We start from the raw sequence: 120,076 nt of genomic DNA on the forward strand, positions 1-120,076 counted from the left end.
ATGTGTCTCTGTGATCACACTTACGGGGTCCTTGATGGTTTCAGAGAACAGGGGGGACCTATCTGAGAAGCAGGACAACATGAGTTGAATCAGCACGAGAAAAAAATATATGTAGAAAGTGACATCATGAAACACGTGGACTCCAGAATTCTTTACGTGAGGGAGGAATGGAGGAAGAGATCACTTACTGGAAGCTACGTGCAGAGGCAGGGATTCCTGCCCTATCCCGCCTCCCCTTTAACACAGCAGCAGATACGCAGTCACACCCCAGTGTGGTCTACACCTCCTGGGGAGGGCATGGGAGGAGGCCAAGGACTGGGAGTGAAACAGAGCTATGTTCAAGGCCTGGCTCTGCTCATAGGGGAAATGAGACTTTATCATCTGACTTCTCGGTGCCTCAGTTTCCCCATCAATTAAAGTGTCTCTCAAGCAGGGGTGATTTTTACATCCCAGGGAGCATCTGGTAGTGTCTGGACACATTTCTGTTTGTCATGACTTGACAGGGTGCTACTGGCACCCAGTGGGTGGCAGCCAGGTGCACCCCTAAACATCCTACAGAGCACAGGATAGCCTCTTGCAGCAAAGATGTCTCTGGCCCAAAATATCCACAAGTGCTGAGGCTGGGAAGCCATGTCAGAGTAATTGTGAGGAGGCACTAAGACTGGTCATGAAAAAAAAAACTTAGTCCCCGCCTGGCACTTAGAAAACACAAATTCTGTAAGTGTCAGGTGCCTTACAGACAGTCCTCACTGTACCCTGAAGGTGCTTAATAAACGCTCAGCTCTTTTTCCTTCCTTTGCCTGACGCCAGTTCCTGATTAGCTCGGAGATGACAAGGAACGAGAGGTTAGCGTCTGAAATACATGCTCTTCCAATTCCCAGGGGTGGCACATGGCAGCAAGATCACATGGGAACAAATCTGGGGCCCCAGGGGAGCAGCTACCCTGCAAACACCACTCACTGCTTGGCTCAGCTCCAGACTGTAGACATTCAGAGTGGAATCGGCTTTCTGTCTACTGCTCACAAAGGTTCAAAGGGTGGTGTGCATTTGCCCTGTGGCTCCTGCCCTGGAGGACCAACATGGGTCCCTGGGAGCTACAGACAGGCAGAGCCCCAAGTAAAGAAGGTTCTAAAACAAAGGCTGGTTGGGGTATGGAAATATGCAGGGAGGAAGCTGGGCCCCTGTGGTACCTGATCCCCCCAGTCCCCACGGCAAAGCATGATTCAGACAGCCAGAAGGAAGAATCATCTCTCCCAAGGGCTACTGAGGGGAGACCCGGAGGGCCATCACTCACCTCTTTTAAGGCAGTCATGATTTTGGATCTCAGGATGGCAAGGGCACACAGTAGGGCTATAAGCAATAAGTGAGCATGATCCCTGAGGGCTGGACTTCCTTCTTCCTCTCAAGCTGAATTAAAAAGGTAGCAAGCAGCTGGAAGAAAGAAACACACAACAGAAGTCATCAGGAGATGGTGAGGCCCCCACATCTGCTGTGGCCCCCACACTCCAGGGCCTGGAGCAGGGCCACCCCAGCAGAACAGCCTGGGCAGGACCAGGCTCCAGTCCGAGCTCTGCTCTCTCCTTGCTGGGTGAACCTGGCCAAATCACAGATCCTCTCTGAGCCTCCACCGCATCTGCACAATGGAGATGAAAACAGCTACCTCTAGAGTTGTGGGAATTAACGAGACCATGTATAGATCTGGGATAGAATGGTAAAGTCAAGGTCAAAGCTCAATTTCGAACACAGATTGGCACGCTTTTTCTTAATGGACCACAGAGTAAAAATTTTGGACTTTGTGGGCCGTAAAGTTTCTGTTGCAACTGTTCAACACTGCACTATAGTGTGAAGGCAGCCCAAGACAATAGGTGAGTGAAAGGATATGGTAGCCTGCTAATAAATCTTTACTGACAAAAACGGGCAGCAGGCCAATCATTGATTTAGGAAGACGTGTGTTCAAATCCCAGCCCTGACAATGACTGGTATGCATTCCCCTTAGGGCCCAATGATAACTCTTCTCCATTACTGAGCACCTATTATCTTCGCCATGCACGATGCATTCACGTACACAAAATCAGTGCACCCTCCATGGCTCCTCGGGGGAGAGCCATCATCAACCCCACTTTGCAGATAAGGAAATGGTTAATCTGCCCAGCCACACATCTTGTCTCCAGGGAACTTGATCAGAACAATGGCAGTGGCCATGGGGGACTGGAATTGACCTCACTCCTGATACCTGGAGCCATTACTTCCATTTCACATGTGACTCAGTGATCAGGGAGAAAAAATAAACAATAAAACTGCTTTCCCTTCAAAGAAGGGAAGACCACGGCCATTTTCTAGACAGCAGAGCCGTCCTCTCGAGGCAGATCCTCAAACTAGTCCTGAGCCAGACTCCTGAGGGGCTCAAGGTCACCAGCGGCACCTCCCCTCATCCCCCAGCTGGTCAAGACAGAAACGCATCACCTGCCCATCCATCCATCCTCTTCACTCATCCTCCTTGGGTGCCCCCATCTCCCTCACTCTCCACACCTAATCCATCTACAACTCGAATTTGCTTTGCCCCCAAGACCCATCCTCAGTTTACCCCCAGTCACCCAGGTCCCAGTCTCTGAGGTGATCCTGTGGGTCCCCCACTGGCCTCCCAGCTTCCACCCCACCAAACGAGCCATTCTGCAAGCGGAGGCCACAGTCAGCTTTAAATATGCAGAGCCTGGCATGCCACAGCTCTGCTCAAAACCTCTCCTGGTAGGAAGGGGATTTTTAACCTGGGGTCCAGAACCCAGGGGTCCATGAACTTGGGAAGCAATTACAGCTTCACTTTCCCTCATTAGCACAGCCAATGATAAGGGAAGGCATTCAACACAATGGCATGAGCAGTCTCTGGGACTCTCACCATTAGAAATCACATCTGAAAAAATACATACGAAAGATGTGTACAACTATCAAGTACAGTTATCACTGTTTGGGAATTAAGGAGGCATCCTTTCTGCTGCTAGATCTTGATTTGAAATGCATTATCAGAGAAGTATGTACATTTGCTTTGTTTTTTTAATGTCTTGATAACTATTTAAATATGATTGATTTCCCAAACTCAATGTCCTACAACTCAGGAATGGCTAAACAATGTGGGGTGAAACCATACAATCCAATACACTGAGACCTTTGCATACACACAGCACCACAACCGAACCGCAGGTGCTCAGAAGTGAGGTTCAGACTGCTTCGGCCTGCATGGCTCCAGTCATGTGATGTTCTGGAAAAGGCAAAGTGACAGACAGAGAACAGACCAGTGGCTGCCAGGGGAGGAGGGGGGCTACCCAGGAGGGCACGAGGGAACTTCTGGGGTTTGACAGAATTGTTCTTTATTTCAATTGTGTATGTGAGAGTTACATGACAATATGTGTTTATCAAAATTCATGAAACTGTACAAGCAAAAAAGTAAATTTTACTACATGAGAATTAAACCAAGAAAAAATACAAAAGTACATCACAAAAATCTTCATATATATTCATGTGTGTCTGACTGCTTTCCTTTGTAATCCCATATGCATTTTATGTTTTAAGAACATTATTCTGAGGAGACCTGATTGGAGAGAAAAAGGATCTCGTTTGGCACATGGCCTCTAGCATGAGAATGGCTCACTCAGCGTTGTATTAGCTGTGTAACCTTGGGCAGAACACTTAAGCTCTCTCTACCTTAGTCTCCTCGTCTGTAAAAAGGGTACAAATCAGTGCCTATCTCACAGGGGTGCCTTAGAGGAGATAAGTTCTACTTCCTCATTTTCATAAAACACCAAGAAAAGTGCTAGGTAAGTACTCAGAACTATAATAATGGAGTTGCCCTATCTGTATCTCCCACTAAATTACAGACCCTCATGGGGCAGGGTAATTTCTAATCAGCTTGGCACCCACCCCTAACATGAGAGCCTGATAACTCAAGAGGTCATTAGGTTCCAGGCATTTAATATAAATGACTGATCTAGGTAGTCAATGTGAGAACACAGTTCAGTGACACAATGAAAGATGGCACTGGCAGGGAGGGCAATAGGGCATGGTGGGGACTGTGGCAAACTGCACGGCATGTTCCCCATTTAAAGGCTGCAGTCACCTCTCAGTTCCAGTTGATTCCTGCCTTAGAAAAGTAGGCATTTAGTGTTGTCAGATCTTTGAGTGTTTTGAAAAAAGCCAAATTTGTTGGTGTTTCCTGTGAGATCTTCTCATTTCTAAATGCCAGCCACTACTTTTGGTCTCCACTGGTGTCGCGTTGATAGCCAGGTCCTACTTACCATGGTGGCACCCAAGAGGGTTGGGCTGACCAGAAACACTGGGGCCAGGAACTTGCCCCAACTTCTTTCCCAGAAAGAGTAGGTCTGCCCAGCAGACGATCCATAGCAAAAATCCCAAGGCCTGGAAGATAAATACATATGCATCTTACAATGGAAAGCACCAGAACTTTCCTGAGCACCCCTGCAAGAAATTCAGCCTCAGGGGAGCCAGCCAGCTCCTAAACTATCAGTCACGGTCCCCAGATACAGCACATATCCTCTGTAACACAGACAAGGCTTAGGAAAGGTGAGCCACCCTCTGGGTCATCACAGGCTGGGCTGTAACCAGTGTACTAGGTTCTCCTACATGAAGTACGACTGTCTGGTCACCTAAAAACATAAGTGCTGGGTGTACAGCCCATCTACCTGCAAGCTCAGCACACTGCATAAGGCCTCCATGCAATCAACACTGATTCAATGATATTCACCAACCAACTTACTGGGGCCCACTATGGGCCACATACTTTTCAAGGTGCCAAGGATACAGCAGAGAATGAAACAGAAGTCCCCTGCCTTCACAGAACTGAGATTCTAGAGGAAGGAAGCAGGCAAGAAATAAACTGAAAAATACAGACTATAAGGCCAGTAAGAGATGGAAGGAAAAACAAAACAGGTAAAATGGGGTGGTCAGGGAGGACCTCCCTGATCAGGCAACATCTAGGTAAAGAGCCAAAAGTGAACGTTTGAGAGAAAGAACAATCATTCAGTGGGATTAGCCCGGGCAGAGGCCCTGAGGTAGGAATATGTGTGTTAGTTGGGTTGCTGCTGTTGAATGAACAATGGACGTAATGAGAGATGCCGGAAGAGGAGCTGGAACCAGATAAGCTGAGGCACTGTGAAGACTTCTGGATTTTGAGCAAGGCTGGACAAAATCTGATCTACATTTTAAAGGGAGATGAAAAGTACGAAATGCCCCCACAGGTGTAAGAGGAAGACATTAGACCTAGATGAGGACAGGAAAATAGCCATTTCGAGATAGATAGGCTTGAATTATGGTATGAACGGGATTGTTTAGATGAGGTATTACAAGCTTAGAGACACTGAAGCTTTCCTGGGTACCAAGAGCTTACGGGAGGAAGTCTTTGAAAATGTGGTTTTAAAAAAGATCTGAGATCCATGCTAAGTCAAGAGGAGCATGTGGGTGGAGGAGCATAGTAGGTACACGCTCTTCACGTGTCCTCCCAAAAGATTCTTCTTGCACAGGAAAACAACTGTGCAGTGGAGAAACCAGACGATACTGTGACCAGAGATCAAAATTAACCCAATCAGCTAGGGGCAGATGGACATGATATGATGCTAGATGTGAAGTCCCCAGAAGACACGGCTCACCCTGTGCAGCTTTCCAGCCAGAGTGCATTACCTGAATCTAGTCACGAGGAAACATGCACGACACAGCCCGAGCTGAGGAACTTGCTCCAGAATAAGTGGCCCACGTGCTTCAAATATGTCAACGTCACAAAACACACTGAAGAAACAGAAAGTCTGTTTCTCTCAGACTAAAGAAAACTAAAGCGACAACGTACTCAGTGCAGTGCATGACCTTGGACTGGATCCTGAGAGAAAATGCTAGAAAGGACAATAGTGGGACAATGGGCAAAACTGTAGTATAGACCAGAGGTTGTTGTTTTTAAAACTATCATGTCCATGTTGAATTTCCTGAGTTTCATAACTACTATTGCTACTGAAGAGAATATCCCTGTTTTGAGAAAAGATATACTGCAGAATGAAGAGATGCAGGGCATGGGGGATGCTTCCAAGTCCCAAATTGATGCAGGGGTTCTTGTTTGTGGAGCCAAAGAGAGAGCTTCACAGTCAAGGTAGGAGAGCAAGGTACAGGCTTTTATTTAGAGATACAGTGAAAGGACAGAGCTCCTGGCTCACGCCAGGAGTGGACAAGAGAGTCCGTCATTGGTGCGTTGTCTAGGGGGTTTTATAGGCAGTTGAGGATTTTTTGAGAACATGAAAAACCTTAGGGGTGGGGACTTGTTAAGTGGTTCCTGAATATTAAAAATTAACTTAACTGTAAGGATTTTCTTGCCTTGATTTCTCTCTGGGACACTGGCGCCTTGGTCTGGGAGCATATCAAAAGGCTGCCTGCCCAGCCCCCAAGGTGGGCTGAGGTATTGTCTACTTGCTAAAGAATCTTGCCTCTTGAACTTCCTGGGTGTTAAAATGCAATCTTATCTTTAAGATGGAATTCTTCCTGCCTTTTACCATGTCATCTACAGCTGGGTCTGCATGCTAAGTTAGTTGCTCAGTTTGCAAAATCACCTTGTCAGATCTGAAAGAGGAAAGACAGCACATAGGCCTGGGTCTTTTAGCATGCTAAAGTGAATCTTACACATGGTTACAAATGATTAGCATAATAAAACATGCGCTACTCTTCTTTATCTGGGGAACATTAACTGATCTCAGTGAAGAATGATTCTAGAGCTCAATGTTTAACGTAGAGTTTTAGTAGGGGGGTTTCCTTGCATGTAGTTACATTGCTCTGACTGCAAATATCCTGCCCTGCCCCCTCCAGAGGCTTTCACCCTACTCTGACTACATCCAGGGTCCCTGTCTCAAAATGATTCAGAAGAAATAAATGTGTGTATGGAGAACAGAAATGAATGATAAAACAAATATTGCAAAACGTTAAAAATTGGTGACTGTCAGTAATGGGCACACAGGCCTCGGTACACTTGGTACACTTGGCATCACTCTTGCAACTTTTCTGCAGTCCGACATTATTTAAAGATAAAAACTTTTTTTTTTTATTTGCAAGAACATGGATGGAGCTGGAGGACATTATGCTCAGTGAAATAAGCCAGGCGGAGAAAGACAAATGCAAAATGATTTCCCTCATTTGTGGAGTATAACAATGAAGCAAAACTGAAGGAACAAAATGGCAGCCGACTCAGAGACTCCAAGAATGGACTAGTGGTTGCCAAAGAGGAGGGGTGTGGGAGGGTGGGTGGAGAGGGAGGGAGAAGGCGATTGGGGGTATTATGTTTAGTACACATGATGTGGGGGGTCACGGGGAGAACAGTGTAGCACAGAGAAGGCACATAGTGAATCAGTGGCATCTTGCTGCACTGATGGACAGTGACTTTAATGGGGTATGGGTGGGACTTGATAATATGGGTAAATGTAATAACCACATTGTTTTTTCATGTGAAACCTTCGTTAGAGTGTATATCAATCATACTTTAATAAAAAATTTAAAAAAAAAGACAATGTGGTCTGTATCCTGTTGGTGGGGCTTGCCATTGACCTTTGAAGAAGTCAGCAGAGTCCAGAAGAAGTGCCTCTGGGATTATGATGGGGATTATATTCAATCTACAGTCGTTATAGGAAGAACCATCCAACTGAATCTTCGAATACGTGAACACGTCATCTGTCTTCATTTATTCAAGTCTTCCTTAGTTTTTCTCAGTAATGTTTTTTTAAAAATATTTTATTAAGGTATCATTGATATTCAATGTTATGAAAGATTCACATGAGCAACATGGTGGTTACTAGATTCACCCATATTACCAAGTCCCCCCATCCTCCATTACAGTCACTGACCATCAGTGTAGTAAGATGCTGTGGAGTCACAATCTGTCTTCTCTGTGCTGTACTGCCCTCCCCATGATCCCCCTACATTATGTGTGCTAATCATAATGCCCTTTAATCCCCTTCCCCCTCTCTGCCCACCCACCCTTTCTCAGTATGTTTTGTTGTTTTCACTGAAGTTTCCCAGCGGTCCCCTCCCCATCCCCTACACCCGAGGGAACAGTTCCCTACCCGCAGGATGCAGCGTCCTCTCCCTAGCAACAAGGTTCCCGCCGTAGAGCGAGCAGCTCTAAGTCTGAGGAACGTGGTGTCGTAAAGCCGCGGGTGTCGTAAACCAGGTGCGGTGCGGGGAGGCGCTGGACGTGGCTGGAACCTTCGGACAGTCGCAGGAGCAGAAGGATGGTCCCAGGTGTCGGCGCGGAAAGCCGACGAGCCGGCGGTGCAGCAACGGTGAGTAGCAGAGGGAACCGGGGAGCGGCGGAGTCAGGGGGAGCCGGGCAGCCGGGGCGGCCGGAGCAGGGACGGCCAAGTGGAACGGAGCGCTCTCTGCCCCGCTCCGCTGCCGTAGCTGCCGGAGCCGCGCCGCGGCCGCTCCGCTCTCCCTGAGCCGTCGTGTCTCTTCCCCGGTCTCTCTCCGGCTGGCCGCTCCTGCCGCCGCTGCCGTCCCCCGGGACGGTTTGCCGCCGCCGCATCCCCGGCGCTGGGCGGGCGGCCGGGACGCGGCCGGCCAGTTTTCTGGTCTGGGCGGAGCGGGTTTTCCCCACTCTTTAGCCCCTCGCCGGGCCGGGCTGGGCCGGGCTGCGGGCTGCATGTCGGCGCTCGGGTCCCGGCGGAGCGCACCTAGGGTCGGCTGGCCACGGCGAGGCGAGCCCCGGGAGTGCGGTCCACGTTCCGTGGGGAGCTGGCGCGGCGGCCGGAGACTCCGGGCACGAGGGGGCACCTACTTGCCGTCGTGGGAGACCTGGAGCTGGCGGCGAGCTGGGCGGCAGGTGCCTTTGCGGAGTTACCTGGTCTCAGGGACGGGGAAGCACCACAGACGGATCCCCTCGCCCGGGAGAGCTGCTTTTCCGCGCCGGGATGCGGCTCTGCGTGGACGCCTTTTTTCTCTTTGGTGTTTTTGGGAAAGTTGTTATCCGGCTTGAGTCGCGGAGCGCTGCACCCGGGTAATGGAGCTTGGATGCCGCGCTGGGTCTGGGGTGGCAGGCGGGTGGGGGAGGGGGCGGACGGACCGAGGGTCGCGCGCGTCCGCTGCCGGCGTTGCATTTGCAGTGTTTATTGATTTGTGTGAGTTGCTTTCATGTCTGCTTGTCTCGGGGGCGATTCTGTGCTGTTCTCTACCTCTTGTTCAGTCAGCAGTGAGATGTCTGCTGATTGCTGTTGTCTGGACAGGTCCTGTGGGGAGAGGAGGTTGAGTTGTCCGCCCGGAGGCTGCGGCACTGGCGAGGTCCCCCACCCGGAGACCGGGTACCTGTTTGTATAGTAATGGGCGCAACGACCTTGCCGCCGGCTGCAGCCCAGGCTGTGTTAGGAATTTCGCGTAGGTTTCCGACCAAGCGGGTCCTTTTGGCTCCTGCGTTATTTTTATTTATTTATTTATTATTTTGGTATCACTAGTATACACTTACATAAGCAGCATTGTGGTTACTAGATTCTCCCCATTATCAAGTACCCACCGCATACCCCATTACAGTTACTGTCCTGCGTTATTTTTAAAACGAGTTTTTAGGACTAGGGCAATACAGGTGCCTAAGGTGGTGGGATCGCTGTACCTTCCAGTAAAATGTGGAAATGTGTGTGTGAGTGCCAACTCTCTGCCGCTACCCAGACTCTCTGGCTCCCTTTCTCCCTCCCCTCCTGGGTGCGAAACGAGAGTTTCTGTAACCTTTCCTGGCAGTTTTAGATTTTGTGTGGGATTTCCTGTCTAACAGCAGATACCAAGATTTTAACTGGTTCATGATGTTTCCTTCCAGTTGTAAACATTTACAATGTATTGGGCTGACACTGAAATCACTGCTCTCATGAATGATTTTTAGTTGTTCTAGTAAACATTCGCTTTTAAAATTTTTTATTTATTTTTATTTTGGTATCATTAATATACACTTACATGAGCAACCTTGTGGTTACTAGATTTCCTCCCATTATCAAGTCACCACACATACCCCATTACAGTCACTGTCCATCAGTATAGTAAGATGCTATAGAATCACTAACTTGTCTTCTCTGTGCTGTACTGCCTTCCCTGTGCTCCCCCCTACATTATGTCTGCTAATTGTAATGCCCCCCTTTCCCCCTTTTCCCTCCCTTCCCACCCATCTTTCCCAGTCCCTTTCCCGTTGGTAACTGTTAGTTCATTCTTAGGTTCTGTGAGTCTGCTGTTTTGTTCCTTCTGTTTTTTTCTTTGTTTTTATACTCCAGGTATGAGTGAAATCATTTGATACTTGTCTTTTTCCGCCAGACTTATTTCACTGAGCATAATACCTCTAGATCCATCCATGTTGTTGCAAATGGTAGGATTTGTTTTCTTCTTATGGCTGAATAATATTCCATTTTGTATATGTACCACCTCTTCTTTATCCATTCATCTACTGATGGACACTTATGTTGCTTCCAATTCTTGGCTGTTGTAAATAGTGCTGCGATAAACAGAGGGGTGCATATGTCTTTTTCAAACTGGGCTGCTGCATATTTAGGGTAAATTCCTAGGACTGGAATTCCTGGGTCAAATGGTATTTGTATTTTGAGTTTTTTGAGGAACCTCCATACTGCTTTCCGCAATGTTTGAACTAATTCACATTCCCCCCAGCAGTGTTAGGAGGGTTCTGCTTTCTCCACATCCATGTGTTGTTGTTTGTCTTTTGGATGTTGGCTATCCTAACTGGTGTGAGGTGATATCTCATCGTGGTGTTAATTTGCATTTCTCTGATGATTAGAGATGTTGAGCATCTTTTCATGTGCTTGTTGGCCATCTGAATTTCTTCTTTGGAGAACTTTCTCTTCAGATCCTCTCCCCATTTTTTAATCAGGTTATTTGCTTTTTGATTGTGGGGGCGAATGAGCTCTTTATTTATTTTGAATGTCAGCCCCTTCATCAGATATGTCATTTGTCAATATATCCTCCCATACTGTAGGATGTCTTTTTGTTCTACTGATGGTATCCTTTGCTGTACAGAAGTTTTTAGTTTGATATAGTCCCATGTGTTCATTTTTGCTTTTGTTTCCCTTGCCCGAGAAGATATATTCATGAAAAATTTGCTCACATTTATATTACAGAGAGTTTTGCCTATGTTTTCTTCCAAGAGTTTAATGGTTTTCTGACTGACATTCATGTCTTTTATCCATTTTGAGTTTTCTTTTGTGTATGCAGTTAGACAGTAATCCAGTTTCATTTTCTTACATGTAGCTCTCCAGTTTAGCCAACACCGTTTGGTGAAGATGTTGTCATTTCCCCATTGTATGTCCTTGGGTCCTTTATCATATATTAATTGGCTGTATATGCTTCGGTTTATATCTGCGCTCTGTGTTCTGGTCTATTCGTCTGTGGGTCTGTTCTTGTGCCAGTACTAAATTGTCTTGATTACTGTGCCTTTGTAGTAGAGCTTGAAGATGTGGAGCATAATCCTACCTGCTTTCTTCTTCCTTCTCAGGATTGTTTTGGCTATTCAGGGTCTTTTGTGGTTTCTTGTAAATTTTAGGACTATTTTTCCTTTTCGTTGAAGAATGCTTTCAGTATTTTCATAGGGATTGCATTCAATCTGTAGATTGCTTTAGGCAGGATGGCCATTTGACAATATTAATTCTTCTTACCCAAGAGCATTGGATGAATTTCCATTTCGGAGTGTTCACTTCAATTTCTTTCATGAGTGTCTTGTAGTTTTCAGGGTATAGGTCTTTGACTTCCTTGGTTTGGTTTATTCCTAGGTATTTTATTCTTTTTGATGCAATTGTGATTGAATTGTTTTCCTGATTTCTGTTTTTGCTTGTTCATTGTTAGTGTATAGGAATGCAACAGGTTTCTGTGTATGTATTCTGTATCCTGCAACTTTACTGAATTCAGATATTAGTTCTAGTAGTTTTGGAGTGGATTATTTAGTTTTTTTTAAGTACAGTATCATGTCATATGCAAACAGTGACAGTTTAACTTCTTCCTTCCCAATGTGGATGCCTTTTATTTCTTTGTGTTGTCTGATTGCTGTGGTGAGGAACTCCAGAACTATGTTGAATAAAAGTGGGGAGTGTGGGCATTCTTCTCTTGTTCCCGATCTTAGAGGAAAAGGTTTCAGCTTGCTGTTAAGTATGATGTTGGCTTTGGGTTTGTCATATATGGTCTTTATTATGTTGAGGTACTTGTCCTCTGTACCCATTTTGTTGAGTGGAGTTTATTCTTTATGGTATGAGATATGAAGGCAGTTTTATCCACATCCAAATGACCATCAGTTGCTCTAACTCTATTTATTAAAAGTCTGTTCCCCAGATTATTATGGTTTTGTAATCATAATATAGTCACACATCATAATATATCATGTTAACCCTAAAGGTCTTCCTTCCCCACACTCTCATAGGATGCTAACCTGGAACATTACCCCGCTGGGAGGGAAGGATAAGGGACCCTGTAAGTGCAGACTGTGTGGCAGTCCCTCTGCGGGACATTTGCATGTGCATGTCTCAGTGAACTCCCCAGGGACCCATCAAGGGAGAAGATGGGGGTGCAGAGACGAAACGACTTGCTAATGTTGCACAGTTGAGGGCTGGGAGAGGCCCCTCTTCTGCATGCCATGCTGGGCTTGCTCAGCTGAGCCTGGGGTCCTAGAAACTCACACTTCTTTTTTTTTTGGTAGTTGACATTTAACATTAGTTTCAGGTCTCCAATATAGTAATTCATGTATACATTACAAAATCACCAACACATAAGGCCTTCCCCAAGGCTCTCAGACCCCTTCCCTCCACTGCACACCCCCTCATCACTTCCAGCCCTGCCCTATTTCCCATCTCCAGGTGTTTTATCCTGTTCCTTTAGCCCAAGTGCCAATGAAACACCAAAGGGAAGAGCAAGTGACCAGGTTCCCAGAGCTGTGCTACGCACCTTTTCATGCATCGAGCTGCTGAGCCATCTGAGGTCAGAATTAATTAGCCCTTTAGATGATGAGGTGATTAGTCCAAAGTCCCCCAGCTGGGAGTGCAGGAGCAGGAGCCAGTATAACAAGGCTGTGGGTTTGAAGGTCAGAAGGTAATTTATAAGGGACCCTGACCATTCGCAAATTCTTTTATATGGCAGCTAGTATTCCTTCAAAATAAGTATTCAGTATTTTATATGCATAAGAACTTACTGAGTACCTACTATGTGCAAAGCGCTGGGCCTAAATACTTCACACCCAAGATCTCGCTGAGCCCTCACTGCCACCCAGCAAGAGCACCCATTTCACAGACGCGACGACTGACCAGTCATCTAATCGCAGTCAGTAAATGTTTGCACCGACACTCCCTCCCTACAGCCCATCTATCTTGGAAACTCTCCAGTGCTTCCCTCAAGTACCTCCCACCATTCTCTCTCTCTTGGCCACACCTAGCTTTTCCTTTTGCCCCTCTTGTACCCTGCAACTGAGTCTTCACACAGTAGTCTGCACTATCTTTAAAAACACTAGACCATCTATTTTAAGTATGGTATTTCAAGCCAGCATATAGGGTGGGGCTTATTCAATAAATGATATTAAAATAAATTTTAATTTGGAGAAAAAACACCCTAGACCCTGTCATTTGCTCTATTAAAACCCCCTCATGATATGTCCAAACTGCACCCCCAGTCTGCACATCCCCACTTGTCCTGACCCCTGCCTCCCATCCAGCCACTGGCATGTCCTGTCTGGTCCAGTCTTCGGATGCTTCAAGCTCTTCCCTCCTGGGGGCTTCTACACATACTGTCCCTTGGTCTGGAGTGTTCTTCCCTCAGGTTCCCACTGGGCCTTTCCACCCCCACCCCACCAGAGTTGCTCTGCATTTTATCTCCTTGCTCCTTTGATCTTTGTGACTGACAGGTCATGTTTTCATGTTTGTGTTTTCTTTCTCTGGACGGGGCCATCCATACATGTCCTCTGTGTTCTCAGCCTGTGTAGCCCCTGAACACACTTCATTCCTTGGCAGCCTCAGAGAGGTTGATCACCAGTCCACAGTCCCACAGAAGGATAACAGGAGCTAGGATTCAGAGTCAGGATGCAAAATGCACATACCTAACCCCTCTTCCCACCTGTTCCTGCCATGCTTCTGGACTGTCTTCTGTGTGTGGATCTCATGAATGGTTGTGGGTACATTCCATTCCATATGTGTGCACACTTGTGTGCATGAGTGTGGGAGTCTATAAGGCAAAGGAGGGCTCTACCCCAGTAGGGTGTTGCCTCTCTACTTGGAAGGCTTCTTGGGTGTCTCCACCTCTCATTCATTTCTTCCCCGAGTCGGCATCAGCTACTTTCCCGAGGTCCTGTCACAAGGCATGTCCCTGCTCCCCACACAACCTCTTCCCTGCTTTGTGCTTCCCAGCCAGACCCCAAATGTGACACCTTTAGTGAAATCAAAAGGCCAACCCCAGCACATTGTGAAAGCTTTAATATTGCATAGAAATTGCTGTAGTAACATGTTCCTTCAAGAAGTTTGACTTCCCCGTTCTAGCATTCTGCTCATGATTGTGTTTCTAATGTGGGTGAGACCAACACAGGAACAAGCCATGGAGAGCCTTCTCAGCTGTGTTTCTGCCCTAAGGGATAGGAATGGGAAAGGGTCCCTTAAATAACAGTGATTCACAATGTCACTTAACTCTCATCCTTTGGATTTTGGACTGCTCGTTTGTAATTGAATATGGGATAGATATTAGACTGTCAAGGTCCTTTTGTCTTATGTGAATCCATCCATTTATCATCTACCCATCCATGAATTCACCCAGTCCATCCATTTATCCCACATTTAATTTCATTCTTTTATACTTTATTCAGGCTACCTGTCTAGTCCGTCAGTCCAAACAACTATTCTTCCATCCATCGATCCATTCGGTTACGCCATTCATCCCATCTACCCGTTCACCTACCCATTTGTCCATCCACTAGTGATTTAATCATGCACCCAGCTAGCCAGCCTCTAACCAATCCATCAGACCAGCAGTGCTCCCATCATACTCATACATCCAGCTCTCCATCCGTGTCCAGCCAACTCACCATTCAGGCGCCTGGCACATCCTTCCAGCCATGCTCCCATCATACTCATACCTCCAGCTCTCCATCCTTGTCCAGTCAACTCACCTTCCAGGCCCCTGGCACATCCTTCCAGCCATGCTCCCATCATACTCATACCTCCAGCTCTCCATCCGTGCCCAGCCAACTCACCATCCAGTCACCTGGCACATCCAGCCATGCTCCCATCATACTCATACCTCCAGCTCTCCATCTGTGCCCACCCAACTCACCATCCAGTCACCTGGCACATCCTTCCAGCCGTGCTTCCATCATACTCATACCTCCAGCTCTCCATCCGTGCCCACCCAACTCACCATCCAGGCCCCTGGCACATCCTTCCAGCCATATACAATGCCAATGAACCGTGTTTACCCAACCAGCTGATTTGTTTCCCCTACTAGCATGTCAGTTCAGTTCAGCTAATCACATCTATGTGACTTTCTAGTCATTCAACTGATAAATTTTGTCCCTGCCTCCGTCCAGCTACCATCTGTGTGTGGAGCCCTTCTATCACCCATCCCTCTACCTCATCAACTTGGTGAATTATTTAACTACCCATCCATATTTCCAGCTAGCTGATCTCCATCTGTCCAGCCTCCCAATCATCCCATTCAGTTTCCCTGCAGAGCCAGTCCATCAATGCATTATTATACAGCTGCCGTAGTTGTTCTCCCTGTCACCCTTGCCTGTGGGTCCTCTGTGTTCTAGCGTGCAGCCGCAGGCTTCCCCTCCCTGCCCCCAAGGCCCAGCAGCTGCTCTTCCTAGTCTGGAGGCCTGTGGTCCTTCCCCCTCCACTTATATGTACCTGAGTTGCACCCCTTTGTTTTATACACCTGCCGGCTCCTCTTGACCCCCTTCCTCTTGTTCATCTTTCCCTTCAAATTCTTCATGTCTTAGGATAGTTGCAGGAGTGGGCGGTGGGCCGTGTGGGGTGTCTGCGACACCTGATTGGTGGGCTGGGGCCTGGCCCCTGTCGTTGGTGGCCAGGTGGGCTGCAGTGGCCAGCCGGGCTCCTGCCACAGCTGTGCCTACAGTGGGGGAAGGTGTGGCTTTGGGGCCGACAGTGGCTCTAGGGCTGTGTGTGGGTGACAGGAAGGCTCTGTGTCTCTGTGTCCATGGGTGGCCACGCTTGGAGGAAGCTCCTCCTCCTCCTCCTTTTCCAGCACACCCAGCTTTGCAGAGACTCTGGCAGGCCCTGGTTATATAGGTGGTGTTGATTGTGAGGGCACAGGCTGCGGGGTGAGACAGATGTTACACGGTCCCCTACCCCTTACCCTAGCCCCCAGGGTGGGGCTTCAGGAACACTTTGGGGGAGTCCCGCCTTTTAAGAGTAGGGAGCCTTGGGTCACACTGAGCTGGATCTGCATCCTAGAGCTGCCCCAAGTCTCAGTTTCCTATCTTTGTAGAATGGGGACAATCAGAATACCTGTGTCCCAGGGACTTCCGGAGGAGTTAAATGAGAGAACCCATGTCCAGCAGATGGCTCAGGGCCAGCCCACAGCGAATGCTCAATATACACCATCTCAGCTGTTTACTTCCCACCTAGGTAGCTCGGAAGCCATGCACAGCCCTGACCCCAGTACGGTTGGCTGGCTGGGCAGGTGGTTGATATGGTAGCTGACTAGTGTACAGATAGGTGGGAAGGGGTGAATGTGAAGGGATCAGACGGCTTACTGAATGGATGATGGGTGGTCCCGGGGTCTGGCCAGCAAGCACACTTCCCCAGCAAGATTTAAAGCCAGGAGACTGAGAGCCAGCTTCAAATCCCAGTTTGCATGGATGTCCAATGTGGGTTGGTTATATATGTTTTTAAGGCTTGGGTTCCTTATCTGATAAAGGCACATCACTCCTTCCTTCCTGGTATTCTTGTCAGCCAGAGATGCCTGTCAAGCCACAGGAGGTCCTTGAAAAACTGTCTTTTCCCTTCCGGTTCCTGCCTCCTGCCTCTGCTCCCCTCCTTGCTAACAAAGCCCCGCCGTACAGTGGGAATCCTGCCGTCCCTGCCTGGACCTCCCGGCCCCTACAGAAAAAAGCCCAAACTTGTGTTGGCATGTGAGGCCCTGTGCAAACTCCTGAGTCTTGGGTGTTCCATCCATAGCTGCCCACCCTTCCCCACACCTTGGCGATGCCCCTGGGCTTAGCTCTTGGCGACTCTTGGCCTGTATCTCCCCACTCCCCATCCCATGAAACTCCCTCCATCTCCATCTCCTGGCTGCTGCCCCTGGGCAGGTGCCCCCAGCCCACATCTACTTCTCACTCTCTATTGCTCACACACAACTGACCTGTTGTTATAAAGATTTGCTATCATCTACTTTATTTCAGTTTATTTCTTAATAAACATGAGAAATGATTTCCTGCCACTCAGGGTGAAAACCTCCCTCACCTACTGAGCACTTCCTACGTGGCTGGACTTCAGCCCTGTCCTTTCTAGGCAGCTCTACCCTCAAGCTTACCAGTGACCCTTTGGGCTGAATGGTGGCTTCCCGTAAGCCCTGGAACCTGTCAGTGTGACCCTATTTGGGAAAAGAAGCTTTGTAGATACAGTAAATTAAGGATCTTGAGAGCATCCTGGATTATCCAGGTTGGCCCCAAATCCAATGACAAGTGCTCTTATAAAGGATAGAGGAAAAGACACACAGGGATAAGAAACCGTGGGAAAGCAGAGGCCGAGACTGGAGGGATGCAGCCCATGGCTCTAAGGAGGGGATTGGCTCTGATAAAGGCAGAATGGGGGTGCAGATGGTCACCTTGAATGTGAGGATGGCAGCAGAAGTCAGGGGCTAAGAAGCACCCAGACCGTCCTACGTGCTCTGATCCAAAACCAGGGCCAGCTAGGCAAGTGAACCCAGTAAGCCCTGTAGCTCCAGCACCCGTACCTGTGCTAGTTAAGCACTCACCCCTGCCAGGCATGGTCCCACCCAGCATTTCAGTTAATTCTCCTGACCTCCCAACCTGGGTGGGTAGCTATTAATCTCATCCTTAAACAGGGATGGGCAGGCTGAGACTCAGAGACAGAAAGTGGCTTGCTCAGGGTAACACAGCTAGTAAAAAGGAACATGAACCCAGTTCAGCTGAGTTCCCAAGCCAGTGCTCTTTAAGACTGTCCACAGAACAGTAAAAGGGGAGTTGCTGAGGAAGATGACACTGTCCTGTTGGCTGCCCTGGGCCTGTCTGTTCAGACTTGGAGAGGAATCCCCCCCTGGAGACAGGACAGGCTGACTTTCCAGCCCAGGCTACCGCAGTTTCCTACCCCCAAACCAGGGGAAAGCAGATGAGAAGGCACAGGGAGGAACTTATCAGGATAGGGGTCACTGGCTCCTACTCTTCAGCTTCCCTGCACACACACATGCACACACACACACACGTGTGCAAGCACACACATGCTTGGTACCATAGCATGAGGGTAGGGAGACCAAGAGGAGGAGAATAATTCCTTGAAGACTTTTTATTGAGTCTTTTCTGAAAATGATTCTTGCTGGAGCAGCGGCAGGCACCTCTTCCTGGGCCGTGATTGCAGGTCGTACGTCAGGAGTGCATCTGCCTGGACTCGGGTCTCTGCAGGGCCAAAGGTATTCCTCTCGGCGCCCTCCTCCTACTGCTCGGGCTCCATCAGTAGCAGCTTGCCCTGCACCGGGAGCTCCTCTTCCCCCTCCTCTTCTTCTCCCTGCTCCTGTTCCTCTCCTTCCGTAGACAAGGAGAAGCTATCCTGACTCACGCAGGCCACAAGCTTCTTCATGGTGGATTTGTGGCCCCGGCCACCAACTGTGCTGAGCTTGGCGCAGTGGGAACCCATCGCTCTCTTTGGCTGCCTCTGCGATCTGGGAGGCAAGGCCACTGGGGCAAGCAGAGGGGCTGTGAGGGCAGCAGGTAGGGCACTGACATCACAAAGGGGCCCCTGGATACCTTAGCCTGGCCGACACGTGACTCAAAGCTCAGCGACCAGCAGCCCTGCTGAGCTCCTGAACGCACTGGGAAGGACAGAGGCTAATGCCAGGCCAGCTGCCTCTCACCCTGCTCTGTGGCCACCTCCATCTGGCATTTGCCTGGGCACGGGGCCCTTTTAGCTGGGATGAGAACTGGGGATAGAATTTTTGGAAGCAGGAGAGCACACAGACTCTTCTTCACATCCCAGAAATATGCAGACCAAAGGAGCTGTTGATAGGACGTGACTATACCTCACAACTATGGCAACTTTAGGGTCAGGGTCAGGGTTTGGGTTAGGGTTGCAGAGTCGAGGGTGAGGGCGCACGGGAGAGGAGGAGATGGAAATGTCTGGTTTCTTGACTTGCGGGGTACCTACACAGGTGTTCTTAAAACTCTGCATAAGCTGTGTTTCTATCAAGACCTCTCCTCTCCTTGGCTCCTAAGCTGGTGGGGTCACAGGTCTCTTCAGCTCTAGGTGCCCATACAACAGTTTCAGCAGGCGGTGGGCCTTGGTCACCTCCAAGCACTAGAAATCCATTTCTAATATATAAATCATACCATGCCAACTTTCTACCCCAAATCTCAGTGGGCCTCAGTGTGGTCATGTGCTCCCATAGAGGGAAGGACAGAGAATTAACACAGGAGTCAGAGTGGCAACAGAAGCACTGACTGAGTGATGTGGCTGGAGTAAAGGGACACTAAGCAAGAAGCTAGGAAGACGCAGAATACAGAGGGTATTCTGAAGTTTGTGGTGATGCAGGGTCGGCCCCATCTCAGAACTCTTCTGGCCCTCAGAGCTTCACGGGGTCCAGCTGCTTGCCTTTGTTCCCTCCACACTGGCCTTGTTCTTGCAGGAGCGATGCCACACCTGCTTTCTATTTAGGCACAATTCACGTTCCCCAGCTGCTCCACCCCACTTGAGGGGACATCAAGGTGGAATGGTGTGGCGTCAAACCTTGGCTCTGGGTAGTGGAGGATGCCCAGGGTCACATACCAGGCCCTGCCCCCACTTCTTTAACACATTTACTCTTGTATTTACTCTTGTTTTGTGTCATTTGCATAAAGGAAACAATGGCAGGCCATCAGTTTGTGTTTCTGATCTGAAGCTTTATTTGGCAGATGACCAAAAGTCATCTTTTGCGGGTTTGGATATCTAAGGTGGGATTGCTGTAGTCTCTTGAGGTCATTCTCTGGCAATTGGCTCTACTTAGTCTCCAATGATGGGTGTGATGTGCCCAGAAAAGCTTTGTAATGCCTCGTGCATATCCTCCTCCTGAGCCTTCTGCCAGATTTTGGGGGAACAAAAAGTTTTGGTGACAGGGCCATCAATGGGAGCTGGGTGGGAAGGGGATGTGGCAGCTGTCAGATGGGGTGAGGTTCCCAGTTCTCCATGAGCCTCCCGCATCAGGGGTGCACAGGGACTGGCAAGAACACCTTGGCACATTCTGCTTCTGCAGGTGCCTCTCCGGTGCCTTGGACAGGAACAGTAGCGCCTTTGTCTGTAGTGGTAGCGGCCTCTGTGGGTCCTTCCCTGGACCTGGACTTCCTCTGGGCTCAGTTCCATCTCCTGCTCCAGCTCCTGGTCCTGGTGCCCGCATCTGTGCTGCTGCACCGCCCCTGCAGCACACGTTTGCCCTGACTCCACACCCGGAGTTGGACCATCGTGCTCATGGGTCAGGTGGCTCGTGCTGGGGCTGCAGCTGACCTGGGGGCAGTGAGGGAGGGCTGAGGTGTGTGTGACAGAGTTGCTCGTATGCATTTAGCATCTTCTGGACCTCACGGTGTAGCGACGATAGCACACTGTGGGGAATAAGAGAGGCGGGAGATTTCAGCATGAGGTGAGCCCCCAGCAGAGCCCCTCACCTCTTCCTCTCTGCCTCTGGCAGCATCGCCTCCTCCAGCTCCACACCGGGACAAAGCCCCTCACCTTTTCTTGTCCGCAACTGGCAGCATTGCCTGCTCCTCCTGTGACTGCTTTGTCTCTGGTGGCAACATCTGCTCTGGCTACGGCTGAGGCCACGGCAACATGTGTATCTAGCCTTGGTGCCGGATGGATACGGTGTGAGTGCTCAGAGCAGTAGGTACCACCTTAGCTGGGCCAGCCAGCCTGAGAACAGGTGGAACTATGTGGGCTGTGAGCCAGGGACTGGTTCCTGGTCCTCTTATAGTCATGGGAGGCCTTTGGGCACTATGAGGTCACAGACACCAGCCCGAGCAGACTCACCTTGTGCCCATGTATGGGCATATGAGAGGCCCATGGTGGGCAGGGCAAGGCCGTGATGCCCAAGGGCCTCAATGTTACCAGCTGAGGGGAGACCAGCTGTCGTTCCTGTCAAGGGCAATCTCTCACTCATGCAGGGAGCTCTCAAGGAAAGTCTTATTGAGCACTGACTGAGGGCCAGGGTCTAGGGGAGGCCCTAGCATACAGTGATAAATAAGGCAGACCCATTCTGCCTGTTAAAGTTTGGACTCTTATCTTGAGGAAACATGAATGAAATAACCGCCCAGAATAATTGTGTCAGGAGGAAGGCCTTCCAGGGCTGGTGTAGAGGTGCCGCCCTCATCAAGGGCCCACGCTTCCTTGGTCTTCCAGGTCTGTCCTGGGCACGTGCTCTCCATCCTCAAGGTTGCCTCATTATCCAAACTCTGGGCTGCAAGGCACAGTTGTACAGTTGTGTACTGCTCAAAGCTTTGAGCCAAGGGACCGAGTGGGGACTGAAATCCAGCCTGGGCTCTGCATGTGAAGTCAGGCCCAGAACCCATAGGCATGCTGCTGCACACAGCAGCAGTCTTTTATCTAATTCAACTGCTCACAGTGATGTCTTCTTCTCATTTAAACAAAGGCACACTAAGAGCTAGCCATGGCCCTGTGGAAATTCAATCCTATCCGCTGTCCAGGGAGGTAGGGAAACAAAGAGGAGGGCACAGAAGGGGTCATTACCTGTAACGAGCGTTCCCAGAAAGCCCACCCAATAACCTCCTTTGTGATCATTCACCTTACTGTGAGAGCACCCTGCCTCTCAGGATAAGCTGGGTTCTTGGGAAGGAGAAATGGGCCAGTGGACAGATAGATATTAGTACTCCTTACCCCAGAGGGGGTACAGCCAGAAAGTTCCAGAACTCCACCCCCCGAGTCCACGATAGGGTGAGAAAACCATGCATTTGACGTTCTGGTGTAGACATTAAGGCACAGACTGTATTCTAAAGCTTGTGGTGATGCAGGGTTGGCCCTATCTCAGAACTCGGCTGGCCCAGAGGGCTTCACGGGGTCCAGCTGCTTGCCTTTGTTCCCTCCACACTGGCCTTGTTCTAGCAGGAGCAATGCCACACCTGCTTTCCATTTAGGCACAATTCACTTTCCCCAGCTGCTCCACACCAGTTGAGGGGACGTCAAAGTGGAATGGTGTGGCGTCAAACCCTGGCTCTGGGTGACGGAGGATGCCCAGAGTCACATACCAGCCCCTGCCCCCACCTCTTTAACACATGTACTCTTGTATTTACTCTTGTTTTGTGTCATTTGCATAAAGGAGACAATGGCAGGCCATCAGTTTATGTTTCTTATCTGAAGCTTTATTTGGCAGATGACCAAAAGTCATCTTTTGTGGGTTTGGACGTCGAAGGTGGGATCGCTGTGGTCTCTTGAGGTCGTTCTCTGGCAAGTGGCTGTCCTTAGTCTCCAGTGTCGGGTGTGATGGGCCCAGCAGAGTTTTGTAATGCCTTGTGCATCTCCTCCTCCTCCTCCTGAGCCTTCTGCCAGCTTTTGGGGGAACCAAAAGTTTCGGTTACAGGGCCATCTATGGGAGCTGCGTGGGAAGAGGGTGTGGCAGCTGTCCGATGTGGTGAGGTCCCCAGTGCTCCATGAGCCTCCCGCATCAGGGATGCTCAGGGACTGGCAAGAACACCTTGGCTCTTTCTGCATCTGCAGGTGCGTCTCTGGCGCCTTGGGCAGTGGCAGTAGCACCTGTGTCTGTAGTGGTAGCGGCCTCTGTGGGTCCTTCCCTGGACGGGGACTTCATCTGGGCTCAGCTCCTTCTCCTGCCCCTGCTCCTGGTCCTGGTGCCCGCATCTGTGCTGCTGCCGCGCCCCTGCTGCTCACGTTTTCCCTGACTCCACACCCGGAGTCGGACCATCGTGCTCACGGGTCAGTGCTGGGGCTGCAGCTGACCTGGGGGCAGGGAGGGAGGGCTGAGGTGTGCCCCACTGCTCCTGCTGTTGATGGTGGTCTAATCTGTCAGGAGCTCTCTGCGGACTTCTGTAGAAAGGGGGCCGTCCACTGTGACTCGCACTGTGACTTGGCGGCCACGGCCACCATTGTCCCCACCCTGAAGTCAACACACAGCAGGGGCCTGCAGCCAGCAGGTCCCGGAAGGGGAAGCCACCCTGTTGCCCTGCCAGTAATAATGTGTCGCAGTGGAACTCTGAGGCCGCAAGAGGAGCACCAGCTTGTCCAAGTCTAAGCCCAGCCTCAGCCCCCATACACCGAGCTGGTGCACATCGACCCGTTGTCACTTCCGAAGCCGCTTCACTGCTGTGCCTTGGTCTGGGGTTATAAAACCCCAGCACCCGTATGTGTATTGGTGGGCCCTCATTATCTGTTCACCAGTTTGTCATAATCTAGGGATTATTATATGCCAGGCATTTATTCATTTCCTTGCTGTATATTTACTCATTTACTGCATGAAGAAAATAAGTGATTTGCTCAAGGTCCCTCTGCAAATGAGGGGCAAAGCTGGACTTCATTCAGAGTCCATGCCCTTTGCCCTTGGACCCCTTCCCAACCCACGAGATGCTCTTCACTAAACAGATGTCATCTTCCCTTCATGTCCTGGGCCTCCGAGCAACTGAAAAGGGCAGAGAGCATGTGATAGATTAGTGTCTTCCACCTCAAAATTGCAAAAGGGACTTTTATGAATGTGAGGTTAAGATACGGAGATTGACATATGATCCTGGGTTCAGTGTGTTCATATGGGCCCTTATAGCTGGCAGACTGGGGCAGGAGGTTGTAGGAAGAGAGATCTGAAGATGCTAAATGCTGCCGGGGTCCCTGAGCCAAGGAATGCAGGTGTCCTCTAGAAGCTGGGACATACAAGCAAACAGGTTTTTTTCCCTCAGAGCCTCCAGAAGGAACACCTTGCTCACCCCATAGGAACCATTTTGGAATTGACCTGCATTCTTCAGAGAGATAAGAAATTTGTGTTCTTTTAAGCTATGAAGTTTGTGGTAAATGTGTTACAGCAGTTACAGGGGGCAATTTCTGTCTGGTGTTCATCTGCTGCCTCTTTCACTTATTAGTGCCTTCAGATTCCCCCTGGGCACTTGGTGAAAATAGGAATGCCCAGGCCTTAGCCCCATGTCAAAGTCTCCATGCCTGGAGCTCCATCTACTTGTGGAAGCCTGCCTAGGGAGCATCTTGGGACTGGGGTCCTGCAAGCAGGTTCAGCTACCTGCTGAAAGGTCCTCACCTGGAAGAGTGGGGCAGGAGGTTGATGGTGCCGCCCTTTCAATACCTGCCCTGCAAGGTGGCTGTGAGAGGATGAGTGCAGAACGTATATCATGGTGTTCATGTAAGTTGCGGCCGTGACAGTTGTCAGGTGTGAAATGGCACTGTCACTTTAGAGCGCTGGATGCCAGAGCTCCCATGTGCTGATTGTGACCCGCGCTGTGGTAGTCTTTGAGCCAAGTGAACAAACATCCAGTATTGTTTCCAGGGTTCCTGTAAACATCTCCACGTCTCACTGGGGTGTTAAACTATGGGCTCTGCAGCATCTTACTGCAGGTTGGAACCCTCAGTGTCAAGTGGGCAGACGTGCGATGAGCAAGTTGCCTTGTTTTCTTAAGTAGGGATTGTACCTCCATAGAGCTGAAAGCTTAGCTCCCGCCGCTCTCTGGGCAGGTTGGGTGTAGTGCTCAGATGGAGCTGAAGTGTTTCGAGTGGGAATTTCAGCTTCATGCTAGGATAAACACATGTGGGCACTGTGGGGATTGGTGGGGTACAGTGACGGACTGGTGAATGTTCTGGCTCTCTTGGGTGAGAAGGAGGAAGCTGTTATTTGTACCACTTGTTAGTTTGTGGCCCATTTTAAGGCACCAACACAAAGCCACTCAGCACAGAGATGGAGATGGGTTCAGACCTCAGGATGAGGGGCTCCTGTCCCTGCTGGGGAGGGATGTACAGGGCATTGGGTGAGGCAGATTCGGGTGATAGCTTGGGAGTAGTCAGAGATTGTGACCAGATCCAGTGTGACAACTGCTACTCCTGTCCCCTCTTCCCGTCATCCCCAAGCCCTCCCCTCCCGAGCTCCTGTCAAGGCAAAGAGACGAGAGTCGACTTGCATTTTGAGCATTTATTGACAGGCGGCATTGTTCGTTAGCAGGCTCCTGTTCGTTTCATTGGGATGGTGGGATTCGCAAGGTGCGGAAGGAGGGTCTTGAAAGCCGGGAGAATTTCAGGCAGGTGTGTGGTGAAGTTGCTCGTGTGCGTTTAGCATCTTCTGGACCTGACGGTGTAGCAACGATAGGACACTGTGGGGATAAAAGAGGCGGGAGATTTCAGCATGAGCTGAGTCCCCAGCAGAGCCCCTCACCTCTTCTTGTCCGCCTCTGGCAGCATCGCCTGCTCCTCCTGTGACTTCTTGGTCTCTGGCGGCGGCATCTGCTCTGGCTACGGCTGCGGCCACGGCAACGTGTGTATCTGGCCATGGTGCCGGATGGATTCGGTGTGGGTGCTCAGAGCAGGAGGTACCACCTTAGCTGGGCAGCCAACTGTGAGCAGGTGGAACTGCGTGGGCTGTGAGGCAGGGCCTGGCTCCTGGTCCTCTTATAGTCACGGGAGGCCCCTGGGCATTATGAGGTCACAGATGCCAGCCTGAGCAGACCCACCTTGTGCCCATGTATGGACATGTGTTAGGCCCATGGTGGGCGGGGCGGGGCCGTGATGCCTAGGGGCCTCCATGTCACCAGCTGAGGGGAGACCAGCTGACATTCCTGTCAAGGGCAATCTCACAGTCATGCAGGGAGCTCTCAAGTAAAGTCTTATTGAGCACTGACTGAGGGCCAGGGTCTGGGGGAGGCCCTGGCATACAGTGATAAATAAGGCAGACCCATTCTGCCTGTTAAAGTTTGGACTCTTATCTTGAGGAAACATGAATGAAATAACCGCCCAGAATAACTGTGTCAGGAGGAAGGCCTTCCAGGGCTGGCGTAGAGGCGCCGCCCTCATCAAGGGCCCACACTTCTTTGGTCTTCCATGTCTGTCCTGGACACGTGCTCTCCATCCTCAAGGTTGCCTCATAATCCAAACTCTGGGCTGCCATGCACAGTTGTACAGCCCTGTCCTGCTCAAAGCTTTGAGCCAAGGGTCCCAGTGGGGACTGAAATCCAGCCTGGGCTCTTCCTGTTAAGTCAGGCCCAGCACCCATAGGCATGCTGCTGCACCCAGCAGCAGTCTTTTATCTAATTCAGCTGCTCACAGTGATGTCTTCTTCTCATTTAAACAAAGACACACTAAGAGCTAGCCTTGGCCCTGTGAAAATTCAATCCTATCCGCTGTCCAGTGAGTAAGGGAAACGAAGAGGAGGGCGCAGAAGGGGTCGTTACCTGTAACGAGCTTTCTCAGAAAGCCCACCCAATAACCTCCCTTGTGATCGTTCGCCTTACTGTTAGAGCACCCTGCCTCTCAGGATAATCTGGGTTCTTGGGAAGGAGAAATGGGCCGGTGGACAGACAGATATTAGTACTCTTTGCCCCAGAGGGGTTACAGCCAGAAATCTCCAGAACTCCACCCCCCGAGTCCACGATTGGGTGAGAAAACCATGCATTTGATATTTTAGTGCAGACATTAAGGCACAGACTGTATTCTAAAGCTTGTGGTGATGCAGGGTCGCCCCTATCTCAGAACTCGGCTGGCCCAGAGGTCTTCACGGGGTCCAGCTGCTTGCCTTTGTTCCCTCCACACTGGCCTTGTTCTTGCATTAGCAATGCCACACCTGCTTTCCATTTAGGCACAATTCACTTTTCCCAGCTGCTCCGCACCAGTTGAGGGGAAATCAAAGTTTAATGGTGTGGCGTTAAACCCTGGCTCTGAGTGGTGGAGGATGCCCAGAGTCACATACCAGCCCCTGCCCCCACTTCTTTAACACATTTACTCTTTTATTTACTCTTGTTTTGTGTCATTTGCATAAAGGAGACAATGGCAGGCCATCTCTTTATGTTTCTTATCTGAAGCTTTATTTGGCAGATGACCAAAAGTCATCTTTTGATGGTTTGGACGTCGAAGGTGGGATCGCTGTGGTCTCTTGAGGTCGTTCTCTGGCAAGTGGCTGCCCTTAGTCTCCAATGTCGGGTGTGATGTGCCCAGGGAAGTTTTGTAATGCCTTGTGCATCTCCTCCTCCTCCTGAGCCTTCTGCCCGCTTTTGGTGGAACAAAAAGTTTCGGTTACAGGGCCATTTAAGGGAGCCGTGTGGGAAGGGGATTTGGCAGCTGTCAGATGGGTGAGGTCCCAATGGTCCATGAGCCTCCTGCATTAGGGGTGCTCGGGGAGTGGCGAGAACTCCGTTGGTCCTTCTGCATCTGCATGTTTGTCTCTGGCGCCTTGGACAGTATCAGTAGCGCCTTTGTCTGTAGTGGTAGCGGCCTGTGTGTTCCTTCCTAGGACCTGGACTTCCTCTGGGCTCAGCTCCGGCTTCTGCTCCTGCTCCTGCTCCTGCTCATGGTCCTTGTGCCCGCATCTCTGCTGGTGTCCCCTCCGATGGTGCGGACGTTCTTCTTCACTCCTCCGGCGGTGTCTGACCATCGTGCTCACGGGTCAGGTGGCTCTGGCTGGGGCTGGCACTGACCTGGGGGCAGGGAGGGATTGCTGATGCCTGCCCTCCTGCTCCTCCTTTTGATGTTGCTCTAATCTTTTAGGAGCTCTTTTGGGACTTTCATATAAAGGGGGCCCCTTCCACTGTAGTCCAGACTGTGACTCAGCAACCACAGCCACTATTGTCCCCACCCTGAGGTCAACACACAGCAGTGACCCGCAGCCAGCAGTTCCCGGAAGGGCAAGCCACCCTATTGCGTTGCCAGTAATAATGTGTCGCAGTGAGACTCTCAGGCCGCAAGAGGAGCACCAGCTTGTCCAAGTCTAAGCCCCAGCCTCAGCCCCCATACTCCCAGCTGTTGCACATCCACCCATTGTCATTTCCGAAGCCGCTTCACTGCTGTGCCCTGCTCTGGCATTATAAAACCCCAGCACCAATATGTGTGTTGGTGGGCCCTCATTGTTCACTAGTTTATAATAATATAGTGATTATTATATGTCAGGCATTTATTCATTTCCTTGTTGTATATTTACTCATTTACTGCATGAAGAGAATAAGTGATTTGCCCAAGGTCACTCTGCAAATAAGGGGCAAAGTTAGACTTCATTCAGAGTCCATGCCCTTTGCCCTTGCACCCCTTGCCAGCCCAGGAGATGCTCTTCTCTAAACAGATGTCATCTTCCGTTTATCTCCTGAGCTTCCTGGCAACTGAAAATAGCTAAGAGACCGTGATGTATTAGTGTCTTCCTCCTCAAAGTTTGGTGTTTAGTATTTTTCCCTTTCAAGAAAAGAAGTGCTTGATTCTGCATTGTGAGATGTGTACATATTTACTATGTACATGTAGAAGAAGTATAAAATTATAAGAAAAGAAAGTCTCCTATAATCATATCACAGAAGTCCGTCATTATTCCTACTGTATACTGATTTACAGTCTGTTTGAAAATATATAAATATGTCATGTATTTGCATTTCTTAAGTAATGTTGTATGTTATATTTGATATTTTCCTCACTTAACCTCACTTTACTGATTTCATTGTTTTTTAAGCATTCATGTTATATTTTCCTCATGTATTTAAATAGTCCAAAAAACGGTTTTACTTCCTCATCACATCCCAACTCATAAGAAGAAAATTATAATTTTGTCGTTCTTGTAGTGACCGCTACTTTAACTTCCATTTCTTACATAAAAATGTTAGTTTGTGTTTTTGTACACAAGTATTTTTGTGTTCATCACATTAATTTCTTATTTAAGAACTAGTCAAAAAGAAATATTTAATAAGGAGCTTCCCATATGTATTGTCAAAGTAGTCCCTTTAAAAATGTACCCTAGTTGATACTCCTATCTTTGGTAAGTAAGAATTTCTGTCTCCCAAAGCATTGGAGTTTTAAGCATTAGTATTATGGATATTATTTTAAATATATTTTAAAGGGAAGTTAATCCTGATAGTTTTTTCATTGATTTTTTTATAAGAAATGTATATCACTTTATTCTGAGTGGTCACTTCACTGCAAAATCATCAATCGTCTTTATGTTTCCCTGATCTACAGTGTTTTAAATTAATAACAGATATGTAGTTATTGAATGTTTATGTTACTGATTTGACTGAACACACCAGTAAAAAGAATAATAATATCAGAGGCTAAAAAATAGAATGCATTCTAATGTAATGAACGTGGCAATACTACTATGGACTCCTTTAGGAATGAGGCAGCGCAATGGATGGGCTGGATATGTTCAAGGATAGGTTAACCGTTTAGCAGCATGTTTTAAATGTGTAGCTCACTCTCTAAAGTTATTTCTAACCCTCATATTCTAAGAGTCTATAAAAAGGAAGATACATTTTTTTATATATATTTTTTCTTCCCTTTCATTATACCATTATAACATGGCAGGGACTACACTTCCAACCATGTACATAGCTGGTCTTATCCTTAATTCTGATCCATTCCAAGAGCACTGCTCAAGAGTCATGTTCAGACTCATTGTCATGTTATATAGAACAAAGTGGCATTTCAGACATTACTTTTCAAATCCTGTCTGAACATGAAGAAACTTCTTACACTCAGATTTTCTAGCAGAAAGATCTAACCTCATTGTTCTTACCCTGAGACGGAACTGCATTTACACCATTTCCATGGTTGCAATTCCCAAACCTTTTTGGCACATAAATGACAAAGGGTTCATACTTACTTTGTGGTGGTTCTCCATCACTTTTTGAAATTTAACCCAAAGTTCTGCATTGGGTCTGAAAAACATTGGTTGCTACTGGCTATAATTTTGGGTTAACTTTGTCATACTTCCAAGCCCCCCATAGTCTTCCAGGCAGAGTGACTGCAAATGCAGGGGGATATGCAATGGCACCGAGAGGGGCGCCCTTCGCTCTTCTCATCACCAAGTCTACATGGAGGCTGACGAGAGCTCCTTTCTCACATCAAGCTATTAAATGATATTTCCCTGAATTCTGTGACTGGAAGACTGGTCAAGGGCAAATAACTGCTAGCAACTCCCCATGGCTGTTAGTAAGGATGGTCTGACCTCAGTGTACAAAGAAAGGGGTCACTCTATAAATTTTCATTAGTAGAAATGGCATGTGCTTTATTGGTTTCCTCTTCTAAAGTGCACAGGGAACAATTAAGTGAACAAACATAAATGTCCTTGGCGATCCTTCAAACCACTAGTGACTCTTCCGTGAAATTTAATTTGGCAAAAAAAAGAGAAAGGAAAAAATAATCAACACTTGTGGGACATTGTCCACAGAGTTAGAAAATGCAAGTATAATAACATCTGATCCAGCAAAAAAAGAAAAAAGAAAATCAGATGATAAAATGGCAGTTTGGTTCTTGTCATGTCCTTTTCTCTTTACATTGTCTATATGCTTGGGGTCTTTGGGTGATTTCTGCGATAGGACATACTCAATTGATCTACTCAAATCAGTCCTCCCCAGTTATCTCATTATTAATTTTTAAGATGTTCTACTTCAATGATTAGGAGAATTAGAGTTTGTTTATTTTGTTCTATGGATCATATAGTTTATCCATGGGTCCTATTAAGATAGGACTATTTAGTATTCATTAACCCCTGCTGTAACTCAAGTAATGAGTATTCATTTTCAAAACATGTAGGGACCTTGGTAAATCTAAAGTTGTCATTAGCTTATGAAGAATGCAGGACCTGGGTGCACTGTGCTCAGTATCCATCACTTTATCATAAGTCCAGGTCTCAGTCTCTTACTTCACTGTGCTCAGCAGTGTCAGCTTTCCTAAAGTCCTGTAGCTGAGAACTGAGAAGTCTGAGCTGGAGCCAGACACTCAATATGTGCATGTAACTTCCTGTGCTGGCTCATAGCCCCTCCCTCTCCCTATCCAAAATAAATATTAAAAATTCTATACACCCTCACACCATCACACCAATCACATTCACTGTGGAAAGGCCTTCAGATATTTTATAAATGTGGGTCAGTTATTGAGAGCATGGCAGGCCCTGGACAACAGCTACACTGAATTTCTACCATGGCAAAATAGAGCCTGAGGTGGGCAGGACAGACCAAGGGAAGCAGGGATACGGAGACAGACAGGCTTGGAGAAACAGAGGCAGCAGGGGCACATTCACGTGGGTCTGTGTCTGTACTCTCTGTGTGATCCTTTGGTCCATTTTTCGTACTACTGCCAATTTTGTTGTTTATCAGGAGTGTTTTTTTGTCCTCTGCATTTCCTTACAAATGTTAGAGTCATGCTGTCACATTACACAAAAATAGTTTGCTAGGCTTTTGATGGACTTTGTTAAATCAGTAGATCAGTTGGCCAAATCAATTGTCAATTTGGTCAGTCAATGTAAAAATTTACATATTTAGAGAATTGAGTCTTCTAGTCTGTTAACATGGTGCCCACATACATTTATTTAGTTATTCTTTAACTTCTTTCAACATTTATAGGTTTTCCTTTTGGGTGCACATGTATCTATGTGTTTAGAATCATTGCAATTTACTCAATTATAAGTATTCATTGCTATCGTGTGTTATTATAAAGGTAACCATTGCAAATAGTTATCTTCTAATTTTTCAGCCCTAGGACTTAGAAGCAGAATTGATCATTGTATATTGACTTTGAATCCATGAACTTTAAGTTGCCTTATATATTTAAAAAAATTTTTTTTACTAAGGCACTATTGATATACACTCTTACGAAGGTTTCACATGCTAAAACAATGTGATTATTACATTTACCCATATTATCGAGTCCCCACCCATACCCCAATGCAGGCACTGTCCATCAGTGTACTATGATGCCACAGATTCAGTCTGTGCCTTCTCTGTGCTGCACTGTTTTCCCTGTGATCCACCCTACACCATGTGTACTAAACATAATACTCCTCAATCCCCTTATCCTTCCCCCCACCACCTGCCCTCCCACACCCCTCTCCTTTGGTAACCACTAGTTCATTCTTGGAGTCTCTGAGTCTGCTGCAATTTTGTTCCATCAGTTTTGCTTCGTTGTTATACTCCACAAATGAGGGAAATCATTTGGCACTTGTCTTTCTCTGCCTGGCTTATTTCACTGAGCATAATGTCCTCCAGCTCCATCCATGTTGTTGAAAATGGTAGGATTTGTTTCTTTCTTATGGCTGAATAGTATTCTGCTATGTATTTGTACCACATCTTCTTTATCCATTCATCTGGTGATGGACACTGAGGTTGCTTACATATCTTGGGTATTGTAAAAAGTGCTGTGATAAACATACGGGTGCATATGTCTTCTTTTCATCTCAGGATTTGTATTCTTTGGGGAAATTCCAAGGAGTGGGATTCCCAGGTCAAATGGTATTTCTATTTTTAGTTTTTGGAGGAACTTTCATATTGCTTTCCACAGTGGTTGAACTAGCTTACATTCCCACAAGCAGTGTAGGAGGGTTCCCCTTTGTCCGCATCCTCACCAGTATTTGTTGTTCTTAGTTTTTTCAATGCTTGCCCTCCTTACTGGTGTGAGGTTATATCTCATTGTGGTTATAATTTACATTTCTCTGAAGACTAGTGATATGGAGCATCTTTTCATGTGTCTATTGGCCATCTGAATTTCTTCTTTGGAGAACTGTCTCTTCATATTCTCTGCCCATTTTTTAATTGAGTTATTTGCTTTTTGGGTGTTGAGTCGTGTGAGTTCTTTATATACTTTGTATGTTACCCCTTGTGGGATATGTCATTTACAAATATATTCTCCCATACTGTAGCTCGCCCTTTTGTTCTGTTGATGGTGTCCTTTGCTGTACAGAAACTTTTTAGTTTGATGTAGCCCCATGAGTTCATTTTTGCTTTTGTTTCCCTTATGTGAGGAGAAGAGTTCAGGAAGAAGTGGCTCATGCTTATATTCAGGAGAGTTTTGCCTATATTTTCTTCTAAGAGTTTTATGTTTTCATGACTTACATTCAGCTCTCTAATTCATTTCGAGTTTACTTTCATGTATAGGTTTAAATAATAATCCAGTTTCATTCTCTTGCACGTAGCTGTCCAGTTTTGCCAACACCAGCTGTTGAAGAGGCTGTCATTTCCTCATTGTATATCCATGGCTCCTTTATCATATATTAATTGACCATATATGCTTGGGTTTATATCATGGCTCTCTAGTCTGTTTCATTGGTCTATGGGTCTGATCTTGTGCCAGTACCATATTGTCTTCATTACTGTGACTTTGTAGTAGAGCTTGATGTTGGGGAGCATAATGCCCCCAGCTTTATTTTTCCTTCTCAGGATTGCTTTGGCTAGTTGGGGTCTTTTGTGGTTCCATATGAATTTAAGAATGATTTTCTCTAGTTCATTGAAGAATGCTGTTGGTAGTTTGATAGGAATTGCATTGAATCTGTAGATTGCTTTAGGTAGGATGGCCATTTTGACAATATTCATTCTTCCTATCCATGAGCATGGGATGTGTTTCCATTTTTAATTTCTCTTTATTAATTTCTTTAATTTATCTCACGAGTGTCTTGTAGTTTTCAGAGTAGAAGTCTTTCACTTCCCTGGTTAGGTTTATTCCTAGGTATTTTACTCTTTTTTGATACAATTGTGAATGGAATTGTTTTCCTGATTTTCCTCTCTGCTAGGTCATTGTTAGTGTATAGGAATGCCACAGATTTCTGTATATTAATTTTGTATCCTGCAACTTTGCTGAATTCAGATATTAGACGTAGTAGTTTTGGAGTGGATTCTTTAGGGTTTTTTATGTACAGTATCATGTCATCTGCAAACAGGGGCAGTTTAACTTCTTCCTTGCCCATCTGGATGCCTTTTATTTCTTTGTGTTGTCTGATTGCCATGGCTAGGACCTCCAGTAGTATGTTGAATAGAAGGGGAGAAAGTGGGCATCTTTGTCTTGTTCCCGATCTTAAAGGAAAAACTTCCAGCTTCTTGCTGTTAAGTATGATGTTGGTTGTGAGTTTGTCATATATGGCCTTTCTTATGTTGAGGTACTTGCCCTCTGTACCCATTTTGTTGATAGTTTTTATCATGGATGGATGTTGAATTTTGTCAAATGCTTTTTCAGCATCTATGGAGATGATCATGTGGTTTTCTCCTTTTTGTTGATGTGGTGGATGATGTTGACAGATTTTTGAATGTTGTACCATCCTTGCATTGCTGGAATAAATCCTACTTGATCATAATGGATGATCTTTTTGATGTATTTTTGAATTCGGTTTGCTAATATTTTGTTGAGCATTGTTGCATCTATGTTCATCAGGGATATTGGTCTGTAATTTTCTTTTTTTGTGGTGTCTTTCCCTGGTTTTAGTATTAGAGTGATGCTAGCCTCATAGAATTAGTTTGGAAGTATTTCCTCTTCTTCTACTCTTTGGAAAACTTTAAGGAGGATGGGTATTAGATCTTCACTAAATGTTTGATAAAATTCAGTGGTGAAGCCATCTGTTTGAGGAGGTTTGTTCTTAGGTAGGTTTTTCATTACCAGTTCAATTTCGTTGCTGGTCATTGATCTGTTCAGATTTTGTGTTTCTTTCTTGGTCAGCTTTGGAAGGTTGTATTTTTCTAGAAATTTGTCCATTTCTTCTAGGTTATCCAGTTTGTCAGCATATAATTTTTCATAGTATTCTCTCATAATTCTTTGTATTTCTGTGGTGTCCTTCATCATCTTTCCTTTCTCATTTCTGATTTTGTTAATGTGAGTAGACTCTCTTTTTTTCTTTATAAGTCTGTCTAAGGTTATATCTAATTTGGTTATTTTCTCAAAGAACCAGCTCTTGCTTTCATTGATTCTTTCTATTGTTTTATTCTTCTCAATTTTATTTATTTCTGCTCTAATCTTTATTATATCCATCCTTCTACTGACTTTGGGCCTCATTCTTCTTTTTCTAGTCTTGTTAATTGTGAGTTTAGACTGCTCATATGGGATTGTTCTTCTTTCCTGAGATAGGCCTGCATTGCAATATACTTTCCTCTTAACACAGCTGTTGCTGCATCCCACAGGTTTTGCTGTGTTGAATTATTGTTGTCATTTGTCTCCATATTTCACTTGATCTATGTTTTTATTTGGTCATTGATCCATTGGTTATTTAGGAGCATGTTGGGAAGCCTCCACATGTTTGTGGGATTTTTCATTTTCTTTGCATAATTTATTTCTAGTGTCATACATTTGTTGTCTGAGAAACTGGTTGGTACAATTTCAATCTTTTTTAATTTACCAAGGCTCTTTTTAAGGCATAGAAAAGATCTATTCTTGAAAATGTTCCATGTGCACTTGAGAAGAATGTGTATTCTGCTGCTTTTGGGTGTAGAGTTCTGTAGATGTCTATTGGGTCCATCTGTTCTAGTGTGTTGTTCAGTGCCTCTGTGTTCTTATTTTCTGTCTGGTTGATCTGTCCTTCAGAGTAAGCTGAGTGTTGAAGTCTCCTAGAATGAATGCATTGCATTCTGTTTCCCCTTTTAATTCTGTTAGTAGTTGTTTCACATATGTAGGTGCTCCTGTGTTGAGAGCATAGATATTTATAACAGTTGTATCTTCTTGTTGGATTGACCCTTTTGTCATTATGTAATGTCCTTCCTTTTCTCTTGTGACTTTTTTTTTTAAGTCTACTTTGTCTGATACAAGTACTGCAACTTCTGCTTTTTTCTCTCTTTTAGTTGCATGAAATATCTTTTTCCATCCCTTCAGTTTTAGTCTCTGTATGTCTTTGGGTTAAAGTGAGTTTCTTGTAGGCAGAATATAGATGGGTCTTGTTTTTTTTCCCATTCATTGTCTCTATGTCTTTTGATTGGTGCATTCAGTCTGTTTACATTTAGGGTGATTGTCAATAGATATATACTTATTGCCATTGCAGGCTTTAGATTCATGGTTGCCAAAGGTTCAAGGTTAACTTCCTTACTTTCTAAGAATCCAACTTTACTCACTTAATATGCTATTATAAACACAATCTAAAGGTTCTTTTTCTTTTTACTCCTCCTTTTTCTTCTTGCTCCATTCTTTATATATTGGGTATCATATTCTGTACTCTTTGTCTATCCCTTGATTGACTTTGGGGATAGTTAATTTAATTTTGCATTTGCTTAGTAATCAGCTGTTCTACTTTCTTTACTGTGGTTTTATTACCTCTGGTGACAGCTATTAAATCTTTGGAACACTTCGATATATAGCAGTCCCTCCAAAATACACTGTAGAGGTGGTTTGTGGGAGGTAAGTTTTCTCAGCTTTTCCTTATCTGGAAATTGTTTAATTCCTCCTTTAAATTTAAATGATAATCTTGCCAGATAAAGTAATCTTGATTCCAGGCCCTTCTGCTTCATTGCAATAAATACAGCATGCCACTCCATTCTTGCCTGTAAGGTTTCTGCTGAGAAGTCTGATGATAGCCTGATGGGCTTTCCTTTGTATGTGATCTCATTTGTCTCTCTGGCTGCTTTTAATAGTCTGTCCTTATCCTTGATCCTTGCCATTTAATTACTATGTGTCTTGGTGTTGTCTTCCTTGGGTCCCTTGTGTTGGGAGATCTATGGATCCCCATGGCCTGAGAGAGTATCTCCTTCCCCAGATTGTGGAAGTTTTCAGCAATACCTCCTCAAAAACAGTTTCTATCCCTTTTTCTCTCTCTTCTTCTGGTACCCCTATAATGCTATTATTGGTTCACTTGGATTGGTCACACAGTTCTCTCAATATTCTTTCATTCTTAGAGATCCTTTTTTCTCTCTGTGCCTCAGCTTCTTTGTATTCCTCTTCTCTAGTTTCTATTTGATTTATCATCTCCTCCACCGTATCTAATCTGCTTTTAATAACCTCCATTGTGCTCTTCAAGGATTGGATCTCGGACTGGAATTCATTTCTGAGTTCGTAAATATATTTTCGTACCTCCATGAGCATGTTAATTATTTTTATTTTGAACTCCCTTTCAGGAAAATTCATGAGGTTGATGTCATTTAAATCTTTCTTGGGAATTTTATTAATAATTTTACTTTGAACCAGGTTTCTTTGGCATTTCATGTTTGTATATGGTGCCCTCTAGTGTCCAGAAGCTCTACTCTCTGGAGCTGCTCAGTCCCTGAATCAATGTTGGGTGTTGCAGGGGAGTGATATTGGTGCTGGGGGGAGGAAAGAGCTGTTTCCTGCTTAGTGGCTGCTATGCCTGTCTCCACTGCCTGAACCAGTGGGCCAAGCACACAGGTATATGTCTCTATGCTTTGTGTTTGTAGTTGCTGTTGACAGATCTTCCCTCTGGCTGGCCTATTGCCAGGTTAGGGTTTCTGGTTTGCAAGCCAGGTGGGGCTGGCCAGGATCCTGCATATCACAGAGGGGTCCTTGGGGCTGTGTAGCCAGCCTCGGAGCTGGAGTACCTGAAGATCGTGAAAGCTTCCAACCTATTGGGCATAGTGCACCTGGACAATTTTGTCTACCTGTCCTTCCTCCTGAGCAGGAAGCTCTGTGCAATCCTTGCCCTTTTAGCAGCCCTTTTGCTAAGGGCCTCCTTGTTAGTGCTGCAATAAACATAGGGGTGCATGTGTTTTTTTGAATCTGAGAAATTATATTCTTTGGGTAAATTCCTAGGAGTGGGATTCCTGGGTTAAATGGTATTTCTTCTTTTAGTTTTTTGAGGAAGCTCCATATGGCTTTTCACAATGGTTGAACTAGCTTACATTCCCACAAGCAGTGTAGGATGGTTCCCCTTTCTCCACATCCTCACCAGCATTTGTTGTTCTTAGTCTTTTCAATCCTGGCCATCCTAACTGGTGTGAGGTGATATCTCATTGTGATTTTTATCTGCATTTCCCTGATAATTAAAAATGTGGAGCTTCTTTTCATGTGCCTATTGGCCATCTGAATTTCTTCTTTGGAGAAGTTTCTGTTCATATCCTCTGCCCATTTTTTCATCAGGTTATTTGCTTTTTGGTTGTTGAGTATGAGTTCTTTATATATTTTGGATGTTAACCTCCTGTTAGATATGTCATTTACAAATATATTCTCCCATATTGTAGGATGTGTTTTTGTTCTGCTGATAGTGTCCTTTGGTGTACAGAAGCTTTTTAGTATTATGTAGTCCCATTTGTTCATTTTTTATTTTGTTTCCCTTGTCTGTGGAGATGCGTTCAGGAAAAAGTTGCTCATGTTTACATTCAAGAGATTTTTGCCTATGTTTTCTTCTAAGTTTTATGGTTTCTTGACTTACATTCAGGTCTTTGATCCATTTCAAATTTACTTTTTGTGTATACAGTTAGGCAGTAATCCAGTTTCATTCTCTTATATGTAGCTGTCCAGTTTTGGCAACATCAGCTGTTGAAGAGGCTATCATTTCCACATTGTATATCCATGGCTTCTTTATTGTATACTAATTGAGTGTATATGCTTGGGTTTATATCTAGGCTCTCTAGTCTGTTCCATTGGTCTATGGGTCTGTTTTTGTGCCAGTACCAATTTATCTTGATTCCTGTGGCTTTGTAGTAGAGCTTGAAGTCAGGTAGCATAATCCCCCCTGCTTTATTCTTCCTTTTCAGGATTCCTTTGGCTAGTCGGGGTCTTTTGTGTTTCCATATGAATTTTAGAACTATTTGCTCTAGTTCATTGAATTATGCTGTTGCTGTTTTGGTAGGGATTACATTGCAATCTTTAGATTCTTTAGGCAGGGTTGCTTTAGACAGGATGGCCATTTTGACAATATTAATTTTTCCTGTCCATGAGAATGGAATGTGTTTCCATTTATTGGTATTTTTAATTTCTCTCAAGGGTGTCTTGTAGTTTTCAGAGTAGAGGTCTTTGACTTCCTTGGTTATGTTTATTTGTAGGTATTTTATTCTTTTTGATGCAATTGTGAATGAAGTCCCTGGTTTATTTTTTGTATCATTAATCTACAATTACATGAGGAACATTGTTTACTAGACACCCCCATCACCAAGTCCCCCCCACATACCCCATTACAGTCTCTGTCCATCATCATAGTAAGATGCTACAGAGTCACTACTTGCCTTCTCTGTATTGTACAGCCCTCTCTGTGCCCCCCCATTATACATGCTAATAATAATGCCCCCTTTCCTTCCCCCCTTATCCCTCCCTTCCCACCCTTCCTCCCCAGTCCCTTTGTGTTTGGTAAGTGTTAGTCCATTCTTAGGTTCTGTGAGTCTGCTGCCGTTTTGCTCCTTCAGTTTTTCCTTTGTTCTTATACTCCACAGATGAGTGAAATCATTTGATACTTGTCATTCTCCACCTGGCTTATTTCACTGAGTATAATACCCTCTAGCTCCATCCATGTTGTTGCAAATGGTTCGATTTGTTTTCTTCTTATGGCTGAATAATATTCCATTGTGGATATGTACCACATCTTCTTTATCCATTCATCTCTGATGGATACTGAGGTTGCTTCCAAATTTTGGCTATTATAAATAGTGCTGTGATAAACATAGGGGTGCATATGTCTTTCAAACTGGGCTGCTGAATTCTTTGGGTAAATTCCTAGGAGTGGAATTCCAGGGTCAAATGGTATTTCTATTTTGAGCTTTTTGAGGAACCTCCATATTGCTTTCCACAATAGTTGAAGTAATTTACATTCCCACCAGCCTGGTTTATTTTTTAAAGTCAAAAATAGAATAACCTAGAATGGTCCATGGAATCAAAATGACAATCTAAAGCTGGAATTGGAATAGAGAAGTGCACATCATTAAATCCAAAACATTAAGATTACTCATTGTTTCTGCATATTTTGTGTGTAGTTTTATTACAGCTTAGTTAAATGATAAATCATTATATTGTTTTATGGAAATATAATATCTTCTCATTAAGCAATATAGTCCCAATAAAACTTTCATGCCAAGTAAGAAAAGATTAAAACCTTAAAGTTACAGTTTAGGGGTGTCTGATATTTTTATGAAAACTCAATTCTTCTGCATTAGTGCTGTCTTAGTTCAGTGAGCACAATGCAGTTCTTTTGATTGAGTCATTGTCACCTTGTTTTACTCACTTATTTATCAAGATATAAGTGAAATGGTTCTGCACAGGGGTGATGGAAGTAGTGAGGACACTCATACCCTTTCTAATACCTGCTTATTCCTTTGCTGAAGGTTTAACAGAGATGAAAATACAGTTTCCGTAAGTGATGGAAATCATAATCACATGGAAAGAATAGGTGTGAAATGCCATTTTTCTTTGCTGGGCAGAAAGTAATTGTAGAATGGTCTTGATGATGTATATATAGTATAGAACTATACATACAAGTGTCTTGATAAAGGTCAACATGGCACAATCTATGACCGTCTGCTCTATGAGGCATGTTCCTGAGCATGAGGTCTTCAGGAAGGGTGATGCATCACAGGAAAAATGGTTAATAAAATTAGAGTCATGGGTTCCAGCATTAGGCCCTTACTAAGTGGTGGGGATGTGAGCAACTGTCCAACACCAAAGGATCAGTCTTCTGCAGACCCTGTTGCTCCTGATAGCCATTAACGCAGGGCTTTGCAGGTGGCACATATCTGTCATTGGACATAACACCACTCACATTTTTCTACCTTTTTACTTCTAATTTCTGGGTGTTCCTTTTCTTTCTGGTCTTTATTATGTCTGTATTTCTCAGTCCCCTCTTAGTTCCTTTAATTTAACAGGTACACTTTTGGGATATTATCTTAAACTTTTATTTGGTTCATCTCCAAAATAAATGCTCTTCAGAAGCTCAGGAATATATTTAAATGCACCTCAAACATACAAATGCCCATACTTCCCCCCTGTTTCTTTCCCTGACTTTCTTATTATCAAACTAACAGATTTGGACAGGTATTGAACTAGTTACATAGGTTATCTATGTGAAGTAATTTTTCTTCTCATACTGTTTATTCACTTATCTCTGTCCCCCAACCCCATTTCTACTTGGGATGCCAGTACTTGGTCACTGATTTTTAGTTTCACTCTCCTTGGAACTCAATGAAATGCTGATACATGGGTTGGGTGTTATACAAAGTTATCATTTCTTATTTGGGATGTATCTAAAAACTGCTGGGATATTTAATTTACTTATTTAATTCACTATATCCTAAATCTAACATTTGATTTTTAATTTTTTTGTTTCTGAAAGTTTATTTTTCTGGCTGTATTTGTAAATCTTGCCATGTAGCAGCACTGCTATTATTATATCCATTATCTTCACTCCTGAAAATAGTGATAATTGCTGTGTTCTCTTTGCTTTTGTGCCAATCAAAGGATTAGTTGTATGCTCAGGGGGAGAGGTTGTGTATTCATTGATAATGCTTTTGCTTTCCTGATGCATCTCTCAGCAGAGTATTAAGAAGCCAGGGACTTTAATGTTCTAGATTTGTGGCAACATGTTGTCTAGATATTTTTCCTCAACTAATACAAGTTAAATAATACTCCCAGCTTCTCAAATATTTTCAGAATAGAGTCAGTGATTCACAAAGAGGAAATTTTCCTACACTTATTCCTGAAGCCTCCAATTTGTTTATTATGTGAAAGGTTTTGTTATGCCTATGATAGTCTTTCCATATTGACATGGGAGCACTGTGTCTATGTTCCAGAATTAAGTCCCAAGAATGACAATTACTATCATAGGCACAGGACTTGCTGATGGCTTGCATATGGGAGCTATAGTTGTTTCCACAGTTGTAGGTCCACACCTGACATTTACAACAGATCATTAGAATTTCCGTGAAAGATCATTTCTGTGATCCACCTCCATCTCTGCATCTGCTACTTCTCAATGTAGAGAGACCTGTGCTTCTCTAACAAATAACACAGCCCAGCTGACTTTGAGTACTATTTAGGTACAGAACAATTTTGATGCACCATAAGAACTCTGATATTGCAATGCAAGACTTGAGTAATAAATTGGTCTGAATTATTATTGACCGATTACTATTTATACTATACTTCAAATGTTTACAAAATCAGTTTTCTAGTTAGATAATAGAATAAAAACCAAGTTGTCAATAGATTGTTTTTCACTGGGAGCTGCTGCTTTTTGTCCCACATGTTATATTACTTTTAGATGACTTACTACTTCCTGTCAGATAAAAATGATCCTATCAGTGAATACCAACTATCCAAAAGAAATACATTCAGAAAAGTGTCATTAATAAGCATATTAAAACTTCAATCACTCGTTTGATAAAATAAGGAAAATGAAAATACTGAGACAAATAATAAGGAAAAGAACTTTTAAAAAAATATCAAATGCTACTCTTCTGGAGCTTATCTTTTCACACTTTTTCTCTTGCAAATATGCCCATATATATCACATGTAATATTTATAAATGGATAAACAGCTATTAAAAAGCGTGGTAAAACATAGCTTGCCACATGCTGTTTTAAACTTAGATATATGTGAATCTAGTTAGTTCCCTAGTTACTTCCCTAACCCTACCCCTACCCCTTTGTGATGCTTCTCTCTTTATCATACATAATATATAACCATTTTAAAACTGCTGCAGAATTTGGTTTGCAAGTATTTTAGAGGATATTCATATGTGTGTTTACAAGGAGGTTTATAGTTTCCTTTAGCAATGTGTATGTTTTGTGATCATTGTAATACTTGCCTCATAGGATGAATGGGAAAGTATTTGTCTTCTGTTTCCTCCAGGACTTTGTGAAAGAGTGGTGTTAATTATTCTTTGAACATTTGGTAAAACTCACCATAGAAGACATCTAGCCCTTGAGTTGCTTTATGGGAAGTTTTTGATTATGAACTTGATTATCTCTACTTGCTACAAATATATCAAGATTTTCTACTCCTTCTTTAGCCAAGCTGGTGGTTTGTGTCTTTGTAGGAATTTATCCATTTCATTTAGGTTAAGCAACAGGCTTATAATTGTTTTCAGTATTTCCGTATAGTTCCTCTAATTATTGTAAGGTTTAGGGACACTCCTCTTTCTTTCCTGATTTATGTAATTAGAGTCTTTTTTTTATCTGTTCTATGCAAGTATTTTTCAATTTATTGATTTTTTAAAAAATAACCAACTTTTGGTTTCATGAATTTTCTCTAATATTTTTCTATTCTCTACTTAATTTATTTCTACACTAATCTCTTTTATTTCCTTTCTTCTGCTTGCTTTGGGTTTAGAGTGCTCTTCTTTTCAGTTTCTATTTTATGGGAATTTTTTTTCTGGTTCCATTGTGATGTAATTAAAATACAGGACTGTGTAAGTTTAAGATGTAGAGCAGAATGACTTGGCTTACATATTGCGAGATGATTACCACAATGCTTAGTTAACATGCATCACCTCATAGAGATGTGAAAAAAATGTTCTTTCTTTGTGGTGAGAACTCTTAGGATTTACTTTCTTAACAACTTTCAAATATACCATACAAATGTAAGTATAGTCATCATGTTCTATACTACATCCCAAGTACTTATTCGTCTTGTAACCAGAAGTTTGTACACTTAGAGCACCGTTGTCCAATCTTTCCCCATCCCTGTAACCACAAACCTGTTTGACATTTCTTTTAGCATAATACTGTCAAGGTCCATGTATGTTCTTTCAAGTGGCATAATTTCCTTCTTTTTATGGGTGAATAATATCCAATTGCATGGTATGGAATATTTATGTGTTTAAAGAGGTTTTCTTTTTGCGGTTTTTATTTTTACTGAACTTGTGTTACCAAAATAAATTGAAACTTAATTTTTTCACTTGGCAACAGACATTTGATATTCTATCACTTTTGTATATTGAAAACTATTTGAGAAAAATGCTTCTTTATTTATAACAAAATATATATATATCCCCAAGCCCTCACATATATTTTGGATTTTTTGATCAAAGTTTTACTTTGACTTCTTCCTTCATCTCATTCTACCCATTCTTCTTTCTGAATGCATCACTTATTGTCAGCTTCTGATAACCTGCATTAAAATTTGTCTGCCATTAATATTCTACATGCTCAGTGACTATATACAAATAAATGTTTCTACAATACATAATCTATTCATATACACAGACACAAGTTCACAATAAAAATTTCTAAGAATGATTGCCTTTCTTTTGTTCTAACTATATATTCTTTAAAGAGATTTTATGCTTTATATGACTATTATGACAGAGATATTTGCTCATTGATTTCCTGTTGTTTATTGTTATTAGTCTTCTGATTTTCAAATATTTCCATTTTTTACCTAGAACACCAAATTCTCTCGTCAACTCCACTAGTTCCCTATTAGAGTTCCTTGAGTTCTCTGGATGTGTAAGAATGACTTGAGGATAAAATAAGAGATAGGTCCAATTTTAAGACATCAATAATTGTTAAGACATGTGACTGTACTATGTTTCACTTTGAAAAGATAATGTTGCTTATTAACTTGTGAACAATGGTAGGAGCCATCCATTGTATGATATATTTCCATTTCAGAAAAGGAAAGTGTTAATAAAAAAGACTTCAAAATCAAATGCAATCATTTCTTTATTCTTTCTCATATTAATCCTTATTTTTTCATTCTCTTTTGTTATTGAATATCCAAAATCTTCCAATAAAATATTGAGCATTTCTGTTTTTGATTCATCATATTCATTGGGGGTGGGATATATGCTATTAGACTTTTCAAAGAACTGGCTTCTGAATTTCTTTAACTTATTTACATGATTTCATTTTCTGTCCATAGTAAGTTACATTTCCCATTTAGGTTTTTCAAATTTATTAGAATAAATTCCTCTCTTTAGGGCTATTTTACATTTCTGTAAAAAAGGAATTCATTTAAGATAACTCAATTCATTCTGATACTTTTTTTTCAGTGCTGTAGGTAACTTGCTGTGACATGTCTGCATTTCATTGCTTTCCAGATAACAATTAGTTAATCAGATACAAATGCCTTAATTTTCAAGGAGTTATATTTATCTGGGTTTTCCAATTCTTTGTATATTTTAATTTAAATTATTATGATAGAATTTAGACTTTATAAGTCTAATTTGTGTTGCAGGTAGGCACTGGCTATCAAATACACTGGGAAATGTTCTTCCCTTGACCCACAGCTCTGTAAGCAGCAGACAACACTATTCAGAAAAAAATGTAATCTTTGTGTGAATATGACATGGTTTCTAAATCAGACTTTCTTTGTACCATGATTGTGTCGTTCTAAGTGCTCCTACACACTAATCCCCAGACTTTAATCCTGAGCCTTGTGATCTGTAATCTAACATCTATCCCCTGGTTTATGCTCTCCTGAGTGTCCACAAGTCATTTTATGGATTACTGCTTTTGAAAGCAGATCAGCTGTTTTTAGTTGAATCTTTATTGCTGACACCTTCTATTTACAACTTTGCTATGATTTCAGTTATAGATTCAAAAGAATACTTGTCACATATTTCCCAGTATTTGTTTTCATATTAATATTTATCTCTATTTTCTAAATATTGAAAGTGCTATTTATTGTTTCCCACATTTTAAATTACATGATTATTTAAACATGTTAGACATTTTGTGTGAAATTATCTTTATTGCATATGTTTTAGTATCACTACTCTGTATATTTTATGAGCTGCAAAGAATTTTACCATGTTTTCCTAATTACTTTTATTATGTATTAATATTAGGAAGTTTATTTCTTTTCAAAATGATTTTTTCAAAGAAATTGACATGCAAAACTATCAGATATTGATTTGAAAAATGAACATACCAAAATCGCATGAGCAGAGTTCATTGGAAGCTAGGTTAAAGAAGTGTTGAGAAAATTAATGTCATTGAAGTACATATGTACTTCATATCCTTAATCTCACAATCATGTAAGACAAACAGATCAAAAACATGTTTAAAAAAACAAGATTCTAAACATGAAAAATAAAATCTCTGGGATCATTTACTAATATTTTTGATATGTTTTTAAAATATTTTATTTTCCTTAGCTGAGAGTATGGCAGTTCTTTTCATTGCATCCTTGAAGGCTTTCTTAACTTGGTTGTTTCTTAAGGTGTAAATAAATGGGTTCAATGTAGGTGAAATAGAAGAAATGAGCAGTGAAACCACTTTGTTGATGGTCACTTCTTCCTTTGCTGTAGGATTCATGTAGATGAAAATGCAGGAGCCATAGGTGATGGAAACCACAATCATGTGGGAGGAACAGGTTGAAAAGGCCTTTTTCCTTTGTTGAACAGAAGGGAATCTGAAAATTGTCTTGATGATGGAAGCATATGAGAGAACTACACAGGTAAGAGTCATATTTAGGGTCAGCACAGCACAGATGATGACTGTCTGTTCCATGGACCATGTATCTGAGCATGAGATTTTCACTAAGGGAAATGCATCACAGCCAAAGTGATCAATCATGTTGGAGTCACAAAATTTTAGATTTAAGCCCAGGCTAAGGGGTGGGATTATTACACATAAACCAGCCATCCAAGAACATATGATGAGAATCCTGCAGACTCTGCTGCTCATGATGATCACATAATGCAGGGGTTTGCAGATGGCCACATAGCGGTCATAGGACATGGCCGCCAGCAGGAAAAATTCTGTTACTCCACAGAGGTCGATAAAAAACACTTGGGTGGCACAAGCATTGTAGGTAATGACCTTGTCACCTGTTGCTATGTTATACAAGTATCTGGGGATAATGGCAGTTGTGAATGAGATCTCCAAGAAAGAGAAATTTTTTAAGAAAAAGTACATGGGTGTTTTAAGGTGAGAATCCACAAAAGTGAGTGTGATGATCGTCAGGTTTCCAGCTACATTCAGTGTGTAGGTGAGAAATAGAAAGACGAAAATCAGAACCTGCAGGTCAGGGTCATCTGTCAGTCCCAGCAGAATGAATGTAGTTACTGTACCATTTCTCATCACTGACTTCTAACTTCTCTCCAATCTGTATGGAATATTCAGAGAAGATTTCCCATAGGTTATAGACTACTTTAAGTGTTCAAAAATGTAATGTATTCAAACTTATATTTCATTATATATATTATACATTTTATATTTATCCTGTACTTAGGATTTTCCCATATGACTAAGTAGATAGCTGAAGAGTTGTAATTTTATGAGTAGCTAAAATGTCCTTTAGCTGTCAAGAATTATTCCCTGTTCAGAGACAAAGTCGATAACCTCGATTTTACATCTTTTCTTGACATTTTGGGTCTTTTCAAAAACAGTGCTAATGTAACTTGGGTTTGCCATACAGAGCCTAGAGCAAACCTTGAGGTCTTTTATCCAAAAAATTTTTGTTGGTGTCTTTTTTAGGTTATGGGTGCTTAATTCTTATAAACAAACTTAAGCCCTGCTGGTCATTTCCACCCCCTCTACACACTCTGTTTTTTCAGAATTAGTAGTTCCTTTAGTATGTTACATTTACTGCTAACAGGTGATGACCGCTTACTCTTTGCCCCTCCATCTGCTGCCAATGAGTTATTTCATCCTGACTGATGCTACACCAGTATGGACTCAAATGTTTCTAATATGAAATCAGTATTTCAAATTTTGAGGACTCCTGACATCAATAATAGAAAGTATTTTCCCCTTTGTACCTAGTTTGTGTTATAGTGGATTCATTTATTTCTTAACAATGTGTTCTTCTCCTACTGCGGCTTGGGCAGAATTGATTATGACTATTTACCTAGTCCATAATGTTTCCAAAATGAGAAAAATAACTGACACAATCATGGCTTACTCAAAAGTTAGAATCCTCTTAAGAAATTTGCAACTGTCAAGTATTAATATAAAATTGAGCTATAGAATGATTATTTACATATACATTCATATATATATATATATATATATATACACACAAATACATTACATATAATTTTTGCCTCGCACTCATCTTTTCCTTCTATCTTTTCTCCTAATCTCTCAGATGATTGTACATCATTGTGAAACTTTACTGAGGCCTTTCACATTTAGCAATTGATAATGCATTAAAGCATTATTTAACCTCAAATTATATCTGTATTTCTCTAATACACTACAACTTATTTTACAATAGATTGACACTAAAGTGTAATTAACTATCTTTCTAACAAATGTTCAAAATGAACACAAGAGTATGCAATGAAATATTGTCACTTCAATTGTTATGTTATTCTTTTTTGAGATGAGAAGAATGCAAGGGCACAGTGATATGCGTCTATATACCCCGAAACACTTTGTTTTTAAGTGAGGTTGAATATCTGTCCAAAATTATCCTGATTATATCATATTAAGTTATATACACATTTATTTCATAACTTATGCATAAAAACCTCCTAGGCAATGACATTTATCTATATAAGAAAATTCATTCTAAAAAAATGACATCTCATAAATATATCTTAAATACATCGAAAATATAGAAATTATCATTGAAATCCGCTTTCTTTTCCAGAGGAAAATATAACCTAGATCTTAAAAAATGAATTACAATCAAAGAAACAAATTTTATCATACTCACTCTTTGTTTTGTAAATTGGAGCTTCTGTTAGTTGTTTAAACATGGCAATATTAAGACTGCAGTGTTGAAAGTGATATTTTTATTAAAGTACTTATAGCCTCACACTCATTGGCATGTCTGACTATGCAGAGAACTCCATGTGTTTCCATATCCAGTAAGTTGGACAGACTTGTTGAGAAACTCTTTCCACTGGTGGAAGAGATTAATTTTAAATCATCAAGGCAGACAGAAATGTTTTTGTAATGTTAAATATGACTTTTCTTTTTAATTTTCAGAAAATGCAACTAGGTGAAAAAAACAAATGGTCCTTGGTGACCTAGGATCAGGAGTCATTAATTAATTTTCTGTGTAAAGTTTGGCAAAAACCCAAGTAACACAGGCTTCAGTGGGGACCGTGTCCTTGGAGACAGGAGGATGTTAGAGCACCATTTGGCCTGGGCCAGGAGGAACACTCTGTCATTTAATTTACACAGTTCATGTTTTAAAAATCTTCTCCATTTAGTAATGCATTTGGAATATTGTAATTCTTTATCACATGAATTATTTATTATTAAATAATTTTAATCAGAAAGCAAAAGGAAAACTTTATAAATTACTTAAAGTTACTACTTAGATGATAGATTTTATCCTTCCATATTTTTCTTTTGCCAAATATACTAACCAATGCATAAGAATTTGCAGCCATATCTTATAATTGGCTTTTATGGTTGTATAGCAGTATGAATGTGCTTAGTGCCCCTGATTTTTATACTTCAAAATGGTCAAAATGATAAATTTTATGTCATGTATATTTCACACAATGGAAGAACATACTTTTATATATTTAAATATATGTTCATTTATTATATAATGTTAATTTTCTTTTACCAACCTTTCAGTATTAATAATATTAGCTATATATATATTTTGGCAATTTTAAACTAATACCTGAAGTAAATATACAATGTTCTTTATTTTCCAGTTATCAACCCATTCTATCAAAAGCATTTTCATACAAATTTTTGCATGTGCAAGAATAATTGATATAAGTGAAATTTCTAGATAAAAATGTGATTTCACTTATGAAAATTTGAATATTATGTTATATGATTATTTTGTCAAATATTTGCCACAATAATTATGTTTTAGAGCACATTATTATTTTTATTTTGATGCCTAATTATATCTTGTTTTTTCAAATATGTATGTATTTTAAGATTATAATGTATTTTAAAGGGTCAATATGGATTTCTGGCATGCAGTTCATGGTTATATACAGAAAAATGTCTTAAAGTATTTTAACAGTGTTACTAAGATATAATTGACATTCAGTTAATGGCACATATTTGAAGTGCACAATTGGATGTTTTGACATCACCCAAAGCATCACCACGATGACAGTAATAAATATGTTCATCATTCCCAATAGTTTTCTTGCATCCCATTTTGTCTGTCCTGCCTGCATATTCCCCTCTGCTGTATCCCGGCCAACCCCTCATCTGTTCTCTGTCATTAGAGATTAGATTGCATTTTCTAGAATTTTATATGAATGGGATCATACAGTATGTACTAACGTTTCACCTAGCTAATTTCACTTAGCATAATTTTTTTATTCATCCACATTACTATGTGTATCTGTAGTTCATCCCATTTATTTCTAAGAGATATTCCATTGTGTGGAGTTAGCTTACTATTCACCTGCTCAGAGATATTTTGTCATTTCAATTGTAAGGCACTGAACAAATAAAGCTGCTATGATATTCATGCAAAAATCTCTCTAATGACATATACTTTCATTTCTATTGTGTAAATACATAGGAGTACAATGACTGGCTCATATGGAAGGTGTATATTTAACTTTTTAAGAAACTACCAAAGAGGTTTCCAAATCAGTATTATGATTTTACATCCCACCAGCAGTGTAGGAGTGTTTTGATTGATCCACCTCCTTGGTATGCTCAGTCTTTATTCTTTTATACATTCTAGTAATGCTATCTCATTGTGATTTTATTTTTTGTATGCATATATGCTAATACTGTTGCACATCTTTTGGTGCATTTAGTTGCCATCTGTATATCTTCCTTGGTAAAGTGTTTGTTTAAATCATTTGCTTTGTTTTATGTGTTTTGTTTTCATTGAGTTCTGAGAGTTCTTTATGTAGTCTGGATCAAGTCTTTTATCAGATATGTTATTCACATATATTTGCCCCCCACCCCCCCAGTTTGTGGCTTGTCATATTCTTAATAATGTCTTTTTAACAGCAGAATTTCTTAATTTTAATGAATGACATTTAATCATTTTTTAAATTATCATGCTTTAACTAAAATATTTATAAAATCTTAATATAAAAATAGTCTGTTTTCCCCTCCAAGTGTTAGAGTTTGTTACATATGGTCTGTGATTAATTTTGCCTTATTTTTATAAATTTATTTATAAATAGCACAAGATATATAGCAAAATTCCTTTTTAAACAATATGGCTCTCCATTCTACCAGGTCAATTTGTTGAAAAGACTAACCTTTCCCCAATGTTTTTGCATTTCTATGAAAATACCAGTTCACCATAAATATAAGGGGTTACTTCGGAAATTTCAGTTCACTTCCACTGAACTATTTCACTATATATACACCAATATTGCAGCCTTTTATTACTCTAGCTGTATATGTGTTAAAATAAAAGGATAAGTCCTATAAATTAATTTCCTTTGATTATTCTAGTACTTTTGAATTTCCTTATGACTGTTATAATCAGCTTGGCAATTTTTTTATTGTTTATTTTATTTGATATACAGTTGACATACAATCTTATATTGATTTCAAGTATATAACACTGTGCTTCAAGTTACCCATATTATTAAATCCTCACCGCAACTAGTGCAGTTACTACCTGTCAACACAGAAAGATGTTACAGAAACATTGGCTGTATTCTCCATGCTGTACTACCATCCCTGTGTCCAAATTGTTTTTGCCCTTTTATCCACCTCATGTTTTCCATTCACCTACCCCAACCCCTCCCCCATGGTAACCACAGTCACTTCTCAATGTCTATGAGTTTACTGCTATTTTGTTCATTTTGTTTTGTTTTTATAGTCCTAGAATGAGAGAAATCATATGGTATTTTTCTGTGCCTCGCTTATTTCACTTAGCATAATATCCTCTAGGTCCATTCATGTTATCACAAATAGCAGGGTTTCTTTTTTTTTATAGTGGATCACTATTACATTGTGTATATGTCCCACATCTTCTTTATTCATTCATCTATTGATGGACAGTTTGGTTGCTTCTATCTCTTGACTGTTGTTTATAATGTGGCATAAACATAGGGGTGCATATATCTTTTTAAATTAGGGAATTAATTTTCTTCAGGTGAATTCCTAGAAGTGGAATTACTGAATCATATGGAATTTCTATTTTTATTTTTTTGAGGACCCTCCATACTGCTTTCCACAGAATCTGCACCAATTTGCATTCCCAGCAGTAGTGTAGGAAGGTTCCCTTTTCTCTACATCCTCACCAACACTTGTTATTTCCTGTCTTCTGGATAGGTGCCATTCTGACTTATGTGAGGTGATATCTCATTGTAGTGTTGGTTTGCATTCCCCTGATGATTATTGAAGTGGAGCATCTTTTTATGTGCTATTGGTCATTTGTATTCTTTCTTTGGAGAAATGTCTGTGCAGATGTTCTGCCCACTTTGTAATCAGGTCATTTGTTTTTTTGGTATTTAGGTGTATGAGTTCTTTATATATTTTGGATGTTGAACCCTCATCAGATGAATCATTTACAAATATATTCTCCTATGCTGTAGGTTACTTTTCTATTCTATTGATGATGTCCTTTTATGTACAGAAGACTTACTTTGAGGTAGTCCCACTTGGTCATTTATTTTGTTTCCCTTGCCTAAGGAGATGTGTCCAGGAAAAACTTGCTCATGCTTATATTCAAGAGGTTTTTGCCCATGTTTTCTTCTAGGAGTTTTATGGTTTCATGTCTTACATTTAGGTGTTTCAATTGAAGTGTACTTTTGTGAATGGAGTTAGATAGTAAATCAATTTCATTCTCTTGAATGTAGCTGTCTAGTATTCTCCACAACAGTTATTAAAAAGACTGTCTTTGCACTATTATGTATTTATGGCTCCTTTATCATATATTGACTGTATATTTGTGGGCTTATATCTGGGCTATCTATTCTGTTACATTGATCTATGGATCTGTTCTTAGGCAAGTAACATACTGTTTTGATTACTGTAGCTTTGTAGTATAGCTTGAAATCAGGGACCATAATACCTCCAGCTTTGTTCTTCTTTCTCAGGATTAATTTGGTTATTCAGGGTCTTTTGTGGTTTCATATGAATTTCACTATTATTTACACTAGTTCATTGGAAAATATCAGTATTTTGATAGGGATTACATTGAATCTCTAAATTGTTTTGGGCAAGGTGGTCATTTTGACAACATAACATAAATTCTTCCCATCCATGAGCATGGTATAGATTTCCATTTATTTGAGTCTTCTTTAATTTCTCTCATCAGTGTCATAGTTTTTAGAGCACAGCTCTTTCACCTCCATGATTAGGTTTATCGTTAGGTGTTTTATTCTTTTTGTTACAATTGTAAATGAAATTATTTTCCAGATTTCTCTTTCTGCTAGTTCATTATTAGTATATAGGAATGCAACAGATGTCTGTATTAATTTTGTATCCTGCAACTTTGCTGAATCCAGTTATTAGTTTCAATAGTGTTTTGGTGGAGTCTTTAGGGTTTTCTATATATAGGATCATGTCATCTGCAAATATTGACAGTTTTACTCCTTCCTTACAAATTTGGATGCCTTTTAACTCTTTATCTTCTGATTGTTAGGACCCCCATTACCATATTGAATAAAAGTGAAAGGACATTCTTGTCTTATTTGTGATCTTAGAGGAAAAGCTTTCAACTTTTCACTATTGAGTATGATGTTAGCTGTGGGTTTCTCATATATGGCCTTTATTATATTGAGGTATGTTCCTTCTATGCCCATTTTGTTGAGAGGTTTTATCATGAATGGATGCTGAATATTGTTCAGTGCTTCTTCAACATTTACTGAGATGATCATAAAGTTTTCATCTCTTTTTTTGTTGCTCATGTGGTGTATCACATTGATTAATTTATGAATATTGTACCATCCTTGCATACCTCCACTAAATCCTACTTAGTCATGATGGATGATCCTTTTGATGTATTTTTTAATTCAGTTTGCTAATATATATATATTTTTGAATAGTATTTTTTTTATTTTGTTATCATTAATCTATAATTACATGAAGAACATTATGTTTACTAGGCTCTCCTCTACCCCAATTCCCCCCAACAAAACCCAGTACAGTCACTGTCCATCAGCATAGTAAGATGTTGTAGAATCACTACTTGTCTTCTCTGTGTTGCACAGCTGTCCCCTTTCCCTCACCCTCCACACTATACATGCTAATCATAATACACCCTTTCTTCTTCCCTGCCCTTATCCCTCCCTACCCTCCCATTCTCCCCATTCTCTTTCCCTTTGGTAACGGTTAGTCCATTCTTGGGTTCTATGATTCTGCTGCTGTTTTGTTCCTTCAGTTTTTCCTTGTTCTTATACTCCACATATGAATGAAATCATTTGGTATTTGTCTTTCTCCGCTTGGCTTATTTCACTGAGCATAATACCCTCTAGCTCCATCCATGTTGTTGCAAATTATAGGATTTGTTTTCTTCTTATGGCTGAATAATATTCCATTGTGTATATGTACCACATCTTCTTTATCCATTCATCTACTGATGGACACTTCAGTTGCTTCCATTTCTTGGCTATTGTAAATAGTGATGTGATAAACATAGGGGTGCATCTGTCTTTTTCAAACTGGAGTGCTGCATACTTAGGGTAAATTCCTAGAAGTGGAATTCCTGGGTCAAATGGTAAGTCTATTTTGAGCATTTTGAGGAACCTCCATACTGCTTTCCACAGTGGTTGAACTAATTTACATTCCCACAAGCAGTGTAGGAGGGTTCCCCTTTCTCCACAACTTCACCAACATTTGTTGTTGTTTGTCTTTTGGATGGTAGCCTTCCTTACTAGTGTGAGGTGATATCTCATTGTGGTTTTAATTTGCATTTCTCTGATAACTAGCGATGTGGAGAACCTTTTCATGTGTCTGTTGGCCATCTGAATTTCTTCTTTGGAGAACTGTCTGTTCAGCAACTCTGCCCATTTTTTAATTGGATTATTTGCTTTTCATTTGTTGTGGTGCATGAGCTCTTTATATATTTTGGATGTCAAGCCTTTATCATATCTGTCATTTATGAATATATTCTCCCATACTGTAGGGTGCCTTTTTGTTCTATTGATGGTGTCCTTTGCTGTACAGAAGCTTTTCAGCTTGATATAGTCCCACTTGTTCATTTTTGCTTTTGTTTCCCTTGCCTGGGGAGATATGTTCATGAAGAAGTCACTAATGTTTATGTCCAAGATATTTTTGCCTATGTTTTTTTCTAAGAGTTTTATGGTTTCATGACTTACATTCAGGTCTTTGATCCATTTTGAATTTACTTTTGTGTATGGGGTTAGACAGTGATCCAGTTTCATTCTCTTACATGTAGCTGTCCTGTTTTGCCAGGACCATCTGTTGAATACACTATCATTTCTCCAATGTATGCCCATGGCTCCTTTAACATATATTAACTGACCATATATCTTTGGTTTAATATCTGGACTTTCTATCCTATTCCACTGGTCTGTGAGTCTGTTCTTGTGCCAGTACCAAATTGTCTTGATTACTGTGGCTTTGTAGTAGAGTTTGAAGTTGGGAAGCATGATACCCTGCTTTATTCTTCCTTCTCAGGATTGCTTTGGCTATTCGGTGTCTTTTGTGGTTCCATATGAATTTTAAAACTATTGGTTCCAGTTTGTTGAAGAATGCTGTTGGTATTTTGATAGGGATTGCATCGAATCTGTAGATTGCTTCAGGCCGGATGGCCATTTTGACAATATTAATTCTTCCTAGCCAAGAGCATGGGATGAGCTCTCATTTGTTAATGTCTTCTTTAATTTCTCTTAAGAGTGTCTTGTAGTTTTCAGGGTATAGGTCTTTCACTTCTTTGGTTAGGTTTATTCCTAGGTATTTTATTCTTTTTGATGCAATTGTGAATGGAATTGTTTTCCTCATTTCACTTTCTATTGGTTCATTGTCAGTGTATAGGAAAACCACAGAATTCTTTGTGTTAATTTTGTATCCTGCAACTTTTCTGTATTCTGATATCAGTTCTAGTAGTTTTGGAGTGGAGTCTTTAGTGTTTTTTATGTACAATATCATGTCATCTTCAAATAGTGGCAGTTTAACTTCTTCTTTACCAATCTGGATTCCTTGTATTTCTTTGTTTTGTCTGATTGCCGTGGCTAGGACCTCCAGTACTATGTTAAATAACAGTGGGGAGAGTGGAAATCCATGTCTTGTTCCTGATCTCAGGGGAAAAGCTTTCAGCTTCTCACTGTTCAGTATGATATTAGCTGTTGGTTTATCATATATGGCCTTTATTATGTTGAGGTACTTGCCCTCTATATCCATTTTGCTGAGAGTTTTTATCATGAATGAATGTTGAATTTTGTCAAATGCTTTTTTAGCATCTATGGAGATGATCCTGTGGTTTTTGTCTTTCTTTTTGTTTGTGTGGTGGATAACGTTGATGGATTTTTGATTGTTGTACCATCCTTGCATCCCTGGGATGAATCCCACTTGGTTGTGGTGTATGATCCTTTTGATATGTTTTTGAATTCGGTTTGCTAATATTTTATTGACTATTTTTGCATCTACATTCATCAGGGATATTTGTCTGTAATTTTCTTTTTTGACGGTGTCTTTGCCTGGATTTGGTATTAGAGTGATACTGGCTTCATAGAATGAGTTTGAGAGTATTCCCTCCTCTTCTATGTTTTGGAAAACTTCAAGGAGATTGGGTATTATATCTTCTCTGTATGTCTGATAAAATTCCGAGGTATATACATCTGGCCTGGGTATTTTTTTCTTGGGTAGTTTTTTGATAACTGCTTCAATTTATTTGCTGGGATTGGTTTGTTTAGATTTTGTGTTTCTTCTTTGGTCAGTCTTGGAAGGTTGTATTTTTCTAGGAAGTTGTCCATTTCTTCTAGGTTTTCCAACTTCTTAGCATATAGGTTTTCATAGTAGTCTCTAATAATTCTTTGTATTTCTGTTGGGTCCGTCGTGATGTTACCTTTCTCCTTTCTGATTCTGTTGATGTGTGTTGATTCTCTTTTTCACTTTGTAAGTCTGACTAGAGGCTTCTCTATTTTGTTTATTTTCTCAAAGGACCAGGTCTTGGTTTCATTGATTTTTTTTCTTTTGTTTTATTCTTCTCAATTTTGTTTATTTCTTCTCTGATCTTTATTATGTCCCTCCTTCTGCTGACCTTAGGCCTCATTTGTTCTTCTTTTTCCAATTTCGATAATTGTGACATTAGATCATTCATTTGGGCTTGTTCTTCCTTCTTTAAATATGCCTGGATTGCTATATACTTTCCTCTTCAGACTGCTTTTGCTGCATCCCACAGAAGTTGGGGCTTAGTGTTGTTGTTGTCATTTGTTTCCATATATTGCCGGATCTCCATTTTGATTTGGTTATTGATCCATTGATTATTTAGGAGCGTGTTGTTTAGCCTCCATGTGTTTGTGAGCCTTTTTGCTTTCTTTGAACAGTTTATTTCTAGTTTAATGCCTTTGTGGTCTGAAAAGTTGGTTGGTAGGGTTTCAATCTTTTGGAATTTACTGAGGCTCTTTTTGTGTCCTAGTATGTGGTCTATTCTGGAGAATGTTCCATGTGCACTTGAGGAGAATGTGTATCCTTTTGCTTTTGGATGTAGAGTTCTATAGATGTCTATTAGTCCATCTGTTCTAGTGTGTTGTTCAGTGCCCCTGTGTCCTTACTTATTTTCTGTCTGGTGGATCTGTCCTTTGGTGTGAATGGTGTATTGAAGTCTCCTAAAATGAATGCATTGCATTCTATTTACCCCTTTATTTCTGCTAGTATTTGCTTCACAAATGCTGGTGCTTGTGTGTTGGGTGCATATATATTTATAATGGTTATATCCTCTTGTTGGACTGAGCCCTTTATCATTATGTAATGTCCTTTATCTCTTGTTACTTTCTTTGTTTTGAAGTCTATTTTGTCTGATGCTAGTACTGCAACACCTGCTTTTTTCTCCCTATTGTTTGCATGAAATATCTTTTTCCATCCCTTGACTTTAAGTCTGTGCATGTCTTTGGGCTTGAGGTGAGTCTCTTGTAAGCAGCATATAGATGGGTCTTGTTTTTTTTATCCATTCCGTGACTCTATGTCTTTTGATTATTGCATTCAGTCCATTTATATTAGGGTGATTATCGATAGGTATGTACTTATTGCCATTTCAGGCTTTAGATTCATGGTTACCAAAGGTTCCAGGTTACTTTCTTTACTATCTAAGAGACTAATTTAACTCACTTAGTATGCTGTTACAAACACAATCTACAGGTTCTTTTGTATTTCTCCTTTTTCTTCCTCCTTCATTCTTTATATATTAGGTATCAAATTCTGTACTTTTTGTCTATCCCTTGATTGACTTTAGGGTTAGTCAATTTAGTTTTGCATTTGCCCCACAATCAGCTCCTCCACCCTCCCTACCATGGTTTTATTACCTCTGGTGATAGCTGTCCAACCCTAGGAACACTTCCATCTATAGCAGTCCCTCCAAAATAGACTGCAGAGATGGTTTCTGGGAGGTAAACTCTCTAGCTTTTACTTATCTGGAAATTGTTTAATCCCTCCTTCAAATTTAAATGATAATCTTGCCGGATAAAATAATCTTGTTTCCAGGCCCTTCTGCATCATGGCATTGAATACATTATGTCACTCCCTTCTGGCCTGTAAGGTTTCTGCTGAGAAGTCTGATGTTAGCCTGATGGGCTTTCCTTTGTATATGATCTTATTTCTGCCTCTGGCTGCTTTTAACAGTCTGTCCTTATCCTTGATCTTTCCCATTTTTAATTACTATGTGTCTTTTTGTTGTCTTCCTTGGGTCCCTTGTGTTGGGAAATCTGTGGATCTCCATGGCCTGAGCAACTGTCTGCTTCCCCAGATTGGGGAAGTTTTCAGCAACTACCTCCTCAAAGACACTTTCTATTGCTTTCTCTCTCTCTTTTTCTTCTGGTATCCCTATAATGCGAATATTGTTCCGCGTGGATTGGTCACCCAGTTCTCTCAATATTCTTTCATTTTTAGAGATCCTTTTTTCTCTCTCTGCCTCAGCTTCTTTGTATTCCTCTTCTGTAGTTTCTATTTCATTGATTGTCTCCTCCACCATATCCAATCTGCTTTTAATACCCTCCATCCTGCTCCTCAATGATTGGATCTCGACCTGAATTCATTCCTGAGTTCTTGGATATCTTTCTGTACCTCCATTAGAATGTTGATGATTTTTATTTTGAACTCCCTTTCTGGAAGACTCACGAGGTCCATATCATTTAAATCTTTCTCAGGAGTTTTATTAATTTTACTCTGGACAAGGTTCCTTTGGCATTTCATGTTTGTATATGGCGCCCTCTAGTGTCCAGGACCTCTATTCTGGAGCTGCTCAGCCCCTGAAACAATGTCGGGGGTCGCAGGGGAGCAGTACTTGTACCCGGTTCGGTGAGGTCTGCTCTTTTCTACAGGTGTATGCAGTCTGACTCTGTCCTCTTTCCTGTTGTTCTCAGGATTAGTTGCGCCAATTTAATTTTCTAATTGTATCCAGTTTTAAGAGGAAGCCTCTGTTTCTCCTCTCACACTGCCATCTTTAATCCATCAAGCTCAGTTTCCTTATATTTTGTTGAGGATTTTTGCATCTATGTTCATTAGGGATATTGGTGTATAATTTTCTGTTTTTAGTGTCTTTAGTTGTTTTGGTATCAAGGTGATGCTGGCCTCAAAGAATGAATTTGGAAGTATTCCCTCCTCTTCCACTCTTTGGAATACTTTCAGAAGGACAGATGTCAGCTCTTCTTTAAATGTTTGGTAGAATTCAGCTGTTAAGCCAACTGGTACTGGAGTTTTGTTTGTTGGGAGGTTTTTGATTACCAATTCAATTTTGTTACTGGTAATTGGCCTGCTCAGATTTTCTGTTTCTTCCTGTCATTCATTAAGGTTGTACTTTTCTAGATATTTGTTAATTTCTTCTATGTTGTCCCCTTTATTGGCATTAAATTTTTTTCATTGAATTCTCTAATAATTCTTGTATTTCTGGGGTGTTAGTTGTGACTATTACATTTTATTTTTTATTTTGTTTGTGTGCTCTCTCTTATTCTTGATAAGTCTGGCTAGGGTTTTTGTTATCTTCTCATATAACCATTCCTTTGTTTGCTAATTTTTTTGATTGTTTTATACTTCTCTGTTTTATTTATTTATTTGTGCTATGTTCTTTATTATGTCCCTCTTTCTACTAATGTTGGATTTCATTTGTTCTTCTATTCCTAATTTCTTTAACTGTGATTTTACACTGTTTATTTGGGGTTGTTCTTTCTTCTTGAAGTAGGCCTGTATTGCTACATACTTCTCTCATAGAACTGCTTTTGTGGCATCCCACAAATTTTGGATTGTTGAATTGTTTTTCCATTTGTCTCCACGCATTGCTTGATTTCTATTTTGATTTGTTCATTGATTCATTAATTATTTAGAAGCATGTTGTTTAACCTCCATGTTTTTGTGGGGTATTTCTGTTTTTGTCTTGTAATTTACTTATAAATTCATATCATTCTGGTCTAACACAATTTCAAATTTTTAATTGATTGAGGCTCTTTTTGTGGTCTAGTATGTGATCTGTTCTTGAGAGTGTTCCATGTACTTTAGAGAAAACATATGACCTGCTGCTTTTGGATGGAATATACTCTAAATATCTGTGAAGTCCATTTGAGCTAAAGTGTTGTTCAGTGACTCTGTTTCCTTATATTTTCTGTGTTGTTGATCTGTCCACTGATATAAATAGTGTGTTAAACTCCCCTAATAAGAATGAGTTGCTGTATATTTCCCACTTTAATTCTGCTGGTATTTGTTTTACATATTTAGGCCCTCCAATATTGAATGCATAGATATTTATAATGGTTATATCCTCTTGTTGGACTGACCCATTTATCATTACATAATATCCTTCTTTATCTCATTACTTTATTTGTTTGAAGTCCAGTTTGTCTGATATAAGTATTACTTTTTCTGCCTATTGTTTGCATGAAACATTTTTTTCCTCCCTTCACTTTTCAGTCTGTGTATGTCTTTGGTCTGCAGTGAGTCTCTTGTAGGCAACACATAGATGGGTCTTATTTTCTTATCCATTCTTCCACACTATGCCTTTTGATTGCTGCATTCAGTCCATTTACATTTGAGGTATTATTGATAGGTATGCACTCATTGCCATTTTATTAATAGCTTTCTGGTTGTTTTTGTAGTTCCTATCTGATCAGAAGCTGAATATTAGAGTTCTTGAAGCCCCAGTAGTTGGTATTTTATTGAGAAGCTTGGGAATGTTTTATTAGTGCTCAGACATTTTTATAACTAGGAAACAATGCCTTGATTTCCAGTCAACAATCATATGATCTTATGTTGACTGAAGTTTTCACTTGTTATTAGTTTTCTGTTTGTTATGTGAAACTAACTGTTGTTAGTTTAAATTCACTTTTATTAATTAGTTCTGTCTGGGCTTTTGGGTAATATAAAGACCACATAGTGATAATAATGGCATGTAATAAATAATATTACAATATTCTTTACCAAGATTTCCTGGTATAAGTCATATGAATGTATTTCAAAAAAATATGATTCATTTATATTTCCATTTGCTAAAGTAGCATTGCTATCTCAGAAAGCAGAAAGGAATGTATATGATCATCTCTCTAATTTTTGTGTGTCTTTAATATCATCACCAGGTAATTTCTAAATATTAGGAAGTGCATTCATGTGTGCTGTCATTAAAACAAAATGTGGCCCATGAGTTTGTAGCAGCATTGTTTATAATAGCCAAAAAGTGGAAACAACCTAAATGTCCATTCAACTGAGGAATGGATAAACAAAATGTGATATACTGATACAATGGAGTATTATTCTTCCTTAAAGGAAGAAAGTACCAACAGATTCTACAACATAGATGAACCTTGAACACATTATGTTAAGTGAAAGAAGCCAGACACGAAATGCCATACATATCATGTGATGCAGTTTATATGAAACGTCTAGAATAGGCAAATCTGAGAGACAGAAAGCACATTAGTGGTTGCCAGGATCTGGAGGTAGGGAGAACCAGAGCGTCTCTGAGTAATAGATATGGAGCATCTTTCTGATGATGATGAAAAGGTTGTGAAATGAGATAATGGGATAATTGTACACTTTGTGAAGGTACTAATAGGCACTGCAGTATATGCTGGAAAATGGTTAAATGTGAATTTTATGTTTTGCAAATTTATCTCAATAAAAATATAGTTTTTGAAGGGGATACAAAAAATTCCAGGTTGGATTGGAAGATTTAATGCCTTTCAGAACCTGAGTCTTCACTTCATGACTGTCTGTCCACTCTGGGGAAATCCTTGCCTTGCTAGAGGGAAGACTGAAGGGTGAGATGAGATGAATGAATGTGTTAACTAACAAGAATAATGCCGATTGCATAGCTGGTGTACTTGGTGTTAGTGCTTTTTAGTTTAGAAGAATCACAGCGAATTAAAGGCAAAGAGAGCTTATGTCCCAGTCACTGTGTCACCTTCTCTTCCAGGAACACAGTCTTCTAGGAATAGAACTGAGAAAAATAAAATGCTAACAGGTAAGTAACTGATTTCCCACTCAACTCTGACAAGCAAGCCACAGAGCAGCCAGCATTGAGGCTAGCAGAGAGAAAGTAATGGATTAACAAGGATGATATAAGCCAAAATAGAATTAAGTACAATATTAGTAGGTAAAACAAGGTAAAATCATTCTAAAAAGATGTATTAAGTTTTAGATTTTTAAATATGGCTCCATACCAACATTCTATGCACAGTCATTTTAAAGAGATTCTGTTAACACATTTATTTTCAATAAAAAGTTTAATTGAAGAGGGATGTTTATGTTGTAAGTAAAATACTAGATAAAGGATTATTCGAATGAATTTTTACATTTACCATAGCTGTTTAAAGGCAACTATCTCAATAACAAATGTTAAGATCTTGGATTTTAAAGAAACTTCAAATTTTTATCAGTGATGTAAAAATTTCAGGGAAGTGTAAGAAACATATTATAAACCTACCTCTTGATCACATTATCTTCATTTTATTGTTAGGTCATAATCTGAGAATATGTATATAACCTGTTCCTTAGGCATTTCACCCACTAGTGTTCACACTTAGATTTCCAAACTCCTCCATCATTCCTTCTAGGCTTGTTAGTACACTGAGTATAAGAAAGAACTTCTCATATTTTTCCTCTTCCAGATCAGGAGTTAAGGGAAATTTGCATTATGAAAATGCAATAGTAATCTTTGTTCAATAAATTTGAACTAAGAAGAGTTGCCTTAAAATCTAGTCATAGGAGTCAACCTTCATTACATCATGTTATAGATGAGTAAGTGTGGAAAAATCAGTATTTGAGAATGGTCAATTTTCACTTATGAACTACAAATGATTCAAAATGGTCTCTATATAATGTTACCTTCACAGACTTGCCTTACCACAGTGCATTCTTTATGTGGAAAGAAAGGATTAGAGTAACAACTAGTAATATATGGGATTTCAGAAAACTGCAGTTTTTTTCCATGCATAGCAAATCGAAGCAAAGTGGTTATTGATAAACAAGAAGGAATGATGGAGTTAGAAAATCTCAATAGATGTGAAAAATAGTGGGTAAAATATCCAATAAAGAACAGGATATACACATATTCTCAAACTATTACTTAACTTTAAAATGAAAATAATTGGGGCATGAGGTAGAATTCACTTCCTTAATGAAGTGATTAAACTTAGCTTTACAACTAAAATAATGGCTAAATGTATAGTTAGTAAGTTGATGGAAACAAAGTTAAAATATATTTAGTTGAAACTAAATGAGGCAGGAAAGGGAAAAAATGAACATAAAACTCTTGAGATAAATTAAGATGATGGGAGGACAGGACAAATAGTGAAATATAGCAGTAAACATGACATTTGTAAGATGCAGAATAGGAATTTCCAGTGCTCATTCCCTCACTGAAACATAAATTTGAACAACTATCCATGTACTAAAATACCATCACAAGAGCTAAGGGATCTGGGTGAGATTACAGCACCTGGGAGCAAAAATAAGAACAGATGCATGGAAGAGTAGGAAGAACAATCTCACACGACCCATGTCACTCTTCCCTTAAGCTCAGGTAGTGCCATATGAAGAGAGAAACCATTTATGTGGGGAAAGGACAGAGGAGTGAGCAACCGACTTACTTCCCCCTGAACCCCAGCACCAGGCCACCCCCACAGCCAGGCTCCTGTGGCTCAGCCTGCAGACCCCTCACTTCAGCACCCAGCCAGCCTCTGTGGCCCTCAGCTCCAGACCTGCACTGTGTCCCCAGGCCCAGGAAGATCCCTGCAGACTCAGCTTCCAGGCCCACCAAGCAGCAGGCCAGACCCTATGACGCAGGGTCCAGGACTAACACCACAGTCCCAGATGAGCCTTGCCCCCATGGACACAGGTGGCACGTCATTCTAAGGGACCCCAGCAGCCGGCTGACCCCCACAGATTAATGATAGGCCCATTCCCATGACTCAGGTTCATGCCCCACCCCAGCGCCAGGTCAGCCCTATGGAGCAGGCTCACGCACTGCTGAACCAGTTGAGAAGCCAGCCCACCCACAGACTCCAGCACAAGCCCACCAGTGGACCCAGATGTGAGCCCAGAACCTCTGGGTGGGCTGACTGGTGAACGGCTTTCCCAGTCCACATCTGCATAGACTGGAAGCGGCACCTGCTTCTTCAACTGTACAGACTCCAAATGCAGAACACAAGGATCATAAGTAATCAGGCTAAACACCACAAAAGAAAGAAAAAAGAAAGCTCTAGTAAATGACCCCAAATAATGGAGCTACTCAGTATTAATGGCTTTCTTTTCTCAAACTTCAATACTTCCACTAGTGCACATCTTTTACTTCCAATTTAGAAGAATGCTGCTTTACACGCTTGAGTGAAATTTCAGTGCTTCATTATTAATTACTAATTATCATTGTTTTTCATTTATTTGTGAATATAACACTTAAAACTTCACATGTAAAGAAGATACCTTTCTCATGGAATCCTTAAATGCTTGTTTCACCTGCTGGTTCCTTAAAGCATAAATAAATGGATTCAGCATAGGAGCGACAGAGGTATTGAGCATAGCTGCCCCTTTTGTCAATGCAACCCCTTCCTTGGCTGATGTTTTCACACACATGAAGATGCAGCTTCCGTAAGAGAGAGAGACAACAATCATGTGGGAGGAGCAGGTTGAGAAAGCCTTTTTTCTTTGTTGGGCTGAGGGGATTCTCAGAATTGTCCTGAGGATTTAAGAGTAGGAGAGAATTACTAACGTCAAAGTGGACATAAGCGTAAGCACAGCTAAAACAAAGCTCATGAGCTCGAGAGTACTGGTGTCTGTGCAAGACATCTGCAGTAAAGGAGCAGCATCACAGGTGAAGTGGTCAATGACATTGGAGTCACAGAAATCCAGCTGCAGCCCCATGGTCAGCGGAGGGAAGATCACCAAGAAGCCTGCCAGCCAAGAGCCGACTACAAGCTGGTAGCAGATCTTGTTACTCATGATGGTTATATAATGTAGAGGTTTGCAGATGGCCACATAGCGATCATAGGACATAGAGGCCAGAAGGAAAAACTCCATCGAACCAAGGAGGATAAAAAAAAACAGCTGAGCTGCACAAGCATTGTAGGAAATAGATTTGTCTCCAGTTAGGATGCTGATCAAAAATCTAGGGTTACAGACAGAAGTAAATGAAATTTCTAAGAAGGAGAAATTCCTGAGGAATAAATACATGGGGGTCTTCAGGTGGGAATCCAGCAGGGTGAGAACAATGATAGTGAGATTTCCAGTAACACTCAGGACATATGTGAGAAATAAAAAGAGGAAAATCACAACCTGCACTTTTGGATTATTGGTCAGACCCAGGAGGATGAAATTTGTTACTGATGTTCTATTTCTCATTTCTGGTAGTTGACTTTTTGACAGACCTTCCTGGCAAAATCAAGGTAAACAACAATAAATCATTTAGACAAACATAAATATTTGCACCTACTTTTTCAAGTAATGATTATATTTCACAAGAAGTACTTTGTACACTATAAAAAATGTCCTATATATACACTCACCACTTACCATAATTTTTTATGCCTCTTACAAGTATATCTTCAATATTTAATGTGCATCTTATTACTCTGAGTAATGTCCTTTGATTTCTTGGTACAAATTTGCCTCCATTTCTTATGATTACTTCTTGGGAAATTTGATGATTGAACATGAATTATTCTCATGCTCCATTGTTTAGCTAAAATTAATAGAAGACATTATGCTCTTTTTAAGTCATTTTTTTCTGGCATAAAATTTCTGGTAATAGTGGAAACCAGTGACCAACCCAACCCTCATTCACATTTTGCCATGGAGATTCTAATTGTTCATTTGGGGAAGTAGTCACTTCCCAAATAATCACTACACCGTTAGCTTATCTAGTGCCCTTTAATTAGTAAAACTAAGAAACCAAGTGATTCTGACATTGTACAGTGAACTTTTATTTGTGAAATTAATGATTTTTATAATGATGCCATATATATTCAATTCCCTATAATTGGAGCTTCTGAACCCTTATCTTCACTCTTGATTTCCTAAACAAAGATGTCTTTCTAGGTAAATACAATTAACTTAGTGATTTTCAATTTATTGTTTCAAAATGCCTAATAAAGTAATTTTTGAAAATCTAAGTAATGGCTGAGCATCACACAACCTGTGGACAAAATATGTTAATGAAGTTCAGAAGTACCCTCATGCAGAATTTAGATATGAAACATACAAACTCATTACATATGCTAATTTGTCTTAAAAGACAAGCAGTGGGCCAATGCTTCTTGGAGGGATAACTGTTTTTTCCTCTCTTCCCACAAAGCTTCCTTCATAAAAGCCTCAATATTTCATATCATCACAGCTAATGGAAGAGTTTCCTTCTGTTTTTCTCACCCTCCTAACTGGGAATCATGAAATATTTTACTTGCCATCCAAGCTCCAAATCTTCAGATAAAAGTTATAAAAGGAAAATAATCTAGAATCATTTTTTGAGTAGTTTTCAGATTATTTCATAGATGGCCATTTCTACTGTTTCCTTAGATTAAGCAAGCACAGCACCTTTAGTGTGTTTTGGTATAGAAATATCTTTAGCTTGGGAAATATTCTTTGAGAAGAATTCTTAATGACTTTTGGGAAAATAGTAATTGGGCACTCATGAATCATGCATAAGATCAACTTTGGTGAGTATATTTTAATTGGTTTATTATGGGACCAGTGTCCCAGTATCCCAGGAGACATTTGAGGAAATTATCCAGCAGGGTGATGGCAAGGTATTTGGGGAGGGGGTAAGCTTAGCAAAAATAAACCAACATTTTCTGTGTTCGTATTCCTATGACCCTCGAATCTTTTTTTTTTTTTTACTCATTTATTGAACTTTCATTTATTGGACATTAACTATATTTTAGCCACAGAGGCAGGATTCTTCATTTATATATATATTTTTAAATTCCTGTTTCAGATATGAATCTACTAAAATTGAGAGGCATTAAGTGAAATTCCCAAAATAATTGCTTGTAAATAATAGATCAAGCAAATAAGCTGTTCTCTTTTTTTTTAAATTAAAGTATCATTCAGTTGAAAATATTGAAAAGTAAAACAGGTAGAGAACTCTTAAGGGAAAGTACTTGGTTTTAAGGTCAATGAAATAATTTTTAAAATATTGAAAACTTTTGAGAGACATCATTCCAGCTAAAATTTCCTTAGGAAGTACTTCTTTCATCAATTGAGCTAAATATCTAGGATACATCTAAAATTAAAAGTAACTAAATATCACCTTTACCTTTCTATATTATTTCCAACATATGAGTATAAAACTCAAGATGTATTTTAATAATGTGTAACAAAGCTATTCTTTTTTTTTATTAAGGTATGATTGATATACACTCTTATGAATGTTCCACATGCAAAAACAATGTGGTTTCTACACTCACCCATACCATCAAGTCCCCACCCATGCCCCAATGCAGTCATTGTCCATCAGTCCAGCAAGATGCCACAGATCCACTATATGCCTTTTCTGTGCTACACTGTTCTCTCCGTGATCCCCCACACCTTGTGTACCAAACATAATACCCCTCAATCCCCTTCTCCCTCCCTCCCACCCACTCTCCCACACCCCTCCCCTTTGGTAACCACTAGTTCATTCTTGGAGTCTCTGAGTCTGCTGCTATTTTGTTCCTTCAGTTTTGCTTCATTGTTATACTCCACAAGTGAGGTAAATCATTTGGCACTTGTCTTTCTCTGCCTGGCTTATTTCACTGAGCATAATGTCCTCCAGCTCCATCCATGTTGTTGCAAATGGTAGAATTTGTTTCTTTCTTATGGCTAAATAGTATTCCACTGTGTATATGTACCACATCTTTATCCATTCATCTACTGATGGATATTTAGGTTGCTTCCATATGTTGGCTATTGTAAAAAGTGCTGCGATAAACATACGGGTGCATATGTGTATTTGAATCTGAGAAGTTATATTCTTTGGGTAAATTACAAACAGTGTGATGCCTGGGTCAAATGGTATTTCTATTTTGAGCTTTTTGAGGAACCTCCATATTGCTTTCCACAGTGGTTGAACTAGCTTACATTCCCACCAGCAGTGTAGGAGGGTTCCCCTTTCTCCGCATCCTCGCCAGCATTTGTTGTTCTTAGTCTTCTTGATGTTGGCCATCCTTACTGGTGTGAGGTGATATCTCATTGTGGTTTTAATTTGCATCTCCCTGATGATTAGTGATGAAGAGCATCTTTTCTTGTGTCTGTTGGCCATCTCAATTTCTTCTTTGGAGAACTGTCTATTCATATTCTCTGCCCATTTTTGAATCGGGTTATTTGCTTTTTGGGTGTTGAGGTGTTTGCCTTCTTTATATATTTTGGATGTTAACCCCTTGTCAGATATGTCATTTACATATATATTCTCCCATACTGGAGGATGCCTTTTTGTTCTGTTGATGGTGTCCTTTGCTGTACAGAAACTTTTTAGTTTGATGTAGTCCCATGAGTTCATTTTTGCTTTTGTTTCCATTGCTCGAGGAGATGCGTTCAGGAAGAAGTTGCTCATGCTTATATTCAGGAGATGTTTGCCTATGTTGTCTTCTAAGAGTTTTATGGTTTCATGACTTACATTCAAGTCTTTGATCCATTTTGAGGTTACTTCTGTGTATGGGGTTAAATAATAATCCAGTTTCATTCTCCTGCATGTAGCTGTCCAGTTTTGCCAGTACCAGCTGTTGAAGAGGCTCTCATTTCCTCATTGTATATTCATGGCTCCTTTATCATATATTAATTGACCATATATGCTTGCGTTTATATCAGGGCTCTCTAGTCTTTTCATTGGTCTATGGGTCTGTTCTTGTGCCAGTACCATATTGTCTTGATTCCTGTGTCTTTGTAGTAGAGCTTGAAGTTGGGAAGCATAACGCCCCCAGCTTTATTCTTCCTTCTCAGGATTGTTTTGGCTAGTCAGGGTCTTTTGTGGTTCCATATGAATTTTAGAATGATTTTCTCTAGTTCGTTGAAGAATTCTGTTGGTAGTTCGATAGGAATTGCATTGAATCTGTCAATTGCTTTAGGCAGGATGGCCATTTTGACAATATTCATTCTTCCTATCCATGAGCATGGGATGTGTTTCCATTTTTAATTTCTCTTTATTAATTTCTTTAATTTCTCTCATGAGTGTCTTGTAGTTTTCAGAGTAGAGGTCTTTCACTTCCTTGTTAGGTTTATTCCTAGGTATTTTATTCTTTTAGGTGCAATTGTGAATGGAATTGTTTTCCTGATTTCCCCCTCTGCTAGTTCATCATTAGTGTATAGGAATGCCACTGATTTCTGTGTATTAATTTTGTGTCCTGCAACTTTGCTGAATTCAGATATTAGACCTAGTAGTTTTGGAGTGGATTCTTTGGGTTTTTTTATGTACAGTATCATGTCATCTGCAAACAGGGACAGTTTAACTTCTTCCTTGCCAATCTGGATGCCTTTTATTTCTTTGTGTTGTCTGATTGCCATGGCTAGGACCTCCAGTACTATGTTAAATAGAAGTGGGGAAAGTGGGCATCCTTGTCTTGTTTCTGATCTTAAAGGAAAAGTTTTCAGCTTCTCGCTGTTAAGTATGATGTTGGTTGTGAGTTTGTCATATATGGCCTTCCTTATGTTGAGGTACTTGCCCTCTATACCCTTTTTGTTGACAGTTTTTATCATGCATGGATGTTGAATTTTGTCAAATGCTTTTTCAGCATCTATGGAGATGATCATGTGGTTTTTGTCCCTCTTTTTGTTGATGTGGTGGATAATGTTGATGGATTTTCGAATGTTGTACCATCCTTGCATCTCTGGAATAAATCCTACTTGATCATAATGGATGATCTTTTGTATGTATTTTTGAATTCAGTTTGCTAATATTTTGTTGAGTATTTTTGCATCTATTTTCATCAGGAATATTTGTGTGTACTTTTCTTTTTTTGTGGTGTCTTTGCCTGGTTTTGGTATTAGAATGATGCTGGCCTCATAGAATGAGTTTGGAAGTATTCCCTCATCTACTCTTTGGAAAACTTTAAGGAGGATGGGTATTAGGTCTTCACTAAATGTTTGATAAATTTCAGTGGTGAAGCCATCTGGTTGAGGAGTTTTGTCCTTAGGTAGTTTTTGATAACCAGTTCAATTTCATTGCTGGTAATTGGTCTGTTTAGGTTTTCTGTTTCTTCCTTGGTCAGCCTTGGAAGCTTGTATTTTTCTAGAAAGTCGTCCATTTCTTCTAGGTTATCCAGTTTGTTAGCATATAATTTTTCATATTATTCTCTCATAATTCTTTGTATTTCTGTGGTGTCCATAGTGGTGTTTGCTTTCTCATTTCTGATCTGTTTATGCGTGTAGACTCTTTTTTTCTGGATAAGTCTGGCCACTGGTTTATCTATTTGTTTATTTTCTCAGAGAACCAGCTCTTGCTTTCATTGATTCTTTCTATTGTTTTATTCATCTCGATTTTATTTCTTTCTCCTGTAATCTTTATTTCCCCCCTTCTCCTGACTTTGGGCCTCATTTGTTCTTCTTTTTCTAGTTTCATTAATTGTGAGCTTAGACTGCTCATGTAGGCCTGTATTGCAATATACTTTCCTCTTAGCATGGCTTGGCTGTGTCCTACATATTTTGCAGTGTTGAATTATTGTTGTCATTTGTCTCCATATATTGCTTAATCTCCATTTTTATTTGGTCATTGATCCACTGGTTATTTAGGAACATGTTGTGAAGCCTCCATGTGTTTGTGGGAGTTTTCATTTTCTTTGTGTAATTTGTTTCTAGTTTCATACCTTTGTGGTCTGAGAAACTGATTGGTACAATTTCAATCTTTTTAAATTTACTGAGGCTCTTTTTGTAGCCTAGTATATGATCTATTCTTGAAAATGTTCCATGTGCACTTGAGGAGAATGTGTATTCTTCTGCATTTGGGTGTAGAGTTCTGTAGCTGTCTATTAGGTCCATCTGTTCTAATGTGTTGTTCAGTGCCTCTGTGTCCTTACTTATTTTCTGTCTGGTTGATCTGTCCTTCAGAGTGAGTGGAGTGTTGAAGTCTCCTAGAATGAATACATTGCATTCTATTTCCCCTTTTAATTCAGTTAGTATTTGTTTCACATATGTAGATGCTCTTGTGTTGGGAGCATATATATTTATAATGGTTATATCTTCTTGTTGGACTGACCCCTTTATCATTATGTAATGTCCTTCTTTGTCTCTTGTGACTTTCTTTGTTTTGAAGTCTGTTTTGTCTGATACAAGTACTGCAACTCCTGATTTTTTCTCTCTATTAGTTGCATGAAATATCTTTTTCTATCCCTTCACTTTTAGTCTGTTTATGTCTTTGGGTTTGACATGAATCTCTTGCAGGCAGCATGTAGGTGGGTATTGTTATTTTATCCATTCAGTGACTCTATGTCTTTTGATTGGTGCATTCTGTCCATTTACATTTAGGGTGATTATTGGTAGGTATATACTTACTGCCATCACAGAGTTTAGATTCATGGTTACCAAAGGTTCAAGGTTAACTTCCTTACTATCTAAGAGTCTAATTTAACTCACTTAATATGCTATTAGAAACACAATCTAAAGGTTCTTTTCTTTTTCTCCTCCTTTTTCTTCTTCCTCCATTCTTTATATATTAGGTATGATAGTCTATCCCTTGATTGACTTTGGGGATAGTTAATTTAATTTTCCATTTGCTTAGTAATTAGCTGTTCTACTTTCTTTACTGTGGTTTTATTACCTCTGGTGACAGCTATTAAACCTTAGGAACACTTCCATCTATAGCAGTCCCTCCAAAATAGACTGTAGAGATGGTTTGTGGGAGGTAAATTCTCTCAGCTTTTGCTTATCTGGAAATTGTTTAATCCCTCCTTCAAATTTAAATGATAATCTTGCCAGACAAAGTAATCTTGGTTCCAGGCCCTTCTGCTTCATTGCATTAAATACAACATGCACTGCCTTCTGGCCTATAAGGTTTCTGCTGAGAAGTCTGATGTTATCTTGATGGGCTTTCCTTTGCATGTGATCTTATTTCTCTCTCTGGCTGCTTTTAACAGTCTTTCCTTATCCTTGATCTTTGCCATTTTTAATTACTGTATGTCTTGCTGTTGTCCTCCTTGGATCTCTTGTGTTGGGAGATCTGTGGATCCCCATGGCCTGAGACAGTGTCTCCTTCCCCAGATTGGGAAGTTTTCAGCAATTATCTCCTCAAAGACACTTTCTATCCCATTCTCTCTTTCTTCATCTTCTGGTATCCCTATAATGCGAATGTTGTTCTGTTTGGATTGGTCACACAGTTCTCTCAATATTCTTTCATTCTTAGTGATCCTTTTTTCTCTCTGTGCCTCAACTTCCTTCTATTCCTTTTTTCTAGTTTCTATTTCATTTATTGTCTACTCCACCATATCCAATCTGCTTTAAATACCCTCCATTGTGCTCTTCAACAATTGGATCTCTGACTGGAATTCATTCCTGAGTTCTTGAATATCTTTCCGTACCTCCATGAGCATGTTAATTATTTTTATTTTGAACTCCCTTTCAGAGGATTAACAAGGTCCATGTCATTTAAATATTTCTTGGGAGTTGTATTAGTATTTTTACTCTGGACCAGGTTCCTTTGGTGTTTCATATTTGTATATGGCGCCCTCTAGTGTCCAGAAGCTGTAGTCTCTGGAGCTTCTCAGCCCCTGAAGCAATATTGGGGGTTGCAAGGGAGCAGTATTGGTGCCTGGCGTGAGGAAAGAGCTGTTTCCTGCTTTCCAGCTGCTATGCCTGCCTCCACTGCCTGAACCAATTGGGTGAGCACACAGGTATAAACTTTTGTCCCAGAGCAGCCGGATATGGATCCCTGCTTTCCACAAGTGGCTGAAATTCCAGTCTCCCCAGGAACTCTGCCTATCCCAGCTTTCCAACCCCGTAATCATGAGAATATGATGAAAGCACCATGAAATGTAGGTTTGTGCTCCCAGAGCAGATCTCCAGAGCTAGGTATTCAGCAGTCCCGGCCTCCACTCCCTCCCTGCTCTGTTCCTCTTCCTCCTGCTGATGAGCTGGGTGGGGGAAGGGCTTGGGTTCCGCTGGGCCACAGCTTTGGTATGTTGCCCTGTTCCATAAGATCTGCTCTTTTCTCCAGGTGTGTGCAGTCTGGCGCAGTCCTCTTTCCTGTTGCTCTCTCAGGGTTAGTTGTATTAATTATATTTTCATATTATATGCAGTTTTAGGAGGAAGCCTCTGTCTCTCCTCTCACGCCACCATTTTTAATCCTGTGACCATTCTTTACCAGTGACACATTAAGCACAGTGAATAAGTACAGTGCTAAAAACAAAAAACTTCATTTGAAATGGTATCATCTGGTTGAGCATATGCTATTAAGTGAATAACTAGGATTTTTAATTACTTTTGTATACTCAAAAATGGTACTACAAAACCAGGTTCAGTTAGTAATTGGGTTATTCGAAATTACCGCCAATGTAGAAACAAATATAATCAAAAAAATCATAGAATGGATCTTTTCATATTGAAGAAATTGTCTTCCTGTTATATATATATATTTGTATATGTATATATATATATATGGCTCCTATATTAGAAAATGTCTATTGTAAGCAATAGCTAATCATTTGTATGTATTTCCAGCATCATTTGTAATGGCTGAATATACTTTCACTTTATGGATGTGCCACTGTAAATCTTATCTGTCCTTGCTGAGCATTGCAAATTCCTCTTTTTGGATGTTAATCTATTATTGGATAAATCATTTATGACTACTTTCTCCCATACTCTAGTTTGCCTTTTTGTTCCGCTGATGGTGTCCTTTGGTGTAGTTCTGCCTGCTGATTTTTGTTTTGTTTCCCTTGCCTGAGGAGACATACCCAGAAAAAAAAATTACTCATAGTTATGTTCAAGAGATTTTTGCCTATGTTTTCTGCTAGGAGTTTTATGTTTTTGTGTCTTATATTTAAGTTTTTAATACATTTCAAGTTTACTTTTGTGTATGGAGTTAGACAGTAATCCAGATTAACTCTTAATGTAGCTGCCTAGTTTTCTCAACACAATATTGAAGAGACTCTCTTTCCCCATTGTGTATTCATAGTCTTTTATCATATAACAATTAACTATATGTACATGAGTTTCTTTCTAGGTGTAGGAATTTACCTAAAAAAAGAAAATCTCTGATTTGAAAAGATATATGCACTCCTATGTTTATTGTCACATTATTTACTATAGCCAAGGTGTGGAAACAACCAAAGTGGCCATTAATAGATGAATGGATAAAGCAGATGTGTGGTACATATACAAAATAAAATATTGATCAACCATTAAAAGAAATAACTCCTGCCATTTGTGACAGCATGGATGGACCTACACTGTATTATGTTAAGTGAAGTAAGTCGGGTGGAGAAAGATAAATACCATAGGATTTCACTTATATTTGGAATCTAAAAACAAAGCAAAATGAACAAAACATTAGTAGATTCATAGATACTGAAAAGTAACTGCTGGTTACTATGGGGAGAGGGTTAGGAGTGGGTGGGTAGGGCTGGTGAAGGAGATAAAAAGCACAGAAATCTCAATCATAATGTAAGCTGGTCACAGGGATGAAAGGGCAGCATGGCAAATATAGTCAGTGGTTCTGTAACATCTTGTTATGTTGATAGATAGTAACTGCACTAGTGGGGATGAGGATTTAACAATGTTGCATCACTGTGTTGTAAACTTGAAACCAATATAATAGTGTATGTCAACAATACTTCAACAAAAGTGTACTTTAAAACAATAAATAAATAAAAATCCTTTTATGAAAATCTTAGAAAGCTTAGACAGACGTACAAATCTTGTTAAAATTTTCCTATTACAGTTTGAAAGCAAGTTTCCACAAAAGCAGTTACTGAGCATAACTCTGCATTCTGAAAATGTTCATACACATTTATATATTTCTCTTGAGGTGTAGTTGTTTGTATCATACATTTAGAAAAATGGCTATTTTCATACAGTCAGCATATAGAAGATGAATACTCTTTAATCCTTACCAATGTGATAGAGAATGAAATACCATTCTCCTCTATCTATTCCTGTTGGAGATTATAACCCAAAGCAGAAAATAACAAGGGTCAAGGAAATGTGTTGAAATAAGAAAACTAGTGCATTGCTTTTAATATGGTGCAACAACTATAGAAAACTTTATGTTGTCTCCTCACATAAGTAAACCTAGCATTGCCTTATAACCCCCAATTCCACTTTTTGGTGTATACCCCCAAAAATGGAAATAAGAATCTCAAAGAAGTATCTGCACTCACATGTTCATTACCACCTTATTCACAACAGGTGAGATATGGCAACACTGAAACATCCATTGATAGGTGAACGGATAAAGAAAAAGTGGTGGACATGCACAGTGGAATAGTGTTCAACCTTGAAAAAGGACATTTTGACACATTCTCCATTAGCAATGAACCTGAAGACATGCTAATTTTCATAAACCAGTCACAAAAGGAGAAATTCTGTTAATTCTACTTATATGAGGTACCTAGACTAGTCAAAGTCACAGAAATAGAAAGTAGAATGGTGGTTGCCAGGGACTGAGGGGAGGAAATCCGCTGTAGGACATTGTACTTATGGTTGACAATGCTGCATTGTGTGCTTAACATTTTCTAAGAGGTTGTATTTCACATTGTTTTTCCCACAATATTTAAAAAGGGGCCCTTTCATGTCTTCTTCTGGGAAGCTCCACAGGCAGCTGCACTTAAAAGAAGAGGCAAGAGTCACTAAAGCATTTATAACCCAGGCTCTGTGCCATCAAGCAGCCTCCAGCGTCATCTGAGCATCTTGAGGTGTCAGCAGCAGTCGGCAGGGGAGGGCAGGTGCTGGAGTGTCAGCCAAGGTCATTTCTGGTCTATGCCTGCCCAGAGTACCCTGTCAAGCCTCACAGGCTGATATCTAAGAAAAAGCCTATGATTAGTTTAGGATAGGATATCCTATCAGAAAACATTTTCTGGTGACTAGGAGAGGAATACTGTTTTCTCAACTTGGGGGACCATACGTACCATGAATCTTCTAGCTGGTTTTCATGTTATATGTGCCACCATAAAGTGTTCCTAGTTGTTGGTGTGCATGCGTTGTTTGGAAAGCATGAATTATTTTATAAGCCCTGACCAGGGAAGGACCTAGTAGTTGGTCAGCACTGTGTATGGAAAGATAACTGAACTGGATGTAGATCTCAATTTGCATGGATTCACTGAGTCACCTGGGAGAATTCCCTTTCTTTTCTGGGTTCCACAAGTGAGTGTTGGATGATACCAAGGGTGTGAATAAATCTCATCTCACAAGCCAACTCTTAATGGTGTTGGCACTGTGTTGGGAAGGATTCTAAGGTCATATCCTCAGTCTTAAAGAAATAATCACGCAACTCATTTGCAATTATGGTTAGTGGTCTGTCTCTTTTATTTGCTCTCCCTGTATGTGAATATGTCTATAATCACCTCTAGATGGGAAATTCTGGAATCCCAAAACTTTTCATAGTTCCCTTGTTGCTTCAAACTGGAAAATTACTGTTAACCATTTCCAGTCATTTTAGAAGGTACTCCACACCAATGTTCTACAAAAATGTAAGATAACAGATTTTTTTTAGGTATCAAAATGTAAAGCATGTATAAAGCACAGAGCCTAGGCATTCAATTTAGTAAGGTTTTCAGTTCCTTCCATTTGTTTTCTAGTAAGTGAACTCTGCTGAAATTAATATACTACACTGTGTGGAATCATACACATACACACACACATGAACACTTGAAATTAAAGGTTTATGCATGTAAGGTTTACACATCCAATGAGATACTAATATAATCTTTGGAATATTTTGAAGGTACAGCTTTGAGAGCTTTGTATGATTTTTCAGCAATTCCTCCCATAACTGAGATATATATTTGGATTATCTGTTGCCTTATGAATACTTGCTATTTAATACCGTATCCAAAAAAAGTTAAAGTAAGAGTGTTTGTATCTAATTTGGTACAGTACCATAATTACCTCATATAGTCATACAATTTTATTGCTTTGTCAGCATATAGAACATTTTATCTTTATAATATTTGTGTTTGTCTCACACTTTTATATTAGAATTGCATGTTTTTCATAGACTTGTAAATTTTTCCCTTATTTTTATTAATTTTTAAGTTTTATTAATTTTGTTTTTCCATATACTGAACTCTATAATTTTTAATTTTTAGGCTCCTGAATTTCACCTTTAATTCGGTATTTCCATTCATAGTGCTTAAATAGTATGTGCTACTTAGGGTGATTGTTTGAAAACAACTTAGTGTTTTTTCTATGGACTGACCTAATTTTTTGACTACCAGTAAAATTGTATCCTTTGATTCTTACGTGCATGGTAAATAGGTTGTAAATATCCTGCATTGATTTTAAGTGACTTAATAGGTTGAGTTTTTGGGATTTCCTTCCTCTATTTTCTAATAATATGATATATCAAATAATGTATAAGTATAGTCACTGCATTGACTGACTGTAAAAGCTATTCTCCCTAATAACCCAGCGGAAAGAGGATCCTCCTTCCCAGCAGCATCTCCCAATTTCAGTTATTGTTTAAAAGAAGGGAAATAAAAGGGAAAGGCATATATGTTTTCCCTATACAGATTCTGAATACCTGATTCAATAGGTTGAGGGGGTAAGGGTAGGGAGGAGACAGTGCCCTTTGCTAAAAACAGTCATAAGTGTAGTTTTCTAAGCTTTGAAGTTAGATTCCATTTCATACATTAACTGTGGGTTACTGTGAATTTTATTTCAGATCATTTATTTTTATGTAGGATTTGAATAGGTTTCTAGAACTTGCTCCTGAGTTTCTATGGTAAGGAGTAATACTTAATTTAAAGTCACACCTCACAATGCCCCTGTGATTGATGTGTGTGAAACAGATTATATGGACTTGAGAAAATGACAGAAAAGAAAAAAGGTAAAGAATACAGAGAAGTGCATTTGAATGTTGAAAAATGGGGGATAAAGAAAGGAGCCATATAATGACTTTGAAATTCTGACTCCCCTATTTAACCTGATTTCTGAGCTTTCCTTTAAAAAAGTATTTATCACTTGTGGATGCTCTAGGCAATTTACTTGTCTGTTTACTTGTCTATTATATTGGCTGTTTGCCATGTGGGTCCCCTGGCTAGAACACTGCTCCACAATGGCTGGGATTTTTATGTGCTTTATTCTCTTAGGTATTCCTACCACTTGGAACAGTAACTTGATTTATGTCTGTTTTGTGGCCTCAGCTACAGATTTCATAAAAATTAATACTTCTTTGGGAACATTCTTTTGGTAAATTCTTAAAGGGCTTGTTTCACCTGCTGATTTCTTAAGGTGTAAATAAAGGGATTCAGCATGGGAGCCACAGAGGTGTTAAGTACCGCTACACCTTTGCTCAAAGCCACACCTTCCTGTGCAGATGTCTTTACATACATGAAAATGCAACTGCCATAAGAAATGGAAACCACAATCATGTGGGAGGAACAAGTAGAAAAAGCCTTTTTCCTTTGCTGGGCTGAGGGGATCTTCAGAATTGTTCTCAGGATGAGTGTGTAAGAGAGAATCACCAAGGCCAAAGTTACCATGAGTGTGAATACTGCTAAGAGAAATGCCATAAACTCTAGAAACTTTGTGTCTGTGCAATCAGCAGCATAGGAGAAGAGTCACAAGTGAAGTGGTCAATAATGTTACAGTCACAGAAATCCAGTTGGAGTCCCATAATCACTGGGGGGAAGATAACGAGGAAACCAGCTAGCCAGGAGCTGATTACAAGCCGGTTGCAGACTCTGTCACTCATGACAGTTATGTAATGTAGAGGTTTGCAGATAGCCACATAGCGGTCATAGGACATTACAGCCAGAAGGAAAAACTCTGTAGCCCCCAGGAGGATTAAAAAAAATATCTGAGCCATGCAAGCATTGTAGGAAATGGTTGTGTCTCCCGTAGCAATGCTGATCAGAAATCTAGGAATACAGACTGTTGTGAATGAAATTTCTAAGAAAGAGAAATTCCTAAGGAAGAAATACATGGGAGTCTTGAAACAAACATTTGATAGTGTTAACAGGATGATGGTCAGGTTTCCACCTACACTCAGTAAGTACATGAACAACATAAAGAAGAATATCACAGCCTGAAACTCTGGGTCATCTGTAAGTCCCAGAAGAATGAATTCTTTAATTGATGTCTTATTCAGCATGGCTAAACCCTTAATTCTGCAGGTCTGTAGATAAAAATAAGAGTGGATGTCAACCCATGACATGATTTAAAATACAATTGTAGTGCTCCTATTCTGCACAGACAAAAATAAAACATGCATTAACAAGTGACAAAATAGTTATCCATCAGAATTGAAACTCAGTGTTTAGTAGGGAAAAAGAATCCATGTCTTATTACTTTAAAAACATAAATTTAAATCTCAGCTTTGATAATTCCTTTCTTTATATATATATATATTTTTTTCACTTAAAAAAAATTTTTTTTAATTAAGGTATTATTGATATACACTCCTATGAAGGTTTCACATGAAAAAACAATGTGGTTACTACATTTACCCATGTTATCAAGTCCCCACCCATACCCCAATGCAGTCACTGTCCATCAGTGTAGTTAGATGACACAGTTTCACTATTTGCCTTCTTTGTGCTACACTGTCTTCCCTGTGATCCCCCACACCATGTGTACTAAACATAATACCCCTGCATCCCCTTCTACCTCCCTCCCTACCTGTCCTCCCACACCCCTCACCTTTGTTAACCACTAGTGCCTTCTTGGGAGTCTGTGGGTCTGCTGCTATTTTTGTTCCTTCAGTTTTGCTTCATTGTTATACTCCACAAATGAGGGAAATCATTTGGCACTTGTCTTTCTCCTCCTGGCTTATTTCGCTGAGCATAATATCCTCCAGCTCCATCCATGTTGTTGCAAATGGTGAGGTTTGTTCCTTTCTTATGGCTGAATAGTATTCCATTGTGTATATGTACCACATCTTTATCCATCCATCTACTGATGGACACTTAGGTTGCTTCCATATCTTGGCTATTGTAAATAGTGTTGCAATAATCATAGGGGTGCATATGTCTTTTTGAATCTGAGAAGTTGTATTCTTTTTTTTTTCCTGGATAATTATTTTTTATTGAAGGGTAGTTGACACACAGTATTACATTAGTTTCAGGTGTACAACACAGTGATTCAACATTTATATACATGATAATTCTAGGTACCAGCTATCACCATACCAAGTTGTTACAATATTTTGACTATATTCTTTATGCTATACATTACATCCCAGTTACTTATTTATTTTATAATTGGAAGTGCGTGTATATATATATATATATATAAATTTTTTTTTTGGTGAGGGCATCTCTCATATTTATTGATAAAATGGTTGTTGACAAAAATAAAATTCTGTATAGGGGGGTCAATGCCCAATGCACAATCATTAATCCACCCCAAGCCTAATTTTCGTCAGTCTCCAATCTTTTGAAGCTTAATGAACAAGTTCTTACATGGAGTACAAATTCTTACATAGTGAATAAGTTACATGGTGAACATTACAGGGGCAGTCACCACAGAAGCTTTTGGTTTTGCTCATGCATTGTGAACTATAAACAGTCAGTTCAAATATGAATATTCATTTGATTTTTATACTTGATTTATATGTGGATACCACATTTCTCTTTATTATTATTATTTTTAATAAAATGCTGAAGTGGTAGGTAGACACGAGAAAAAGGTAGAAAACATAGTTTAGTGTTGTAAGAGAGCAAATGTAGATGATCAGGTGTGTGCCTGTAGACTATGTGTTAATCTGAGCTAGACAAAGGCAATAAAACATCCACGTATGCAGAAGATTTCTCTCAGAACAGGAGGGGGGAGGTTCTAAGCCTCACCTCTGCTGATCCCCATTTTCTCACCTGATGGCCCCCCTGCGACTGTGCCTGTCTTAGGTTGTTCCTCCCTTGAGGAATCTTACCCGTCTCTGGCTAACCAGTCATCTTCCAGGGCCATACAGGGAAATGTTAAGTTGGTAAGTGAGAGAGAAGCCTTATTGTTTGAAAAGGTTAGCTTTTTACTTCTTTGCAAATTTATGCCCTGTGGCTTCTATGCCCAGCATTTGTCTTGAGGTGTCTTTACCACTTGGAAGAATTATGATACTCGGTAAATTCGACATGTGGCATGAATTCTATTTAAGGGTTATAATTAGGTAGGAAGAAGAAAAGTTATAGAAGTAGCAGGCGGAAGAAAACCTGAGAAGATTGATTATTTCTTTGACATATCTTCTTGTAGAGTAACTTCAGCATGGATAGGTTTTAAACTACTAATTAAATTGTGCTCACACATTAACATAATAGGAGTACAGTTATGTAACCAAAGCATACCTGTAATTACCAGCCATCTCCAGTGAAACCAAGAAAACCAGTTAGGCACCTTAGGCATTTGTGAAAACTTATCTATGATATGGTGGATATTGTCCAACTGAACTTGAACAGTCTGAGAGAAATCAGACAAATTAAAACAACCCATTCCTGGGGACTGTTCACATCCCATATGTTCTTTTAACAGTAAATAGTCTGTGGTTGTAAGATTTGGAGTGCTATAATTTGCTCTTCGCCTAATTCTTGGTTGAGTTCCAACAGTATAGATCCAGTCAAATTTGTTGTTTTACTGTATGTACAGGCCAGCTTAAATATCTCTTTCATCATTCCCATGGCAAGTCCAGGAACTGGTGGGATGAGTGCATCTACACCTCTGGAAATGCGTGGACCTTTGTTGGGGTTTCTTTTGCTGATCGTCTTCTGGCATGAGTCTTCCCGAGAGTGCTGATGTTGGAAGTTCTTTTTCATATCGTATTGTAGTTCATTTTCGGGGTAGCCAAATTGGGCTTTGATCCTCTGTATAAACACAAACAGACCCTTTGCCTACACTTTTATATGCCCTTTATACTCTTGTGTAGAACTCATTGGAGGTCACCACACAGGAACTGCCTTTTTTTTTTATCATTAATCTACCCTTACATGATGAATACTTTGTTTACTAGGCTCTCCCCTATACCAGGTCCCCCCTATATACTCCTTTACAGTCACTGTCCATCAGCGTAGCAATATGTTGTAGAATCACTACTTGTCTTCTCTGTGATGTACAGCCCTCCCCTTTTTCCCACCACCCTATGGATGCTAATCTTAATACCCCCCTTTTTCTCCCCCCCCCTTATCCCTCTCTACCCACCCATCCTCCCCAGTCCCTTTCCCTTTGGTACCTGTTAGTCCATTCTTGAGTTCTGTGATTCTGCTGCTGTTTTGTTTCTTCAGTTTTTCCTTTGTTCTTATACTCCACAGATGAGTGAAATCATTTGGTAATTCTCTTTCTCTGCTTGGCTTGTTTCACTGAGCATAATACCCTCCAGCTCCATCCATGTTGCTGCAAATGGTAGGATTTTCCCTTTTCTTATGGCTGAGTAGTATTCCATTGTGTATATGTACCACATCTTCTTTATCCATTCATCTATCGATGGACATTTAGGTTGCTTCCAATTCTTGGCTATTGTAAATAGTGCTGCGATAAACATAGGGGTGCATTGGTCTTTCTCATACTTGATTGCTGCATTCTTAGGGTAAATTCCTAGGAGTGCAATTCCTGGGTCAAATGGTATGTCTGCTTTGAGCATTTTGATGTACCTCCATACTGCTTTCCACAATGGTTGAACTAATTTACATTCCCACCAGCAGTGTAGGAGGGTTCCCCTTTCTCCACAGCCTCGCCAACATTTGTTGTTGTTTGTCTTTTGGATGGCAGCCATCCTTACTGGTGTGAGGTGATACCTCATTGTAGTTTTAATTTGCATTTCTCTGATAATTAGCGATGTGGAGCATCTTTTCATGTGTCTGTTGGCCATCAATTTCTTTTTTGGAGAACTGTCTGTTCAGTTCCTCTGCCCATGTTTTAATTGGGTTATTTGTTTTTTGTTTGTTGAGGTGTGTGAGCTCTTTATATATTCTGGACGTTAAGCCTTTATCGGAAGTGTCATTTTCAAATATATTCTCCCATACTGTAGAGTTCCTTTTTGTTCGATTGATGGTGTCTTTTGCTGTACAGAAGCTTTTCAGCTTAATATAGTCCCACTTGTTCATTTTTGCTGTTGTTTTCCTTGCCCGGGGAGATATGTTCAAGAAGAGGTCACTCATGTTTATGTCTAAGAGGTTTTTGCCTATGTTTTTTTCCAAGAGTTTAATGGTTTCGTGACTTACATTCAGGTCTTTGATCCATTTTGAGTTTACTTTTGTATATGGGGTTAGACAATGGTCCAGTTTCATTCTCCTACATGTAGCTGTCCAGTTTTGCCAGCACCATCTGTTGAAGAGACTGTCATTTCGCCATTGTATGTCCATGGCTCCTTTATCAAATATTAATTGACCATATATGTCTGGGTTAATGTCTGGATTCTCTAGTCTGTTCCATTGGTCTGTGGCTCTGTTCTTGTGCCAGTACCAAATTGTCTTGATTACTATGGCTTTATAATAGAGCTTGAAGTTGGGGAGTGAGCTCCCCCCTACTTTATTCTTCTTTCTCAGGATTGCTTTGGCTATTCGGGGTCTTTGGTGGTTCCATATGAATTTTTGAATTATTTGTTCCAGTTCATTGAAGAATTTTGCTGGTAGTTTCATAGGGATTGCATCAAATCTGTATATTGCTTTGGGCAGGATGGCCATTTTGACGAGATTAATTCTTCCTAGCAATGAGCATGGGATGCGTTTCCATCTGTTAGTGTCCCCTTTAATTTCTTTTAAGAGTGACTTGTAGTTTTCAGAGTATAAGTCTTTCCCTTCCTTGGTTAGGTTTATTCCTAGGTATTTTATTTTTTTTGATGCAATTGTGAATGGAGTTGTTTTCCTGATTTCTCTTTTTGTTGGTTCTTTGTTAGTGTATAGGAAAGTCACAGATTTCTGTGTGTTAATTTTGTGTCCTGCAACTTTGCTGTATTCCGATATCAGTTCTAGTAGTTTTGGGGTGGAGTCTTTAGGGTTTTTTATATACAGTATCATGTCATCTGCAAATAGTGACAGTTTTAACTTCTTCTTTACCAATCTGGATTCCTTGAATTTTTTTGTTTTGTCTGATTGCTGTGGTTAGGACCTCCAGTACTATGTTAAATAACAGTGGGGAGAGTGGGCATCCCTGTCTATTTCCCGATCTCAGTGGAAATGCTTTCAGCTTCTCGCTGTTCAATATAATGTTGGCTGTGGGTTTTTCATAGATGGCCTTTATTATGTTGAGGTACTTGCCCTCTATTCCCATTTTGCTGAAAGTTTTTATCATGAATGGATGTTGAACTTCGTCAGATGCTTTTTCAGCATCTATGGAGATGATCATGTGGTTTTTGTCTTTCTTTTTGTTGATGTGGTGGATGATGTTGATGGACATTCGAATGTTGTACCATCCTTGCATCCCTGGGATGAATCTCACTTGCCCATGGTGTATGATCCTTCTGATGTAGTTTTGAATTCGGTTTGCTAAAATTTTGTTGAGTATTTTTGCATCTACATTCATCAGGGATATTGGTCTGTAGTTTTCTTTTTTGGTGGGGTCTTTGCTTGGTTTTGGATTAGGGTGATGTTAGCTTCAAAGAATGAGTTTGGGAGTATCCCCTCCTCTTCTATTTTTTGGAAAACTTTAAGGAGAATGGGTATTATGTCTTCCCTGTATGTCTGATAAAATTCCGAGGTAAATCCATCTGGCCCCGGGGTTTTTGTTCTTTGGTAGTTTTTTGATTACCGCTTTAATTTCATTGCTGGTAATTGGTCTGTTTAGATTTTCTGTTTCTTTTTGGGTCAGTCTTAGAAGGTTGTATTTTTCTAGAAATTTGTCCATTTCTCCTAGGCTTCCCAGCTTGTTAGCATATAGGTTTTCATAGTATTCTCTAAAAATTCTTTGTATTTTTGTGGGTTCCGTCGTGATTTTTCCTTTCTCGTTTCTGATACTGTTGATTTGTGTTGACTCTCTTTTCCTCTTAATAAGTCTGGCTAGAGGCTTATCTATTTTGTTTATTTTCTCGAAGAACCAGCTCTTGGTTTCATTGATTTTAGCTATTGTTTTATTCTTCTCAATTTTATTTATTTCTACTCTGATCTTTATTATGTCCCTCCTTCTGCTGACCTTAGGCCTCATTCGTTCTTCTTTTTCCAATTTCGATAATTGTGACATTAGATCATTCATTTGGGCTTGTTCTTCCTTTTTTAAATATGCTTGGATTGCTATACACTTTCCTCTTAAGACTGCTTTTGCTGTGTCCCACAGAAGTTGGGGCTTAGTGTTGTTGTTGTCGTTTGTTTCCATATATTGCTGGATCTCCATTTTGATTTGGTTATTGATCCATTGATTATTTAGGAGCGTGTTTTTTAGCCTCCATGTGTTTGTGAGCCTTTTTGCTTTCTTTGAACAGTTTATTTCTTGTTTAATGCCTTTGTGGTCTGAAAAGTTGGTTGGTAGGTTTTCAACCTTTTGGAATTACTGAGGCTCTTTTTGTGGCCTAGTATGTGGTCTATTCTGGAGAATGTTCCATGTGCACTTGAGAAGAATGTGTATCCTGCTGCTTTTGGATGTAGAGTTCTGTAGATGTCTATTAGGTCCATCTGTTCTAGTGTGTTGTTCAGTGCCTCTGTGTCCTTACTTATTTTCTGTCTGGTGGATCTGTCCTTTGGAGTGAGTGGTGTGTTGAAGTCTCCTAGAATGAATGCATTGCATTCTATTTCCTCCTTTAGTTCTATTAATATTTGTTTCAGGTATGTTGGTGCTCCTGTATTGGGTGCATATATATTTATAATGGTTATATCCTCTTGATGGACTGAGCCCTTTATCATTATGTAATGTCCTTCTTTGTCTTTTGTTACTTTCTTTATTTTGAAGTCTGTTTTGTCTGATACCAGAATTGCAACACCTGCTTTCTTTTCTCTGTTGTTTGCTTGAAATATCTTTTTCCGTCCCTTGACTTTAAGTCTGTGCGTGTCTTTGGGTTTGAGGTGAGTCTCTTGTGAGCAGCATATGGATGGATCTTGCCTTTTTATCCATTCTATTACTCTGTGTCTTTTGATTGGTGCATTCAGTCCATTTACATTTAGGGTGATTATTGAAAGGTATGAATTTATTGCCACTGCAGGCTTTAAGTTTGTGGTTACCAAAGGTTTAGGGTTAGCTTCTTTACTATCTTACTGTCTAACTTAACTCGCTTGTTGAGCTATTATAAACACGGTCTGATGATTCTTTATTTCTCTCCCTTCTTATTCCTCCTCCTCCCTTCTTCATATGTTGGGTGTTTTGTTATGTGCTCTTTTTGGGAGTGCTCCCATCTAGAGCAGTCCCTGTAGGATGCCCTGTAGAGGTGGTTTGTGGGAGGCAAATTCCCTCAACTTTTGCTTGTCTGGGAATTGTTTAATCCCTCCTTCATATTTAAATGATATTCGTGCTGGATACAGTAGTCTTGGTTCGAGGCCCTTCTGTTTCATTGCATTAAGTATATCATGCCATTGTCTTCTGGCCTGTAGGGTTTCTGTTGAGAAGTCTGATGATAGCCTGATGGGTTTTCCTTTGTAGGTAACCTTTTTTTTCTCTCTGGCTGCCTTTAATACTTTGTTCTTGTCTTTGATCTTTGCCATTTTAATTATTATTTGTCTTTGAGTTGCCCTCCTTGGATCACTTGTCATCTGAGTTCTGTGTACCTCTGTGGTCTGAGAGGCCATTTCTTCCCCTAGTTTGGGGAAGTTTTTGGCAATTATTTCTTCAAAGACATTTTCTATTCCTTTTTCTCTCTCTACTTCTTCTGGTTTACCTGTAATTCGTATATTGTTCCTTTTAGATTGGGCACTCAGCTCTCTTAAAATTCTTTCATTCTTGGAGATCCTTTCATCTCTCTCTGCATCAGCTTCTCTGCTTTCCTGTTCTCTGTTTTCTAGTCCATTAATGGTCTCTTGCATCTTGTCCATTCTGTTTTGAAGTCCTTCCAGAGCTTGTTGTATTTCTGTATTGTCCTTCCTTAGTTCTTGCATATTTCTCTGCAAGTCCATCAGCATGGTTATGACTTTTGTTTTGAATTCTTTTTCAGGAAGACTGGCTAAATCTATCTCCCCAGGTTCCTTCTCAGGGGAAGATGTAGCAGATGCCGAAGCTGTCTGGGTTAGTCTTGTCTGGATCATATTTTTTTGCCTTTTCATGTTGACAGGTGGTATTGATTGTCAGCTGGGAGGGCCAAACTTTTCACTTGCTACTGGCCTTTCTTTACTGGGACAACTGCGACCCCTAGTGGCTTGTGTTGGGTAATCGCATGTAGAGTGGGTCTTTGTGTCTTGCCTGGCCGGAAGGGAGGAATTTCCCTTTCTGTGGGCGGAGTTTGTCTCAGGCTGCTTCTCTGCTTTCGCAGCGCCCGGAGGGGTAATGAACTGGGGGGTGGGGGGCCAGCGGTTTGGCTGTTTACCTCCGTGAGGGGTCTCAGAGCTGTTGCCCAGGGGTTTACTGTGCCCGGTTTTCCCTGTAATTGCCAGCTGCTGGACTATGTCCTGTGTTGTTTCCGTCAAGCTGTTAAGTCCCTGTCCCTTTAAGATTTTCAAAAAGCCCCCGCTTTTCTTTGTCACAGAGGCATCAGCTTCGGCACCCGCTAGAGGTCTTGCTGCCCTGTTTCCCCAGTATCCAGGGCCCCTCAGCCACGCACTGTGTCTGTGCTCTGGTGGGGGTGGCTGGGGCTGGGTGTTCAGCAGTCCTGGGCTCCGTCTCCCTCCCGCTCTGCCTATTCTTCTCCCACCGGGTGCTGTTGGGAGGGGCGCTCAGGTCCCGCCGGGCAGGGGCTTGTATCTTACCCCTTTCACCAGTCGCTGGGTTCTCGCTGGTGTAGCTGCAGTCTGGCCACTGCCCTGCGTCTTCTGGTCTCTCTTTTAGGACTAGTTGTGTTTGTTGTATTTTCAAAAGTATATATGTTTTTGGGAGGAGATTCCCACTGTCCTACTCACGCCGCCATGTTGGCTCCACCTCTCTCCTTTCTTTATATTTTTGATTAATTTTTTAACATGCAGAACGTCATTTTAAAGTCATAAACGATAACAATGTAAATACTTAACTTATTTCACTGTGCAAGTAATTCATTTGGAAAGATTAAACAAGTTATTGAAATACACAGTATTTTTAAAAACTTGATGACCATTAAACTCCACATGCTAATAATGGCATTATAAAACATAATTTTGAGGCAGAGTGCAATATTTTTCTAAATAAGACTTGCTTCCTATTCTTAAATAGAAAATACAGCATTTATGGACAATTCATTGAAAATCTCTTCCTTTTGCCCTTGTACAAAATTGATCTATTCTCTCCTCTTGACTAAAGTTGTTTGGAGGTGAGTGCCCCTAGTCCCCACATTGTGAAAGGTTCTTGTACAAAATTGATCTATTCTCTCCTCTTGACTAAAGTTGTTTGGAGGTGAGTGCCCCTAGTCCCCACATTGTGAAAGGTTCAACTGTTTATTGGAGAGAAGATTATCACAACAGCATTAATAACAAGTAATCATACAATAAAATATGATAAATTTTATTATTGTTATTGTTGATATTATCATCATTAAGGTTCATATTATAGCAGAAATCTAAACAGCTTTTACCTGTGCTCTTGGTAGGTCCTACTAATGGACTCATTTTGCAGAGGAGGAAACTGAAGTAGAAAAGGGTTAAGTCACTTGCCCAAGATCACATAAGCAGCATATGCAGTTAGGGAGCATCCATTCTACTGCACGCATAACACAGATCATGATTCAATTATATCGGATGAATTAAAGAAAAAAATTAATGATTGACTAGTGTGCATGCAAGCCAGATTAGAAGTAGCCTCAAAATCCAGGGATTTCTCAGCTGTATGTGTACATGCCTCATAGTAACAGGGTGTGTCAACAAAACAAGAACTTTAGGTGATGAGAATTTTATAATATCAGTAAGGTAGATATTACGTGTGTGGTTCACCTTTGTGTGCTGCCTCCAGTCCAGTAATCCCCCCTGTCTGTGGTTCTGCTTTCTGCGGTTTTAGTTATTGATGGTCATCCCAAGTCCGAAGCAGACTGATTCTCCTTCAGATGTATGGTGAGAACGTAAATATAGCAGTCCAATGCTACACTGCAATGCCCACATCATTCACCTCACTTCATGTCGTCACATGGGAATTTCATCATCTCACATCATTACAAGAAGGGTGAATACAGTACATCAGATATTTTGAGAGAGAGACCATGATCACCTAAGATTTATTATTGTGTATAGTCACAATTGTTTTATTTTATTATGTGTTTGTTGTTAATTTCTACTACCCTAATTTATAAATAAAATTTTATTACAGGAATGTAGCTGTGGGGAAAACAGCATATCTAGGTTTCTGTAGTATCCCCAGTTCAGGCATACACTGGGGTTCTTGGAACATATGCCTCAAGTGTGAGGTGGGACTTCTGTACCAGAAAGGTAGGAATCAGATTGGTGACAATTGACTGAATTATGAGGGTAGTCTAATTTGTAACAGAATCAAGTGGGAGATGTTAGGAGCATGCAGATGCCAATGGCATGAGTAATGCTTCCTGTGGCTGGTGTGACTATACTTGGTTATACAAGACTAGGTCTGGCTGGAAAAGGTTGCCCCACTCCCTCCTGAAGCATGTGTGACACATTTATGAGCTCAGCTGTAACAAACTTAGGAAGCTACAGGGAAAGAAAATAATGAAGGTCTTAACAAAATGTCCCCATTCTGCATTTCAAAGAGAGTAATTATTGAAGGCCTATGATTATAAAGATAAATTAACAAAGTGGATTAAGAGGAAATATACTCACGTTTGTGATAGTCCTTGATGGATCTGAGTCATATTTTAAACTGAAATACTTTTCTGATGATCTATAATAAGAGAAACAATGTTTTAGATAGAAAAGGGTTCCTTTATTTTTACCGATTGTATAAAACAAATTGGCATTTGTACTTTCACTATTTAAAATTTAAAGATTTTCTTCAAATCCCCCTTGTCAGGTTCTCCCTTGACTCTCCATTTCTCAATCAGAAGAAACCCAGTCAATGAGGATGGGAAAATCCAATCAGCATACTTCCAAAGGTATTTTGATTGGGAATTTAAATGAGGCATGCTTCATGATTTCTCTGATACTGCTCAGTGATACATGTTTTTCAAAAAGCTTTTCTTCGAAAGAACCAGACACATTTTATGTGTTCTTGAGTACAGCATTGTAGAAGAGCTTGTTTTTGAGAGAAACATACTAGAAACCTCCCTGGAGACAGGAAAAGTAGTGGCGCATGTACAGTACAACTAATTTTGAAAATACTTTTTAATTGGTTTCCCTTGGGAGCCAAAAGGTATTGGAGGAACATGAAATTCTACCAATAATATTAGACTTTCCATGAAACAAATGGAAAGACTGATGAAAAATTATCTTTCTTAATTATTTTTCAGATTTTCCTTCTGATTATTATTTTAAAAGAAGACAGACTCTCAGAGGCTTCCTTGTAAATTTCAATAAGAAAACATGATTTATGAGGTTGGAATTTAACTGGGACTCAGGAGATATTCCAGTGTAGGTGATTCTACAGTGCAGACAAGGTTGAAGAATTATTTTTTTTAGTACACCTAAGGTTCTTTTTGGGGAAGGTCATACATTTTTAGGCAAGTGATTTAGCAAAACATTATAGATTCTTAAAATAAATACTTCTATATATGTATTTAGGGAGAATACATAAGATGTGTGACCCAAGGGTGATTATTTTATAGTTCAAATTTAGTTAGGTCATTAGCACAATGGATTCTAGTCCTTGTTTAATGATATTATGGGATTGGAAAAACAGGTGGTCTATGCTCTTCCATGATAATCCAAGCTAAAAAATAGCTGTCAACTTCCATAATAGAGAGCTTTTGTAGTGCTGGAAGAATTGATTATGGTAAACTGGGCTCTCCTATTATCAGGCAGTGGTCAAGTTAAGATAAAACCCAATAGCATGAGTGTCTCTGGAGAAGTCACCTCACTCTTATACTGACAGCAACCAGGAAATTCCTGACCTTGGAACAGTGGATATGCTCAGTGATATTCAATTGAATTTGAATTTTTTGCTAGCTTGCTTTCTCTATGCTCTCCTTTCTTTTTTTATTGAGTCATATTAAAGAAACATTGTAGAACTGAATCTCTGAAAAAATCCAGTGGAAAAAGTACATTGTTTTAGATTCACCACTTTATGAATGATTCATAAAATAAAAAGAAGAAAACAGGGAAAAGCTCGTTGACATTGTTCTTGATAACAAATTTTGGATATAACAACAAAAATATAGGCAAAAAATGCAAAAGTAGAAACATGGGACATCACTGAGCAAAAAGCTTCTGCACAATAAAGGAAGCAATCAACAAAATAAAAGGTGAGTTTCTGAATCAGGCAATGGTCATTGACTAGAAGAACTTGAGAAGTATGATAGGGGTCTAGATACCTTGAAAAGACTGTTAGCAGAAATATGAATGCTATAGATTCTACTAATGAAGGTTCAGAAGAAAGTTTGAAGCATTGCACAAAAAACATAAGTCGATTAATGATGGCGGCGTGAGAGGAGAGACAGAGGCTTCCTCCTAAAACTGGATACAATCAGAAAATATATTTGGCGCAACTAATCCTGAGAAAACAACAGGAAAGAGGATGGTGCCAGACTGCATACACCTGGAGAAAAGACCAGACCTCACCGAATGAGGTAACTTACCAGAGCCATGACCCAGCAGGACCCGAGCCCTTCCCCCACCCCAGCTCACCGGTGAGAGGAAGAGAAATGGAGCAGGGAGGGAGTGGAAGACTTGGGACTGATGAATACCTAGCTCCGGAGATCTGTGCTGGGAGCACAAACCTACATTTCATGGTGCTTTCATCATACTCTTCTGATTATGGGATTGGAAAGCTGCGACAGGGGGAGTTCTTGGAGAGACTGAGATTCTAGCCACTTGAGGAAAGCAGGGATCCATATCCAGCTGCTCTGGGACAAAAGCTAATACCTGTGTGCTCGTTCCGCTGGTTCAGCCAGTGGAGACAGGCACAGCAGCTGGGAAGCGGGGAACAGCTCTTTCTTCCCCCAAGGCACCAGTACCGTTCCCCTGTGACCTCCGACATTGCTTCAGGGGCTGAGCAGCTCCAGAATAGAGCTTCTGGACACTAGAGGGTGCCATATACAAATACGGAACACCAAAGAAACCTGATCCAGAGTAAAATTGTTAATACAACTCCCGAGAAAGATTTAAATGATATGGACCTCATGACTCTTCCTGAAAGGGAGTTCAAAATAAAAATCATCAACATGCTCATGGAGGTACGGAAAGACATCCAAGAACTCAATGAATTCAGGTCAGAGATCCAATCATTGAGGAGCACGATTGAGGGTATTAAAAGCAGGTTGGATACGGTGATAAGGTTGGAGACGATAAATGAAATTGAAACTAGAGAAGAAGAATACAAAGAAGCTGAGGCACAGAGAGAAAAAAGGATCTCTAAGAATGAAAGTGTAAGGCTGAGAGCACTGACGGGAGGAGCAAGCACATCGGACCCTGATGACGTGTCAAAGCCCCCAGCTGTTGCCCCCTCCCAACCTGAAAAATGTGCCTTATGTTAGCCAATCCTCACACTGCTGTAAATCTAAGCTCTGCCTACCCCTACCTTCTTTAAAAACTCACTGCCTGTCTGCTTACGCTTGTGAATTCCCCAGCCTCTATTTCTGTAGACTGGGGAAATCTTGCCTGGGTGTTTGCGTTCAAATAAACTACCTGGCCCTTTGTTGCCTCTCTTTGCCTGCTTATTTCAGCTAGAATTTATCTTACATTTGGTGCCAAAACCCGGGAAGGAGTGTGAGCATGGGGCCCCAACCGGCCACCAGCGGCCCTGACCCCTCCTTCCGCGACCCAGGACCTCAACCTGCTCTCCACTGCATGGACTATTTTCTGGTGAGTCCCTCTGTTTCCCCCGGTCTGCTTCCCTTCCTAACTCCGTTTCACCTGGTCCGTCCAAAATCGTAGCTACGTCCAGGTCTTGGGTATTCAGCCCATCCGTTGCGAGTATCTGGGATACTCGCCCCTGGCCCTGCGGTGGGGGAGACATTCCTCACCCAGGCTCCCAGGCCATCTCCCCTGACTTGGTGCACTTGGGATGCTGGGCGCTCCTCTCAGCGGGATTTTTCTTGGGAAGTGGGTGCAGACATGGGGAACCAGTCCTCAAAAGCAGAGGGTCAGACCCCACTGTGGTGTCTCATTTCTAATCTGGCTACTCTATATTTGTCCCGGGAACTTCGCAAATGGAAGTTAGTCTTCCTTTGCTCTCAGGCCTGGCCTCAGTATCCCTTGGACAATCAATCTTGCTGGCCCCCTGAGGGAACTTTTGATTTTGACCTCCTCACTGACTTAACTAATTATTGCCACTGGGGCAGAAATTGGAGTGAAATCCCATATGTGCAGGCCTTTTGGACTTTGCGCACCCGTCCAGATCTATATGTTAAGTGATCTCCTTCCCAAGTTTTGTTGGCCCAGGCCTCCGCCAAGGACCGCTGAGCTCTACCACTCCTATTACTGGGAGGCTCTTCTCTGACGGACTCGGTGGAAGATCTCGGCTACCCCCCTTCCCACTCCTCCAGGCCCACCACGGGGGCCAGCTCCCTTCCTCATTGTTCATATCATCCATCTTGTTCTCCTTCTCTCCCAGTCTCTCCTCCACCTTGCTCTCCTTTTCTTCCAGTCTCTCCTCCGCCTTGTTCCCCTTCTTTTCCAGTCTTGCCACCATTTTACTCCACAGGTGCTGACTCCACTTCAGATAAAACTCCCCCATATCCTAGTCCCCTGCCTTCAAGTTCTGCACCAAGTCCCCTGCCTTCAAGTTCTGCACTGATTCCCAGGTTGTATCCCCCACTACCAAAGTCACCTCCTCCATCCCCTCCTTCAAATCTACCACCATCTTACTCACCACAGCTGGCACCCAAATGGTCTAGCCCTCCTGTAACCTGCTCTAAGTCACAGCGGTCTTAAGCTCATGTGATAGCTCCTCTGAGAGAGGTAGCAGGAGCTGAAGGAGTGGTGCAAGTTCATGTTCCCTTTTCCCTGGCAGACTTGTCCCAAGTAGAACAATGATTGGGATCCTTTTCCTCCAACCCCATAATGTTCGCTAAACAATTTAAATATCTTACTCGAGCTTACAAGCTCACCTGGCATGATGTACATGTAGTCCTCCAATTCACTCTAACCCCAGAGGAATATGACCGTGTCACGTCAGCGGCACAGCACTGTGCCAATGAGGCCCATGCCACGGATGAGTGGGAACCTGTGGGCAGAGAAGCTATTCCTCTACAAGAACCCCTATGGGATTATAATTCTCCTGAGGGTGAAGCATGCCGGGATTGCATGGTTTGCTACTTATTGGCAGGTATGAACTCTACTGCCCAAAAAGCTATCAGTTATGATAAGCTTAAAGAAATTACCCAGAAACTTGACGAAAACTCATCAGAATTCCTCAAGCACCTCAAAGAAACTCTAGGAGCTTTCGCTAAGATTGACCTGGCCTCAGTGTTAGGTTCCTCTCTCCTGGCCATGCATTTTATAACTCAGTCTGCTCCTGACATCAAGCGCAAGCTTAAAAAGGCTGAAGATGGTCCCCAAACTCCTCTAGGAGACCTGGTAGATATGCATTTAAAGTTTTTAATGCCCGAGAGGACAAGAGTGAGAGAAAGCTGCCTGAATGGCAGAACAAACTTGTGCCATAACAGCTGCTCTGCGGCTGGCTCGTAGAGATCGTCGGGCTGTCCCTGAAGATCGACTCGAACCTCCGGGCCCTTGCTTTCAGTGTGGTGAAGAAAGGCACTGGGCACAGAAGTGCCCAAACCCACGCAAACTGACCGAACCATGCCCCAGCTGTGGTAAGCAAGGTCATTGGAAAGTAGACTGTCCACTAGAGGGTGGTCCTCCCCTGGTGGCAGAGTCCCGCGGGGGGCAGATGCCCTTGAAGGACTACCCTTCAGACCTGCTGGGCACCCTTGAAGATTGAAGATGCCTGGACTCAGACACCCCGATGTTAAGTGTTCTCTTGGTACACTTACCAAGCTGTGGTAAGCTGTGGGTAGCGGGTAAGTCCATCTCTTTCTTGGTGGACACGGGGGCTACCTACTCTGTTCTCCCCTCCTTTAAAGGGCCTTTATACCCTGCCAAGTCTCCATAGTTGGAGTCGTGGGAACTCCCTCCAAGCCTTTGGAGACGGGCCCATTAGCCTGCACCTTTCAAAGCATCCCGTTTACTCATTCCTTTCTTGTCATGCCTTCCTGTCCTACCCCTCTGTTAGGACGAGATTTGCTCTATAAGTTAGGAGCCTGTATTTCCCTCCCACCTTTTAAATGCTTACAAAATGCCAGAAACTCCCTTGTTGCTTTAGTCGGCGAAGGAGAGTTAGACGACAGAGACGTAAGTCTCCCAACTCCCTGGACTGCTGTCAGTCCAGTTGTGTGGGACATCTCCACCCCCGTGGTGGCAATCCACCACACCCCAGTTTTAATACACCTTAAAGACCCATCCCGCTTCCCTTCTCAGCCTCAATTTCCTATTTCGCATGTTCACCGAAGGGGACTACAGCCTATTGTTAATCATCTACTCTTGCAAGGGCTTTTAGTACTGACTCACTCTCCATGCAGTACTCCCATCTTGCCAGTAAAAAAGCCTTCTGGAGCATACTGCCTCATTCAAGACCTCCGAATAATTAACGAGGCTGTTATCCCTTTACACCCAGTAGTGCCTAACCCATACACTCTTCTATCTCAGGTCCCATCCGGTACCTCTCATTCTACTGTACTAGACCTTGAAGATGCCTTTTTCACTATACCCCTCCACTCAGAATTGCAGCCGCTATTTGCCTTCATGTGGGAAGACCCCGATACCTGTCGATCTAGACAACTGACCTGGACAGTTCTACCTCAAGGTTTTAGAGATAGCCCCCATCTTTTTGGACACGCCCTGGCAGAGGACCTTTCGCGACATTCAACGGGCAAGAATTCTCTCCTCCAATATGTGGATGATCTTTTACTTTGCAGCCCCTCCAAGGAGGCCTCGGTCCTGGACACCACATCCCTTCTCAATTTCCTGGCAGACCTGGGGTACAGGGTATCCCCAGCCAAAGCACAGCTGTCTCTACCTCAAGTTACATACCTTGGGCTGACTCTAACTCCCACCACTAAAGCCCTGATGGCGGACTGAGTGGTTGTGATTAAAGCTCTCCTGCCACCTACTTCAGGAGCCGAGATACTATCCTTTCTAGGATTAGTAGGGTTTTTCAGACACTGGTGCCTAACTTTTCCCTTCTGGCGAGACCACTCTATGAGGCTGCTACAGAGACTCCTACTGGGCCGCTAACTTCACCCACTGAAGCAGCTTCTTTTTTCCATCAGTTGCGGAATGTGTTACTCTCATCCCTCCCTTTGATGCTCCCCAACCTAACCAAGCCCTTTACCCTATATACAACAAAAAGGGCAGGAGTGGCCACCAGAGTGCTGGTACAGCCAGTGGGGCCAGGGTGCCATCCCATTGCATTTCTCTCCAAACAGTTGGATGCCACCGCCAGAGGGTGGCAGCCTTGCCTCTGAGTCCTGGCAGCTGCGGGAAGTCTGGCCCAAAAAGCCCTGAAATTAACCCTCCAACAGCCCATTACTGTGTATTCCCCACACCGGTTACAAGATATTTTGAGTCATAAATTCCTGGCCTCCTTGAGTCCATCAAGAGTACAAGAATTCCACCTCCTGTTTATTGAACATCCACAGGTAATCCTACAAGTCTCTCCACCCCTTAACCTAGCCTCCTTGCTTCCCGTCAGCGATCAGGCAGATCAGCCCACGCATTCCTGTGTAGAGATTGTAGAAGCTCTTAGAAAACCTAGAGAGGGCCTACAAGACATGCCCCTCGAAAACCCTGACTTGACCTTTTTCATAGACAGAAGCTTGCTGAAGGGGAGTGCTGGGGTGCAAAGGGCAGCCTATGCAGTGGTAACTCTGTCGCAAGTGATAGAAGCAAACCTACTCCCATCTGGGACCACCTCCCAGAAAGCCGAATTAGTAGCTCTTACCCGAGCATTACAGCTGGCAGCCGGGAAGAGAGCCGCAATTTATACTGACTTTAAATATGCCTTCTTGATTACACATACTCATGCAGCAATTTGGAAGGAAAGGGGCTTCCTCACCACCAAGGGAACCCCAATCATCAATGGCAGGGCTATCAGCCGCATGCTACAGGCCCTAGAGGACCCCAAGGAGGTGGCCATCGTGCATTGTAAAGGACATCAAACAGGAAACGATCCAGTAACCAGAGATAATGCATTGGCAGACACCACGGCCCGACAGTTAACATCCGGGTCTAGCCCACCCTCTGTGTTGTTTCTTTCCTCCTCTCTACTGCCCCAGTACCCCGATGATTAATGACAACTGCTCCTACATCAAGGGGGAGTGTTAGGAGATCAGGGATGGATATATCTCAGAGGACGAATTGCCCTCCCCCAAGCCCAAGGCAGGGATGTCATATCCAAAATTTATCAGTTTCTACACATTGGGCCGGAAGCTATGCACCGGCTTCTCTCCCCCATATTTGCCCCTTATGGTCTCTGCAAGGCCATAGATGAGGTACACCAAGGCTGCACTACTTGTCATCGCATCTCGTCTCAAGGTGCTCTGAAAATCCGGATGGCCCTCCACCAGGTGAGAGGAACCATCCCCGGACAGGACTGGCAGGTCGATTTCACCCACATGCCTAAACATAAAAAACTTAGGTATTTACTAGTTCTGGTTGATACCTTTTCAGGATGGATTGAAGCCTTCCCCACCAACCAAGAGACAGCTTCGGTGGTGGCACAGACATTGGTAGCGCATATCATCCCCCCATTTTGGCCTGCCTGCCTCGCTACAGTCGGACAACGGGCCTGCTTTAATCTCTCGGGTCACTCAGCTAACAGCCAAGGCTCTCAATATCACCTGGAACCTCCATATACCCTACCACCCCCAAACTTCAGGTAAGGTCGAAAGGGCTAATAGTCTCTTAAAAGACCAACTAACTAAGCTGTCTCTAGAGGTAAAGCTCTGGTGGCCCAATCTTCTCCTCATCGCTCTCGCTTGGCTGCATGCTGCCCCCCGGGGACCAGCTGGACTAAGTGCATTTGAGCTGATGTATGGCAGGCCCTTCTTATTAAACACAGGCCTGCCCGCTACCTCTCCTCCTTTGGCCTCCTACCTTCCTTACTTTACACTGTTGAGGCATCTTCTTAGGGAACATGCAGACCAGCTCCTACCCCAACCTATGTCATCCAGCAACCAAGGAGATGTAGCAATCCTTCAGCCAGGAGACAAAGTGCTCCTAAGAGAACTCCAGTCAAAATCTCTCCAATCCCGCTGGACAGGGCCTTATATAGTAATCCTCAGTACGCCCTCAGCAGCCAAACTACACAGGCACTCCTCCTGGTATCACCTTTCTAGGCTCAAACGGGTACCCAGACATGATGAGTGGGTGTCTTGTGAAGTTGGTCCTCTTAAGCTATGGGTTAGTCGTGTCAAGTACAGCCAGCCAAATAGATGACCCTATAGTCTCCAGGCAGAGCTATTCGGCATGGAAATTCAGGCTTAACCTAACCCTTCCTCATGGAACTGAGGCCCAAGAAGTAGGCACCCAAAGCTGCCTGCGTGCGGGTTGTAAGGCACCGGTTCAAATACTGATATACACAGACATCTTAAATACCTTCTCAAACCCAACACTATGCTTCCCTTACGACCAGACCTCTAGTACATGTACATTCCAGTCCAACATGTATGGAGGATGCCATCCTGAAGCAAACAAATGTAAAGTCCATACAGTAAGAGACACGACAAGGGGAACCAATGACAAAATATTTACCAAGATACAAAATAGGCTATACATTACCGTTAGTGACCCATGGGACCAACGCTGGGAAAAAGGAGTACAGGGCAAGCTGTATGAAAGCAGTCATGCCTTTCCACAGGGCACAATCAACATCAAAAGAGAGTGGACCACTGTAAACCCCACTCTCACGAAGGTCTTAAACACCCAGGCATGGGTATCAAGTAATATTTTAAAAACGGAACAGGCACTAAAACAGAAGATCCAGTCGGGCCCCTACCCCCACTCTCTATGACCAGCAGAAACACAACTTTCCTGGGCCAGAGTCATTAGAGAAACAGTGCAATTTCTTAATGCTTCACATATCCTCAGCAATGTGTCTAATTATTTCCTCTGTGCCTCCCTCCGATATCCCCCGGTGGCTGCAGTTCCCATTAGTTTTTTCCAGGCTCAACCAGTAAACTCTGAAAAAGACTACGGCCTCCCTTTAAGCGAGGTACCAATGTGGAAAACAAGCCTTGAGCCCAAAGCTCGGCATAAGTCCGGGGTCACCAGAAAATGGCACGAAAAGCCATCGTCCCAGCTAACCTGCTACCTGACCCAGCATTCCAGTATCTCAGAATGGCCAATGGGAAGCCAGTGCCGACGACGGGTGACTGTAGACACTCCAATTTCCCTTCAAGGAGGTGGATTCTTCTGGTGCAACAGCACGCTTACCCAATGCATCAACAGCACCACGGTAGGACCCTGCTTTTCGGTAATGCTAGTGCCCCAACTAACTTTGTACAGCAAACCTGAGGTAAGACAGGCACTAGATGAATGGTCTATATATCAAAACACTAGACAGAAGAGGGCAGTTTATCTACCGGTGCTGGTGGGAGTGAGCCTAGTTACTGCAGTGTCTGCGGCTGCCACAGGGGCAGGAGCGTTAGACCATACATAGCTTAGTGAGCTCTCAAAGTCTAGCAAGTCAATTGGCAGCATTAGACGACAGAGTGAGCCTAACCTTGGGAGAAACCTCAACCTCCCTTATTTCCCTCCAGCGACAACTTACTTCCCTTGCCCAGGTCACCCTTCAAAATCGGTGGGCCTTAGATCTGCTTACTGCAGAAAAGGGCGGAACCTGTATTTTCTTGCAGGAAGAATGCTGGTACTATATCAATGAATCTGGGGTCATAGAGCAAAGCGTAAAAAAACTGCAAGAATTACAAAAACACCTCCACAAAACATGAGTACCTGAAGGCGCCCCTTATAGGTGGCTTCAGTCTCCCATAATGGCCTGGCTAATTCCTCTGCTAGGCCCCTTAATAACAGTTTGTGGTTTACTCTTAATCGCCCCGTGTGTTTTCAAGTTTCTTCAACAGCGCATAGCAGAAATTTCACACATAAAAGTTAATCAACTGTTGCTGCACGAGTACTCGCCCTTCCCGACTGAGCCTCCGGCCATCAACCAGCCTTAAACCCCCACATCACCCCTCCTCAGTCAGAAGTAGCCAGATCGAGTCGGCGCCCATTATAACCAAAGACTGAAATGTAAGGCTAAGAGCACTGACAGGAGGTGCAAGCACGTTGGACCCTGATGACGTGTCAAAGTCCCCGGCTGTGGCCCCCTCCCAACCTGAAAAATCTGCCTTACATTAGCCAATCCTTGCACTGCTGTAAATCTAAGCTCTGCCTCCCCCTACCTTCTTTAAAAACTCACTGCCTGTCTGCTTACACGTGCAAATTCCCCAGCCTCTATTTCTGTAGACTGGGGAAATCTTGCCCGGGTGTTTGCGTTCAAATAAACTACCTGGCCCTTCGTTGCCTCTCTTTGCCTGTTTATTTTGGCTAGAATTTATCTTACAGAAAGAATATTGAGAGAACTGGGTGACCAATCCAAACGGAATATTTGTATTATAGGGATACCAGAAGAAGAAGAAGAGAGAGAATGGGATAGAAAGTGTCTTTGAGAAGGTAGTTGCTGAAAACTTCCCCAATCTGGGGAAGGAGATAGTTGTTCACACCATGGAGATCCACAGATCTCTCAACACAAGGGACCCATGGAAGACAACACCAAGACATATGGTAATTAATATGGAAAAGATTAAGAATAAGGACAGACTGTTAAAAGCAGCTAGAGACAGAAATAAGATCACATACAAAGCCCATCGGGCTAACATCAGACTTCTCAGCACAAATCTTACAGGCCAGAAGGGAGTGGCATGATGTATTTAATGCCATGAAGCAGAAGGGCCTGGAACCAAGATTGCTTTATCTGGCAAGATTATCATTTAAATTTGAAGGAGGGATTAAACAATTTCCAGATAAGCAAAAGCTGAGAGAATTTACCTCCCACAAACCATCTGTGCAGTCTATTTTGGAGGGACTGCTATAGATGGAAGTGTTCCTAAGGTGGACTAGCTGTCACCAGAGGTAATAAAACCACAGTAAAGAAAGTAGAACAGCTAATTATTAAGCAAATGCAAAATTAAATTAACTATCCCCAAAGTCAATAAAGGGATAGACAAAAAGTACAGAATTTGATACCTAATGTAGAAAGAATGGAGGAGGAAAAAAAAGGAGGAGAAATAGAAAAGAACCTTTAGATTGTGTTTGTAACAGCATACTAAGTGAGTCAAGTTAGACTCTTGGATAGTAAGGAAATTAGCCTTGAACCTTTGGTAACCATGAATCTAAAACCTGAAATGGCAATAAGTACATACCTATCAGTAATCACCCTAAATGTAAATGGACTGAATGCACCAATCAAAAGACATAGAGTCACTGAATGTATAATAAAACAAGACCCATCTATATGCTGCTTAAAAGAGACTCACCTCAACCCCAAAGACATGCATAGACTAAAAGTCAAGGGATGGAAAAAGATATATCATGTAAACAATAGGGAGAATAAAGCAGGAGTTGCAGTACTAGTATCAGACAAAATAGACTTCAAAACAAAGAAAGTAACAAGAGATAAAGAAGGACATTACATAATGATAAAGGGCTCAGTCCAACAAGAGGATATAATCATTATAAATATATATGCACCGAACACAGGAGCAGCAGCATTTGTGAAACAAATACTAACAGAACTAAAGGAGGAAATAGAATGCAATGCATTCATTCTAGTAGACTTCAACACACCATTCACCCCAAAGGACAGATCCACCAGACAGAAAATAAGTAAGGACACAGAGGCACTGAACAGCACACTAGAACAGATGGACCTAATAGACATCTACAGAACTCTACATCCAAAAGCAACAGGATACACATTCTTGTCAAGTGCACATGGAACATTCTCCAGAATAGACCACATACTAGGCCACAAAAAGAGCCTCAGTAAATTCATAAAGATTGAAATTCTACCAACCAACTTTTCAGAACACAAAGGTATAAAACTAGAAATAAATTGTACAAAGAAAGCAAAAAGGCCCACAAACACATGGACGCTTAACAACATGCTCCTAAATAATCAATGGATCAACGACCAAATTAAAATAGAGATCAAGCAATATATGGAAACAAATGACAACAACACAAAGCCCCAACTTCTGTGGGATGCAGCGAAAGCTGTCTGAAGAGGAAAGTATATAGCAAACTAGGCATATTTAAAGAAGGAAGAACAAACCCAAATAAATAGTCTAACATCACAATTATCAAAATTGGAAAAAGAAGAACAAATGAGGCCTAAAGTCAGCAGAAGGAGGGACATAGTAAAGATCAGAAGAGAAATAAAAAAAATTGAGAAGAATAGAACAATAGAAAAAAATCAATAAAACCAAGAGCTGGTTCTTTGAGAAAATAAAGAAAATAGATAAGCCTCTAGCCAGATTTATTAAGAGAAAAAGAGAATCAACACACAGCAACAGAATCAGAAACGAGAAAGTAAACATCATGTTGGACCCAAAAGAAATACAAAGAATTATTAGGGACTACTATGAAAACCTATATACTAAGAAGTTGGAAAACCTAGAAGAAATGGACAACTTCCTAGAAAAATACAACCTTCCAAGACTGATCAAGGGAGAAACACAAAATCTAAACAAACCAATTACCAGCAAAGAAATTGAAGGGGTAATCAAAAAACTACCCAACAACAAAACCGCCAGGCTAGATGGATTTACCTCGGAATTTTATGAGACATACAGAGGAGATATAATTCCCATTCTCCTTAAAGTTTTCCAAAAAATAGAAGAGGAGGGAATACTCCCAAACTCATTCTATGAAGCCAACATAACCCTAATACCAAAACTAGGCAAAGACCCCACCAAAAAAGAAAATTACAGACCAATATCCCTGATGAATGTAGATGCAAAAATACTCAACAAAATATTAGCAAACCAAATTCAAAAATACATCATAAGGATCATACCCCATGACCAAGTGGGATTTATCCCAGGGATGCAAGGATGTTACAATATCCGAAAATCCATCAACATCATCCACCACATAAACTAAAAGGACAAAAACCACATGATCATCTCCATAGATGCTGAAAAAGCATTAAACAAAATTCAACATCCATTCATGATAAAAACTCTCAACAAAATGGTTATAGAGGACAGGTACCTCAACATAATAAAGGCCATATATTATAAACCCATAGCCAACATCATACTGAACAGTGAAAAGCTGAAAGCTTTTCCTCTGAGATCGGGAACAAGACAGGGATGCCCACTCTCCCCACTGTTATTCAACATAGTACTGGAGGTCCCAGCCGTCGTAATTAGACAAAACAAAGAAATACAAGAAATCCAAATTGGTTAAGAAGAAGTTATGCTGTCACTATTTGCAGATGACATGATATTGTACATAAAAACCCCTAAAGACTCCACTCCAAAACTGCTAGAACTGATATCGGAATGCAGCAAACTTGTAGGATACAAAATTAACACACAGAAATACGTGGCTTTCTTATACACTAACAATGAACTAATAGAAAGAGAGATCAGGAAAACAATTCCATTCACAATTGCATCAAAAAGAATAAAATACTTTGGAATAAACCTTACCAAGGAAGTGAAATACCTATACCCTGAAAACTATAAGACACTCTTAAGAGAAATTAAAGAGGACACTAACAAATGGAAACTCATCCCATGCTCTTGGCTAGGAAGAATTAATATCATCAAAGTGACCATCCTGCCCAAAGCAATATACAGATTTGGTGCAATCCCTATCAAATTACCAACAACATTCTTCAAAGAACTAGAACAAATAGTTAAAAAATTCATATGGAATCACCAAAGACCCTGAATAGCCAAAGCAATCATGGGAAGGGGGGATCTCACTCCCCAACTTCAAGCTCTACTACAAAGCCACAGTACTCAAGACAGTTTGGTACTGGCACAAGAACAGAGCCACAGACCAGTGGAACACAATAGAGACTGCAAATATTAACCCAAACATGTATGGTCAATTAATATATGATAAAGGAGCCTTGGACATACAATGGGGAAATGACAGTCTCCTCTGCAGATGGTGCTGGCAAAACTGGACAGCTACAGGGAAGAGAATGAAACTGGATCACTGTCTAACCCCATACACAAAAGTAAATTCGAAATGGATCAAAGACCTGAACAAAACTCATGAAACCATAAAACTCTTAGAAAAAAACATAGGCAAAAATTTCTTGGACATAAACATGAGCGACTTCTTCATGAACATATCTCCCCGGTCAAGGGAAACAAAAGCAAAAATGAACAAGTGGGACTATATCAAGCTGAAAAGCTTCTGTACAGCAAAGGAAACCATCAATAGAACAAAAAGGTACCCTACAGTATGGGAGAATATATTCATAAATGACAGATCCGATAAAGGGTTGACATCCAAAATATATAAAGAGCTCATGCACCTCAACAAACAAAAAGCAAATAATTCAGTTAAAAAGTGGACAGAGGAACTGAACAGGCAGTTCTCCAAGAAGAAATTCAGATGGCCAACAGACACATGAAAAGATGCTCCACACCACTTGTCATCGGAGAAATGCAAATTAAAACCACAATGAGCTATCACCTCACACCGGTAAGGATCACCACCATCCAAAAGACAAACAAAAACAAATGTTGGTGAGGTTTCAGAGAAAGGGGAAACCTACTGCACTGCTGGTGGGAATGCAAATTAGTTCAACCATTGTGGAAAGCGGTAGGCAGGTTCCTCAAAAAGCTCAAAATAGAAATACCATTTGACCCAGAAATTCCACTTTTAGGCATTTACCCTAAAAATGCAGAAGCCCAGTTTGAAAAAGACAGATGCACCCCTATGTTTATCACAGCACTATTTACAATAGCCAAGAAATGGAAACAACCTAAGTGATCATCAATAGATGAATGGATAAAGAAGATGTGGTACATATACACAATGCCATAAGAAGAAAACAAATCCTAACATTTGCAACAACATGGATGGAGCTAGAGGGTATTATGCTCAGTCAAATAAGCCAGGTGGAGAAAGACAAGTACCAAATGATTTCACTCATATGTGGAGTAGAAGAACAAAGAAAAAAACTGAAGTAGCAAAGCAGCAGCAGACTCACATAACCCAAGAATGGACTAACAGTTACCAAAGAGAAAGGGACTGGGGAGGATGGGTGGGAAGGGAGGGATAAGGTGTGGGATAAAAAAAGAAAAGAAAGGGGTCATTATGATTATCATGTATAATGAGGGGGTGACACGGGGAGGGCTGTACAAAGCAGAGAAGACAAGTAGTGACTGTATAGCATCTTAGTACTCTGATGGACAGAGACTGTAATGGGGTAAGTGGGGGTGACTTGGTGATGGGGGTAGTCTAGTAAACATAATGTTCCTCATGTAATTGTAGATTAATGATACAAAAAAAAAACAAAACTCCAGACCCCAAATCCTTAAGCACACCTCCTCTGTGAGGTTGCCCACAGTCGCCTTTCTTTGAGTGTGTCACTCTCTCTGTTCCACTCCAGATAGTTGGGAAGGGGCTACTGAGAGCTCCTGGCTTGCAAGTACCCATCTCCTGGGTGACCTGGGCACAGATGCCACTATACCATCCTGCTCCTTAGTATCCTGCCTGAAAATCTCCTTTCTTTACCTTTGGAAAGTTCTCAGAAGATAGTCTCACTCCGTCCAGTGCTCTTTGGCTCCCCTCAATCCTGGGGTGGTGGGGACTCAGGTCCCATGCAATGCAGATTCAAGCGGACACTGGATGCCAGGTGACCAGCTATAGGAGTTGGCAGGGGTTTATGCCCTATGCCAAGTGGGAGTTCAATGAGCTTCCCTTTCCTCCCTCTGTTTTCCCTTCCTCTCTGGTTTATTCAAGTAAACCTTTGTCTGCCTTGACTCTGGCCCACTCCTCACTTGGAATGTATTCAAATTAAACTTTCACTCTGCTTCACAACTGTGTCTCTGCCCTTCAGTGCTTTGCTGTGGGGGGGACAAGAACTGAGGAGGACAAGCTCAACCCGCTAACAGAAATTGCACATTATCTCTATTTACAGTTTCGAACAGAAGTCAGCTACATGGCTACAATAAATTGCAAGGAAGGCTAATTATAGGCATAGGTTAATAATCTATTAATATAGAAGAAATGGAGAATGCTTTGGAATTCTGAAATTTTTAAGATCTACTTTAAGATTCCCTGGTTAACAACACAAAGACTATTTGGAGGAAAGGTGGCTTCCAGAATAGAAATTAAATGGCATAAAGGACATGAGATGCTAGTTGTATCTGGAGAATTAATCATGGTGTATTTAGCCTGAGGTACAATTTTTTCTTTGACAGGCCAAATTCTCCAATTTATATTGTCACTTTTATTACCAATTAAAATAATTTTATTTTGTTTCCAAATCCTCGTGTCTATGTATAGGATTGCAAAACATCGGTATGGGAAGGCAAGCATATATTAGGGAAATCTCTACTGAATTATCTGGAGAGTTTAAATTAGTGTTTTCTTTTTCCGTTGTTATTTCTAAAAATATTTAGTGCCTATGAAAAGCCTTTGTACACATATAAATATTTGATCCTTTGGGAATAGTGTTCTTGCATCTCATATCCTACTGAGAATTTGTCATAATCATTAGATGTTCCCCTTCAGAGTTCAAAGAGCATAAATACTCCATGAGATTAGTGTTGGTTAATTTATATAGCACTGCAAATAACACTTAGAAAATTATTTATTATATGAATAAGTAAATGGTTGTGATAGGAATATTTAATAAAGGAGTCTAAAATTTGAAAAAAAGTAACATAATGTTTACAAAATTTCCATTTATAACAAGAAAAACAGGCGTAGATTGCAGTTAGCCTGAGCTCCGCCAGAGAGGAGCGGGCTGCCCGTGTGCTCTCTACAGCTGGGTGATGAAGCAGCGAAATGTGGAAGCAGAGGAGTTACATTTTGTCGAAAAAAATCTGTGCGTATTACATCTTCTTAAAAGCGGTATTTGAGTTTTTAAGTGTTTTTGGCAGACTGGTTTTGGCCTCAAAAATATGGAAAAGAATCGGCACATCTAAAAGTTAAAGGTCATTTCCTGTATTTTTTTAATTTTAGCATTATGTTTTTAATGTTATTTTTTCTAACCTTTTAAATTTTGATTTAGGGAAAATGGTGAAAGAATACAAATGGAATACAATGATAATTTAGTATTAAAAACAGTTCCTTTAAAAATTTATCTAATAGTCACAATAAGTAATACAACTAAGCGTATTGCATTCACAGGCCTGCCTTCTAATGGTTTGCTAATGTGACCTTTCTTAATTTTTTAGTGTGTTTAGGTAAGAGTTGGTGTTTTTGACATGGAACAAATGTAATTAGGTATATACATTCCTATATTATTACCTTGGGTGTGATTTGTGTAAACGAGGGAAGATGTATAATAATTGCTTCGCAGTGACGTGAATGTAAACAGGTTGTGAATGTAAAGGGAAAAGTGACAGTCATCTCTTTTCACCCAAATTGTGTGTATTAGTAACATAACTTTGAGAGAAGGTCTCATTTTTTTGTATCTTAGTATCCTCCTATAAACTCCTCTAGATATTATAGGAAAAGACTTTTATTTTACTTTATATGTTTATTTTGATTTATTTATGTGCCTTTTCAAAAGTAATGCATGATTTAGAGGTTGAAAACAATTACTTTGATATTATCAAGACAGAAAACATTGTGTTATCTAGGGTCCATCACTAAAATTTAAACTTTTTCTGCATTTGATGATGAAGATCCCAAGGAAGATGATTTTCTTTAGAGATATTATTAATCTTCTTTTAAAGAAATACACTAAAATATGTCCTATAATTATGTACACAAAAAATAGTTTTGAAAGGATAACTTTGGAAAACATGCTCTTTCAAATTTTTCCTGAACTTCAATTTACTACCTGTGCAGAACTAAACACCAAACTGTCTTAATATATGCCTGGTGTTGAGAATAGTTTTCTATAATTAACATTTTCTTAATTATGTGTTAGCCAAACATTTAATGTACTATCTTAGGGAAAAGTATGCATCCTGAAATTCATGTCAACACTATTCTGAGATTCACTATGTGTTTAATAATTACCAAACACTCATTCCTCATCTCTTTTATGTCATAATGATCTCAACATTATTCATCATTACAGTCTTTGCTTAATAAAAATAATAAGATAAAATAATCAGAAAGAAAACAAGTAGGTGCAGAGAAATATGATTGATTTTCATCTTTTAATTTTTTTACAAATATTAACTGAGTAACATATTTATTACTAATTTCTGTATTTTTAACTTTTTCAAAATTTTACTTATTAACATATTTTTAATATTCTTTGGAATTTTTCACCAAACTCACTTTCCTATCTCTAAAAAACCTTTCTTACCTCTCTAGGTTTCTGTAAGCTTTGTTTTTATCTTTCTCTTCTTTGACCTCTCATACTTCATACAATGTACTGAATACATATTTTTATATTTCTGTCTACTTTTATACCTTTCCTCTCATTTGTCACTTGATTTTAGCGGTCTATTCTCAAATTAACAACATGCATTGGAAAACTGAAATTACCGTTGTGGCTACTGATTTTTCTCACGGTGCGACATAGGTAGGGTAGTGATCATAACAGACGTTCAGGAAACATGTTTGTGTCTGTGTGTGAGAAACAGAGAGAAATGCAAACATGAGCTGAAACACTAATTATAACAGGTATTGATTATGCTCCTAATGTGCAAACTTCTTTCATTAAACTGAAATAGCATACATCCTAAAGTCTTGCATAAATCCGAGAGAGAAAAAACTTCCATTGTAGGTTTTGAAAAGTCCCTCTAACTTCTTTACAAATTATTCACATAAAAACAATGAACAGTTACTGTCATCATATAGGTTATCCAATAGTAGAATTGCAAACTAAAGATTGAACTCTCTGTCCAGATACTCTGGAAAGGCAAACTGTTGTTCTTCCTGTCATGGCCGCCTTAAGAACATGAATGAGCCTTGTATTGTTCTAGCTGAAACATCACCTTAACCACTAGTTATCGCTGTTACTTTCTCACTGGGATGCTCACTTTCTTGTTCTTCTTTTTGCATTTAGACCTAGACAAGTAGAGCACAGTAATGGGGAACCACACAAGAGTGACAGTGTTCATCCTAGCAGGTTTGACTGATGATCCACAGCTGGAGGTGGTGGTGTTTACCTTCCTGCTGCTCACCTACCTGCTCAGCATCACTGGCAATCTGATCATCATCACACTCACCCTGCTGGATACTCACCTCAAGACCCCCATGTACTTCTTCCTTCGGAATTTTTCCTTCCTAGAAATTTCCTATACCACTACATGCATCCCTAAATTGCTGGTGATGATGGCAACTGGGGACAAAACCATTTCCTATAACAGTTGTGCAGCTCAGGTGTTTTTTGCCTTCCTTCTCGGAGCATCTGAATTTTACCTGCTGGCAGCCATGTCCTATGACCGCTATGTTGCCATCTGTAAGCCCCTGCATTACACAGCCATCATGAGCACTAAAATCTGCACACAGCTTGTCTTCTGTTGTTGGCTTGCAGGTTTTTTTGTCATCTTACCACCACTCCTCTTAGGCCTAAACATTGATTTCTGTGACTCCAACACTGTTGATCATTTCTACTGTGACACATCTCCCCTCCTGCAGATCTCCTGCTCAGACACACAGCTGTTTGAGACAATGGGATTCGTTTCTGCTGTGATGACACTCCTGGTTACCTTGGCAATGGTGATAATATCATATACGTATATTGCGATAACAGTTCTAAAAATCCCTTCAGCCAATCAGAGGAAAAAGACTTTCTCAACATGTTCTTCTCACATGATTGTGATCTCCCTTTCTTATGGCAGCTTCATCTTCATGTATGTTAAACCATCAGTGAAACAGAGAGTATCTTTTTCCAAGGGAATTGCAGTTCTCAATACCTCTGTTGCACCACTTTTGAACCCTTTCATCTACACCTTATGGAACCAACAGGTAAAAAAATCCTTCATGAATATGATACACAGGGTTGTTTCTCTCCCAAACAAATGATTATCCTTTTGCAGCACATGTAAAGAAACAAACAAAAGGACCCTGGCAATACCAGTGCATCCAATCGTAGCTTCCAATCAGTTTCCTCCTTTATTTTGATTTCCTTCCTTTGATATTTATCTTTATCTCATTTCAAGCTTTATTTTCAAAAAGCTTGGTTTCAAGAAAGTTAATTTTCTTTATAGATTTCATTATAGATTATTTCCACTTTACATCTTTTCCTGTTGATATCTGGAAACACTGAGCTAAGTTATTCAATCTGTCACTTTTATATTTGAATTCTAGTTAGTCTAGAATATAAATATATTTAATTAAAATATATTGAATGTAGCATGCATTGTAAATGTTATTATCATTCTTTATTGGCACTTAATTACAACTTACTTAAAACTAATATTCATTTATATTTTTTGTAATACTACCAATTTTTGTGCTAACTCTACTTAATAAAAATAAAATTGTGCCAGAGTTAGCAATTAGTGTTGATGTTCAAGTTAGAAAGTATCTATTTAAAAAAAAGATAGTTGTTTTAAAGTACATTCTATAGAATCTATTTGTTTTCTGTTAGTCCATTGTTAACATTTAGAAGTATTTCAGGTGTAGATTAAAAAATGTGTTTTCTTACTGGTTTATTTTAAAAATTAATAATGACATTCAATACTTATTAGGTGTTTCCGTACTCAAAAAGCACTCTTTAAAACCTTGGAATACTTCTGAAGCTACCTGGAAACTGCTTGTAAATGATTGTTAAATAAGGAGAACAATGCTAATTCAATGTATTTATTCTTTGCATTTGTATCTAATAACATATATAACTGTACTTCCTACCAGTGAAACCAAAATAGTAGGATAAACTAAACCTTTTCTTTAGGATGTTTTAGTTCTTGCCATAGTCTGAAAATTCAGGGATTCAATTTCTGTGTCATGACCAGAATTTTAAGATATGAAATATAATAAAGAAATTTTTCGCATAAACACAGAATGTTACATTATTTTCTTTCAGAAATGTCTGTGAATTAGGCCATGATTTATTTTTCATTTTCTTTTTATTTTAAGTTTGTCCTTGATTTGAAAAAATATATTTGGAAAATGCCATCTAGAACACCAAAATAAAACATAGCCAGGGAGAACAGTCAATATAGCCTGTGATGGACTGGTAAGTTTTGTAGGTTTTTATAAAATCTGTTAATTAACTAGATCTTAAAAAGACATTTGAGTCATAAATGTGATTTCAGGAGTAATGGTTATTGAAACAATTGATTGCATTATCCCTTGATCATTTCTATACATACATTTTCCATTTTGAGAAAATTAGTCTAATGTTCCTGGTGCAGTATCTAACTTTGAAAACATTTAAGAGCATTGAAAATGAAAAAAAATACATTTAACATAATAAGGCAATCTAATAAAACCAAAACCTAAAGCTCTCTCAATATTCTTTTCAGTTTGGATTCTCCATCATGCAGAACGAGTTTATTTAAAACAGACTGAATAAGTGAAACGACCTTTTGGTCACTGAATTTTCTGAAATGCTTTATTTATATACTTTTAAATGTCATCTACTAGTTTTTTTAGCATAGAGGATTTCTGTAACTCTTTATAAAGACTGAGAACTTTCTAAACTAAGACTTCCCCATCCTCACTGCTTCCTGCTTACAGGCAGGTTAAAATTACATCACCTGGCTTCTCTTTATTTCAGTCAGTCTGTGACATTATCACTTCACATTATGTTTAATTGAAACCACTATCATTGGCCTCTGAATTCTGAATTCCCAGTTAGCTTAATAGTGCTGTATTTTTTCAATTTGGTCTTGAAAAAGTAACAAAACTTTTTAAATAGAAGTACAACTTTTTCTAAGGGAACATCCACCAGAAAGTCTGAAACACTCACCCTGAAAAGCTTTCAACTTTCTATTGAGGAAAGCTGAACAACCACTACAATATACAAATAAAATCTCTATTTGTTGATTACTTGCTAGATTATAGGCCTGGTAGGTGCTTTATATGTAATTCTGAAATGTGGCAAGATAATGATCATTATTAACATTATGCATAGGAACAAAAGATAGCTCAGGGAAAGATCATTTTGAAAAACACAGAGGAAAAAATAGATCATAAAAATTTGAACTAAGGAAGATGTATCTTTTATTACTCCTATGAAGGAGCAGTGAATTATATAATGATTACTGAAAGATTGCTTGTAGTAATGATTAGTAAAAGAGGAGAAAAATAACACATGGAAAACAATCAAGAAAAATGGAGAAATTAATAAAATTAATGATCTTCCTAACAGATGCTTAAATTGGGAAGTTAGAGAAAGCAATTGCATAAGTACATCATAGAAATGCTAGGTATAAAGTACACATAAAACATCTGTATGTGTAAATCTGGCCAATATGTAAACGGCAAAATAAATATTTGTAAAGATAATTCAGAACTAAAAGAGTTGAAAGTAACGAAGATGTTTGCAGAAATAATATGGCGAGGATCATAAGAAACTATGGAAGACAATTGCCTCATGAGGAATGAACCAGCACAATAACTACAACAAATACCTAATCCTGGTTTTGAAAAAACACCCAAATATGCAGATCAACTTCTTATGTTTTATACAATAAATGATTCAAGGCACTATAAATTAGAAATGATACATATCCCTTTATGTATCACTAAGGAAGATGAAGTTAAGGAAAGCCCTTTTGATTGCTCTTTTATTTCACTTTCCTATATTTATGTTTCTTCCCATACATCATATAGATGTAGGAAATCATCAACCTGTTTCTTAGACTGAATATCAAATGACAATAAATAGGTTGATATAAAAGCAAAAATTAAGATAATGAAAAAGATGAACAGATGAGCTTTTACTGTGTTGAGTAAAAGTATACGATAATATTCAGAGGTTATAAGTTACATGCAGAAACTAGATGAAAATTTTATGTGAAAAATATAAATTGGTAGATATAATGTGGATTTAAATGTTTAGTCTGGAGGGGAAGCTTTTGGAACATGGGTTATAGGTGACACATTTAGAATATACTTCAATAATTTTTCTTTGCTATCATTAGAAAGTGTAATTGATTTGAATTACATTTGAAGTTAAAGGAAGTATTCATATAGTAAGAAGTCAAATTGAAAACAATCAGGTAAATTGTACTTTGGCAAATAGAACCTATTCAAGTTCATTAAGAGGGGATATCTGTCATGATATTACTAAACTGATCTGTTACATGACTTTCACTATCATATAACATTTTAAGCAGGAAAAAAATACTCATCAATAGAATTCTACAAAACTGTCTCTCTTTGGTTGCCACATTTTTAAAAACTGAAAAAAAATTGTTATTACTAGTTTAATCATTTTATTGTGTAGTTATAAGATCCATAAAAGGGACATAAGAACCAATCAGTGGAGACAGGGTTAATTTCCTTTGACTGACAAATGAATCTTTGTTGTAAATTGTGATTTCCAGTCTCTCTTTCTCAAATGCAATGTTGAGCATAATGGAGAACATATCCTCTTTAGCATGTTGAGTCTCTATCTAAAAATTTTCAAGCATTTCTTCCTCCAAAATTTCATCTTAAAAATCCCATTCACATTGTTCTATATTCCTAAATTCCTGATAACCTCAATGACTGAAGACTAAATAAATTCCTGAATCATTGGTACAACTTTTTTTTTTTGCATGTTTTTTGGGAGCTTCTTATGTTCCTATGTCCTGTGACTACTGTGTTGTGATCTAGAAACCACTTCATCACCTGATCATTCTGCATGGTAAAACGTGCTCCTGACTCGTACCAACTTGTACTCAGCTCATGGTAACTGGGTTACTAGATTATTCTCTTACTATAGTTGAGGTACAGATCAAAGTTCATTTGATGGTATGTAGATATCAAATTGTTTCAGCAGGAGTTGCTGAACACTATGCTATATCCACTGGATCATGAGAGAAAAACACTATGAGACATAAAATGGAAAATAGCAAACCCATTAAATACAAAATGCAATCTTTAGAAGATAAATATAAGTTCCCAATAGTTAGAATTATCTGGAGAAAATGACAAGGCACAAATTAGTGAGAGGTGACATCAGTATAGCTTCTATGGATATTTAAAAAAATGAAATATTATTAAGTCTATGACTTGTTAATTTATATGAAATAAAATCCTTATTAACTTCCAAAATTTCCAGAATAAATTTATAAACTGAATATAACTGATAAAGTAAACAATTTGAAGTTACAAATGTTCCCATAGAAAAAAAAAGAGACCTAGATTGCTTCACTTGTGAATTTTACCCATTTTTTTAAGAACTACCAAGTATATACAAATTATTCCAAAAAAGGATAAAGGAGGGAATACTTTTCAATTCATTCTTAAGCCATCACTATCATAATGCAGGAAACAGGCAACATATTAAAAGAAATTATAACTTTAAAACATGAACCTTATGAATAACAGGTACAGAAATTCTAAGGGAATATATAAAGTCAATTCAATAATACGTAAAAAGGATAGTATACCATGACAAAGTGGAGTTTGTTTTGTCCATTTAATATGAGCAAGCATATCAATGTAATCCTTAAAATGTATGTGCCTACCAACAGAGTGCCAAATAATGTGAGGAAAAAAAATAACAGAGTTGCAAAGAGAAGAAATGAATATACTATCGTAGTTGAAAGTTCAAGTTATGCCCAAAATGGACAGATCCAGCAAGCATAAAATCAGAGAGGTCATAGCTGAATTCAACAATCAACTTCAATTGAGACAGCTATAGAATACATCAACCAACAATACCCACATACATATTCTTCTCAAGATCACCAACCTAGAACACGTTCTGGGCCATAAAACACATTTAACAATTTTTGTAGAATATAAATCATTCAATGTATTCTCAGACCACAATGTTATTAAACTAGGAATCAATGAATATAAACTGAAAAATCCTAAATTATATGAAGATTTAAATAACATCAAAAAATAAATCTCAAGAGAAATTTAAAATTTTGAAATGAGTGAAATAGAACAACTTATTAAAATTTGTGGGATACAGTGGAAGCAGTGCCTAGAGGGAAATTTATAGCTTTGACTGCATCTATTAGAAAAAAAGAAATATCTGTAATTATCTAATTTTCTAACATAGGACATAGACATTAAATAATAATTAAGAATGCTACTATGACCACAAATTTAACAACCTAAGTAAGTCCTTAGAAGTAATATTTTGTCAAAACTCACACAAGAGAAAATAATATGCATAGGACTATATGTATTAATAATTCAATTAATGTTCAATAACCTTCGTAAACAGAGAGCAGCTACCCTAGATACACAACCAGGTAAATTCTTCCAAACACCCCAAGCTTCAGGTGGTGATCTTTGTCTTCCTGTTCATCACCTACATGAGCATCACTTGGGATGATGGGAAAGTGACCGTTATCACCCTCACCCAGATGGACTCCCACCTCCCCACCCCCACATACTTCTTCCTCAGAAATGTCTCATTAATATAGGCTTCATTCACAAGTGTCAGTAGATTTAATGATTGCAATGCTGAACTTCTTTCTTTTTTCTCTTTTCTTTTCTTCAGAGTCACTGAATTTTACCTTCCAGCTGCCATGTTCTCTGACCTTTATATTGCCATCTGCAAACCCCTGCATTACAGGACCATCATGAACTGTAGACTCTGCACACTCCTTGTCTACTCTTCGTGGCTACTTTCATTCTTAATCATATTCCCTGCACTCTTTTCACTCTTGAACCTTGTTACTGTACTCAGCTCATGTAGGTCTAATATTATTGACCATTTTATCTTTGATTATTTCCCCTGCTGCAACTTTCCTGTTCAGACACAAAATTCTTAGAGATAATGGAGTTTTCCTGTGCTGTGTTTACTCTTATATTCACTTTGGCATTGATAATTCTGTCCTACATGTATATCATCAGAACAATTTTGAGGATTCCTTCTACTAGTCAGAGGACAAAGGCCTTTTCCAAGTGTTCATCCTATATGATTGTCATCTCCATCTCGAATGTCAGCTGCATATTTATATTAATTAAACAATCAGCAAAAGACACAGTGTCCCTGAGCAAGGGAGTTGTTTTACTAAACACCTTGGCAGCCCTCATCAGCATGGACCCCTTCATTTATAGCCTGAGAAATCATCAGCACATCAGGAGAGCATTCATGGACATAGCATGGAAGACTGTTTTTCACAAGCAGTTGAAACGATGCAGTGTAATGAATTAGGGACACATTGCAGAGCAATTCAAAAAACAGTCATGAAATTTCAGGAGCATTTTCAAATCACAGTGGCCTCCTTTTCATCTTGTTCATTCACTTACTTATTTTCTAACAGTTCACAGGCACATTTGTTTAATGTAGTTCTCATTCAATTTAAATAACTTCTTGTACATCTTTCAGACATCCATTTTGTGAACCTTGTTATTTGTAACTTCTTAATATTTGAAAAAGTAAAATTGTATTTTGAGGTTTCTTAAGAGAAAAAAATATTATCGGGAATGGAGGAGACACCATAAATATTGATATCAAATTTTACTTTATACAGGAACTAAAAATTTTGTGATTTTGATTTGTGTTTGAAATGAATTCTCTTCATCATCTTTCAGTTCCTCTAGGAAAAAAATCATTAATTTAGAGCTCCCCAATCTTTTCCTCCCCCAGCCACTGGCAACTGCCATTCCACTACCTGATTCTATGTGTTTGAGTGTTTTAGATATTTCATATAAGTGAATTCATACAGTTTTTATCCTTTTGTGAATGCCAATTTATTTAGTGTGAAGGTTTATTCATGTTGTCATGTATGACAGGATTTCCTTCTTTTTTAAGGCTGAATAGTATCCTTTTGTATGCATTTACCACATTTTCTGTATCCATTCATCCTTCCATGGACATTTATGTTCTTCTGTATCTTGACACTTGTGAATGCTGCTTCAGGAAATATGGGAATATTAATGCCTCTCTGAGATCTTGCTTTCAAACATTTTAAGTACATACCTGGAAATAGGATTGATAGATAATGTGTTAGTGCTATTTTAACTTTTCTAAGAACCTTCATATTATTTTTCACAGAGACTACAAAGTTTTGCATTCCTACCGACACCGTACAAGGATTCTAATATCTCCACATCCTTGCAGCACTTAGTGTCTTTTGTTTTCTTGATAATAGCCATCCTAACAGGTGTTAGGTGATGAGTCATTGTGGCTTTGATTTGAATTTCCCTGATGATTAGTGGCATTGAGCATCTATCATATACCTGTTGGACATTTATTTCCTTATGTTTGTATGTCTTTGAAAAAAATGTCCACTCAAGTCTTTATTCCATTTATTAATTAGGTCTCCAGGGTTTCTGTTTGTTTGCCACTGACTTGTAGGAGTTCCATATATATTTTGAGCATTAACCCTTACCAAATACAGTTTGTAAATATTTTCTTCCCTCAATAGATTTTCTTTTCACTCTGTTGATTGTTGATTGTTTCCTTTGCTGTGAAATAGCTTTTTAGTGTGATGTAGTTCTACTTTTCTCTTTTTGGTTTTATTGCTTATGTTTTGTGTGTCATGTCAGTTAAATCATTGCAAAGTCCAATGTCAGGAGGCTTTTCCCCTATGTTTTCTTCTAAGGAGTTTTAAAGCTTTACATCTTACACTTAAATCTTTAATTCATTTTGAGATGATTTCTGCGTGTGGATGCCCAAGTGCCCCTCCAGGCATCAGGCTCTTGGCATCTAGGCCCTGGCCTCCCCAACAGGAAGAGGGACCCCAACCTGCTGCCTTTACTGAAGACTGAAAAAGCCCAGCCTTGTCATTGGCCTTCACATCCACCAACTTATTGACAGGACCAAGAGCAACCCTCTTGGTCATGGGTAAGCACATTTCCTTCCTCAGTGATAATCTTCAGAGTAGAATGAAAATGTAGAATTCTTCAAATGGGCACTATATTTCAGGAGGAATCTTTGGGCTGCGAGTTTTCTGCTCCTTACTCTCAGAGGGGAAATCTTCTTTAAATATAATTTTGGCAATGAAATTAATAGTTAAGTTTTTTCTGATTTAGGTTTTTCAAATGTATTGTAAAACGAATTATGCAATATTAACTTAACGCCAGTATTTGGAAACATGAAGCATCATTCATCTCCCCCAAAGTAGCATTATGAATAATTGTTTTTCCAACATATGTTTCTGTGATTGCTAATATTTGATATGCTATTGCTAATTAAGATCTGTACAGAAAACATTTGCATAATTCTGCTTCTGGTCAAAATAATTTAAGTAAGATCTTGTGTTTGAATTCTTAATTGTTAAATTTGATGTTTAGATAATTAGGTAATTAGTTGAATTTACGGCTGGATATATGACAATAGTAAGTGACTGTTTTTCACATCTAACCATGCAATTTTGTAGAGGATGGACAGTATGTTGAGAGTGTAGCTAAACTACTCAATCATGTTGCTGATTTGGCATCTGGTGTAGTCAAGTAGCCAGGTAACAAGGAGCAAGTGCAGGGGCCCTGAGCTGACATTATCCCCTTCCTCAATTGCATACTCTAGATATCTGACCTCAGAGTTCAAAGTAAATGTAAGTTCTTGCTTTGAATCCACTAACTGCCCTTATGACAAACAGTCTACCCTGCCCCCCAGGGCCATCCCATTAAGTGATCCTTAGATAAAAGCATCCCAAAATTCTGCTCCTTTTGGTTTGAATTGAACAATCTGACCATAGCAGGGAACCCCAAAGTTCCCCCTCCTCAGACCCTAATAAAGCCATGTGCCCAAGTCCTGCCCTGCTCTTTCTGCCAGCAGCCTGCCTTCCCTTCCCCAGGTGGCCCCCTGGAGAGTGCTGTGCACCTCCTCCAGGGTTGTGAGTAGTGACCTCGCCTATCCCACTGTCCCTTGTGGGCTTCTGGTGAACCATGGCTCACCATCCTATACCCTATTTCCTGGGCTCTACTTAATCGATGTTAATTTAGTAAAGTCACAACACAGTGGGAAGCAGCAATCTTTTGGTGGATGGGAATTGACATGAGGGCTGGAAGGAGGACTTATTTACTGCCAGTCATATTTGTTCAGAAGTTTGTGATTTTATGCCCAACTCAAATGATAGGAATGTACATATGTGCAGAATAAGAAACGGTGGTCCAGTGAGGTCAAATTATGGCTCAAAAGACAGTATTTAAAAATCACCCAAATTAACATCATGAAGACTA

General features: G+C 40.3%; 4 protein-coding genes and 1 pseudogene across 7 annotated transcripts; 1 reads left to right on the plus strand and 4 right to left on the minus strand.

The window, feature by feature from the left end:
- Positions 1-8,252: 8,252 nt before the first annotated feature.
- On the plus strand, positions 8,253-110,851 carry LOC130679060 (olfactory receptor 6C74-like). Of its 4 annotated transcripts, none has more exons than XM_057486781.1 (4): positions 8,254-8,315; positions 75,777-75,974; positions 89,538-89,699; positions 109,890-110,851. In XM_057486781.1, exon 4 carries the CDS (start codon positions 109,913-109,915, stop codon positions 110,849-110,851), a length of 939 nt encoding a protein of 312 aa, XP_057342764.1. In that variant the 5' UTR covers positions 8,254-8,315; positions 75,777-75,974; positions 89,538-89,699; positions 109,890-109,912. The 4 variants fall into 4 exon arrangements, with proteins under 4 accessions (XP_057342763.1, XP_057342764.1, XP_057342761.1 ...); XM_057486779.1 differs by lacking the exon at positions 8,254-8,315 and adding an exon at positions 46,299-46,413; XM_057486780.1 differs by lacking the exon at positions 75,777-75,974 and having other exon boundaries at positions 8,253-8,315.
- Positions 18,525-18,947, minus strand: PRM3 (protamine 3). The gene is given in 1 exon segment (XM_057487915.1): positions 18,525-18,947. A coding segment is annotated over 1 exon segment (348 nt). The 5' UTR covers positions 18,873-18,947.
- LOC130679059 (olfactory receptor 6C2-like) lies at positions 46,047-47,094 on the minus strand. Its single transcript, XM_057486777.1, has one exon. It carries the CDS (start codon positions 47,037-47,039, stop codon positions 46,089-46,091), a length of 951 nt encoding a protein of 316 aa, XP_057342760.1. The 5' UTR covers positions 47,040-47,094; the 3' UTR covers positions 46,047-46,088.
- Positions 64,872-65,816, minus strand: LOC130679305 (olfactory receptor 6C76-like; annotated as a pseudogene).
- Positions 78,754-79,680, minus strand: LOC130679061 (olfactory receptor 6C65-like). Its single transcript, XM_057486782.1, is given in 2 exon segments — positions 78,754-79,131; positions 79,134-79,680. Coding segments are annotated over 2 exon segments (894 nt in total). The 3' UTR covers positions 78,754-78,784.
- Positions 110,852-120,076: the final 9,225 nt, after the last annotated feature.

Source organism: Manis pentadactyla, chromosome 10 (genome assembly GCF_030020395.1).
Source record: "Manis pentadactyla isolate mManPen7 chromosome 10, mManPen7.hap1, whole genome shotgun sequence".
NCBI lineage: Eukaryota > Metazoa > Chordata > Mammalia > Pholidota > Manidae > Manis > Manis pentadactyla.

What these genes read in the sequence shown, in the direction of transcription:
- LOC130679059 (XM_057486777.1), bottom strand. Translation starts at nt 47,039, where the DNA reads ATGAGAAATGGTACAGTAACTACATTCATTCTGCTGGGACTGACAGAT.
- LOC130679060 (XM_057486780.1), top strand. Translation starts at nt 109,913, where the DNA reads ATGGGGAACCACACAAGAGTGACAGTGTTCATCCTAGCAGGTTTGACT.